At 46.0% G+C, this 144,179-nt stretch overlaps 1 protein-coding gene and 1 long non-coding RNA gene across 2 annotated transcripts; one reads left to right on the top strand and one right to left on the bottom strand.

The window, feature by feature from the left end:
• Window positions 1-42,719: 42,719 nt before the first annotated feature.
• On the top strand, window positions 42,720-124,075 carry LOC139050216 (uncharacterized). The gene is made up of 3 exons (XR_011508815.1): window positions 42,720-42,765; window positions 61,990-62,085; window positions 123,962-124,075. It is a non-coding gene; the product is annotated as an uncharacterized lncRNA (long non-coding RNA).
• Window positions 115,157-117,418, bottom strand: LOC139049956 (uncharacterized). Its single transcript, XM_070525886.1, has one exon. It carries the CDS (start codon window positions 117,323-117,325, stop codon window positions 115,775-115,777), a length of 1,551 nt encoding a protein of 516 aa, XP_070381987.1. The 5' UTR covers window positions 117,326-117,418; the 3' UTR covers window positions 115,157-115,774.
• Window positions 124,076-144,179: the final 20,104 nt, after the last annotated feature.

Below are 144,179 nucleotides of genomic sequence, written 5' to 3'. Positions count from 1 at the left end.
ATGAACTCAAGAAGCAAACCACTGAATACGTGTCCAAGCAGTTCAGAAAGAACTGTCTGACCGTGTGTCACGGACTTCAGGAAATCCTGTCCAGCAGGAAGACGTGGTACCTCCTCCGTCAGCTGATCGACTCTTTCGGCAGCAATAGCCCCACTGATCGAAGCCGCACACGTACGCTAAGCAAACTATACTGTGCGTACTGCGAACTCATCAAAGACCTGAAGGCCAAGTACCGGTTCATTGAGAAGGGCGACACAGCACCTCCCGACTATGCAGGACCTACCAATGAAGCAATAGACATGCCATTCACCGACACCGAATTGGTCTTGCCAATCTCTGAGAGCAATCGGGGCAGCGCGCCAGGACCCGATACCATTGCCTACAAGTTACTGAACAACCTCGATGTCAAGGCCCGCACAGAGCTGCTCGAGTCTATCAACCGGGTCTCGAGTCTATCAAACTTCCACTGGAATGGAAAGAGGCAGAAGACCGCTTCATACCCAAGCTGAGGAATACACCTCACATCGACATGGGACCGATATTCCTCACGTGCTGCGTGGGGAAGGTTATGGAACATATGGTACTCAAAAGGTTGCGGCGACATTTGGATGCCACTGAGCAGTTGCCCAAAGCAATATATTGCATCAGGCAACACCTGGGCACCCAGGATGGTCTCGTACAAATCAACCATCTGGTAATCAAGCGGGCAACGAAGCAGGCACCACGAGCGCTACTAGCGCTCGACCTCAAACGTCACCCATGAGAGTGTCCTCGGCAACCTACGCAACACGGTTTGCGGAGCGAGAACGTACAACTACATCTGAGACTTTCTTGGGGAACAGAACGGCCAGGATAAGAAAAGGGGGAGGGAAGCAAATCTGCCGATCTCCCTGGGGGATAAATGAATGCCGCAAGGTTCGGTCTTCTCATCCTTCCTGTTTGACATGGTCGTCCAACCGTTGCCCAAGCTTCTAAAATCAATAGATGGCCTGGTGCATGCATTTTATGCGGACGACATCACGCTCTGGATTGCGAGGGCAAAGTTTGATGGCTGGATGGAAGGCACGCTCCAAAAAGCGGCTGACGCGGTCAACAGCGATGCGAGCACCTCTGGCCTTTGCTGTTTGGCTCAAAAGTAGGAGCTGATCATTGTCAGACCACGTGCTTTAAGGAAACAAGCAGAAAACAAAGGAATATCTCTGGAAGGGATCCGGATCATGCCGGTACCTCAGCTCGGGATTCCTCAAGCTTCCTCAATCCTGGTCGGCCTGATCCAGGCAGACGTTAAGGCAACGGCCATGATCAGAAAAGTCAAGCTCACGTCAGATCAGATCTTGAACGAGATCAAACGAGTGGCCAACAGGCGGAGGGGTCTGAAGGAACGGATACCTTGCGCCTCATTCAGGCGTTTTTTATCTCACCAATCCTCTACGCAGCGCCGTGCATGCAACTCCTCAAGAAGGACGTCATACAACTTGAGGCAATACTCACGAAAGGGGCGAAGCAGGCCCTAGGTATTCCCATAAATTCAGCCAATTTACCCAACCAAAGTGTCCGCCATAGTCAGACCATGGCGGGCAGAATGCGTCTTCCAAATGACTGGATAGCAAGAATCACACTACAGCCGCTATGGTTAATTACCTGAAAAGAGGACTAAGAAACTGAAATGCAAACCACTACCGCGAAACATGAACCCCCCAAGACACGCCGGATGACGCGACGCCCGTGCAAGAACCACCTCCAGGACCCTGGAGGAAGACGATGCTGTCCTATACACAGACGCCTCCCTACCCAAACGCTCCATGAGGGCAACGGTCGTGGTCACTGGGCTGGACAAGGTGGTCACCTGCGCATCAATCAACACTCCGTCTTCGGAGGAAGCAGAAGAAGTGGCGAAAACCCTCGAATACCTGAAACCTAGCGTTGCCAAGATCGTCACGGACTCAGAAGCTGCGCACAAGAACTAGAGATCTGGCTGGGTGTCCCTTGCGGCACTAAAAAGCTTGGGAAAAGCTATACCTCCTAAAAAACAATCGAACTAGTTTGGGTCCCGGCCCTCTCCTCTTTTGAGGGCAACGGATCTGCCTATTAAAGACCCGAGCGCTCAACTCGTGGGTCACCGGGAAGGAAGCAAAGAGATGGCATCCCATCATCAGCTACGCAGATGTAGGCAAGTATTACACGCAGGGCAGGAAGACATTGGCACTCCCCCAGCACTCTTTGATCAGCGCCGAATAAGCGATATACAGGCAAACCTAGGCAGGATCCCTTTCCCAATGCTGTCCCCAGATTAGAATATGCCCAGAAAGATACGAGAACACATGTCCTTAGTACAATGCACTAGGCCCCCTCCGTCACGTCATAGGAGAATGCAGTTTCTCCACAGACCCCCCCCCCCCTATATCTACTACTAACCCCCTACAATCCCCACCATTTACAAGCGATGGGAGATCTTGCTAACGAGCCCAGCCATGGAAGACTAGCTCCGACTGATCCACAGAGGCCAGGTGGACCAGGAAGCATATGAAACCGTGCAGAGGCAGCCAAGCCATCAGGCGCTTAACGCGCTTCGTTTCACAGTCACACAGTCACAAGCGTCGTTCGCAGAGAACGAGCCCAAGCTCTACTAGAAACCCGAGTGCAGCTACCTAACAAGACCGTCGCCATCTTTACGGAAGAAATGAGTCGTCAGTTCCACCACGCTGACCTGGAAATGCCCGAGGAGAGGAAAGTCCACCTACTCGAGTCTGCGTGGTGTGAAGAAAGGACTTTTGGGCGGAATGATACGATGCCCGATGAAGAGTTTCTTCGCGAAGCAACCAACATCAAGAAACACAGCAAATGCGGAACTAACAATTCAACCGTCGCACGAACTCAACAAACTACGTCGGAGTTCCGCCACTGGCCACAGACGACCTGCGTGAGACGATCAGAGTGGCTGTGTGGGAGGAACTTCGGAACCTGTTCGCTTCATCACAGCCTCAAGTGGCTTCGATTGCCAATGTTATACGTGAGGAGCTCCAACAATTACTCGCAGTCCCTGTATCGTCGCAGCCTAAGCCGCAAGCGATGACGTATGCCGCCGTAGCCTGCCGTCACGTCCCCCCTTCGCGCCCGCGCCAGGGCCCTGTGACGACACAATTCCGTCCTCCACCACCACCGCCGCCAGCACGCCAACCCATCGCCCGGCGCAGCATTCCAAGGAGACTGACGTTTGGCGTGCCCTCGACCACCGTCCACTTTGCTATCAGTCAAATCCTTTCTCAGCGACTTCCCACTACTTTTTCGTATTGGATTTGTTTGGAGCCTTTTTTGTGGAACAATCCCCATGACAGGGGTCCTGTGGCCACTGGTCGCAGACCTAGTCTGATGTGTATGTTGTTATGTATGTATGTATGTATGTATGTATGTATGTATGTATGTATGTATGTATGTATGTATGTATGTATGTATGTATGTATGTATGTATGTATGTATGTATGTATGTATGTATGTATGTATGTATGTATGTATGTATGTATGTATGTATGTATGTATGTATGTATGTATGTATGTATGTATGTATGTATGTATGTATGTATGTATGTATGTATGTATGTATGTATGTATGTATGTATGTATGTACATCTATCGAAATATATAGATAGCACAGGTAAAATTTGCTGCAGTCGCATTTGATTAGAAGAGCACAGAAGCCCGATATAGTAACTAATATGCCATCCGCCGTGGTTGCTGAGTAGCTATGGTGTTGGGCTGCTGAGCACGAGGTCGGGGGATCGCATTCCGGCAACGGCGGCCGCATTTCGATGGGAGCGAAATACGAAAACGCCCGTGTGCTCAGATGTAGGTGCACGCAAAAGAACTCCAGGTGGTGGAAATTTCCGGAGTTCTCCACTACGGCGTGCCTACCAACTTCCAAAAGTGTAGTTACTAAACAAGAGGAATTGGAATACGAGGACGAATAAGGGCAAACTCTTGCGCTAATTGCCACAGAGGGTCAAATATTAAATTCAATTCAATGTGCTTTTGATGAATACGTCTGTGCGGCTAGCAGGAATTCAGGTCTTTAAGAAACTAGTACGCCGAAAGAAGTTTGAAAGAGGCGAGAAGGGCGAACACCGGGCCGTATTTTTTCCCACTGTGGGAATTTATATGAACTTTTTTAAAACCAGCTACAATACAAACAACTTTTTACTTAGTTCCTCTAAATTGAAGGCCAAAATGAAATATAGCATTAGCATACGCACGTCAGATTCGTGATCCAACACAGCTACCGTTTCGTATCTGAACAAGCCTGGTGGACCTGGCTCCTCTGAGTTCATTCAACATTAATAGTGAATATCCACATGTCAAGCGCCATCTATCTTGCATTCGGAAAGCACAATCCGCCGTCTTGTTGAAGGCGTGGCAGAATAAAACTGCATACAGATTGCTTTACCTATTGTTATGTGGTGACCTCTCTCTATTACTCGCTGCTAAAGACCAGCTTGAGTGTCATATTGAGTTTAAAGACCATAACGTGAGTGTGAGCCGTGCCACTACTATCGATACTAGGTGCTGCCGTCTGGCGTGGACGGCGGGAGACAGGATAAAATGACTGTACTTACAGTGCGTCTTTGCTTGATGTGGTGTTTGAGGCCTACTCCTACCGCACTTGCTGAGCTGTTTGTTTGCTGCATATTGTCACGTGTCTTCAAATGGCGACGTTTAATGACGACAACTGGCTCCCGAAAAGTAGGGCGGTTGGTCCTGGCTATCGAGCGGGTGGGAGTAGCATGCATGGTTCTTCCTTCTTGTTCTTGCTGCGTCTTCTCTCGTGCGTTGCCCACTACTGCAGGTGGCACTTTCCCCCTACCTAGAAAGCATAATCGGCTCGATGTTGAAGAAGCGGTGTAAGAAAAAGAGAAAAGATAATAAGGTAAAATCAGATGCTCGCGCGAAGGCAGAGTCACACCAACAGGAAAGACACAAGTACAGCTTAGAACGACAGAAAGCTGAGCTAGTTGGTAAGGATGCGTTATGCAAAAAAGAGGTGAGGCGTGCAGACATGATACATGAGTAGAGATACAGTGCTCCTTTCACTATTAAGTGAAAGGAGCACTGAGGCGAAAAAAGAAAGACGACACAAAACTCATGTGCGCAAGCTCGGGAATGGTATCACGACGTGTCAGTCTGGTACATGTGCCGGTTTACGTGAGAGATAACTGTTGAGGTGCTTCATCTCTTCCTCATGTAAAGTTATCGAAGGCTGACCCACGCACGCACCTCCACCATTGTAGATATGCCATGCCTCTACCATAAGACGCGTATCTTCATTCTTATGCCTGTACAATATCACGCATTCATCTTTCTCTGGCGTGCAGCTACAGTCTTGGCAATGTAGGGAAATATTGGAAGGCGATCCACCGGTTAACGACGTTTTATGTTCCATTAGCCTCTGATGGATGCACCGTCCCGTTCGCCCTACGCAGAACAGACCACAGCTAAGGGGAATGTTATAAACCCCACCCATACGACCGTAGGTAAAACTGTTGTTCTTATTGTGCTTCACTGGACAAATAGCTGTTCGTCCTTTGCCTTTTACCTGCTCCTTTTTCCTCTCTACGGCAGCGCATATCTTACCTAGTTTATTGGAAGCAGTGAAAGCAACATTAACATGATATCCACTTGCAACTTTTTTAAGCCTGTGTGACACTGAATGAATATACGGGATAGCCAACACTCTTTTTTTTGTTTTGCTATTACTGCTTTCCGTAATCACGTACGTCCCCCTCGAAACCGACTTCTTATGCGCTCAGCCACAGTGGCCACTGCTACACTAAGATAACTTGCTTCTTATAGGCGCCGGACCTGCGCTTTAAAATTGGCGCTCATTTTGTACATGCAGGATATGATGAGAGAATACTTAAGGCATGACATTGCAATTCCGTTTTTTACTACTTTGGAATGCTTGGATTGAATGGTTAGCAACGGCTTCGAAGAACTTGGGGAGTACTGCTAACAAATGTGATTTTGTTCGAAGACGTAGGAAATGTCAAGAAACTGAATTACAGCAGTGAGTATTACTGAATTTATTTATAATTATTACAATTACAGAATTACAGCAGTGAGTACAGCAGTGGTGAAACGAGGCGTGCAGAGTCCCAAGAAACAAAGAGGCAACGGCATTAGCTGCAAACGTAGAATAAAATAATCACGAACGTGCAACACATCGTTTGATGCGTACGACGGGAACAATGTCAGGGCTAGGTGTTTGTCTACACGGAACTGTCCGTAACGACTTGGTAGTTCCCGTCACTAACGCGGCACCACGCTTTGTATGGGCCAATATACCAGCAGAGCGAGTTTTGACTAAGGCCACGGCGGCGAACGGGAGTCCACCACCCGCACTTGGTCGCCGGGTCTGTAGTATACTTGTCTGTGGCAGATGTTATAACGCCGCGCTTCTGCGTGCTCCTGCTGACCGATGTGCAGCCGCGGAAGCTGGTGAGCTTCCTCAGCGCACTGAGCAAATTCTTCGGCATCCGTAGTTAGAATCTTGTCGTCTTGACACGGCATGCTGCGCAGCATCCAGCATCGCCTGAATTTGGTGGCCGTAAAGGAGACGAAATGGTGTAAAATGTGTTGTTTCTTCTACGGCGCTATTATACGCGAAGGTCACGTAAGGCAAGCTATGACACTCTGTTGTGTACTGGACGTCAGATTACGCAGAGATCATGTCGGTGATGGTCTTGTTTTATCGCTCCGTAAGTCCGTTGGACTGCGGATGGTAAGCAGTCGTCTTTCGATGCGTGGTGTTGCTAAATTGAAACATTTCATCCATGAGCCGTGCTTTGAACGGCATTCCTCTGTCTGTGATTACAGTGGGTGGGGCACCATGGTGCAATACAATGTGGCTCTTGAAGAACTGCGCCACCTCAGAAGCCGTAGCTCGTGGGAGCGCCTGTGTCTCAGCATAGCGAGTGAAATAGCCAGTCACGACAATAACCGATTTGTTACCTTCCGTTGACACAGGAAAAAGCCCAAGAATGTTGAAGCCGACTTGGTCGAATGGCTTATGAGGTGGTTCGATGGGTTGCAATAACCCGGCCTGCTTCATGGGCGATGGCTTTCGCCACTGCCATTCGCGGCAGCCTTCAACGTACTTTTTGACGATTGCCTAAATACCAGACCATTCGTACATCTCGCGCAATCTTGCAAGCGTTCGTGAGGAGCCTAAGTGACCAGATGGGGGCTCGTCGTGGCAAACGAACAGAATATCGTCCCGCAAGTCTTTTGGAATCACCAGGAGGTAGGCTCGATTAATTCACTGACTGAAAACGTTATTGTTCGACCGAGCAGGAGTGCCCGCCTCTTAACCTACACGTAGGTAGGCGGGGAGGATGAAGCAGTCCCCGCGCGTTGAGGACGGTGAGTCTTGACGGCCTCAACGGCGAGGTGGATTGCTCGACGCTTGTCGTCTTCAGCTTCGCTCTGGAGCAAGGCCTCCCAGGCTTCTGTACTGTCAATGCTTTCCTTGGCCCCTGGGGAGCCAGCACACTCCCATACTATATGGTCTAGCATACCTTTTTGCTTACAAATTTTGCAGAGGGCGTCGTTATAGTCGCTCGTCTGTGTTAAGTAGACCCAATGTGGTGACGTATAATTGTTTCCCTGGAGGCGCCGCCAAATGCTAGCGCCCTCTAGAGAGAGAGACTGATGCGGAGGCGGAAAGATTCTTCTTTCGGCTTTGTAATGAGCTATAATTTCCCTGTACTGATGATGTTATCTTTCATCCCTTGAACTGACTGCTCTAGAGTTGCCCGGTGGTAGAGCTCTCGGGCGAGTTCATGAGCGGCTTCGTTGCCTGGGACTTCTTCATGGGCCGGTACCCAAATAAATGTTATTTCCCTCCTGGGAGGGTTTTTGATTAGAATGTGGAGGGCTTCTTCCGAGATTCTCCCTTTGTTAAAATTTCGGATAGCTAATTTGTTATCGCATAATATTACTCCAGCTTTTGTACCCGCACAAGCGAGCGCTACTGCAACCACCTCGGCTGTACAGGCGTCGCTCATGCACGTGGAGCACGCTATCTTAACGCACCCATCGCCATCAACCACCGTCGATACGGCAGCCCCGTCTCTGCCGCAAGCGGTGTCCACGTACGCTACTTTATTTGCCGGTGTGATTTTAAGTTTTTATGCGAAGCATATTACGAGGGCTCAACCCAGCTCCTCAGGCGCTGCGGTGACCATGAAATCACGTGACACCGTGACGTCACGACAGAGGAGAAGTGGCTTTGGCTCAACTCTTGCAAGACGGGCTGGGTGGGAATCGAACCAGGGTCTCCGGAGTGTGGGACGGAGACGCTACCACTGAGCCACGAGTACAACGCTTCAAAGCGGTACAAAAGCGCCTCTAGTGAATGCGGTGTTGCCTTAGAAACGCGCTGTTTCTAAGGCGTGCGTCTCTTGCTCAGGCGCACATTTCGTTGCCGCGCCGAACGCTGCTTTGCTCGACGCTCACCGCGTCCAATGCGGGGCGCGTAGTCGCTGCCCTGTAGCCCATTGTCTTACACCCCTTGGCGGGTCGACGGGAACGCTGTCGCGTTCCACTCTTGAAGGCGAAGAAGTAATGCATGAGTTGTTTCTTCGTCTAGCCGAACCAAATATAGCCAAGCAACAGCAGTTCACCAGGCTAAACAGTGGTTCAACAACTAAAATAAAGGCTAGTATGCTTCGCATCCTGGGCTTAACCTTACCTAAGCCACAGCCATTTTTTTTTTTACTAGACCCTTAGCCCTGTGAGCTCTCCTCTCTTTGTTGTAGATAGGATGCATATTATTAGGTAGGGGGGCAATTCAGAAGCGTTTACGCACGTCCAACGGAATGTATTTGTTGTCAGTCTGGGCAGCCCTGTCGCATTGCATTCCTACCCATTCCATGATTTTTCTCCCTGTTTTAGACTGGCCGAATGTTTACAACTGAGACACTCGTACTGCCTCAGTGAGCTCAACTAGCATGCTGTGAACCCCCATTTTGAGGAGGAGGCCCGGTCATTTGAACTGGCATTTTTCTTGTAACGGATGTTGTCGCACAGACAGAAGGACGTCAACAAGCGACAAAGATGGCGTGGTATGGTTCTCGGGCGGCCCTCTAAGTGGTCGATGATAGATCGAACTTCAGCGTCGTCACGCTATTGTCTGATAAAGTCCGATGCAGTAATGGCGCCCATGTGGTGGTCATCGTTCTGTTGCCCAGCTGACAGATTCGGTGGGTGCACGCGACAATGTGTCAGCGTCTTCGTGCTTGTGGCCAGACTTGCAAACGATAGCGATGTCGGATTTCTGTAGGCGCAACCTTTACCGTACCAGTCATCCTGAAGGATCGGGTATGTTTGTCAACCAACATAGGGCATGGTGGTGTGCTGAAGGATCGCATGTGTTTGTCAACCAACATAGGGCTTGGGGGTGTGTCACCACTTTGGAGGGATGGCCGTAGAAATAAGGGTGAACTTCGTGATCGCGACACAACCACGAGACACTCTTTTTGTGTGGTAGAATAGTTCGGCTAGCATGGGACAGCGAGCAGCTAGCATAAGCTATTACTCTTTCAATGCCGTCTTGACGTTGGACGAGCACTGCGCCAAGAGCGGTCCTACTGGCGTCAGTATGCACCTCGGTGTCAGCGTTGTCGTCAAAATGTGCTAGGACGGTGCTGACTGCATGCGTTGTCATTGTTCAATAAAGACAGTCTGTTGCTCATTCGTCCAGCAGCAGTTGATGTCGAATCGGCGCCCGTCCTTGTTCGCGTCGATCGGAGGAGACACGTATCTTCATTCCTATGCCTGTATGAATGAAGATACACGTCTTAAAGTGGAGGCATGGCATATCTATAACGGTGGAAGTGCGTGCGTGAGTCAGCCTTCGATTGCTTTACATAAGGAAGAGATTAATTGCCTTAACAGTTATCTTTCACGTAGACCGACACGTCACGTGGTGATACCAGCGTGAGCTTGCGCAGATGCGTTTTGTTTCTTCTTCCTTTTTTCGCCTCAATGCTACCTTCAGTTGGTAGTCGGCGTTGGTGTTGTCCACTTCTCTACTCTTGTGTCCTGTCTGCACGCCTCACCTCTTTTTTGCATAATGAATCCTTACCAACTAGCTCAGCTTTCTGTCGTTCTTGTGCACCGATAGTTATATTACGGCAGGTGTAACAAGAATGCAAGGAAGTTGACGGATTTTGTGTCCTGTGTTTTTCGTGCACATGAATCAGCCGCACTTCATTACTCATAACAGAGAACAGAACAAGTAGCACATGACTAGAGCGCACAGAAATGGAACTGAACATGCATCATTGCCCCACTTTATTTTGCGCGTGCAATGTTGGAGTGTTTGAACTGCTATAATTGCGTCATGATCACACTCAGCTACGGGCTCTCAGAATTGTGACAAAGAAAGAGATTTAGAACCTTTTCATATACTGGTTCCCGGCACATTTAAAACCAAAGATCGGTGGCATCCCCAACCTTAACGAGGCGGCACACGAGGCTGCGCGCATGCTTACAGACCGGGAGGCTTCACCCGACCACTCGGACAACAAGGACGCCCCCACTACGTACAATGAAATCTCTAAACACTACTGCCTACAACGTAGAGTGTGTAGCACGCCACACCGCAGCTCAAGCGGTGACACTCAGAATGCTAGAAACAGACACATACCCCGCGCAAAACAAACTACATCATTACATGCCATATCTCTACGACAAGTCTTATTGCACAAATTGCAATAGATCCCTTAACGTCTCTGGCCATGCTCGCAAGCTCACTTAAAATCGGAACAGGACAAGCGCTAGTTTGAAAAATGAACCCAGAGCGAAGAACTCGGTCCCCAGCTCTGTACCGTCCAGCAGGTCCACGATCACGCCAGAAAACTCAACCTCCCGGTTCCGTCATGGTGACGCCCACTCCATGAGAGCCCAAAGCTCTCGTGGCCTGCAGCACTTAGAATAAAGTTGATTTCCTTCCTTCCTACGGGAGAAGCATGGTCAGTTGTTACTAAGACCTGGTACCCCAGTGCCCAGTGATATCGTACTTGGATACGCAAATTCTTGTATTTACTCTATTGATGGCCAGGAAAAAGAATCGCCTTAGACTGGCAGTAAACGGTCATATCAAATGCAAAGCTTCGATGTCGGACATGCTACACTGGCTGACTGATTGGTTACAGTGCTGTATGCATGGGTGTTCAGTGTGAACACAGCCTGATAAATCACGACTCTCATACCTGTTTTGTGTCCTAAGTTTTTCCTAAATGCAGGCGATGGAGCCTTCCCTGCGAGAGCCTGGCGCCTGCAAAAGCATAGAAAATCGCTTGACTGTACTCATAGCGCTTGTGATATTCTTTTGGCATACAACGACGGAGATTACAGAAACTGGGTAAAAATGCAACGCAAAGTGCAGCGCTTAATGCAAGTGACCCAAAATGTTGTTGAGCTTCTTAAAAAAAAGGTATACAGCATTCATAGCTTTTTTTTCCAATCCTTTCTGCAGCTGTCTTGACAGAACGTGTATTAGTACGCAGATGTCGCAGAAATACAAATTTGCCCACTGCAAGACGTCGCAACTACCCTGAAGCAGGCAGCGCCACCGGGTTATTTTGCAAAATTACCTCTGTCGTATAATTTTGCCATCTCCTGTGAAGGAAGACAACTTGCCACAGGTGGGAACTGAACCCACAGCCTTCGCATTTCGCTAGCACTCACAGGGTTCTATTAGGACACACAAATACCCAAGAAATTGGATGTGGAAGCGGCGCTGCGGTAGCTCAATTGGTAGAGCTTCGCACATGAAATTCCATGGTTGTGTGTTCGGTTCCGACCTGCAGCAAGTTGTTTTTTCATCCACCTTAATTTCCATTAATTTATCGTTTCTTTATTTCATCTAGAAGGCACAAGTAATGCCCCTTATGTTGTCCTTGGTGTCAGTGTTTGTTGGCTTCATATGATATGATATGATATGAATCGGGCTAACACTCCCAGGGTTCTACTAGTACACATAAATACCCAAGAAAGTGGATGGGGAAACGCCGCCGCGGTAGCTCAATTGGTAGAGCATCGCACGCGACATGCGAAGGTTGTGGGTTCGGTTCCCACCTGCGGCAAGTTGTTTTTTCATCCACTTTAATTTCCATTAATTTATCATTACTATATTTCATTTATTAAGCACATGCAATTTCCCCTATGTTGTACTTGGTGTCAGTGTTTGTTGGCTTCTCGTTATATGACTAATAATTATCGGGTCCCTCGGTTAACCCCCTTTCTTCTCGTTTATTACATAACGAGGGTCTCGAATCCGGCAACATTGATGCCTTCAGGTAGCATATGTGGGTTTATTGACCAGTTGCCTTCACCCGAAAAGATCACGTCCTCATGACGCCTGCGGCAAAAAAGACGTTCCACGTCCGCCGCCAAGTTCTGTGAGTGGGGGCGCTGGCTAACACTCCCAGGGTTCTACTAGTACACATAAATACCCAAGAAAGTGGATGGGGAAACGCCGCCGCGGTAGCTCAATTGGTAGAGCATCGCACGCGACATGCGAAGGTTGTGGGTTCGGTTCCCACCTGCGGCAAGTTGTTTTTTCATCCACTTTAATTTCCATTAATTTATCATTACTTTATTTCATTTATTAAGCACATGCAATTTCCCCTATGTTGTACTTGGTGTCAGTGTTTGTTGGCTTCTCGTTATATGACTATATATATATATATATATATATATATATATATATATATATATATATATATATATATATATATATATATATATATATATATATATATATAACGCCCAAGTTAAATCCATCAAATTTTTGAGATAGAAACGCAATATTAGCAGCCATGACGGCAGGAACGATCATGAAGCTGCCGGCTGAAGAAATTGCAGAAAGATAACTATTGCTTCAAGTCAATCGGAAGTCCACTGTTCAGAGTCAGTGAACAGAATCAATGGCAGTCTGTGCTTGCTCATTTGAATGGAGCTGCTTAGCGTGGGCTTCAATTCTGTATTCTTGGAAGACATCAGATTCAGGACGTTCAAGCCGGCGTTTTCGCCAGGATGCGCAGCCTACGAAAATTTACTCCGTCGCATAGAGAAGTCCTAAGGCCGCCAGACAGCAGGATCTGTGAAGGCTAGTAAAGATGCAGCAGCTTAGACAGGCTACAGAGAATCATGGAGAAAAATGTATGAATCTAACTGGAATGAACGTTATGAATAGGGCCACCACTGCTGTTTGCGAAGCGCCTGTATTTCGGTTTACTGACATCGTGCGCACCTTTATTCAGGAAAGACTGATTGGAGGACGTCAGAGTCCACGTAGCAAGTGTTGAGTGCGAACGACCTCATCAGTACATGTCGTTGGCAAGGTCGAGTTCTTGTGCCGGAAATGTGTATGAATCAAACTGGAATGAGCACTATGACTAGCGTGACTACTGTTGTCGGTGAAGAACTCTTATTTTGGTTTATGGACATCGTGCGCACCTTTACTGAGAAAAGATTGATTGGCAGACGTCAGAGCCCACGTAGCAAGTGTTGAGTGCGAACGAAGATCGAATCTCTGCCACAGCGGCTGCGTTTCGATGGGGGCGAAATGCGAAAACACCCATGTACTTAGATTTAGGTGCACGTCAAGGAACCCCAGGTGGTCGAAATTTCCCGAGTCCTCCACTGCGGCGTGCCGTAGAGTCAGGCAGTGGTTTTAACGATGACGATTTGGGATTTTCATGGCGCAGCAGCCGTGCAGACTTTAATGCGCCAAGCACATGTTTTTTGTATTAGCCTATTTGTTTAAATGCTGTAAAATGGTGTTAATGGCCACGTAAATGCATAAGACATGAAATGTGCTATAGTTCTTGTAGGATTCCTGTGGCTTTTAAAAAGTTAAAGGTATCTTCATATGGGACCATTGGTTCGTCGCTCAATAAGAACATAGGATAGATAGGGATTCTTTTTTTGGAAAAAATCTTAAAATATCTTTCCCTCCATTTTTCTACGCCAGGACATGTTATTAAAATGTGTAGTACGTTTAAACTTTCACCTCAGTGTTGGCATGTTGGTTGTGGGTTCTTATTGAGTAACTATGTGTCAGCCTTGTATGACCAATTCTTAAGCGACGTAAAATAACCTCGTAAAATCTTTGTGTGTGGCGACAAATCTGCCATTCTCGTAAATTAGGTTTTATGCAATGAAGCTGGTTAAATGTTTCCTGATCCCACGCTTTCTGCCAGTGTTTCCCAACTGCTATTCTTAAAGTTGCTTTATAGTCTTGCCAAGGTAGGCCAACATCATGTAGCTCCAAATCTTTGGTATGGGTTGCCATAAGATCTCTTTCATTCCCGGGATTTCCTACATGACTAGGAATCCAGCAGAAAGTGACATTTAACGCTCTCTTGTGACGTATTGTGTATTGATTTTTTATTTTCTTCAGTAGATTATTTCTAGATGGTAACCTTGATGCGAGATCTTTAAGAGAGCTCAAGGAGTCGGTAAATATAAGAGATTGATTATTTCCTGTTTTTTTTTAAATTTGGGGTTTTACGTGCCAAAACCACTTTCTGATTATGAGGCACGCCGTAGTGGAGGACTCCGGAAATTTTGACCACCTGGGGTTCTTTAACGTGCACCTAAATCTAAGTACACGGGTGTTTTCGCATTTCGCCCCCGTCGAAATGCGGCCGCCGTGGCCGGGATTCGATCCCGCGACCTCGTGCTCAGCAGCCCAAATTTCCTGTTTTCAAGTTGTCTTCCAGAGCTAACGAAATGGCATGAAGTTCTGCAGTAAAGGCAGAAGCCTGACTTGAAAATCCTATTTGTTTTTCAAATTGATTTGATGTCACTGCAGCGCCTACATCGCCATTGCTTTTTGATCCATCTGTAAAGTGTTTCAGGCAAATATATTCTGATTCGATTTCTAAATATTCACTTAGTAACGCCTCTGTTAGTGAAAATTGTTTTCTGTTTATTGTTAACCTAAAGTCGCATTGCGCATGTTTCATCTCCGAAGGAGCAAGAGAAGGTTCATCTTGCAAGAATTTATTTCTTACATCGTAACATAAGTCCGCATTCAACTTTTGGCACCTGATAAAGAAGTAAGGAATGAGTGCCGGTTTGTTTCTAAAATGAATTTCAAAACGCGGCCTTGTAAATAGTCTACAAGGATGCGTTGAACAGGACAGTACTCTCATTATATACATGTTTCCGAGAAATAGCCTTCTGTGTTCCAAAGACACCTGGTTGGTTCCTGCATACAAGCTTTGTATCTTTGTATGGGAGACGTACGAAACGCGCCGGAACACAGACGTAGTCCAAGGTGATGCACAGGATCAAGAACATCTAATGCCGACTTTCGAGCTGAGCCGTACACAAAACATTTGCAGTCTAATTTTCACCGGACAACTGCATTGTATATGCGAAGCAGGCATATTCTATAAGAGCCCAATGATCGGTGGGATAAAAGCTTTATTAAATTTATGGATTTCAGAGATTTCTGTTTTGCATGAGTGATGTGCGCTTTGAAGTTGAGTTTCTTGTCAAAGATCATACCAATAAATTTGTGTTTGTTCTTTACTGTGATTTGCTGTCCTTTGATATGTAGTGTTGGGTCCGGTGTAAGCCTTCGGTATTGACTGAAAGGTACGCATATTGTTTTTTATGCGCAAAATTTAAAACCATTTTCTTTTGCCCATCGCACTATAGAGTTTACGCCCAACTGGAGTTGGCATTTGCAAGTAGCCATATTACAAGACGAGAAACAAAGTTGTATGTCATCGACAAATAAAGAATACATTAAGGAAGAAGGAATAACTGTAGTTATCAAATTGAGCTTCACTAAAAATAGTGTAACGCTCAATACTCCCCCTTGCGGCACTCCATTCTTCTGCATAAAACAGTTGGAGAAGGTTAGTCCAAGCATCACCTGAAAAGTTCGGTTCTCCAGATAGCTTTTGATTATACCAAGCATGTGCCCTTTGATTCCGTATCTGTGCAAGTCCATTAAAATGCCATGTCTCCACGTCGTATCATACGCTTTTGATAAGTCAAAGAAAATGGAGACGCAATGCTGCCTTTGGACGAAAGATTCACGGATGTTTGTTTCTAACCGGATTAATTGGTCGATTGTGCTGCGATTGGCTCTAAAGCCACACTTGTACTGTTCAAGTAACCTGTTACTTTCCAAAAGATGTACAAGCCGTTTGTTAACCATTCTTTCGAATGTTTTTCCTAAACAACTAGTTAAGGCAATGGGGCGATAACTGTTAGGGTCAGAGCGTTCCTTTCCGGGTTTTAGAAGTGGTAGAACTATCGCCTTCTTCCATGCTTTCGGAAAATAGCCTTCCACCCACAACCTGTTGAAGAGGTGAAGGATTGTGTCGTACGTGTTCATGTGTAGGTGTCGCAGCATTTCGTAGTGTATGTTGTCCGGACCTGCTGAATGGCTCTTTCCTAAATATATCGCATCGAAGAGTTAAGTTTTTGTAAAAGGACGGTTATATAGCTCAGTACTATTCAGGGATATCCGAAGATCTTTCTTTTCTGCAGTGGTCTTTATCTTAAGAAACTCGGTAGTGTAATGAGCGTCACTCGAAATTCCAGCAAAGAGCTCGCCAAGTAGATTTGCTTGCCCTGTAAGATTCGTTTCATCGTCAAATATAGGGAGTGTGTATTTTGTATGAACACCATCAATTTTTCTCACGTTCTCTCAGACTAATTTACTTGTTGTGTGACTGTTTATCCAGCTCACATATTTCACCCATGATGTTCTTTTTGCTATCAGTGTTTCCCTTCAAGCCTCACTGCGCGTTTGTTTAAAAAACAATAAATTATCGACAGTTGGGTACCTGTTTAGACGAGACCATGCAGTTTTGTTTCCTACGAGCTTTATCACATGCATCATTCCACCACGGTTTTGGCCTACGTGGAAGCTTCCCTCGTGAAAGTGGTATGGAGTTTTCAGCTGCTTCTAAAATTTGTTTCGTTATCGCATCACATAAGTCGTCAATATTGAGTCATCATCATCATCATCATCATCATCATCATCAGCCTAGTTACGCCCACTGCAGGGCGAAGGCCTCTCCCATACTTCTCCAACTACCCCAGTCATGTACTAATTGTGGCCATGTTGTCCCTGCAAACGTCTTAATGTCATCCGCCCACCTAACTTTCTGCCGCCCCCTGCTACGCTTCCCTTCCCTTGGAATCCAGTCTCTAACCCTTAATGACCATCGGTTATCTTCTCTCCTCATTACATGTCCGGCCCATGCCCATTTCTTTTTCTTGTTTTCAATAAGGTGTAATTTATCCGCGTTTGTTGCCTCACCCAATCTGCTCTTTTCTTATCCCTTAACGTTACACCGATCATTCTTCTTTCCATAGCTCGTTGCGTCGTCCTCAATTTCAGCAGAACCGTTTTCGTAAGCCTCCAGGTTTCTGCCCCATATGTGAGTACTGGTAACACACAGCTGTTATACACTTTCCTTTTGAGGGATAGTGGCAACCTGCTGTTCATGATTTGAGAATGCCTGCCAAACGCACCTCAGCCCATTCTTATTCTTCTGGTTATTTCAGTCTCATGATCCGGATCCGTGGTCACTACCTGCCCTAAGCAGATGTATTCCCTTAACACTTCCAGTGCCTCGCTACCTATCGTAAACTGCTGTTCTCTTCCGAGACTGTTAAACATTACTTTAGTTTTCTGCAGATTAATTTTCAGACCCACCCTTCTGCTTTGCCCCTCCAGGTCAGTGAGCATGCATTGCAATTGATCTCCTGAGTTACTAAGCAAGGCAATATCATCTGCGAATCGCAAGTTGCTAAGGTATTCTCCATCAACTTTTATCCCCCATTCTTCCCACTCCAGGTCTCTGAATACCTCCTGAAAATATGCTGTGAATAGCATTGGAGAGATCGTATCTCCCTGTCTTACGCCTTTCTTTATTGGGATTGTGCTGCTTGCTTTGTGGAGGACTACGGTGGCTGTGGAGCCGCTATAGATATCTTCCAGTATTTTTACATATGGCTCATCTACACCCTGATTATGTAATGCCTCCATGACTGCTGAGGTTTCGACTGAATCAAACGCTTTCTCGTAATCAATGAAAGCTATATATAAGGGTCTGCAATATTGAGTGCGATGACATTATCAATCCTTATTTCAGAACTTTCCAAAAAAAGAGACCAGTCTGCTTTACCCAGCTTCCATCTCTGTCTTCGTGCTGGCATTGTTGGAGGCGCGTCGATCGGCTTGAGTATTATAGGGTAGTGGTCGCTGCCATGTGGGTTTTTCCTCACGTCCCAAGTAAAGAACCTAGGAATTGATGGCGTGCCACAGGAGAGGTCAATGCTTGATGTAGATTGTGATTTTGCTATAAAATATGTTGGCTTTCCATCATTAAAAAGGTACACATTGCAGTTGTCTAAAAATTCTTCTATTATTTTCCCTCTGACTTCTGTGTGGCTACTGCCCCGGATGTTGTTATGAGCATTAAAAATCACCTAATAAAAGGAAAGGTTCTGGAAGTTCTTTTCACGAGATTTTCTAATTCTTTTCTTGTGATATCCTTACCTGGTGGTATGTACAGGGAGCATACTGTTATTGTTTTTTCTATCTGAACCTTTACTGCAACAGCTTCTAAGTTGGTGTTAAGCTTCACTTCCCGTACTGGGACTCCTTGGGCAACCACTATAGCGACTCCTCCGTATTCGACTGACGACTGTTCCCCTATCTTTGCGAAAGATGCTATATCGACGTAGAGGTTCTTTATGGCAACCTTTCAAATGAGTTTCTTGCAAACACATAACAGAAGCCTCGGCATCCTCGAAAAGATCGTAAATGTAGTCAGTATTAGTTCTTAAACCACTGCAGTTCCACTGCACAATAGTAGCCATATTTGATGATGTAGATTATCAAGTATTTCACGAAGAAATTCCATGTAAAAGGTCACAAAGATGACATACGTCAATGAGCAAGAGACTTGCCAAAATGCTTTTTAGGTTACGTCTTCTTGGCAGAGAGAATGACCGGAAGTTTACCCCCTTTGTGTTTACCAGAGGGAATACCCGACTTTTTGGTTTCCCTACCAGATTTAGGCTTTTTTGTTTGATTCGTGTCCGGCGGACACACTTCCATCATATCATCGCCCCTTGGGCGTTCATTGTTGATGGTGCTTGATGAAGGTGCCGACTTCTTGGAAAGAAAGCGGTCCTTCGGCACCGATGTTGAGACCTTCTTGGCCTCTACCGCGTGCTGACCGATGTCAGCCCCAGCAGAAGCCTCTGGGCCTCTTGGGAGAGGTTTGCTACGAGCGTCTGTTTTTTCGCTGGGTGAAGAGGGCTGTAGTGCTGACACTTTGTCCAGCAGCTCCACCTGTGTTCCAACTGACACCATCGGCGGCGCACGCCCCCTATGCACAGCCTGTGCTTAAGTACCTCTATCGGCAAACGCGACTCTCTTTTTGGCTTCAATGTATGGTATGTTCTCCCGTACCTTGAATACAATCACTTCTTTTTCTTTTTTCCACTCATGACAAGACCTGGAAAACGCCGCGTGTTGACCCACGCAGTTTGCACAGCACAGCTCGCTTGTGCACGTTTCATCACCATGGTCTGGTTGACCGCATTTAGCACAGGCTGGTCTTCCGCGGCATGCCTGAGATCTGTGCCCATATTTCTGACACCGAAAGCTCCGGCGGGGATTGGGCAAATATGGTCTTACTCTAAGTTACAGGTAAGCGGCTTTAACGGCACTTGGAAGCGTTAAGGAGTTGAAGGTCAGCACAATGAGTTTGGTCAGAGTTCCAATGTTATATTTTCTAAATTTATATTCGTCTTGCAGATAGAGCACCCTGATCCCTCAAGGCTTCTTCGATGTCCTCGTCTGTGCCCTTTAGGAGTTCTGTTTGTGAAATCACTCCCTTCGCGTAGTTCAGTGTAGGATGTGGTGAGATAGACACACTGTTATCACCGATCTTGTCAAGTTTCTTAATCTGCCTGCTATGCTGAGCCGTCATAACTTCGAGCAAGAGGTCTCTAGAATTCATTTTCTTTGCTTTGTATGTCTTACCAATACACTCGTTAAATGCCTTGGCGATGAGAAAAGGGGACGTCTTTAATTTTGCGTTCAGTTTCAGACATGATGACAAAAAAGTTTGTAAAGCTATCACTAGGTTTACTGAAGTTCATTACCTCGGTCCGGTGCCTTTTCGGCCTCCGATCAGGTTTTGCTGAAGAGGGGGTTGTATCCATGAAATTACTTATACGTTCGGCAGCTAAGCTGGCCGCCCACCACGGAGCCCAACATGGGAGTGTTTTAAAAACCACTAGCCATACATAACTGCTACAACCATATAACTATGACCAAGGAACGCCACGCCCACATGGTTAACCCTTGCCGCCTCGAAAATCGGAAGTGAGGAGAAGTGATAAGAGCACCGGAAAGAAGAGGCAGCGAGAGGGAAAGTAAAAAATTGAATGGAGGGACAAGAAAAGGCGACTGCCGATTTCCTCCAGGTGGGTCAGTCTGGAGGTGCCGTCTATGTGAAGCTGAGGCCGAAGAGGTGTGTTGCCTCCGCCGGGGGGCCCTAAAGGTGCAAACACCCAGCATCAGCTCAACCTCCAGGATCCCCCTTTCCCCAGACACGGCTAAGCCGCGCACGGCTACACGCGGGAGGGTCCAACCCTCGTGTGCTCGGGTTCGTGGTGTCGCAACACACAAAACGCCTGCTGACGCAGACGCCCCTGCGGGGACAGTGGTTTTGGCACGTAAAATCCAATAAATTAAGTGGGGACAAAAAAAAAGGTTCTTATGCAGAAAATATGTATGAACCTAACTGGAATTAACGTTATGAATAGGGCCACCACTGATGTTTGCGAAGCGCCTGTATTTCGGTTTACTGAAATCGTGCGCACCTTTATTCAGGAAAGACTGATTGGAGGACGTCAGAGTCCACGTAGCAAGTGTTGAGTGCGAACGACCTCATCAGTACATGTCGTTGGCAAGGTCGAGTTCTTGTGGCGGAAATGTGTATGAATCAAACTGGAATGAGCACTATGACTTGCTTGACTACTGTTGTCGGTGAAGAACTCTTGTTTTGGTTTATGGACATCGTGCGCACCTTTACTGAGAAAAGATTGATTGGCAGACGTCAGAGCCCACGTAGCAAGTGTCGAGTGTGAACGAAGATCGAATCTCTGCCACAGCGGCTGCGTTTCGATGGGGGCGAAATGCGAAAACACCCATGTACTTAGATTTATGTGCACGTCAAAGAACCCCACGTGGTCGAAATTTCCCGAGTCCACCACTGCGGCGTGCCGTAGAATGAGACAGTGGTTTTGGCACGTAAAATCCCATAACTTTAGTGGGGAGAAAATAAAGGTTCGTATGCATAAAATATCTGTGAATCTAACTGGAATGAACGTTATGAATAGGGCCACCACTGCTGCATGCGAAGCGCCTGTATTTCGGTTTACTGACATCGTGTGCACCTTTTCTCAGGAAAAACCAATTGGCGGACGTCAGAGCTCACGTAGGAAGCGTTGGGCAGGAACGACCTTATCATTACTTGTTATTGGTAAGGTGGAGCTTGAACTGTAAGCCGCGTTGTTCTTTTAGCAAAATGTATTTGCGTAGTAAATTTGGAAAGTAAAGAATAATTATAATCTAAATTCATTTTATTCATACATACGCATCCAAAAAGGATGTAATTAATTATGTTGGCGGTTCCCATTTACCGACCATGGGAAAACAAGGAACGTTGCCGTGGCCAACAGTTGCACTTGACTAACTTGTCTTCGTTGGTAGAGCGGTGGCATTCTTTGGTAGCGTTTATGTACGCCGAGCTCATTTTCCCCTGCTATGATTGGAGGAGTAGAATAAGGTGATGTTTAAACAATAGTGAAGGAAGTTGGAATGTTAAGAGTGGTGCGTTTCGTGAGTTGGGATAGTGAGGAGGTTGGTATCCGCACTGCTGTCACTTTTCTGAACAGAGATGACAAAATTGCAAAAAAAGTCTGCATGTGTAAGCAGGCGTTATAAACATACTGAGCCTTGCTTTTGCAGAAAGCAATAAAGAAACTACACTGATTGGATTCCTAAAGAGGAACAATAAGAAAAACGAAGAAATATAAATATAACAAATGAATAAGATCTCTCTCTCTCTCTCTCTCTCTCTATATATATATATATATATATATATATATATATATACTGGCTAAAGTACGAGGTGTCATGGAACACGCTTATTATGGCCCTTACTTATTTTATCGCCTTACCAGACCTGTTATTCATTTTCTAACGTATTGGGGGAAATATGTTGATGTGTTTTAGTAGTTTATTTGAAAAGATATAACAATATTTGTTCCCCAACCAGTGTCAATATGAACTTGGTTAAAACACGCTGGCGGGCTAGTTGGTTAGAATCCATGGTAGAGTGTATAAGCGCGACTGGACGCGGACGAAGAAAGGAGATACGATTCGGAAAAGGAGATACGATTCCTTGGTTTGTCTTCGTGACAATTGTAGTAGATATTTTTTCTCTTTTTTTCCCTTGCCTTGCACACGTGTCCGGTTCAACGAAATGTACCACTCAATGTTCTTTTTTTGCTGTCACGTTTGTTTCCGCTCGCACGGTATATATTTATCGATGCGTGCGAAAATAAAATATATAGTTGAAAGTGAAGCGCTGTGTCTGTGTATCTGTTTCTTTCTTCGTCCGCGTCCAGTCGCGCTTATACACTCTACCAGTGTCAATAACAGACACTAAACGTACCGGTTTCATATGTAAAACAACATCCCGAATCTGGTAATGTCTCCTTCTTTATTTTTTCTCAGCTAATTTTAGGTTCAAGGAAATTAGAAGGGTTAACAAGCGTCAAGCGCGAAAAGCGATAAAATGGGTATTTTGTAATTCCGTTGCATCAGATCAGGGATCGTATACCTTAAGATACAAGACACACACCGCAACATCTGCAAAGATGGCTGGAGTTCCTGAAGAGAAGCAAATGGCGGCAAATAATGGCGATAGGAAATTACAACATTTTTTATGTTAAGTACTTAATCAAATCTGTAAACATGTGCACGCTTATGCGCAATGAATCACATTGTGCCGCTCGGGAACACTGTACGTTCCAAATTTAAGAAATGGGAAGCGCCAGCCGGGCTCTATAAATTAAAAAGTTTTTGCCGTCTAGTAGTTTATACCACATGCGAGAGAGGAGCAACAAATGTAAATTGAATCTTCATTCTTCTATCGTGCAGTGTATAATGAATCAGTTGAAAACACGAGTATTAAGGAGTAATATTCACTATGGAGATTTTCGAAGTAATAACGTAGGGGCATATGTTGCTGAATCAGAATTGGTCAGCGAGCACTTTGACAGGGAACGTTGTGCGTACAAAGAATATGGAAAAACGCAAATGGATACTGTATCACTGCATCCGCTGTCGTTGAAATGACGTTTTAATTGCAACACTTTGCACAGTGTGGAAACATTTTTATACAAAATATATTGTTGCAGATATTGAATATGGATGCCTGGAAGGTAAATACCTGCACGCACACCGCGTAAAGGAACTCTAAGCGGCAAGACCTGAAGCAGGGTAATTCTACGCACAACATTGCAGACCCCAGAAGTCACCATCACTGATTCTCTTTGCCAAGATTGGGCTAGTTGGTGGATTGGCGGATGAGGCTTCACCAAAGTATTTTTCACGAAAAGAATTGGCGACGTAAGAGCTCTATGATGTTTTCGCGACGAAGCAAAAGTAGCTTGAAGGTAAAGTGTTAAATTGTGTAAATTAGATACACTGGCAAATCTTATTTCAGGACACTCTGCTGGCGTCGTTCTTTCATGTCACGTCAAAGGTGGACACACATATGAATTTTGCGCGTTTATTTGACTCAGTAAAAAGCAAAATATTGTGCATTTCTAGAATATTTTTGCATACAAATTTGTAATGTTGGAGCTACGTTATTTTTATAACATTTTCCACGGAGTCTTAAGTTATGCCAAAACTATTGTTCGACTATGACATGAAGTTTTTTTAAGACCATTGCTTCCTACTTTTGCGGGAACTCACTTTTTGAAAATATTCATTCTCGAATTCAGGGTAAAAAGCTCTAGATAGAAATTACGCGAAATAATTATGTACAAGCACCACTATTTTATATTGTCATGTAGAAATCTCAATTCGAATAAATTTTGTTGCGGGCGAGAAAAACGTTTTGAAGTCGACAAGCACTTTGAGAGTTTGACATTGTGCATGCACTGGAAAGCATGTGCAGGCGACAATTGAGTTTTGGCCCTGCTTATGAACTATTTAGGCATAAAATATGAGCGCATGCTTTTCAAACGAAGCAAATGGCACTAAAGTAGAAGTTTACGCTGTTGAAATGTTGATACGCTCGTACCTGCGTTTCACGATAATACATTGGGTGCTGAAAGTAAACCATGACAGCTTCGAGGTCATCTTCGTGAGAAGACAGTTATCTGACAACATGTATTGTGCATAGCGCTGATGCATTGTTTTGTAAGTAATACAGCGTGGCAGACTACGAGTTATTCAATAGCCCGAAGCATCGACATTAGACGCCAAGCGGGGAAGAGGATGCAACTATCAAGAAATTTCAAGTTTGCTGTGGTTGTCCGTGGGCCTCATCAAGCACCGTTTTAATTCTGATGTTAAGCAGCAGAGGAAAAAAAGATCACCATGCGATTATTCTGCCTATTATCTTAAGTATTTTGCCAGACGACACAATTAGGCTAAGTGAGTCACTACCAGCCACGGTGAATTACTTCCATCGATGACGCGTTCGCCTGCCTGACCGGGTAGAGCCCCCCCTCCCCCCCCCCGAATAACAAGGGGTCAACTGAGAAACATGAGCCTTTTACGATGCATTTATACGGCCGTCAAGTGAAACAGGCAGCGTTCACCTGGCATATAACCACCGGGGAAATGTGTGTCAGTAAGAAACTGGCGGGTCATGCGCGTTCTATATTGAAGACAGCTTTCGGCAGTGCCCGTCGACAAGATTGGTTGTGGACTGCAATTTCTTTTCTCCCACGATCTACTCAAAATGAAGTTTCTTGATCACAAATTGAAAGCCTGGTGTGTATACTTAGCTGTCTCACGTATCTTTTTCTACAGGCCTCTGAAGCTTAATTTAGGTATGACCATCGTGAAACGGTGACTCTATGGGAAATTCGGAAGTGATTTCCTTGATTTCCTTCAAGTCCTTGATTGTAAAGTCGAAACTATATTTAGCCTAAACTCTACGAAATGGAAAATGTAGAGTAGAGATGTTGTGCCTGATACAGTAAGGGCGTTTATCCAAAAAAGGCTTACCTTGTTTTCCCAAGACTGCATAGTTTCTCACTATAACACTTAGAGGGAAATCTGGCGCCACCGTCTATGGGAAATTCTTAAGGGTTGGTGCGCCATCATGGGAAGTACGGTATATTGTCACGTGGTAGTGACGGTGAAGAAAGAACACAGTAGCAGTACTGTGAAAGACAAAACTAGCTTTTATTGGGCGAACCTGTGCCCACAAAACAGGCTACACTTAAAGCACAACGATAGCGGCGAACACAGTCGGCGATGGTCGAAAATCTGATCAGCGGGTCAAGCGCGTCGGCTTTTATAGAGCAGTCGTCGAATGTTCCAGACTAATCGTTTGGACCCGCGTAGATTCAACAAAGTTCTACGCCATTCGCGTCAGGTGATGAAATCAGATAACATAACGTTCGGCGACAACAGACAGCGGATAGAAGCATCGATAACGTTCCAGAAACTTCGGATACATACAGGCGCGTCCCACGCTGTGCGATTACATTTGTTAGGCTGCGAAACGTGGTTGCCCGATAAAGATAAGTATACGTGTCAATACCCCCCTCTTAAAAAGCATCGACCCGATGCTGCAAACAAACGAAGGTAATAAACAAAAGCACTTGTAGCAAAGAAAAGAACAAAAATGACGAAGTTCGTCAGCGTCCGTAAAAGGGTTTAAGGCGCACCACGTGGACCACTTCAGATCGTGCGCGGCGCCGCTGTGAATGCGAAATGCCGTCTGGCACGACCTCATAGTCCACAGCGCCAATACGTCGGATGACCTTGTAGGGTCCGAAATAGCGTCGGAGTAGTTTGTCACTGAGTCCTCGTCGGCGTATCGGGGTCCAGACCCAAACACGGTCTCCAGGTTGGTACTAGACGAAGCGTCGTCGCAGGTTGTAGTGTCGGCTGTCGGTCCTCTGCTGGCTCTTGATTCGCAGGCGGGCGAGCTGTCGGGCTTCTTCGGCGCGCTGGAGATAGCTAGCGACGTCAACATTCTCTTCGTCAGTTACGTGCGGCAGCATGGCGTCAAGCGTCGTCGTCGGGTTCCTGCCGTAAACCAGCTTAAACGGCGTGATCTGTGTTGTTTCTTGCACCGCCGTGTTGTACGCAAAGGTTACGTACGGCAGGACCGCGTCCCACGTCTTGTGTTCGACGTCGACGTACATTGCTAGCATGTCGGCAAGCGTCTTGTTCAGGCACTCCGTGAGACCATTCGTCTGCGCATGGTAGGCAGTTGTCCTCCTGTGGCTTGTCTGGCTGTAATGCAGAATGGCTTGGGTGAGCTCTGCTGTAAAAGCCGTTCCTCTGTCGGTGATGAGGACTGCTGGGGCACCATGTCGCAACAGGATGGTCTCGACGAAAAATTTCGCCACTTCGGCTGCGCTGCCTTTTGGTAGAGCTTTAGTTTCAGCAAAACGGGTGAGATAGTCCGTCGCCACGACGATCCACTTATTCCCGGATGTTGATATCGGAAACGGCCCCAACAAATCCATCCCAATCTGCTGGAATGGTCGGCGAGGAGGTTCGATTGGCTGTAGTAATCCTGCTGGCCTTGTCGGTGGTGTCTTGCGTCGTTGACAGTCTCGGCATGTCTTGACGTAACGGGCGACGTCGGCGGTCAGACGCGGCCAGTAATACCTTTCCTGTATGCTCGACAGCGTCCGGGAGAATCCGAGGTGCCCAGCGGTTGGATCGTCGTGTAGGGCGTGCAGTATTTCTGGACGCAGCGCTGACGGTACAACAAGAAGGTAGCTGGCGCGGAATGGTGAGAAGTTGTTCTTCACGAGCAGGTTCTTTTGTAGCGTGAACGAAGACAACGCGCGCTTAAATGCCCTAGGGACAACGTTGGTGTTCCCTTCCAAATACTCGACGAGGCCTTTTAGCTCCGGGTCGGCTCGTTGCTGTTTAGTGAAGTCTTCCGCGTTTATTATCCCAAGGAAGGCGTCGCCGTCCTCGTCGTCTTGCGGCGGGGGATCGATGGGGGCGCGCGATAAGCAGTCAGCGTCGGAGTGTTTTCTCCCGGACTTGTATATTACCGTGACGTCATATTCTTGTAGTCTGAGGCTCCACCGCGCCAGCCGTCCTGAAGGGTCCTTTAAGTTAGCTAGCCAACACAATGCGTGATGGTTACTGACGACTTTGAATGGCCTGCCATAGAGGTAAGGGCGGAATTTAGCTGTAGCCCAAATGATGGCGAGGCATTCCTTTTCAGTCGTAGAATAGTTGCTTTCCGCTTTTGACAGCGACCGGCTAGCATACGATATCACCCTTTCAAGTCCTTCTTTCCTCTGCACTAGGACGGCACCGAGGCCTAGGCCACTGGCGTCAGTGTGGATTTCGGTATCGGCGTCCTCATCGAAGTGTGCAAGTACCGGCGGCGACTGCACGCGTCGTTTGAGTTCTTGAAACGCCTTGGCCTGCGGCCTTTCCCACTTGAACGCGACATCACATTTGGTTAGATGTGTTAGCGGCTCCGCGATGCGTGAAAAGTCCTTGACAAAGCGCCTATAGTAGTCACACATGCCGAGGAATCTGCGCACTGCCTTTTTGTCGGTTGGCTGCGGGAACTTTGCGATGTCAGCTGTCTTCTGTGGGTCTGGGCGTACTCCTGATTTGCTGATCACGTGGCCTAGGAACAAAAGCTCACCGTAAGCGAAACGGCACTTTTCCGGCTTTAGAGTGAGCCCTGATGACTTGATGGCTTCTAACGCTGTCGCAAGCCGCCTAAGGTGATCGTCGCAATTTCCGGCGAAGACAACGACGTCATCCAGGTAAACAAGGCACGTCTGCCACTTCAGTCCGGCTAACACCGTGTCCATGACGCGCTGAAACGTTGCAGGCGCCGAGCAAAGTCCGAATGGCATGACCTTGAACTCGTAGAGGCCGTCTGGCGTGATGAAGGCAGTCTTTTCGCGATCTCTCTCGTCGACTTCTATTTGCCAGTAGCCAGACTTGAGGTCCATCGACGAGAAGTATTTAGCGTCGCAGAGCCGATCCAATGCGTCGTCTATCCGTGGAAGGGGGTACACATCCTTCTTCGTGATCTTGTTCAGTCGACGATAATCGTCGCAGAAGCGTAGAGTTCCGTCCTTTTTCTTTACCAGGACTACAGGAGAGGCCCACGGGCTTTTCGACTGCTGGATGATGTTGTCGCGCAGCATTTCGTCGACTTGTTGCCTAATAGCTTCACGTTCTCGCGTCGAAACTCGGTAAGGGCTCTGGCGGAGTGGTCGAGCGCTCTCTTCGCTTATTATGCGATGCTTTGCAACTGGTGTTTGTCGAATCCTCGATGACGTCGAAAAGCAGTCTTTGTATCGTCGGAGAAGACTTCTGATCCGTTGCTGCTTACTCATAGGAAGACTTGGATTCACGTCGAAGTCTGGTTCGGGGACAATTCTCATCGGGGTAGATGCGGCTGATTCCGAGAGGACAAAGGCATTGCTGGTTTCCGCAATTTCCTCGATATATGGATTGTCGTGCCCTTGTTGATTTTCCAAGGTATTTACGTAAGTGTTCTGTACTGCTTGATTACCTAATGCCTCTATGACTGCTGGTATCTCTACTGAATCAAATGCCTTTTCGTATTCTATGAAAGCCACATAGAGAGGCTCATTGTACTCTGCGGATTTCTCGATAACCTGAGTGATGACATGGATGTCACCCATTGTAGAGCACTCCTTCCTGAAGACAGCCTGTTCCCTTGGTTGACTAAAGACCAGTGTTGCCGTTATTCTATGGAGATCATTTTGGTAAATATTTTACATATTACTGGAAGTAAGGTAATGGGCCTATAATTTTTCAATTCTTTAACGTCTCCCTTTTTATGGATTAGTATAATGTTCGCATTCTTCGAGTTGTCCCGGCTACGGCGGCCGCATTTCGATGGGGGCGAAATGCGAAAACACCCGTGTGCTTAGACTTAGGCGCACGTTAAAGAACCCCAGGTGGTCAAAATTTCCGGGGTCCTCCACTACGGCGTGCCTCATAATCAGAAAGTGGTTTTGGCACGTAAAACCCCAAATATTATTATTATTATTATTATTCGAGTTTTCTGGGACTCTTGCAGTCGACATACGCTTCGTATAATGAGCCGCCAGTTTTCCTAGCATTGTGTCTCCTCAATCTTTCATTAAATCGACTGTTATTCCATCCTCTCCTGCCGCTTTTCCCAGTTTCATGCCTTGCTAAGCCTTTCTGGCCTCATCTCTAGTTATAGGAGTAGTTTCTGTATACTGTTCATTGCTGTTTCGAATAGAGTGCTCCAGACTCCTCTGAGTACTGTAAGGGTCAGTGCAGAATGCTTCCGCTGCTTTTACTATATCTTCGAGATTGCTGATGCTATTACTTTACTTATCTTTCAGTGCATACATCTTGGTTTGTCCTATGCCAAGTTTTTTTCTCACCTATTCCAGGCTGCGTCCATATTTTATGGCTTCTTCAGTCTTTCTCACGTTATAGTCTCAAATATCCTTCATTTTCACCGTGTTGATCAGTTTTGACAGTTCCGAAAATTTTATCCTATTTCTTGATTTGGATAGTTTCATTTTTGTCGTGTGTTTATTAGGTCTTTTGTTAGTTGGGAAAACCTGCCTACTGCTTGCCTTAATGCCTTGCCTCCTACTTCAATTGCTTCCTCTGAAGCCAACCTAGTTACGGTTTCATTCATTAGCACTATGTCATCATCATCATCTCTCTGTTCTAAGGCTGCATATTTGTTTGCAGGTACCAGCCTGAATGTGTCTGCTTTTACGCTTACTGCCTCTAAGTTGACCTGTTTTTTCTTGACCAATTTAACTTGTTTTCTCTTCAAATTGAGGTGAATCCTAGCCCTCACTAACCTATGATCACTGCACTTTACCCTACCGACCACTTCTACATCCTGCACTATGCTGGGATCGGCAGAAAGAATGAAGTCAATTACATTTCTTGTTTCACCATTAGGGCTTTTCCGGGTCCACTTCCTATTGCTACGCTTCCTGAAAAAGGTGTTCATTATCCGCAGCTTATTCCTTTCTCCGAATTATACCAGCATCTCTACTCTAGCGTTTCTGGAATTGACGCCGTAGTTGCCCATTGCTTGTTCACCAACCTGCCTTTTCCCCACTTTTGCACTGAAGTCGCCCATTACTGCAGTATACTGAGTTTGCGCTTTTCTCATCACTAATTCAACATCTTCATAAAACTGATCTTCTTCCTCATCATCGTGACTGGCTGTTGGAGCGTAGGTTTGTACTACCTTTAATCTATACCTCTTATTAAGTTTGATTATGACTACAGCTACCCTCTCATTGTAGCTATAGAATTCGTCAATGTTGCCCGCTTTGTCCTTATGGATTAGGAATCCTACCTCATATAGCTTCTTATTTACAAGACTTTTATAGCAGAGGACATGTCCGTTATTCAGCAACGTATGAGACTCACTAGCTCTACTAATCTCACTAAGGCCGACGGTATCCCAAACATTGTCTCGATATCCCAAACAATGTCTGATAATTCTTCAAAGGGTCCCGCTAAGCTAGCCTTACTCGTGAGGGTTCGGGTGTTAAACGTTGCAAGGGTAAGTTTCCATCGGCGGCCGGTCCGGATCCAGAGGTTCTTAGCACCCTCTGCTGCTTTACAGGTCTGACCGCCGCCTTGGTCAGGTGCTCAGCAGCTGCTGAGGACTGAGGGCCTTTGTGTAATTGAGTGGGCCATTTGGGAGGGGGTGGCCGAATACTGCACCAGGGAGTCCATTTCCTGATCTGGTGAGGAAGCGTCTTGTTAAAGCTTTGTGGGCCTTCCTAATTTGGTTGTACCTGGATGAGTACAGCCCCACTCGCTTTCGGCATCATTTGCCGGGGACAGGTGTCACTCCAAGCCTGCAGAAGTTGTGCACTGGAGGAGGTGAAGTTCAAGCTCACCATCATAAATAACATAGCGGGAATCGAACTTCCGACTGTGGCAACCGATCATTCGCCATAGCTCAGTCAGACGTTACCGAAGAAATTACCTAGGACCCTGGGTCTGCGCATCGCCGGTGAACCATAGCCCTGGCCACGTCAGGGAAACTTACAGCTACCCAACGTACTTCAATCAAAACCCTCCGGTGCTGGTCGTGGACCCGGGAACACCAAAGGGGAGTCAATCAAGGGACAACGCATGCCTGCGTTGCACCAAGATGATACAAAGATCGTGGTGAGACCTCGTGGGGGTCTCAACATCAGCAAGGTCGGCAATAGGAAAGTTGGTCCGGCCATTTACGCTGCGGCGGGAATAACCAAAGAAGAATGGATCCGGGACATGATATGCCCGAGTTAACAGCAAAACATCGTTATCATCAGTACTTCGAAGAGAAAAAATGTTGATTGGCGCGTTGGAGTCACCAAGATTGTCGCCCAAAGTAAGGAGCACGAGGTCAGCGCCTACGAATCGGCCCCCCATGGTATGACCAAGGGAGTCATACGAGGTGTCTCCCTCGGAGACACGGCTCAAGAAATCAATGATAACATCATAAAGGTATATGATCCCTCTGCTGTAGACGCCAACCACATCACCAACACGACGTCTGGGGTGAAAGCCTACAGTGGACCCAAGTGCAGAACTATGGTCGTTACGGGCGCCTGCTCGCAAAATGCTCTTTATACAGAAAACAGATAGGTATCTGCTATCAGTGCGGTCGCCTGTGTCACCGCATGGATGTTTGCCCGAATCCGGCAGACCGGATATGCCGAGGATGCGGTGCTCCTCATCCTGATGAACAACACAGGGGCACCCCTAAGTGTGGCCTCCGTGGAGCTAAACATTTGACCGCGGACAATGCCTGCCTAAAGTTCCCCGACGTGGTACAGAAACGCCAGTGAGAGCGGAGAAGCGTGAACGACACGTCAGCAGAAGCCTCCAAACCGCCACGTCGAGAGGGAGCAGCCTCGTCATGGGACCGTACCACTCTCTCTCCCGTTACGGCGGGAGAGGGCGGAGCAACAGCTGCGCGTCAAGGCCGGGCTCGAGAGAGTCATCACCAGGTGATGTGGCCGGCAGCAGCTGCAGCGGGTGACGCCTGGTGTGGCGCTCAAGATCGAAGACCGGGAGCCAGCTGCCGGCGAGAAACGCCGGGAAACTTGTGGGCTGGGTAGATAGAATGTCCATCGCTCTTAGCAACAAAGATTTGCCTCCCTTTCCCAATACCCCTAAGAAAGAGTGTGAGGAATGCATGCAACTCACAGTCTCACAAACAATGGATGATAGAACACTCACAAAGAATGGATGACAGAAAACGCACAATTGCCAAGAGGAACGCTCAGCCAGAGCCCCCGGTAAGAGCTATGGAGGCAGAGAAAACTGAATGAAATCCGTCTGAGGAGCCGGCGTGGGCCAAGCCCATTCAAGCCTTCACCGAGGTTGTCACACAGCTTGCCAGCCGGATCGGCTTGGTAACGTCCAGGATGGCCAAGTTCGACGCGCTAGAGGCTAATGTGAACCATCTCATACTAGCCAATCTGTAAGACATAAAGGGAGCACCCTATGGGAAACTCTGCATGGGAAGTAGTCTGACGGTGACCAACATGTGCCAAGTTGGGGGAAAGGCGTAAAAATTGGAAGGAAGATGCAATAACTTTAGCCCAATGGCACTGTCAATGAAGCAAAGAAAAAAAGGGAAATACAGCAATACATTGATAATACGGAACACAAGCTGGGTATCCTTGCAATAAAGAAAAGAACTCGCGACCCAAACTTCCGGGGTATATCACGTAGACAGATCCCAGTGAGAAAAGCGTATCAATACTAGTCCGAAGCAACGTAGCTGGGAAGGAACACATGGCCAGTGAGAGAGGGTGTGAACAAGTTATCTTGGAAATTCACACCAGAAGCATAGGAAGCGAAGTCACCATCTTTATACTCAACGCCTACTACCGGCCCTCCAGAAGGATCTGGACATAGAGGGCAGGTTACTCGAGAGGGGAAGGCGGGCTGCCGACCCCTATTGATATTAGGAGATTTCAATGCGCCTCTCACTCAATATGGGGCTACAAATTTGGCTCAAAGAGAGGCAGGCTGGTCTCGAACGTCACGGATCAGCACAACCTAGCCGTCCTCAACGAACCAGACATTGCCGCCCTCACGGGCACCAGTACGTCCTGGGGCACCGCTCCAGCATTTACCCTGCAGAGAGGAGCCTGCAGAGTAAGCCTGCACGGGTAAGCCTGCACGGGAGTGAAGCTGAGTTCGGACCACAATATGCTCAACATCACAATCAAGGGGTCCATGTTCAAGGCCCGAATGGGAACAACAAAGATAACAGATTGGAAAAAGCTGCGAAGCAGGAAAGCAGCCGACGGATCGAGGACACGAACAGTACCAGACTACATCTGTAATAGGCCAAGGAATATCTCCAGCTGGTAGAGAAATACACCCAGAAAATTGCGACCACACTCCGGACACCTTGTGTGGACGCAAAGCTTGTCCACCCCTGGAAAGCACGACAGAGCTTCACCAGACACTGGAAGAAACGACGCAACAAGAAACTTCGCGAACACATTTATGAACAGAACACGCAAGCCGCTGAATACGCGCCGAAGTAGTTCAGAGGGAACTGGCGGAGCGTGTGTCACGGACTGCCGGCCACCCTGTCTACCAGGAAGAGGTGGTGCCTCGTCTGCTACTTGATCGACCTTCTCGGCAGCAATAGCGCCATTAATCGAAGTCTCACAAGCACCCGCAACATACTGTGGGTGCGACGAACTCATCAAAGACCTGAAGGCAAAGTACCTGGAAACGGAGAAGGGTCGGGGAGTCTGGCGAAGTTCTAATGAAATGGAAAGAGGCAGAAGCTGAGGAAGAGACTTCACATCGCCAACATGCGGCTGATATCCCTCACGTCCTGCGTGGGGAAGGTCATGGAACATATGGCACTCAAGAGGTTTCAGTGACATCTAGATGCCACTGACCAGATGCCGGATACAATATATTGCTTTAGGCAACACCTGGGCACCCAGGATGTTCTCGTACAAATCCACGAGCTGGTATTCAAGCCGGCAATGAAGCAGGCACCGCGAGCACTAGTAGTGCTCGACCTCAAAGGTGCCTTTGATAAGGGCATGCATAAGAGTGTCTCCCGCAATTAACGCAAGAGGGGTTGCGAAGCGAGAACGTAAACTACATCCGAGACTTTCTTTCCAACCGAACGGCCAGAATCAGAATAGGAGAGGAGACATCCCAACTTATCTCTCTGGGGAATATAGGAACACCGCAAGGTTCGGTCTTCTCCCCCATCCTGTTCAGTATGTCTCTGCTGCCGTCGCCCAAGCTTCTCAATTAACAGATGGCATTGCCCGTGCATTATATGCCGACGACATCATACTTTGGACAGCGAATGCAGGGTCGGATGGCTAGATGGAAGACATGCTCCCAAAAGCGGCTCACACGGTCAACATCTATGTGAATACCTCTGGCCTTTGCTGTTGGCCTGAGGAGTCTGAGCTGACCATTGTCAGACCACGTGCTTTAGAGAAACAAGCAGAAAACGCAGGAATCGCTCTGGAAGGTGTCCTAAACCTAGCGCGACTTCAACTCGGGATCCTCGGCCACCTGATCCAGGCATACGGCAAGGCAACGGCCGTAATCAGAAAAGTCAAGCTCACGTAAGAACAGATCTTGAACATGATCAGACCAGTGGCCAACAGGCGGAGGGGCCTGAACGAACCGCACACCTGGCGCCTCGTTCACTCATTTGTTTTCTCGGCAAACGTCTACACAGCGCCATACATAAAACTACACCACAAGGACGTCATAAAACTTGATGCAATAATCAGGTAAGGCAGCAAGCAGGCCTTTGGTATTCCCATAAATTTATCCACGACAAAATTACTTCGAATGGCAGTCCACAACACAGTAGCCGAACTCATAGAAGCCCATATGTCTAACCGAAGTGTTCGTTTAGCCAGACCATGGCGGGCAGAAGGGTCCTCGGCAAGATTAGATGGCGAGAATCACACTACAGCCGCCCCGGCCAGTTAACTGAAAAGTTAACCGAGAATCTGCAATGGGAACCACTACCGCGCAACATGTACCCCACAAGGCACGCCGGACGACGCGACGCCCGTGCAGAAGCCATCTCCAGGACCCTGGAGGAAGATGACACTGTACTATGCAGAGACACCTTTTACCCAAACGCTCCACGAGGGTAATGGTCGCGGTCACCGGGCTGGACAAAGCAGGTCATGTATAATGCGCTGACCTGGGCATCAATTAACACGCCGTGTTCGGAGGAAGCAGATGAAGCTACGATAGCCCTCTCACACCTGCAACCTAACGTCACCAAGATCGTCATGGACTCACAAGCTGCGTGCATGAACTACAGATTTGGCTGGGTGTCCCTTGCGGCACTAAAAAGCTTCGGAAAAACTACGTCTGCTAAACAAACAATCGAACTAGTTTGGGTCCCAGCCCCCTTCTCATTTGAGGGCAACGGGTATGTTCATCAACAGATCCGAGCGCTAAACTCGTGGGCCACCGAGGAGGAGGCAAGGGATTGGCATCCCATCACCAGTTACACAGATGTCGTCAAGTATTACAGAAACGACAGGAAGACATTGCCACACCTCCAGCAATCCTTGACCAGCGCTGAACAAACGATACACAGGCAAATCCAGGCAGGATCTTCTCCGTACCCCTGTCTCCAGAACCAAATGTACCCAGAAGGAAACGCGAACACACGTCCTCACTGCAATGCACTAGGCACCCTCCGGCACGTCATAGGCGAGTGAAATTTCTCCGAAGATCACCGCCACCCATATCCATAACTAACGCACCCTACTATCTCCCGCATTTATAAGCGATTGGAGATCTTGCTATCTAGTCCCGCCCTTGTACGCCAGCTCCGACTGATTCACAGGGTCCAGGCGGCCCAGGAAGCATATGAACCCGTGAAGAGGCAGCCATCCCAACAGGCGCTTAACGTGCTCCATTTGATTATGGGTCAATAAAGTTGTTTCTTTCTTTCTCTCTCTCGCGAAACCAAATATTCGTGCGACAGGATCTACTGAGCATGGCGCTGATTGGTTGATTTGAAAGTACTACAGAATAGCAGATTATGAGTTACGCAAGAGCCTGCATCATCGATACTGGGTGCCTAACAGGGCGTTGGAAGCAAGCAATTATCAAGAAATTTCAAGTGCGCATTTTAAGACAGCTGTGATTGTCCGTGGGCCTGATAAAGTGCCAGTTACATTGTTGTGTTAAGTAGCAGAGAAAAAAAGTAACCATGTGAGAATTCTTCCTTTTATTCTGATTATTCTGCCGTAGCGCCAAATTAGGCAAATTTTCCCACTATCTGCATTTGCGAAAAGCTCAAATGCTTGTTCACCTACCCGACGTCTCGAAGCCTTCCTCCTTCCGCACCCAAAAAAATATAAGGGACGAATACACCATTTACGATGTATTTTTATCAATGTCAAGTGAAGCAGCCAGCCTTTTCTTAGAAAGCAGCTAGAGGGCATATGTGTGGCAGAAAATAAGCGGAAAGGCGTACATGTTCTGCAATGAAGACACATTTCAGGAGCGCCGTCTGATCAGATGGGTCTTGAATTCAAAGTTTACGTTTCTCATATTTTACCCAAATGAATAAACAGCGGTGAAAACGTACACCGGAAAACAGAAACGAGGATGGGACACACACGGCACTGCATCGTCTGTTCTCCTTTCCCGTGTACGTTTTTAGCGTTGTTTTTGCACATTATGGAAAACAACCAACTCGCTCAATCTGCCGTTCTTCTTCATCCAAGTGAAATTTCTTGTTCACAAGCTGAAAGGTAGGGGCTTATTGTGAGCTATCTGACGTGATTTTTCTCTCGGGCCTTACTGCCTAATTTAGGTCTGTTATCTCTAAAAGCGACTTCATGGAAAATTCGGAAGTGATGTTATAGAAAAGTGCCTAATTTCACAGCAGACAATAATTTTTAGCACAAATTATAGCAACTGTAAAAATAGTACAAAAATGTGGCTGAAATCTTAAAGATGTTTATCGGAAAAACTGACTTTCTTTGGTTTCGCATCAGATAGCACATAAATAACCCTATAAACATGGAGGAATAAACACCGGACCAAACGAGGCATGAGACGAACGAGTACATGCAACGTACCATGCGTGTACAGCGCCAACGACAAGGCGTTGAAACTAATGTCCCATTGGAGACACACCATAATATAGAGGGAATATTGACAGTAGGTTAGAAAGAAAATTCAATGGGGCTGTACTCAACAGCAATGAATGAGTGAAAAAACAAAAGCTTTATTATAATTCAAAGCGTTGGGTAGAAGACTATTCGATGTGAGATGTGGGTATCCGATTATGAAAATATGGTGCTGCCGTCTAAAATTTCTATGGCAGATTATTGACACGTATCCTGTGGAGAGAGCGCAGAGAATGTTTAGTATGGTTTGTCCATATGTCGAAGTATCCCTTCATTCAGGGTATTACTATGTTCAAGGTGTTTTTCGTAACGATGATGGAGTAAAGGCGATGGAATCTGGCGGTGAACAAGACAGGAAGGCGACTTACGTCATTTAGTCATCCCATAAACCGATGTTGCAAAGGCAGGCACCGCACTCTCTTGTACTCACTCTCGCACCACTGGTTACTGGTGATGGCAGCCTTGTTGATTCGGCTTATGACGTCCGGTTCATCACAGAAGGCAAACTTCTGGGTACTTTTGGTGTATCTGTGATGAACTAGTCCGACGCAAAGTTTGTTTTAGGTAAAGTGAATCAAGCTGCAAGGAAACGCGCATGGAAACATGTGACAGTAGTATCCCGGTGACGAGGAGCGTATAACAAATGTAATAAACTCTTTTACCCATGTTTAGCGCTTGAGTTGTCGCGCCTTGATATTCTTTTATGCAGTGTCTGCATGGCTATGTACACTCATTCAATCAGGACCTGAAATGTCCGGCAAGATGCTTTGCCGTTTAATGTTTTAAAACTGTGTAAAATGTATTGAAGATTTCATTTGAACAACAACGAATTTTGTCGTAACGTATTTGGGTAGGTTTTCCAAACTCGTTCTACGTACGGAGTACCCTGCAATGGGCGGACAGTACTAGTGGCTGACCAAGGTGTAATCGATGACATGTCTACTTAGGATAATAATTTTAAAGATTTATCAAGCGAAATTTATCTTTTAGAGTAGTCATGTTGGTCAGATGCAGTTTTCAAATTGAAGCTCATTGATCAAAAACGCCAAACGCCGCTTTTCGATTTCGCATATAATACTTGAGGCGAAATGCTTTCTTTTTCTTTTTTAACTGGAGGCGGGCTGACGCATGCCATTTCTTATATTTGAAACACGCGAGGTTTCTTGGTTCCATAGTGTTTTCGATTATGCTTACTACTGGACATCTTTTCTTTCAATCATTACTTGACATAGAATTGTTGTCTTTAAGAATAGGTTTCAATGGCTGTCATTGCACTCCACGGGGGCTCAGAGGCTGTCGCGTTAAGCTTAACGACATCAGGTAGCGGTTGCAAATCCCGGGCGCGGCGGCCGTATTTCAATGGGGCTCTATGCTAAACTACCCGTGCTCCATGTATTGGGGACACGTTAAAGACTCCGGGGTGGTGAAAATAAATAGGTGTACCCCGCTATGGCGTGTCTCACAGCCAAATCGTGTTTTCGCGTGTAAAACCTCAGAATCTAATTTGTGTCCTTTGCTTGCCTTCAGGGATTCCGGTGGTCTTCCCAGCTGTTGCGATAGGTGTACTCGAGTCATAAGATACACGATGCGTCAAAGAATGCACAATACACACCGACGATGATGCAGTTCTTGAATATATGGGGATACTTAGTGTGTTGAGATGCTAAGTTACATGTAAAGTACTACGTTATTCGATTACACCACTGCCGATATTTCACACCAGCAGCGAAAGAGGGGCGCTCTAACGTAAAACTATTCCAAACTGTTCTATTAGAATTCTGCAATCAGCCCACCGCGATTGGTCAAAAACTTTTTTGGACCACCGCCATTTCACCTGCCTGTCACGCGACGTCATGAAAACCGCGATAGCTCCCCATGTGATGTGACGTGTACACAGTGATTATGCATAATTGGACCGAACAAAACAAAGATAGTTATTTCTGAGTCGGCGCCTTTTTGCCATTAGCCCTCAGCTATTGGTCAAAAGCTTTCGGGCAGCACCCACTTCGCCTTTCTCTCATGCGATGTCACAAAACCGCCAAAACTTACCGCGTCAAAGCGACGCGGGCGCGTTAGAGATGCGTTAATATGCCGAACAAAACTTCATTTTCTTCTGAATAGCCGCGGGCTGCACCATTTCGGAAGGAATAAAATATGGCTACTGCCGATCGCACCGGCACTGGCTACGCGCCCCTAACGGAGAGCATGGGTTTATTTGCGTGTAATAAAACTTCTCACGTGGCCGTGTAACGTTTTCGAGAACTTTTGGCACGTTTATGACCTCGTTCTGCCAGCTCTTCTTTGCTGAGGATCCGTTTTAGCGTCATTCTTGAGCTTCCGTTGCATGCCGCTGTGATTGTCGACGAGCCACCGCAAGCTAAGTAAGAGAAAGGGGATCAATCGCAGACGCCGGCATTACCCTTTTCATCCCGTTATCAATATTCGGTGCAGTGGCTAGGTCCCATCGAATCCCTTTCGACTTGAGCATGCTCCTAGCCTCTTGTGAACCAATTAGATAAGTCAAGCCGCTCAGTGCAGGCAATGTTATTCGTTTTTCAAGCAAACAAAAGTGACCTCCTATTAACGAGGAGAGCGTTTGATTGGTTTGTTCAGACAACTTTGTGGTTGACCGCCCGATGCTTGCTTTGGCGGTTACGCAAATTTGACGTCAGGAGATTGGAATAAAAGCATATTGGAATAGTTTTACGTTATACGGCCCAAGCCTACACTTGGTTTCTGGAATGCTAGCTTTGTCTTTGACTGGTTGAGCTCTGCGTCACCAGGTGTCTGTTTCGTGCAGCCCGCTAGATTGAGGAGCAGGTAAATAGAGAGCAAATAGTGGTTTATTCGGTTACACGAACGCATCTTAGAGACTAGGAAGAGCCGCGAGTGATTGAGGAGAATTTTGGTAAGACTGCAACGAAAATAATTTGGAAAGAAAGGTAAGGGGAAGTCGGAATGCTCATACATCACGGCGCCAAAGGGAAAAGAGTAAATTCAAAGTGTGAAGAACATGTTTGGTTATCATGTACAATGAGTGGGAAGAAAACTTGGCCAGGCGTAACGCATTTGTGGACCAGCAATAATTGCAACGACAGAATGCCTTCAGAACTTGCAACGTCAGAATGGCTTCAGAAAACGTAAGCCTGTAGATGATAAGTTATTTGTCCTTACTCAGTCTATTGAAATATCCAGATAAGAAAGGAGACTGTTATATGTGGCCCTTTTTAGACATTACAGGAGCGTATGGCAACGTAGACTGCAACATTTTGTGGGATATTCTGGAAGGGGAAGGTTTGTGTGATGATTGTATAAAGCTTTTGAGAGAGAATTACCTAGAAAATGCCGTTTGCGTTGGCTGGGAAGGGATGAGGAGCAAAAAGAAAGTTGATCAGAACAAGAGACTGAGACAGGGGTGCCCTTTATCCCCACTGCTGTTTATGATGTGCAGGGTGAGGATGGAAAGCGCGCAGAAGGAAAGTATTGTCGGGTTTAATCTCTCATACAAACAGGTGGGTAGAGGGGTAGAGCAGCAGTTTCCAGGTTTGTTTGATGCGGACGACATTGTGTAGCTAGCTAATAAGCAAAGTGATGTGCAACATCTAGTTAATATATAGGACCGGAAGGCGAGAATTTCAGGTGTGATGGTATTCAATGAAAACAGTGAACAGGCAGTTTCAATTCAAGGCGAGGAAATATCTGGGGTAAAAGAATATAAACACTTTGGTTTTTCGCTTTTCTTTTCTGCCTAGTAATAATTGTTGTCACCTGTTACATGTTACCTTTGACAATGTTGCATATCCCCTCTATGTAATACCCTCCAACGGAGGGCCCTTAGGGTATACTGAATAAATGCTGAATAAATAAATATGGATAAACGGGGGCGCAAGATATGCAGAAACACCGAAAAAAAACAATACCAGCAAAGAGGTAAGAGAAATTAGGTCGTTATGAAACACAGAGCGCTATGAGGATACAGTAGGTACGAGGTGCTTCGGAGTATGTGGAAGGGTGTAATAGTTCCAAGACTTACACCAGGAAAAGCGTTCGCTTGATAGAAATCAGGGGTGTAATCAGGACTCGACGGCAACCAAAGGTAAGGCGGACGCCTCGCATTGGGCGCTCATGGGAAGACTACAAAAGAAGCTGTGCAGGGTGTTGGGGGCTGGACGAGCTTTGATGTGAGAGAAGGTCACAGAAAAATTTTGAAGAGCGTCTTAGGAACATGGAAGAAAGTAAATATGCTGGAAGAGTGTTGAGGTATGTGTACAGGAAAAGCATTGATTCAGAGGGGAGGAAAATAACTGGGAAGGTACGAGCAAGTATGGGAGCTTTATGGCGAGCAACATGGCAACAACGAACATCAAGAAGAAAGTCAGAGAAGCTGATATAATTTCATGGGTGGCGGTAATGGAAAAGAAACCTGCTATGATTAACTACTAGGAGGAAAAGGAAATCAAGACAGAAACAATATATGATATCTCAAAGCCAAGCTCATTACTTTTCGAAGCGAGATCAGGGTTGTCTTAGAACACCACGACCTTTTAAAGCGGGATGCAACAAAGAAAAAAAAACATGTGCTTGCTGCGGTACAGCTCTTCCTGTAAAACGCCCAGTTCGCTTGCCTTTTCTTAAATACGGGTTTGCTAAAACTCTCTCATACCGTCTGTTAAAAAAACACAAATAAAATGTAATATCAGCTCAGAGGAACACGTGAACTGGTTGTTGTAACAGATAGGCCGCGCTAGCTTTCTGATGTCAGAGACGCAAGTAACGCGTGACATCTTCGTAAACATCGTAGCCGCCCTATACACGTTCACAATGCACCATGAAAGCACTATCTTCTGACATTTTATTTTCTATGCTTTTGCCATGTATAAGAATGATTGCTTTCTCTCACAGCACGATTAGATCGCTATATTTGCACGCAGAGCTGAACAATGCCTCTGCTATATTCATAAACAACTCATAGAAATGCTGACGCAGTTCCTTGGACCTGGTTCTGTTATTTTTATAACTGAGCTCATCAATTTTCAATGACATATTCCATGTCGAGCGAATACGTTCAGTTTGTTTCGCCCAGTGGCACCTGACAAAGGTGAATTATTTCCTTTTAACTGCTTCCACGATAACATTTTTGAGCCTCAGTTCTGTATATATAAACCTCCTGACTATTCGAACGTCTCTATAGGCAGTGCTAAGGCGCATACCGAAGGAAGAAGACGACAAGGATGAAGTACGGTATGTCATGCTTTATGCAAAACTATTTCTATATTCAGAGCTGAGTGTCCTCTACTGCGTAGGATTGTCTAGGACGACCCATCAGCAACGAGATCATGAGCATATGTACGATCCAACGCAATAATTTATTCAGCTGCTGTAGGCAAGCAGCAAAAACAAGGGAAACTGTCGCTGCAAAACCCCATTTGAACCATCGCTATGGTTCTGTCTCTTCTTTGGACTGTTTACGCATGCAGAGTTCCGCACTAACATCCACAAATGCGTATGTTTACCTGGTGTGCCCACAGTACAATGCCCGATATGTAACCCGATGTTTCCTTGGATAGCGGGAAAGTTGTGACGCAGGTCCACAAATATTCCGCAGTGGAATAGCTTGCCTGTCATGAATCAGTGCCTTAAATGTGATTGCCCGCTCATACGACCAATTCAGTCGGAGAGATTACTGTGCCCAAACAGCTTTTGTATGTGACTTATATTTGTGGCTCAATGGGGACAGGCACCGCGAAGCCGAATTTTCAAAGTTTTAGTCAGTCCCCTAGACAAACAGTTCTAGCTGTGGATCTTAAAAATACTCACTGAAAAAAAAAGTTCAGGAGCGCCGTCCGCTTCATTTCCAATAAAATGGGCCTTTTGTGCAGCTCACCCATAGAGCACTGAACACGACTCTGAGGAGAATAGCTTGCGAAAAGTGAAAAAAAAAAAACATTCACGAGTCACGATTTATTCTGACACTTCCTTATATGTATTGGTTATACTTGTGCACTGCATTTGCTCCCTAATTTTGCTCATGCCAAAGATGGTTACCGTCGCAAACGAAAGAAGGTGAAATAAGGCGCATCATGAGTTGCGTTTTTGTTTATACTGAACTTAAGGTTTTGTGGGGAGCAAACAGCAGAATCCATTGCCGGATGTTTGTAATTTTATGAGGCGAACAATAAGTACTTCAGAAATGATAGTTTGATTAGCTAATTAACTAAACTTTATTTACTTAAAACTGTTCAGCGAAAGGCACATGTCCGATTCGCAGGCTGGAACCAATGAGTTCACAAGGCACACTGACTTGAGATAAATTTTGAAACTATGAGCAGCACCAGTTCCGAGGGAGCCGGCAAGAGACATGCTGTAACAGCGCTAAATTAAGTGTACTTGTGGATTTGTTTGTCACAGCCAAGCTTAGGCTTGACTGACACAAGGGTCATAAGCCCGATCCTGTCACTGTCACAATACCGGTTTCAGTAAGAACAAAGCGCTTCCTACACGGTTTACCCTTTCAAACGTATGCTAACTACGTTGTCACATCATGTTAAGAGGAAGCTTCAGCTTGGGCCTTGCTCCAATGGAACCTATTCAAATAGATGTCTAACGCTCAATTTGTTTTCTGAGATAACACCAAACTAATTTTAATGAAATTTGTTGAATTTTAGAGAGAAAGCTAAACTACTGTGACTGTCCAAAGTGTAATTTTGACTAAGGGCTTCAATAATTTAAAAAAAATTGCTGAAAATGAGTAACCTTGAAAAAAAAGAGAACCACGGAGGTTATGAACCCGTATCTCTGCACCAAAAACAGATATTGCTATTGTGTATACAGCAAATGTTAGAACATCAGCATTTAAAGTGGACAAATTGGCTATCTGTCTTTCTCTCCGTCTTTGTATGTTTGTATCTAACCATTTTCCGGCCTAGCTGAATCGCCTGGTAGTCGACGTTCGAATGCGTAGCGAATTGCGCTGCAGTCCTTACGGAACAGGGTCCCACACCAATTATCGGACCAACATCATTCACTGAATATGTGGCAATGTGTAGATACGTCCTGCTCTTCAACGAACCTTTTTCGCTCCGACATGGGTACCACTGTTCGAAGAAACTGTTTAACGCCGAATAGAAGTGCAGAGTATGTGCTACCGTGTCTCTGTTGGTCTTCAATGAACCTTTATGATGCCAGCATGCGTCACATGGTAAGTGTCAGTTGGTATGTGCCGCTATATAATGAACGTCTTTTACGGCAACTCGGGTAATGTGCCACTCGGAATGGGCGGCTCTACAATGAAGAAACTAACCTCTAACTTTCACGAAAGTTTAGCGTCATAGAACCGGTCACAAAGGCTCCTCAAGGACATCAAGCTCACGCTTTTGTAGGTTGCGCAACAAATGCGCTTGTTAAGTGCCGCTTTTCAAACAACGCCTTTCAAGCCATCGCTTTTGCCACCTGCTCCAAGGATTCACTAAGTACTTGTGCATTCTAAAAACTTCTAAGAAATATCTCTTAATTTTATCCGATACTGAGCGGAATGGAAATTACGTCATGGTGTTTCCTCAAGGACAGCAACCAGACGCGTTTGCAGGCTCCACCACAAATGCACTGAGTACGTGCCGCTTTCACATGAACGTCTTTAAGCCCTGTGCTCCAGCGAGCTGCGGCATAAATGCACAGAGTATGTGCCACTCAGTATGCGGCAAGTGAGGGAACAATCATAAGCGTGTATTTACCGCCGCGCCAAGATGCTCGTCTCGGAGGTCACGTGCGGACTTCCCGGCAGTGACACTAAATGGCTTAACGTTTCCAGAAGGAAGCGCAAAAGACGAACAATGTTGCCACAAGATGCGTTTCTCAGTGCTTGCACGCAGGGGGGCGCCATGCATTTGGAGGCCACGCGTTGCTTCGGGATGGCGGGGCTAGAAGATGCCGATTGTTGTTAGACCTGCTGCAGTACACGCCTCATGCATAAGTGTTTTGGACGGTTCCAATCGGTTCTGTCACTGTATTGATTCAATTATAACGCATTATCTTCGACGGCCATCGTGCGATTGGTTCTGCCGTAATTTTGGACACTTGGTATATTGAATTCCAGGTCCCATGTACTCCGCTATGGCATTGCTGTAGAATCCTAACAACAGTCGCTGGAGTGTAGGGGTGTCTTTTTTTAATTATGAAGAAGCGTCTACGGACGTTGTTAACACTCCATCTTCGTTAGGGACGTATGAAACTTGGATTTTTGCAAATATGATTCTTTGATCACTCAAGTACTCATTCGAGACTTCAGCAGGGAGTTCTTGTGCCGATCCGTAACTCGGGCTTCTATGGGAGTACCCAACTGTTCTGATATGGCGAGGAGGTGATTAGCCGCAGGAACTGAGGACACTCTCCACATATTACTGCCATTTTTGTTGAGGCGATGGAAGAGTACCTTTTCTTGGGCTGTTGTCACAACTGCGAAAGCCAGGTAATCTGGTTTTATTTTCCGTATGCTCCTGTTAGGCTTAGTTGTCTCGAATTTTATAGGAACACCTGCGGTTATTTTCTTCTTGCATGAGACGACAGTGGAAGCTGTGCTGTCCATGTCTTCGTTGGCTCCTGTACATTTTTTTTTCGACCTCATGTGGCCTCCACTTTCCTTGCTCATCCTATTTATGGTCCACAGAAGGAACATGCTCACGTTATGGTTCATTGCTTGCGGTGGATGGCAATAGAGAGTCACCAAGGCCGGACGACAGCGTAGCTCGATCCCGCAGCTGCTTAGGTCCGGCGCGTTTCGGGAGCCACTTGACATGCTTTTCTCGCAGCACGGTGCCCCGAGACCACCGTTCATTGAGAGCGAAGCAGGGAAAGTAACAATTGAGCTCAAAATTTGTCCACAAGGATGAAATTATAGAGTGACGATCAGAAGCCAGCCTATCATTCTTCGTCTTTGTTTCCCTCCTATTTCCCCCAGCAAAGCTTCCTATTAACACCGTCACCCTTACCTTATGGGAAGCATACCACGAGAAAACGCTCTTTTATAGCATGTGCTGTTATTGGCCCCTTCGGATAGCTGTTTCAATTGACGAGGTTTTCCGCCACCGCAAACACCGCCGCCGCTGGTGTGCGGTGTGCGTCGCAGTTATGCCTCGCTATGGGGGATTGACCAAAATATGGTTAGGTTGTTTTGAGGAAAGAAATGTTACAGGCCGGCGCCATACATAAATGAAATGCTCTGGCGCATGCACGCGTAATGCGAAGACGTGGGATCGTTTCCCACCTGCGGCAAGTTGTTTCTTAATCTACTTTTATTTATAATAATTTATCACTTCTTTAATTCTTAATTCAATGATTAAGTTGAAGGAATTTCCACTGCGCTGTTCTTCGTGTCTTTGTTTGTTTGCTTCTGATTATTAAAAATCGGGCCCCTCAGTTTACCCTCTTTCTTCTCGTTCATTATATGACCACATGACGCACAAGCGTTTCATAGTGCGAATACACAACTTCTCATGTACAGATTTAACTGCTATATAATAATAAGGGGTAATGCATGTGCTAGGGGGCTAGGGCTCCTCAAGCAGTTCTTACTGCTTTTACCTGTCCTCCTCGTAACTTTTTCTTGTTGAGGAATAAAATTCAATTCATTTCAATTCATAAAGTATAATAATAATAGGATAATCGAAACTACACATTGTCGTTTTTTTCAACCTAGTGTTTGTCGTCTTTTCAGAATCTTGTCACCGCGAGCAGAGTAAAGTTATGTATAAAGGAACACACTGGCCCATCAAGCGCTACCTTTACCCAGCCGTCTGAAATCTAACTAGGTGCTAGTACACAATGTCCAGGTATCTACAAAAACCGAGTTTCTTTAACATGAGGTCGAACGACCAAGTGTAGCGACCGGTGCAGTAGTGAACAATGAGCGCTTTATTGCGACATAAGAACTGACTGGCACCTTGCCAGCAATACTATGTGTGGCATATTGCTAGGAATATTGTATGCGGTCAAGCATATGACAATGAATTTAGCCACAATAATTGGAGAATATTCAGGAAAAAGGGTGCACTATCGCTGATTTCTCATCTTCTCATCTCTCTGTGAGGCTGTTGTGGACACTGCATTCGTGAGGGGAAATCTTCCAGATTCTGATTAACGTCTGTTTGGTTATGAATTTAACATTCTTCGAAAAGAGGTAATGAAATTTACGAGCATTAGATGTCTTTATTGAAGTGAAACATAGAAGTGATCCTATTTTAACGTGTGTGTTTGCTAAGAGTCTGCGTCAACAAGGCGTGGGGGAGCTTCTATCTCGGCCACATAGAATTAAAAAAAAATAGTTCCGGTTGCGCAAGATACACCAGGCAACTTGTCCCGGGAACGTATTCGTTTGCTCTAAGAAATGTTTTTGCTATTAGGAGCTCTGAATATGATTTCTTTGCTTCTTGATACAGCAGAGAGTTCGCAACATACTAAGGGATGCCAAGACGCTGATGTATGGCCCATCTCTCTAAAATAAATAAAGGTTGTAACTTATAAGTTGGTGAGCCAGATAGCAACACACAGTTAAATTCAAGAATGGGTCCGATAATGTTAAGTAGACTATCCAAGCTTCCTGTTGCATTTTCTTGTGAATCGATTTCACCTTCTCTCACAAGTTTTCTTATATCAAGACGCCAATCTAGGCCAGGTTCGTAAATTGCTCACATGTACCTAGTAGTGTCTACCTGTGGGAGCAGTTGATTCTGATACACGAGAGATAAGGAAACCGATTAACTCGAAGGGAATACAAGACGGGCACTTGTATTAATGTTAAGGACCACGCGCAACTTATCCAGCCAGACGCCAAGAAAATTTATATGCTGGCAGCATTTGGCAAAACATGTGGCTATCTTTAACGGAAGCAAAGAATGCGATACCATGAACACACACAAATAGCCTTAGATTCGGTATAATTTTAAAATCGTTTAGTAGTGTATTAAACAATAGTGGAGAAAGCACTGAACCCTGAGGTGCACCTCTGGTCTTGGAGAACCACTCAGAATGATGCTTTACATCTAGGCAGAAAAATCTCCTTCCTAGCAAGAAATCCCTGATCCAACCCATGATATACGATGGTAGGCTTAAGGCAGCATGTTTATTCAATAGAATGCTGTATTCTACGCTATCAGAGGTTTTGCAAGATTCATTGTTACGAGGGCTGAAACTTCTAAGTTTCTGTTAGCTAACCGTATTTTATGTTCTAAATCAACAAATGCGCGGAAGCAGTAGAATAACCAATGCAAAATCCAACGTATGCGATGCATAATGCACTACTTAACAAACATGCTCTGATAGATGATTACAAACAACTCTTTCAATTATTCTACTATGTCAGAAGCTTCAGCGATCAGCCAGATGTCCAAATTAAGCCCTTTTTCGGCGTTCTTCAGAAGCCACGCAATTTTAGCTATCTTCCACTCGTGAGATAGAAATGTTTCCTTAAGGGAAATTTTCATAATATTCAGCAACTTTCGCTTAAAATAAAGGGCCAGGAACTTCAGCATGCTAACAGATATTCAATGATAACCCGGAACTGCCAATCTCATACAAGCTACGGCAGAAGCTCCAGCGATTCAACCTCTTTAAAGTCATTCCACTGAAGGCCACGTGCAATGAAATCAAGATTATCTTGGGGTACTTGGATCAGTACATTGGTCATCACTGGGGTCAATACAACGGCGTTCAAAATGTGACTAAATGAAGATTTCTTGTTGTGCTCCATGAAAGTGTAAAGGGCTTTCCTATTTTTGCGGTCAGATGAGTAAATGTTCATATCAGCCTAATAGTCATCCTTAGCTTTTGCAATTGTCCTTTAAAGGGGGTAGCAGAACACATTTAGTTAGTGATATTTAGAGTGCTCTGATTATGAAGAAGGCTGTCCTACGAAGCGTTCATAAGACTACGTACCGCTTCACATTTTTCAGTGCACCACGGCGAACCTTTTTTGTGTCGAGTTGAAACTCTTACAGTAAATGCGGACTGCTGTATTTCGTCAATCAGATATTTTAGAACCTGCTCTGCAGGCTTAGCGTTATCAAGTAAAGTTAGGAGTTAATAGCAGCTTGAACTATCCTTTTATGAGTATTCCTGTTGAGAAATTTTATTGTTTTCTTAGTGACCCTCTGCGGGAAGCACATAACAGAGAAAAATCAGTGGATGAGTGCAACTTCCGCTATCTAGAGGTGCCCATGATGACACGCTAACTCTAGCAGCTGCCAGAGTTTGGTCAATCACTCTCTTTGAATCTCGACGCATAAATGTTGCACCCCGTCTACCATGGCAGTGAGAATTTTTTGATAGCCATGACCACAGTTCACCACTAGTATCTGAGCGGTAACCCTACGTGATATGATGTGAATTAAAGTCCCTTACAATGACGACTCTTCCCATTTTCTCAATAAACTATCAAAGTAGTCTGTTCTACTCACCGCCGCAAGAGAGTAAACATTTAGTACAATAATAGCACATCTTGGCAGAAATAGATCAATAGCCAAGAGTTCAGATTGAGGATAATAGCCCTGTGATATATATATTCCGGACACCGTAGCAATTACACGCCCGCCACAACCACCAAAGGGGTCTACTCTGAATATGCCAAAATTAATAAAAGAATATGATTTGACAGGTGTCAGCCAAGATTCTTGTAAAAAGACCATGTCTAGGTCATAGGCAAAACTGAGACGATGAAGATCAATTAAGGAAGACAAAACAGAGTGGCCGTTCCTTTTGGGCGTGTTTAACTCAGTCATGATCTCTCCAAGACCGAAGAGGCAAATGCTTCTTTCCACATGTCAATCGATTTCGTGCTCGGAGGCCCTTTCTTGCTTTTTGTCCGAGAATGATCATGTTTGGTTGGCGAAAAATGAGAAGCCCTGCGCTTCTGCACCACATTCGTCATTTCCAGTGCGAACATTTGTTGTAGACGTGCTAGCTAGGCCATTTATGGCTGGCCATATTATAGGCGATTTACTGAAAACAGAGGTCACGGATGGTATACCTGTATACGATTCAGTTACATGAACTTTATGCCTTATAGCGTGCAATAATGCATAATAAAAGGTAGTTTTTAAATTATCTAGTATGCCACTCAGTGCCCCCTCTATAGCTGCGACTACTTATGCCTTTATAGTTTTTTCTAGAACATCCCCGGATGGTCTCAATACAATACGCATTTATTTGTCCTACACCCTAAAAGTGCATATGCGTCGGTTCTGGAGCACCTGTTGTGACGAATAATTTCCAATATTCTAGTATCATCGGATCTTTTTGGACACTGTTGAGCCTACAGCTCGAGGCTCCGGAGCAGTTCGTCTTTTTGGTTGATGCGCCGGCGCAAATCGTCCAAAAGGAACACGCAATATGCATGTGGCAATATTATAGCAGGTGGTCTTCTTTAACTCTGCCTAAATCTAATCACCAAAGTGTGTCTGCGTTTGTTTTTATTGAAATGCGGTCACCATGGCAGGGAGTTGAACTTGCACGTTGTGTTTTAGCACGAGAACGTCACATCTACAGGGCCACCATTACTAACGCTAGCTACACGTTTGAATTTCTTAGGAAAAGCACTTTCATTGGAAAAAGAAAGATGATGAAAAGAACGAGAGATATCACGTGCATTAGCAAACGCGGAACATCAGCTACCCACGGAGTCAGGCTACAGTTTATTCTAAGTTCATCGCTTGGGAGGATCAATGACCTACAAGTGGTGCCGAAGCTGAGGAATGAACCACGGACCTTTATCATGAACTAGGAACCAGATCTCTGCTGATCGAAGCTGTCATGGCCAAAACGTGCTGCAAATCCGTTCCGCTGTCGAGTAGTGAATTTACCGACCAGGCCGAACGCCAAGGTTACTGCTTAACTCACATCCATCGAGCTTAGAGTGCAAAACCTTTCGGTTTCTTCACCTGTAGTGATTACTGCTGGTTATTTCTCAAGGGAAACGTAGCGAACCTGCATAATGGGCTCAAAGCCATCGAGACTTCCTTAAGCTGGACATTGCATGGTCCAGTAGCTTCAAGTGCTACCGTCAGGCAATGCAACCAGATAATTGTACAGGAAGTGTCCATGAGAGAACGTAACATCACTTCAGATAACTACTGGGACTTCTTAATCAAGGGGATAAAATCCGATATATATTAAGAAATATTAAGAATTATTTAGAACCACTTCTCGATTACTTCAACAGCACTATAATTGTCGTTAAGAATTTTCACTCCCATGGAAGCCGACGATTCTCAAGCTTAACGAACAATCAAACTCAAAGCTTCGTCTCAATTACCTACTCAGAAAGCTTCGATGTTGCCCTTAGTTTCGCTAAAAATACGACGTTGCCGTACGCAAATAGGCGAAAGACGGTGTAGCCGAGATGGTCACCGACGACCAAGTGAATAACAAGCCTAATGTCGCACTAATGCGTGAGGAATGTACGCCAAAGAAAGGGTGGTTTTTGTGTTTCCTCCCAATCAAGAAAACCTTTCGCTAAACGACAGCCTGTACACCGGAACGAAGCTTTATGCCGAGCTCATGGGACTGGAACTTCGGTTGAGAAGGCGTCGTATTGCTTTAGTAGCAAATATAGAAAACGCGTTCTTTCCTATAGGCATAGTCACCAAACACGGAGTGACTTTGCGTTAACTATGTCGGGTGAAAGCGCCCGCGGCCGGTCGGCTTTGTCTAGTGATCGTCTCTCACATATCATTAAAGTGCCATTCAGCATGAGTTATCGTGCATTCTCCATGACAGTGACCAACCGCCATCATCTTGAGGAAGCCCCATCAGTTTACCACGAAGCTACATAACGGTATTTGGGTTCCATATATGTTGATGAAGTTTTAACAGGAGTGGACTCTGTCGAAGAGGCAGCAATGCTGCGGTAAAGAGCACGGATAACATCGCAAGCACCCCTATGAAGCTGCACAAGTGGTGTTCGAAAGACCCACGCGTTTTTGGCATGCAACTGACGGGACCTCCGGAGTTACTTCTGGGGAAATTTATAGGACTACTGAAGGTCATTAAATCGGTAAGGCACGCTGACACTAATGACTTGTCGTTCAGCCTCATAGATGGTATGGAGATTGTTCCACCAAGAACGGATTGCCGGCGCTTCATTCTACAGCTGACTTGTCTCCTATGCGACCTTTTCGACATGCTGTCCCCTTTTATAATAATAATAATAATAATAATAATAATAATAATAATAATAATAATAATAATAATAATAATAATAATAATAATAATAATAATAATAATAATAATAATAATAATAATAATAATAATAATAATAATCTTTATTACATCCAGTCATGTCATGGTTACAGATCTAGCCCACATAAGCAACATTGCTTGTGTGCGAAGCTGGGCAGTCTGCTGGTAGTACTGATACGTGTACAAATAAATAGATTAATAAAAGAATATAGGAAAAGAATGATATTGCAAAAGTGAACAAAAGATATTATTTGAACAAAAGATATTATTGCATCAACAGGGAAACAATCCACATTGACATTAGCGATGACTTCGCAATCAGGTTCGCATGTTTCAAATCGCGAAGAAAACTTCAGAGAATATGGACATTAGGTATCACCCATGACCTTAAATGTGATTTTATTTGTTTAAATGTTCCCGCGATATCCTTCTCATTTAATTTATTGAAATTAGCTGGCACGTCGAAAGCACGAGTTCTCTTGCCGTAGTTTGTGTACACACGAGGTACCACAAATGTTTCTGTCTGACGTAAGCTGCGACATTTCACGTTCAAGTTCTTGAAATTAGTAGAAAAATAACTTTTACACATGGCATCGAACAAAACTTGTTGCCCGACAAACAACATGTCTGACTGGTACATGCTCAGCAAGAGATCTTCCCCGTGACCAAGTGTGCCATACGAGAGGCTACAGGCAATTTTTTTTAGGATACGGTTAATTATCTTAAGTCTACTAGAAGAAGCAAAGCCATAAATTGTTATTCCGTTCTTTATGATCGATTCCACAAGTGCCCTGTAAACCATTTTACGAATATTTATATCACAGAAAGATTTTAGGGCATACAAGTGAGCGCACACAGCACGTAAGCGCTTTGCGAGCTCTTCAATGTGGACATTCCATGACAATGTGTCGTCGAAGTGTAGCCCCAGGTATTTTGTGCTATTTACCAGGGCTACCGGAGGACATGAGCATGCAAGGAAGTCACTGGTGTGGGGATAAGCAGGGGAAATATCCGCTACTGCTTTATATGGGCTGTGAAAACATAACATATTAGTCTTCGATTTATTAATGAGCATTTTGTTATTAATCAAGTAGTTTACAGACATCATACTGTAACACTCTAGCGGCTTCGTTCGAAAGTTTGTTCGATACAACCAAAGCCGTGTCATCAGCGTATAAATAAATTTTTGATTTTAGTGGTAAGCAAGCAAGATCATTCATGTAAATTTTAAACAAAACCGGTCACAATACGGACCCTTGCGGTACCTCTGATTTAACACGCAAAAAGAACTATAGGAGTCCGCCACACGGACACACTGTTGTCTGCTTGGTAAATAGTTTAAAAAAAAATAAGTAATACGGGCCTCCGAAACCTCATCTGCTTAGTTTTAATAGTAACTGTTCATGATCTAATGTGTCAAATGCTCGTTGCAAATAATAGAAAAGAGTCAAAACAACATTGTTTTTATCGATTTCGTTACAGATATAGTCATTAAAATTTTCCAACAGACCCACAGTACTCTGTCCCGAGCGAAAGCCAAACGGCGCTGGGTTAATAAGGCTAAACTTTTCACAGAATGAGGCCATAATAACATAGACTATTTTTTCCAATATGCTTGCCAAAGACGAAAGAATTGAAATTGGTCGGTAATTCTCCTATAGTTTTCGAGATCCTTTCTTATAGAGAGGTCTCACAATGCTAACTTTCATGTTTTCATGTATCTGACTGGCTTTTAATGCTTCATTTAGGATGTAAAGTAGTGTTGATTTGAGCACATCGAAATTCGCAGCTATATCTCTTATCCTAATTTTATCAAAACCTGGAGATTTTGTTAAACTCATGGATCGTATAATATCCCACAATTCTGCCTCATTAAAAGTAGGCAGAAAAGCAGAATGAATGTTAGAGAACGTAACATTATTTCGGATATTTGCCGGTATGCACCCATTTGTAATGTTGTTTACTGATTCCATAAATTGTTTGTTAAAATAATTCGCTATCTGAACAGCAGGCGACTCGAGAAAGGCGTCCGCAAGAGTATTATCAATACTGTTTTTTGCAGGTCTCCCTATTAGAGTGTTAACCAAGTTCCATGTTTTACCGGTATTTCGTCTGCAAGCTGCAGACTTGCCTGAGTGGTAGCGCTTCTTAGCGAGTCTTATTTTAACGTTTACTTTGTTTCTCATCTGCCTAAATTCTTCTCTTGCAAGAGCGTCCCCGGGTTTATCTTGGCATTTTCTAAGGAGCTTGCTTTTAACGCTGCAAAGCTCCATTATTTCGTTATCAATACACGGGCTATCTTTATTCTTCTTTTAAGCTTTACTTTCTTTTCGGAGCAAAGGTAAATTTCTCTAAAGGTCTCTACAAACAGTTCGTAATCCTTTAAGTGGCTGTGCCGCGTTAAAGAATCCCAGTTGAATGTTCTCACACGTTTATCTACTTCATTAGAATTCAGAACATATTTCTCTAAAGTCTTTGTTTCAGTCAAAGCAGCAGCATCTCCTGAAACTGCTATAGCGATAAAGTAGTGGTCCGCTACTTTTTCCTTAATAATGCATTTATATCCTTTATATTTACACATTTTTGTGCTGATATGGTCTATACACGACGTTGTTAAACGATGACCGAGAATTTCCTCTCGTGTATAACTGTGAATTTTGTTTTCGAGTCCATAGCTTGCCAAAAGTGTTAGGTAATCAGATGTTGCAGGCTTATTTGCTGTAAAAATGTCTATATCAAAATCACCGGCCAAAATAATGCTGCTTCTGTCTGCGTACTTTTTGAGGAAGCTTGCCAAATCGTCTAAAAATGTATTTAGGTTAGTGCTCGGTGGCCTATAAGCAGCACATACTGTAAATTCCAGATCTGCTTTAGTCATTAGTACAGTAACTACTTCAGCAACTTGAAAATCAAAGGACACTCGTTCACAGTGCCAATCACTTTTTACATAGACCGCTATGCCACCATTTATTTTGTGATCCCTGCACAAAAAGAAAGACTGAAAACCACGTAGTGCAAAATGAGCGCATTCGTCTTTTGAAATATTGATTTCAGTTATAATTAAAACATGTAATGATGGCAGTGCTTCAGCTAGGTGAATCTTTAACATGTCCCAGTGTTTGTGCAGGCTTCTCACATTCACATGGATTAGCTCAAGCAATAAGCTGCTAGAAGGATCTGACGCCCACTTGTCTTTCATTGATAGCCATTGTTCAGTTGAGTGTACTTGGTCAATTATTCTAGATTATTTTATGTAAGCCTTGTTCATTGTCAATGCGTAACACTGACGTTCCTTCGCGTTTTCTTACAAGTATTCTGCCATTGCGCACCCAGACGAAGCGATATTGTTTATCTTTCGCCTGATTGTTTGTCATCCATAGCAGTTTCTTCATTCGGGAAGTTAAATCATCGTTCAAGTATATCTTTTCACCCTTCAGTCTGTTCCGCTTTTCAATCCAAAGCTCTTTTGTTTCACTCCTTCAAAATCGCACCAGAATAGGTGGGACGGAGTACGCTTTGCCTTTGATTCTGTTCACGGCTTCAATGTCGTCATGACTGGGCCTATGGAGTTCGAGTTTGGTTGCAATAGATTACGCCACCTTTCGTAGGTCCTCGTTATCACTCACTTTGACACCATGGATTTCTAAATTGCTTTTTCGTGAGTATCGTTTAAGATCATCTACTGCTTGCTCCATATTCGACAGCCTGCCAGATTTGGCCAAAAACTCGGCGTCCAGTTCAGTTACTTTTTTGTTTGTTTCCTTAAGTTCCTTTCTATGCTCCTACAACTTTTGCAGCATTGTGTCATAATTAGACGAAAGCAATCCCAATGGTGTCTCAATACCCTGCATTGCCGTCCTCTGCGCCAGCATTTCCTGGGTGGAAGCCTCGAGCTTGTCCAACTGCACGTCTTGCCGGCTTTCTAACACATCTTGTCGACTCAGTACGACATCAAGTTTGGCCAGTACATGTGCCAGTGACAGCTCGACCGATACATCGGTTGCTCTATCCTTCTGGGCTACGCCGTCACCGTTTCCAGTTGGCAATCGCGATGCACGAATTACACAAGTCAGACACACCCACTGTTCTTTTTCCTTAGTGGAAAAGTTTTTCAAGTTCGTTTTCGTAACCACGAGCACTTTCCTGCATGATACCGATTGTCGCACTCGGCACACGTGAGGCTCTGAAAAACATCAGCAATCGATTTCATGCACGCAAGGCAATCAAACTCAGCCGTCATGAAAACACTGGTGCAGTCCAGCGGAGAAGTATGAAAAAAGATGAAGATCCGTTCTCAGAAGCGTTCCAGCAAAGGCGTCTACTAGGAAAAGCAGCTGCCTCATGGCGCTCTTGGGGATGAAAAAAAAATGGTGCAATAAACATCCAGAGTTTTGCGATAAAGAAGTTACCTTGTTCTCCGGCAAGACGTACTTGGGCCTGGTGACAAGTACGCGCTGCAGTTTTTCGCTGAGGCCATTAAGGCAGCCCACGGCGGCGTTTGCTACATTTGCACAGCAGCAAATACGAATGACGAAAGCTGAATGATAGTATTGTACAAGTCAAGGGTAGCGCCTATGAAGGAGACAAGCCTTTCCAGACTCGAACTGCTAGCCTTCCTCGTCTCGGCATGAATGTGAGAATACCTACGTGAATAGCTAGCTAAAGACATAACATTCCTTCAGCTTTAGACAGACTCAATGAATGCAGTGGGCTGAATTACCAGGAATCTTACCAGATTGCCAGATGGAAAGACTTCATTTCCTATAGGGTAGCGGAGAGTCAAAGCAAAACGGACATCAAATTATGCAGGTGTTCCTGGGAAGCAAAACCCTGCCGATTGCTGACGTGAAGAAGTATTTCCAGACTACTAACAACAAATTCGCACTGGTTACCAGGACCCCATTCGCCTAATTGTGAAGAGAATGAAAGGCCAACGACCCATACACCCAAGTCCACCAATCTTCCGCTGTGTTTACGGAGGAACGCCTTCGGCGGAAATCATCCTTAAAAGTCTGCATGCACTGGACCCGAAGTATTAGAGGTCCATAATTACAGCTTTATGTTTCCACTACACTGTGAATACAATTCGCATCTATGCTGATGCGAAAATGGCAGCCCTGGGGAGCTCTGAATGCAGAAATAATAAAAGTCGGTGCATTATACACGATAAAAGAGCTTCAAATTTCCGTTTATTTGCAAAAAATATGTTGCGTTTCTAATTACTTTGAAAAAGTTTGCATTCTTTGGGTCTTAACTTGTGCAACTATAATCGCCACGTTTCTTGTCCGCATTTCCTTCCTTTGAAGCTGCCAGCACGAAACTTTAGGTTCAGGAACGGCGTTCGCGTGATCATCGTGACATCGCATTCTTGACAGGAAAGCTGTGAGCGCAGTTTATAAGAAAGGAAACGCAAGCAAGGCAGGTGACCATTATTGTTGCGGGATGAGATAAGCCCTTTTTCTAAAGGTAATTGAGCTGAGCATATAAGATATTGGCCATTTTGGGTGTAACTTGTTTTTAAGACTAGGATGGGGTTCTTCGTGTTGCAGTACGTCTGAAATTCAGCAAGTTATATGAAGAAATACATCCAATATTATTACCAAATGACTATTACTACTACACAATTCGTGTCAAACAGCATCATCCACAACTTCATGCAGTAATTCTGGATACTCTTATCCAAATAAGAGAAATATGATAGATATTACGACGACAGCAGTTAGTCAAGAAACTCATCGGAGGATACGTTGTGTCGAACGCTACAACTTCAGACCTCTGTACGAAGTAGCTGCCCCGTTACCACATGAAAGAGTGACCACTTCGGAAGCCTTGCAAGCAACAAGACTAGACTTTGCCGGTCCCTTCTGCATTAAACTAAGCGAACACGTCAACATGTGCCACAGCCGAAACTTTAAAACATTAAAAATTCAATTGTAGTAAGTGGCGCCTTCGTTTGTAACTAACGAACTATATATATATATATATATATATATATATATATATATATATATATATATATATATATATATATATATATATATATATGTTAGATGTCCCAGTTGTCCCAGTTTGTATGCTGCGATGAAACGTTCATGGCGAGCATATCACCAAGCGTGCGATTGAAACGCTCTGTAAGTCCGTTAGTTGGAGGATGGTACGCCGTGGTGGTCCGGTGAACTATGCGGCAATGAGCACGCAGAGCTTCAACCACATGCGACAGGAACACACGGCCTCTATCACTCAGCAGCTCCCGAGGTGGGCCATGACGAAGAATGAAACGATGGAGCAGAAAGGATGCAACGTCACTGGCGGTCGCTGCAGTAGGGCAGCGGTTTCGGCACATAACGTGTAAGGTGATCAACTGCAACAATAATCCATCGTTTTCCAGCGGGTGTTAGTGGTAGCGGCCCGTACAGGTCAATTCCCAAACGGTCGAAGGCACAAGCAGGGCACAGAAGTGGCTGTAATAATCCGTGGGCCGGATGAGGCGGAGATTTGTGGTGTTGGCATTGCGGGCACGAGCGGACAAACTTTTGGACAAAAGTAAACATTCCTCGCCAGTAGTAACGTTGCCGCAGGCGCTCATACGTCTTCAAAACGCTTGCGTGTGCACATTGTGGGTCAGTATGGAAAGACGCGAACATGTCGGAACGCAAAGTCCTAGGGATAACCAGGCGCCACTTGCGACCATCGGGCTCGTAGTTCCGTCGATACAAGAGTTTATCTTGGACAGCAAAATGGACAGCCTGGCGACGCAGGGAGCGGGAGATGGGAGATGCAGGCGGGCAAAAAAGGAGATCCAAAAGAGAGGCCACCCAAGTATTCTTGCGCTGTTCTGATTCGAAGGTGTCGATGTCGACCGAGGATACCACCTTAATGGTGGAGAGGGAGGCCATGTCGGTTGGCAGCGGAGAACGGGACAGAGCGTTAGCGTCACTGTGCTTGCGACCTGAGTGGTATATGACGTGTATGTCGTATTCTTGAATGCGCAGAGCCCAGCGGGCAAGGCATCCAGACGGGTTTTTTAAAGAGGATAACCAACAAAGGGCGTGATGGTCAGTACCACATTGAAAGGCCTGCCGTATAAATAGGGGCGAAACTTCCCGAGTGCCCAAACGATGGCCAGGCATTCTTTTTCTGTGACGCTGTAATTGCGTTCCGCTTTGGTCAGCGCACGACTGGCCTAAGCAACGACGTACTCGGAGTAGCCAGACTTGCGCTGCGCAAGGACAGCGCCGAGGCCAATACCAATGGCATCGGTATGCACTTCAGTTGGGGCGGTGGCGTCGAAGTGTCGCAGTATAGGCGGAGACGTCAGGAGACGACGTAAGGTCACGAACTCGGCGTCGCATGCAGGAGACCAGGAGGATAGGTCGTTGGCGCCACTTAAGAGTTGCGTGAGAGGTGATATCGAGGCAAAATTGCGAACAAAGCGCCTGAAGTAAGAACAGAGGCCGATGAAGGCGCGGAGTTCTTTGAGTGTCTTTGGTTTCGGAAATTCTGCCACGGCGCGAAGTTTTGATGGGTGGGGGCAAATGCCGTCTTGTGATACGACGTGACCTAGAATCATGAGCTTGTGTGCGGCGAACCGGCACCTTTTCAGGTTCAGTTGCAGGCCTGCGTTGGTCAACGACGTCAACACTTGCCTAAGGCGAAGAAGATGCGTGCTGAAATCAGGGGCGAACACAACGATATCGCCGAGATAGCACAAACACGTGCTCCATTTTCGGCCGCGCAAGATATTGTCCATCATTCGTTCAAAGGTAGCAGGTGCATTGCATAGTCCAAATGGCATCACAATGAATTCGTTTAGACCATCTGGCGTAATGAATGCAGTTTTAGGGCGATCAAGTGCTGACATCGGACCTGCCAGTAGCCCGAGCGTAAATCCAACGAAGAGAAGAATTTAGCGCCTTGCAAGCTGTCCAGAGCGTCGTCAATGCGCGGTAGAGGGTAGACGTCTTTGCGCGTCATCTTATTGAGACGGCGATAATCGACGCAGAACCGAATGGAACCATCTTTTTTTGTCACGAGAACCACCGGTGATGCCCACGGGCTATTTGGAAGGTCGAATGACGCCGCACTGAAGCATGTCGTCCACGTGCTCACTGATCACCTGACGCTCCTTGGCGGATACGTGGTACGGACGCTGCCGCAATGGCGCATTGGAGCCAGTGCCGATGTGGTGGCTGACGGTTGGCGAGCTACCCACAGTAGGCTGAGCGACATCAAAAGAAGAGTGGAACTGGGCAAGCAGGTGAAGAAGCTGGGAAATTGAAGAAAGACATTATAAAACAGGGCGCCGTCTATTGCCTCGCGCGATACGTATCCAAGCCAAGACAAACCATTAGCAACCATCCTGTTGTTATGCTGGCGCACTTCGTTAGGCCTACCGGTGCCGGAATTACGGAAGGATGCAATAAATTCGACGCAATATGCTCTCATAACATACGTTTCAGGTGAGCTTAGAGAAAGCTAAAGCTCATTTCAAGAATTACTGGTGGTTAACGCGAGTGAGGACGTAGACATAACGAATATTCACGCTGAAGCAAGAGCCGTGGGTGTCCCTATGTTCGACAAGGGTTTTAGCCTCTGTCATTGGGGGCAATAACGCACGTTGTTATCGCGTAGGTAAACCAAAGAAATTCAATCGCGTTCGGAGCATACGCATTGATGACAACGGTAATTAATTAATATATGGGGTTTTACGTGCCAAGACCACTTTCTGATTATGAGGCACGCCGTAGTGGAGGGCTGCGGAAATTTCGACCACCTGGGGTTCTTTAACGTGCACCTAAATCTAAGTACACAGGTGTTTTCGCATTTCGCCCCCATCGAAATGCAGCCGCCGTGGCCGGGATTCGATCCCGCGACCTCGGACAACGGTAATTCTTTGCGTGCGTAATGTGTTTACATCGGATTGCAAACGTCATTTTAGAGGTGTCTATTGTCACCCGTTGTAGCATACTAACTTGTTATTGAGCGTTATTTACGCGTTTCGGATTTTTTCTATAATCTCACCGCCTTGCCCCCACACCCTTCTTTTTGAAAGAGGAATTACAATGAACAGCTTTCAATATTCAGATTTAAATTGAGTTTTATTGTATGTTTTTCGCGCTTAAATAATGTTTGTCGGCAGTGCTCAAAATGAAAGGTGCGCAGTGGCCGAATTAGCACGAATTGGATATCCTGTAAAGAATTTAGCCTACATCTGATTTAAACTCAAATGTTTTTACATAGATATGGCTCTGAAAATATTGCTGTTGGGCCTCGTACCGGTTGTTTATGGAGTCTTCTGGAGGACTGAGGAGCAAGCTCTTAAGGAAGCCAATGGTCGTATGTACGAATTTGAAACGTTTTTTCGTTCCGTTCGTCATTGTCTTACTTCTGTCATTTTGTGCTTTTCTTCCTTTCTTTTCTCAATGGAAGGGTTGTGGTCAATCGTAACGCTTTCAGTTCCCGGGCGCTGCATCACATACCTTTTGGGATTAAGAAACCCATTCGTGTTGGCCAATATGTAATATAGTGTTGGCCAATATAATATATATACGGCCAATATATTGGAAGGCTGGCGGCTGATCTACTCGCTATACAAGCGTATAGCTAACACGCACATCAATAAAAACACCACAAGAAAGAACAGTATCAATACAAAACAGAGATATTTAATCAAATGTTTTCACTATTGCCCATAGTGAAACTCCTTAATGACACTCTGTAAACATCTTCGAGGTCTTGTGTGAAGATTTTAAGGTGATGAGCAAATCAAGAACAAGGGGAAAGCGAAAGCCAACGCTTCAACAAGTGGACAAGGTGACATATGCGTTCCTCGCCACAGTATATACAGGTAGGGCTCTTCTAAAGGGGAGAGTGGGTAAAGCGGGTGGGCGTGATAACGATCTAAGGTGTGTTAACGGTGAGGGTGTAAAATTGAGAATATAGGAGTCCTGTGAACAATTCCGGTGACTCGGCCGTCTCTCAGTCGCATGTCAATGGCCATGTGTCAGTCGGTGAGTCAGCGGCGTGCGCAGCACCCATCTTTTACCTTCTTCGCTGGTGTTCCTAGGCTATCCTGTCTGTGAGAGATAAAAGAAGAAGTGCCAGAATCCGATGCTCGTGAAAAAAATATATGAAAAAGTAGTGAAATAGAATAAATGAACAAATAATTTAAAAGGAAAAAGGAACGGAAGGTGAAGAAAAGAAAAGAAAGGAAAAAAAAGAAAACAATATGCAACCAAACTAAGGGTTGTTGCCCATAGCTTGAAAGTATGGGCCCTCCAGAGGGCCCGGGGTGCGCTCGATAAGTACAAGCCTCACGACCCACCACAAACGAGCCTAACTAGGGAAGTGCAGAATAGGGCAAATCCCTGGGTCGACGCTTGGCCAACGTCACTACGCGTTAAACGTTCCGTTGCCGGCATTTTAATAAAGTTATTCCTGTCCTACCCTTAGCATAGCGAATAGCTTCTAAAGTTCCCTTTGAAATGTTCATGCCTATTGGTTGGAATGTCTTCAACTTATGGATGAGGTGTGATTCCCTGTATTTTCTTTCTCTTTCAGAACGAAAATTTGACTCTAAGATATAGCGTTTAATATTTTATTTTGTTGTGCTTTATTTGTTTTTTTATTGTTTTTTCTTTCATTTTTTTCTTCGCCTTCCTTTCCTTCTTCATTTATTTATTCCATTTGAGTATTTTAATAAATATATATATTTTTTTCACGAGCACTGATTTCTGCCGCTCCTTCTATTATCTCTTTCACATAAACGATAGCCCACGGTCACCGGCGAAGCAGGTAATTGAAGGATGCTGTTCACGCCTTCAAACGCCAACTAACACATGGCCATAGAATTGTGACTGACAGACGGCCGTGTCACGGGCTTTGTGCACAGCCCTTCTTTATTCTCAATTATATCCCGCCGTTAACACACCTTCGCTCGTTGCCGCACCCACCCGCCTTACCACCTGTCCTCTTTAGACGAATCGTACATATACATGTACTGTGCCGAGGAAAGCACATGTCACCTTGAAAAAGGCAAGTGGACTTGTCGAAGAGTTGGCTCCCGCTTTCATCTTGTTTTCGTTTTACCCATTGTCTTGAATGTCCATGTGCCGTCTTCCCCCTGTTTTCCTTGCGCAGGTTTTAAGGAATTAAAAAAGATGCCTGTGGCAGATAGCGCAATTATTGTCCTTAAACTGGTGCACTTGAAGTGGCGGACATTACGCATACTTGCACGATACATTTCAATCGGTAACTGAATAATTAAAAAAACATTTACTGCTTAGGTTTTTAAGGAATCACTTCACAGCACACATTGAAATTTAGGTACTGTTGCCAGAGACATTGCAAGACATATCCACTTGAAAATTATTTTGCAGACCACACCATATCCTAGATATGTGCCATCAAAGTTGTGGTAAAAAAACAGGCTGTTGTACTTATTCATTAAAACACCATTTTAGCCATTGAATCACATAGAGTAAGTGCTCCACCAACGTATTCCTTTGCAATGTTATGGAATTATTATTTAAAAATTGGTGCCATCCTGATATTTCGTTTCAAGTGAATCCGCCTTGCGAATTCCCTGGCCGCAACTTGCAAATTCCAATAGGTGTCATAAGGTAAATAATAAAAAAGCGAATTACCGAATTTTTGTTACTAAGCCAATTATGCATTTCTATTCATGTGGAAATTATGTCCGCGTGATGCACCAAATCGGCACAATGAGAAGAATTGTGTTATCTGCCACGTATGATTTTTATAAAGGGGTAAAAATCTTTGCAGAAACGTTTACTGTAAGGGTCTTGATGTACGCTGTGAATCTATACAGGCATAACAATGAGTCAGCGTATAATCAGTAGCATACACGGGTGCAACTTGTCCAATGGCACAACAATGCCCTCATGTTATTGGCTGTAGGCATACTTTACGTGTTTTAAATATCACTATGCGCAAGGAACTAATAACATCACGCCAAAAAAATCGCGCAATGCTGTGGCCCTGTGCTAAAGTGCGCATAGAAATGCGTAATATTAATATTACTTACAAGTAAATGGCAACTCGAAGGTTCTGATGCTGCTTACTTGGCAGTTTAACGAGATAGTAAATGTATCGCTTGCTTAGGAAGTTGTTTGTGCATAAATGTCATATAGAATCAGCGCTCCAAAGGACGATTCTAACTTGTTCTCGAAATACTTACTATATTTACTTGACGGAACCAATGATGCATGAGCAATAAAACTTGGAATTGGCACTTAATATGTCAGGTTTCATTCGTCCACAAATAAGAGTATGCGGGATCATTACGCACTTTGCGGAAAGTCACTTAAGGTCCTTTAAGTACGCAGCGTAGTACTGTGGCTCCGTAGCTCCGTCTTTTTGAATGATTCTGCAGGCACTTTTGGCAGGACCACGCATTGAAGCTCATTATCGGATTCGTGAGGTTAACCCGAATCGGTGGATACCATTGGACAAGGTGGGCCAGCATTTTTTGGACTTCTATAGCCTCTTTACTGTGCATCGCAAGTGGGCGCCACGCTGGGCCTAACGCCACGTAGGTCTAGCGAGCCCGCCAAGCGAGCATGGCCGATATACGAATGGACAACGAACTCTCCTCGGAGACGGAAGACGGCGAGGAAAGAATGGGTTGGCAGGTGGTCACCAAGCGAAGATCGCGATCTGCGAAAAAGACCTAGGGATCTGGTGGACCCGCCAATTTGATCCAAGAGTCACAAGGAAAGGAGATCGCCAACAAAGGTGCTGCCGGGGCCGACAAGCTCAAGCGCCGGATTGTGATGGCGTCAAGAATGCCGCAACTGCCGGAGGAGCACAGGAAAATCATCATTAGGCCTCTGGGAGGCCTCAACCTGAACAAGGTCAGCACAGCTATTGGAGAAGCGGTCGTCGAGGCAGCCGGGCTTACAGCAGACCAAGCTAAGGAAGACATCGTCTGCCCCAACTTCACACAGAATATTGTGGTGGTTAGTACACCGGACTCCTCTCATGATGAAAGGTATGTGAGAATCAAGTCCATTACGATCATGGAGGCAGAATATGAAGTGAGTGCTTATAAAACAGCCCCCCCCCCCCACTCTACGTGCAAGGGGGATATTAGAAGAGTGAACCTCAATGGCAGTCAAATTGTGATCACGAAAACGATTGTGCATGAATAGAGCCCAACGGCGTTGGCTGCAGAACGTATCCAAGCTACGGGATCGGTTATTGTGCTTTTCGACGCATTCAGGGTACCCAACTTTATCAAATATGGGTCAACCCTCGTGAGGTGCTATCTGTACAGGAAGCAATTTGACGTATGTTACGCATGTGGAAGAATCGGACACAGAACAGACGTTTGTCCAACACCTGATGTTGTGCAGTGCAGGGGATGTGGTATGCAAGACCCTGGGGAGGCTAATATCTGCATCGAGGCCGGTTATATCAAACTTCGTTTTCGACCATACGTTCCCAATCCTCTCAGATGCTTTAAGTGCCAACGTTTCGGCCACAGTTCACAGAACTGTCGAGGCCGGCTGACTTGTGCCAAGTGCAGTGACAAAGAACATTCCTCAGAAACGTGCCAGAACACTCCACATTGTGTTAACTGTGATGCCGAGCATGCCGCATACTCGCGCGCCTGCCTGTCCTGGAAAAAAGAAAAAGAAATTGTGGCCATAAAAGTAAAAGAAAATATCACTTTCAAAGAGGCACGGAGGCGGGTGTCACACCTGTCTAAGAGCAGCTTTGCCGATGTGGCGCGTAAGGGGGCAGCGTCACAACGGCCTCCGGTGGCTGTCCGACCCACAAGCAGTGAGTCGGCAGTTACGCCATCTGCACCCGCGGCGGTTGCAGCTAGCGCTGCTCCGACAACACAGCAGGGGGGACCATCGACCCCGAAGGTGGGCGCAGCTGAGGCTGCCCAAACCTCCCCGGCCCCTCCCAGCGCTGGCAACTTCTCGCTCTCAAGAGCATGTGTCCGGCGCCTCGCTGGAGGCAATGGACACTACACCTGTCCTCAAGGCGCACCAAACGCCTAAGGAGCAGCGAGGCTCCCTCGAACGCTCCAGAAAGGGCAGAACCCCCGTTACAGGGCCTCGAAAGAGCTCTGTAACCTAAGACATCACTTCCGTTTCCGTAAACACAGCACCAATTTCTTTAAATATGGATACGCAAATCATACAATGGAATGTCAGAGGTCTTCTAAAGAATCTTGATGACGTGCAAGAACTCATCCATAAACACAATCCAAAAGTGATGTGTTTACAGGAAACACACTTGAAACCACAACACACAAATTTTCTTCGACAACACGTTACTATTCGCAAAGATCGCGATGATGCTCTCGCATCATCGGGCGGTGTTGCAATTATAATTCAAAAAAGCATAGCCTGTCAACGTTTGCATCTACGAACGACCCTTGAGGCAGTGGCGGTTCGAGTCATTCTGCTAAACAAGCTTATCACTATTTGCTCACTTTATATAACCCCACATTATAAACTAAGCAAACATGAATTTCAGTCCTTTATTGATGAATTGCCAGAACCCTATGTTGTTCGTGGCGATTTCAATGCACATTACCTGTGGGGCGACCCTCGTATAGAGGCGCGAGGACGTCTCCTCGAACAGTTCCTCTTTTCTTCTGGTGCTTGTCTGTTGAATAAACAGGAACACACATATTACTAGAATAGAACCTATTCTTCCATAGACCTTAGCATAGTCTCCCCGTCTGTACTGCCTGAACTTGAATGGGAAGTTAACGACAACCCTTACGGCAGCGACCACTTCCCTATACTGCTAAGATCACCGAAAGAAAATGAATATCCACCACACGCTCCTAGATTGAAGGTTGAGACAGCAGATTGGGAGAAATTTCGATCTCTGTCTAGTATCTCATGGGCTGACCTGTCTTCGTTAGGAATTGATGCTGCAGTCGAGTTCTTTACAGCATTCATAATAGATGTCACATCTAAATGCATATCCGAAGTGAGTGGTCTGGCATGCAAACGACGTGTGCCGTGGTGGAACAGCGAATGTAGGATCGCCCGTATGAATCAGAACAAGGCGTGGGGGTTGCTACGCGCTTCTCCCACTGCAGAGAATCTTATGAACTTTAAAAAAATAAAGTCCCAAGGCAGGCGAACCCGCCGACAGGCCAGAAGTGAAAGCTGGCACAAGTTTTTATCAAGTATTAACTCGTTTGGGGATGAGGCCAAAGCCTGGAACAGAGTAAATAGGATTAGAGGGCGGCAAGCACATTCACTCCCCCTGGTAAACACCCAAGGAGATACACTGCAAGACCAGGCCGACTCACTTGGGGAATATTTTGAGAGCGTGTCGAGTCCAGCAAATTATACACAATCCTTTCTCAAACACAAAGAAACAGAAGAACGTAAGTCATTATCAAGAAAAGGTCGAGAGAATGAGCCTTACAACCGTTCCTTTAGAATTGCCGAGCTAAGAGCTGCCTTGATCACATGCAAGAGCTCTGCACCAGGACCTGACAGAATTATGTACGACATAATTAGGAACGTACACACTGATACACAATTGACTTTACTTGCACTTTTTAACACTATTTGGGCTGCTGGATATCTTCCACTTGCATGGAGAGAAGCGATTGTGATTCCCATTCTGAAGCAAGGTAAAGATCCTTCGTTGGCGTCAAGTTACCGCCCGATAGCCCTCACAAGTTGCATTTATAAGCTGTTTGAGAAAATGATTATTCGGCGACTCATACATTTCCTGGAATTAAACCAAATGCTTGGTCCCTTTCAGTGTTGCTTCAGGGAAGGGCGGTCCACAATTGATCACCTTGTGCACATTGAGGGAAACATTCGCGACGCCTTTCTACATAAGCAATATTTCCTATCCGTGTTCCTCGATATGGAGAAGGCGTACGACACAACGTGGCGCTACGGAATCTTGAGAGACTTGTCGGGAATGGGCATCCGTGGCAATATGCTCGCCCTAATAGAAAGCTATTTGTCCAACCGTACCTTCCGAGTAAAAGTCGGTAATGCACTGTCACCTCCTTTTGCGCAGGAAACTGGTGTACCCCAGGGAGGTGTGCTCAGCTGCACTCTTTTTATTGTTAAGATGAACGCACTACGTGCTTCACTGCCACCGGCCATTTTTTATTCCGTATACGCCGACGATATACAAATAGGCTTTAAATCCTGCAACCTCGCAGTATGCGAGAGACAGGTACAGCAGGGCCTGAACAAGGTTTCCAAGTGGGCTGACGAAAATGGATTTAAGATCAATCCCCACAAAAGCTCTTGTGTTCTTTTTAGTAGAAAGAGAGGCCTGGCTCCAGATCCTTGTGTTCAACTGAGTGGACATCAAATACCTATCAACAAAGAACACAAGTTTTTAGGTATTATACTTGACTCCAAGCTCACTTTTATACACCACATTTAAATATCTTAAAGAAAAATGTCTAAGGACAATGAACTTGCTTAAAGTTCTATCCCACTCAACATCGGGTAGCGACAGGAAGTGTGTGATGAATGTTTATAAGAGCCTAATTTGATCACGATTGGACTATGGTGTCGTCGTATATAACTCTGCCGCTCCGAGCGCACTAAAGGTCCTAGATCCTATCCACCATCTAGGCATCCGCTTAGCCACCGGTGCTTTCAGAACAAGCCCGATTGAAAGCTTATACGCGGAATCAAATGAATGGTCGCTCCATCTACAGAGAACTTGCATCAGCCTTACATAAAATACACTCCAATCATCAACATCCATGTTTTAACACTGTTAACGATATGACCTGCACTACACTATTCCATAATCGTCCTTCTGTAAGAAAGCCTTTCTTGCTTCGAGTGAGGGAGCTTAGTGATGAGATACATGTCCCACTCCCCGAGCTTCGCCTAATGCATCCAGCCAAGCTGCTACCTCCTTGGGAGTGGCAGCTGATACAATGCGAGACATCTTTCATTCAAGTTACAAAGCACGCTCGTAAGGCCGAAATCAGAATGCATTTCCTAGAACTCCAGCACAAGCATTCCTGTGCAGAGTTCTACACAGATGCTTCGAAGTCAAATGCCGGGGTATCCTATGCAGACGTCGGCCCATCCTTCTCGGAATCCGACGTACTGCATCCGGAAACAAGCATATTTACGGCTGAGGCCTACGCATTACTCTCTGCTGTGAAGCATATAAGAAAATCAAAACTTCCAAAAGCAGCGATCTATACAGACTCCCTAAGCGTCGTGAAGGCCTTGATGTCAGTCTATACACAAAAAAATCCTGTACGTAGTGAACGCTACACCGTCTTGTGTAAAGCGTACATATCTAACCAGCGTATCATTATATGCTGGGTGCCTGGCCCCAGGAGCATTGAGGGTAACGTTCTGGCGGATGAGATGGCCACGTCAATCGCATCGCAAACTGTTAACCCTAACGCTGCGGTGCTTGTCACGGATCTGAGGCCTTTCTTGCGAAGGAGATCGCGGGACCACTGGCAACGCATGTGGGACGCGGAAACGAATAATAAGCTCCACCTGATAAAACCACAGTTAGGATTCTGGCCCTCTACTACAAAATCGCGCCGAACAGATGTCCTATTCTGTCGTCACAGAATAGGACACACGTTTGGCACCCATAATTTTCTACTAACCGGAAGCGAGCCACCAACTTGTGGTAGATGCGGGGAGAGGCTGACCGTACTCCACGTCCTCCTGGAGTGTCGGGAAGCCGAAACTGAGAGAAAGAGACATTTTTCATTAGCATATCGACAGCACATTCCTCTTCATCCTGCATGCTTCTTGGACCAGAACCGCTTTTTAATGCAGACAAAGTCCTAGGTTTCATCAGAGATGTGGTCTCACACGTTATTAGTCCCATGCATTCGTAGCGCCTCCTCTCTCCAGAGGATGCCACTGCGATAATTGTTTTGCATAGCACAAGCCTCCAGGCCCTTGTGCTTAAAGGGCCCTAAGGAGGCAGCAGTGCTCTAGCATTTCTTATAATCTGCTATATTTTACCTATCGTATCACTCTTTTTAAATGCATCTAAATGTTCATAGTACAAGTCATACGTCATCCCCATAATTTTATTATACAGATTTTACACACTTCAGTGCGTATATTTTAAGGCCCCTTTACAGCCACGTTGCACCAACTTCATAGTAATCATAAGTACACTGCAAACCCATTAGCATAGACATGGCGCTCTTTGGCCATACCTGGCCCTTGCGTCAAAAAACCCCATACATCATCATCGAGAGAGAGCTTCAGAGCAATTTTTAATAAGGCCATGAGGGTAGCCAAAACTGCGCCACTCATAATAGGAGGGCACTTCAACGCCCCACACCAATCTTAGGGTTACCGGTGGAGTAGTAAAAAAAGGGGAAGGAATCTGGCATCTCGCCACGGATTTAGGCCTTTCTCTTTTCACGGACCCAGCCTTCCCTACCAGGTGTGGCAGTTCCACGTGTAGGGACACTACCCCGGACTTCTCCTTACCCAGGGCAGACTGGATCAACTCTGGTACGGACCTAGGAAGCGACCATTACATACTACACATAATGGTGGAAACGACAGGGGGGAAGTAAAGCATTTCACTTACATAGACTGGGATCACTTTAGAAAAAGAAGAAAAGACAGAGCAGACACAGATAGAAAGGGGCGCGTCACACTACAAGAGTGGGTGGCTCAGCTTAGGGACGACTTGAATGAAGCAACTAAGGCTATAGAGACAGAGGAAGAGGTTGAACAAATTGATAGTAGATTGATGCATTTGATCGAAGCCAAGCAATCGATTTTACAAAGATGTAAATCACAACGCCTAAACAGGAGACTTAGAAAACGAATTGCTCAGCTCAATAAGAAAATAGAGGAACACGCACGATATTTGCAGAAACAAAAATGGGATGAGGTGTGTAAATATGTAGATGGAAAGATAAAACGTGGAGGCAATTGGAGTCTGCTCAGGCATCTGGTCAACGAAAAAGGCACTAAATCGAATAGACGTACGGCAGTGGCGAAACTGGTACCCCAGGAGAGTCAGACTGCAAGCGCAGAGAGCATAATGGAGCGATTGGCTACTAAATACTTGCCTCACAGGAAAGAAGATCAGGATGTGAGTTATCCCGATCACTTAGGGGTAGAATGCAAATATATGGATCAGGAATTCACCGAAAGTGAGGTACGCATGGCACTGTATGATCTGAATATTAGGTCAGCAGCTGGCCGGGATGGCATCTCTTACAGATTGCTTAAGAATTTGGATGACGATTCAATAAAATATCTGACCACATACATTAATGACCTATGGAAAGATGGGATACATCCAGAAGAATGGAGGAAGGCCAGTATTATCCTAATACAAAAGCCGATCAAGCAACTCAACTTGGATAATCTGAGGCCAATTTCGTTAGCATCATGTCTAGGGAAGACAATGGAGCATGTCATATTGAACAGGTTAACGAAGTATGTGGCGGACAATGACATCCTACCGTACAATCTGATTGGTTTCAGATCAGGCTTGTCCACACAAGATGCCATGTTGTTAATCAAACATCAACTGCTATTAGCTAAACCAAAAAACACTCGAGCTTTCTTGGGGTTGAATGTCGAAAAAGCTTTTGACAGCATTAAGCATAGAGCAGTACTTGAAGTGATTTCCGAACTGGGATTGGGGAGAAAACTCTATGAAGCGGTCAAAACCTTTCTTAGCAATCGTTCAGCTCACCTTCGATTCGGGGATATTAAATCAAAGAAGATGGATGTCGGTGACAGAGGGACGCCACGAGGGTCGGTCTTGTCGCCTATGCTTTTCAACCTGGCCATGTCAAAAGTGGCAAAGGGACCAAAAGGGATAGAGGGCATTCACTTTACCATTTATGCAGACGATGTGACTATATGGACCGCTGAAGGAAGTATGGGACATGCGGAAAGCAGACTTCAGAAGACTATTTATGAGGTGGAGTCTATTTTAGAAGGCATGGGACTCAAATGCTCTGCTAATAAGTCTGAACTCCTTGTACTCAAGAACAGAAGAAGGGGTAGAAAACTGAGGGGATACGTTCCCGAGGATGAACCCAGGTTAGTACTGACCACGAAGACAGGCGAATCTATGAAGCAAGTAGAATCCATTAGAGTCTTAGGGTTATTCCTGGAGGCAAACGGGGCAAATGGGAGAACGATACGACACATCACAAGCAACACTGTGGAGGTTGTACGACTGCTAAGGAGAATCACTAACAGACACAGAGGGCTGGGAGAGGAGAGCGCCATGAGACTGGTCCACGCTTTCGCCTTGTGTCACTTCTCATATGTAGCTGGGATGCTCACTTGGACAGACAGAGATAAACAAGTTGAATAGATTAATTAAAAGGCTAGTTAAAACAACAGTGGGGTTACCGATTAACACTCCGGATAACAAATTAATGAAACTCGGGCTCCACAACACAATAGCCGAGATTATTGAAGCTCAGCAAATTGCCCACAGAGAGAGGCTCTCTGAACAAGGCCAGGTCGAGCAATACTAGAAGAGGTAGGATGGTGCCCAACCGAATCCAAAATTTCAGGTGAAGGCACAGTAGAACTAAAAGATAGCATAAGAGAGGTAATAGAGACGACTGCTTTCCCCAGAAATATGCACCCGGCGCACAACCTGGAAAGACGAAAAGCAAGGACCAAAGCTCTCCTGCAAGAGATAGAACACGACAGAGAAATAGATGCTGCGTGGGTCAGAGGAAAGAAAGCTTTTACGGCAGTAGTAGTAGATGCAGATGGTCTCACTCTGGATGCTATTACAATCATGACTAAAGACACGACAGTCGCAGAACAAGTAGCGATAGCATTGGCTTTAAGGAATAATAAGTGGAGGAAGATTTACAGTGACTTTAAGGTGGCTATTAGACGCTTTGCCGATGGCTTTGTAACCAAAAGGGCTGCCCAGCTGATCGGTGAGTTGGACAGCCAAGAGATCGAAATCCGCTGGTTTCCTATGCACATGGGGTCGGTCGATCCATCTCGGAAGAATTTAAATGAGATGGCTAACGGAGCTGCACGAGGACTTACTATCCGTGCATTACGCGACCAGGACCTTAATAATACACAGGAGGAGAACAGGGACCAATTACTAACATATAATGAAATCACAAGGCATTATTACATGAACAGAAGGGAATTCCCAGTGCCACACGCTAAGCTCAATAGAGCTCAAGCGGTGACTCTGAGATTGTTGCAAACAAGAACATATCCAAGAAGAAACTTTATTAACAAGATATATCCTGAAAGAGAGATACCAATCAATAGCGAGAACTGTAATGGCATCATTACTCTGGATCACATGCTTTGGCAGTGTCCTGTGACTTTCACAGACTGTTACAAGGAGAGAGACTGGTGGCAGCGAGTCCTACACAGTGGAGGTCTTTTCGATCAAGTACAGGCCGACCAGAAGGCCCATGATACGGCGGTAAGGTTAAACCTTACTATCCCGACGTGGGAGCCGCCTGCGTCAACCTAAGCGTTGATCTTCAGGACATTAAATGAAGTTCATCATACCATACCATACTGCTTAGGTTTTTAAGGAATCACTTCACAGCACACACTGAAATTTAGGTACTGTAGCAAGAGACATTGCAAGACATATCCACTTGAAAATTATTTTGCAGACCACACCATATCCTAGATATGTGCCATCAAAGTTGTGGTAAAAAACGAGCTGTTGTACTTATTCATTAAAACACCGTTTTAACCATTGAATCACATAGAGTAAGTGCACCAGAAACGTATTCCTTTGCAATGTTCAGGAATTATTATTTAGAAATTGGTGCCATCCTGATATTTCGTTCCAAGTGAATCCGCCATGCGAATTCCCTGGCTGCAACTTGCAAATTGCAATAAGTGACATAAGGTAAATAATAATAAAGTGAATTACCGAATTTTTGTTACTAAGCCAATTATGCATTTCTATTCATGTGGAAATAATGTCCGCGTGATGCAGCAATTCGGCACAATGAGAAGAATTGTGTTATCTGCCACGTACGATTTTTAAAAAGTGGTAAAAATCTTTGCAGAAACGTTTACTGTAAGGGTCTTGATATACACTGAATCTATACAGGCATAACAATGAGTCAGCGTATAATCAGTAGCATACGCTGGTGCAACTTGTCCAATAGCACAACAACGCCCGCATCTTATTGGCTGTAGGCATACTTTAGGTGTTTTAAATATCACTATGCGCAAGGAACTAATAACATCACGCCAAAAAATCGCGCAATGCTGTTGCCCTGTGCTAAAGTGCGCATAGAAATGCGTAATATTAATGTTACTCACAAGTAAATGGCAACTCGATGGTTCTGATGCTGCTAACTAGGCGGTTTAACGAGATAGTAAATGTGTCGTTTGTTTAGGAAGTTGTTTGTGCATAAATGTCATATAGAATTAGCACTCCAAAGGACGATTCTAACTTGTTCTCGAAATACTTACTATATTTACTTGACGGAACCATAGATGCATGTGCAATAAAACTTGGAATTGGCACTGAAAATGTCAGGTTTCATTCGTCCACAGATAAGAGTATGCGGGATCATTACCCACTTTGCGGAAAGTCACTTAAGGTCCTTTAAATACGCAGCGTGGTACTGTGGGGTTTTCAACACAGCGTAGTTTCGCAATTATTGTCTATATCGAGATGAAATTTGTTGAAAAACGTCATTTGTCATGAAAGAAACACACTAGAATGTTTCACTCATGCTCGGCGCAGTGCCTTAAATATTGCTAATTTTAGGCTATTTGTGCCTCCTATACCTGTTAGATGAAATTGCGAAAGTTTATGAACGGCAATCTGTCATTCATTTTGAGTTCTTTATGCTAAATCAAGTTTCTTCAAAGCAGGTCTCCCAGTGAATCGGACCTTTTCACTGCGCACGAATGCTTCATGTTATTGAAGGTTCGTTTTGGATATTAGCGTCGTTGGGCTCCATGTAATCAAAAGTCACTAAATGTGGTCGGCATAGGAAGTCCTCTTTTTTGAGTACAAGATCTTCTAAGGTGGTTTCTCAGAGGGCTAGCGTATCGCTGATCTTGTTATCTCGTAACAACGTCTAGAAAAAAAGCGTTGAATAGGTGACATGTAGATGCTCTATAAACGTAAAATGACATCAAATGATACCTCTCGATGAAGACAATATGTAGCGATAGTGACGAACTAACGATATTGTAAAAAAATTGTTTAACTAGGCGTAAATGTGGGGGAATGCAAGTGTCTGTCTCACTGTCACCCTCTGCCGCACTGTAGCCTAGTGCCACCAAATTTTAGCAACACGACCGGCGCCAGGTGGCGCAAGGTGACCGAGTTCAGGGCCAAGGAGAACTCCGTTGGAGAAGCAGGGAGAGTAGAGAGCCATTGGCTACGCGAGTGAGTCACTGCAGTATTGGATGTCCCTTCACATGGACCATAATACTGGGCTGCTTGCCTACGTGATTCCAACTAGGGTAGGCCGTACAACAAAACTTTATTGCACACTGCTCTGGAGGCGAGTCCGGAGCAATCTCACAGGCAGCGAGCAGCCCTCGTACTGCCGCGGCTGTTCCTGGGCGTAGCGGCGCACAATATCTTAGCACTCTTCGTGTTGGTTTATGGCGGGTACGTACTGAGATCTGGCAGCGCGTATGATGTTTTTCGGGCACGTACGTTTAGGGTGCCTTCCCGACCAATGGTTGCAGCTAAAAGGATGCAGCTAGAAGAGCGCCCTCATATTAACACCAGCCACGTCTCCTCCGCGCAAGCGCACAATATAGAAACGTGTGTATTTTTTTTTCAGGCGTCAAGAAAGCCTTGGTACATGGGCTGCGCCTTAACACAGTTAATTTTGCTGCTTTCGCATATGGAAGTGAGATTCCAGGATTTTCGTTAGGATCCACCAAGTACGCAACAGGCTGGAAACGCCACCTACCTTTCGAGGTCTGCCACGTGCACCGTCTTCACCCGGCGTAACTTGCGAAAAAGAAAATGAGTACCCACACTTGTACACTTGGTCTTTGTAACAGCATGGCCAGAGATCTCGAAGGCATGCCACTTTGCAAGAGTAAAGTAAAGAAAGGCACATTCCACAAACAACGCAAGCATGAGCCAAGCAAAGAACACTTTATATTCCGCATACCTGTAGGTACTGAATTGGCGTCTAAACAAAACTCGTCGAAAACATTGGAAGAAGCTTACAAAATACATATTGATTTAAAGCAGAAACCATCTTTAAACAACGCGAGCAGGTTCGTGCGGTGGAGAAACAAAGATGAAGGCATAATGTCAAACGCATTAGCCGCACGAACTCGTATTGTATGTGATGGTTATCGGGGAATGCAAGACGAAAAGGAGCTGAAGTGCCACTTGAGAGAAAAAAAGAAGAAGGCATTCCTGAGCTGCTGTTTGGAACGCGGCAGTCATCTTTTTATTTATTCCCCGAGCAGAAGTTATCCCACAATAAATTGTTGAATCTGAGCTCCATTGACTGTTCGTTGCAGTTCTGGGGGAGGTGTTCCGCAATGATTTACAGCCTGATTAAACTTGGAGAAAGGAGCCCGGAGCAACGCCTATTCAGACCCGATTGGCTCACACTTGTCCGCAAGCGCATAAGCCATCGCCTACGTGGTCAGCCACATGAGTTTCCTCTTTTGTCAGAGGCGGCTAGAGTAGCAGCAGCAGGTAATGCCGATATGACATCCCAGATCGCCTCAACACCCATCGTCGTGTATCAGCTGCGGATGTCCGAGCCTTTCTACGATGACAGTTTTGAAGACGCCGAGGGCTGCTTAGCAGGCTTTGAGCGTGTCACGGAATACAATGGATGGGACGAAGATCGGAAGCTCTGCAACGTTTACTTTACATTGCAAGATTGTGCAAGAGGGTAGTTTGAAAACCATGTAGCTGCCCATCGGTTGTGAGATGACTTCCGACAGGAGCTGCTGGATACGTATCCGAACACAGAAAGATCTGAAGCTGCGTTGAAACCTAGAAGCCAACGAAGCGGCTGTCGACGCAACAGAGCCTCCAGCGCTGATTCCGAAATATAGCGGTTGACGCGTGAGAAGCTGCGTGAAGAGTGACCTTGCTTCCGATTTATGTGTGTTTAGAGATGGCTACGAAATTACTGCCTTAATAGACACACGCGCAGACCATTCAGTTATGAGTAAAGAGCTTGCCGTAGACAGAAGAAAGTGCTGACTCCTTGGAGAAGACCGCAAAGTTGAACCACCAGAACAAAACTTATCGACATGGTGAGCATGCTCACCGGGTCAATAAGGCGCACAGCAGGTGCACTTAAAGAACTTAAATACGAGGCTTCACATACCTCACTAGTTTTATTGTCCTGTCAGAAAGCTCAAGTGATTTCATTATTAGAATGGCCGTCTTGCAGGTGAACGGTGCCGTAATCGACTTTAAGGAATCTTCTGTGTTGTTCTGAATGAACCATGCCACCCTGACATTCGAGTCTGAATAAAACAATTTCATGCGCTTCAGATTACACACGACGACTTCAAGATGCCACAAAATTCAGCACAGCTGTCGCCGTACGAAGCCGCGTATTCAGTGACAATGAAGGAATAGCAGACTGTAACACTGGGACCTTACTCGAAAAGGGATCTTTATGGAAAGGGGTCTTCTTGGGCTGCATGATGGGTGGTCGAATGTTTATCTCACTAAATTTGGAAATTAGGTCCAGCAAGTTTCGTAGGAAACTGTATTTTCCCGCCTTAACGATTACGCCCAGATTACGGATTTGAGCCTTTCCGAGTCTGCATTACTTCCTTCTGACAACTTAGACTCCATACTCGCCTCCATCAACGTCGAAGCAGCGCTATCACCGAACAAGAAGCTGCAAATAGAGAACCCTGCATGAGAATATACCTCGTGTTTCTAAACATCGAAAGTCTAGAGAAGATTCATCGCCAAACACCGCATCATTGTCGACGAAACTGTGAGGTTTATTTGTTAGCATCGCAACCGAGTGTCACCGAAGAGAGGCCATCTGCAACCAAGTGAAACCAATGCGCACAGACGACGTAACTGAACCGTAGACCAGCCCGTGGGCTTCGCCTGTGGTGCTGGTAAAGAAAAAGGATTATGCCTTGCGCTTGTGGGTTGAATATAGAAAGTTGAACGTCGTGAAAGCGATATGTATATTTACTTCCAAGGATAGATGGCACTCTGGTTAGACTAAGGGATGCGAAAATATTTTCCTTTATCAAACTCAAAAGCGGACGCTGGCAAATAGAAATGAATGAAAGAGATCGATAAAAGACAGCATTCATCAGACCAGACGGGTTATATGAATTCACGGTACTTCCATTCAGCTTCTCTTCTGCACCAGCCTCCTTTCAGCGGATGATGAACAGTGCGTTCTCCGGATTAAAGTGGCAGTCGTCTTGTTTATCTAGATGATCTCGTGATTTTTTCTACCACCATTGATCACCATGTAAAACAGCTACCGACTATGACCAAAGCTGTGCTCAAACAAAATTCCGACCGTATATGTATGGTAGACCGCTCCGAGCAATCAGCGACCATCACTCGTGCTGGCTTGCAAACCTGAAGGATTATTCTGGGGGACTTGCACGATTCAATAACGCGACATAACGATCGTGTACTAATCTGGTCGGAAGCCCAGTGACGCTGATTACTTGTCACGTGCACTGATCGAATGTGCTCCTGTGGCAGATGGACGCGACTTTCCGTTTCTAGGAGCCGCGACCTCATCTGTGATCGCCTGACACCAACAGCCTGACGCGGACTTGCTCCTTTTTATAAGGCACCTGGAAGGACACCCCATCCATGTTACGCGAGTTTTCAGCTGGTGATTGCCATCGTACGGGATGATAAATCCTGTCCTGTGCAAAACAAATTTTACTCGTCATTCATTCAAGAAAAATTCCTACTCAGCGTTCCTTTATCATTGAGATTTGAAAGTGTGGAAGCTTGTCACGATGACTCATCAACAGGAAACCTCGCAGAAAGTAGAACGTTCGCTAGAATTCATGCCAAGTTATACTGGCCAAAGCTATTGAGTTTGGTTCAGCAGTATGTAAGAACGTGTGGGGATTGGCAAAGGTACAAAACGCCTCCATTAAAACCTTCAGGCCTCCTTCAACCAATAAAACCCCCAGAAGCTTCTTTCAAACAAGTGAGAATGGACTTGCTTGGTTTATTTCCGACATCGTCATCAGGGTGAGGATGGACTGTAGAGCGACGAATTACCCAAACCGATATGCTGAGACAGCCTCTTTAATTAGTGCCACGGCTATTGAAGTGGCTGAGCTCTTTTTCACCAATTTGGTAATACGACATGGAGCCCGTGGAGGTATTATCACGGACCGAGGAACTGCGTTCACAGCCGATTTGATGGAATTTATTATTAAGCTGTCTCTTACCAGCCACGAGAAAAAGCTACCTATCACCCTCAAACAAATGGACTAACTGGGCAATTCAACAGGACGCTGACCATTATGCTGTCAATTTACGAAGTTTTAGAGCACCTTACATGGGACAAGATACTACCCTTTGCAACATTCGCTTACTATACAACTTGCAAGAGACCATCCATGTAACGCCATTCCAGCCCCTTGCATTTGGCCGAACATTAATCACACCCTTTTAAGCAATGCTGCCAGTCAGCGACATTGCAGAACCCTGACATCAGCGACTTTACAAGAGGACCGAAGAAGCACGACAGCTGGTGCAACACGACATTCAAGAAATGCAGCGCATCGACGCGGACCGATACAACTTGCGGCAGAGAAGTCGTGTATGCACCAGGTGAAAGAGTATAGGTGTGGACTTCCGTGCGGAGGCGGTGCCTGTCTGAAAAGCTAGTGCACCGTTATTTGAACCCTTACCGAGTAGTTAGCAGAATCAGTTCCGCAAACTACGAAGTTACGCCGGAAGGACAAGTGGGCTTATCACGATGCCAACGTCGCACAGAAACTGTGCTTGAGGTCAAGCCATATTATGACAGACAATGAATACGATACCAAACACATCTATGCAGTACCATGTACGACTTTAGTATGGACTGCAGCTTGTAAAAAATTTCATCGCTTTACGAATCAGAACGATGCGTTCTTGGAGGGGTGGTAATGATACAAGACAGAAGCCCTCCTTAAACAAGGCACGCAGTTTGGTGCACCCTCCAAGAGTACAATGTCGCATTAGTGAAAAAACAGACGAAGACGTAATGGCACGTGCATTCGCCGCACATGCTCGGAATGTTGTGAGCACTGTCGGGGAACACCAAAACAAGAAGGGGTGAAGCCCCGATCGAGAGAAAGAGCAGAAGGCATTCCTAAGGCCTTTCTTTGGAACGCGGCAGTCAACTTTTTTTTACTCCACCAGCGCAAGTTAGCCCACCATAAATAGTTGTTTCCGAACTCCTAGAACTGTTCGTTAGAATATTATCTTGCCGCCTAGTTGTAGCTTATTACTGGAATAAAAAAATTATAGCGGAACCTATTTCACGACTAATGTCGACTGTCATGTGATTAGCACGCCAATAAAGTAGCAATCGGTCGTATCCTTGAAGTCCGTACGTTTAACACCTGTAGTAGAATTTCTGAAACTTTGTTGTTTCGGCTCCACTCCACATACTCTGATATCGCCCAAATTTCTTCGGGTCACTATTGTCGCCCATAAGCAAGGTGGCCTGACGACGACCGCATGACGCCGATGCATTGACGATAAAATAGCGAAGAAACAATGATCGAAATGAAACGCCGTATGTGGTGTTGACACTGAGATGTTGATTATTAAAGCGGTGTGGAAGTGCTCTTCGGACTTGGTGAGAAGAGATAGCCCGCGGATAGCGTGCGCTGTTGTGAAGATCTGAGCCAAAATTTGCAGTTGTGTGCAGCCAAGTGGAACGGGAAGTCACCTTTCTCTAAAGCCTTCTTTTTTCAACAGGAGCGTGCTCCCGACTCTTTTCTGGACAAATTATTTCGCAACATAGGGACATAGCACATTCCGTTACCCGGCAGCTATTGGCCAATAACTGATACCAATCAAGAAGGATGTGCAGATTATTTCACTTCTTTCTACTGTTAGCGTGTATATTTATTGATGAAATTTATTAAGCAGGCTTATATAAGAGGAAACGTGCTTTCGAATTTTGATAATAATGAAATTCTTTCGGAAGAAGCTGGCTATCGTTTGCTCACTGTCGCCGTGCCACTAACGTAGGAATTAAGCTTTTGCCACCCTGCTTATCGGTGTCGCAGCCACCGGGTGCCTCTAATTTCCACTGGTTTAGAATGCTCAACTATCCTTGAACCACACGCAACTTAAGAGGAAGCTTTATTATGGGTGGTTCTATGTAAATACATGTTAAAAAAAATTCGTTCTTCTCGGCAACCACTGCACCAAATTTGACGGTGTTTGTTGCATTTAAAGGAACAACTTTATATCTTGTGACCACTCTGTTGATTCTTTATTTAGATTCTGAATAATTTATTAAAAATGAGCAAACATCAAAAATTTTAAGAAAACGAAGCTATGACGTTTAGAACTCTGTCTCTCAGCAAGGGGAAATGATAGCACAATGTTGTGAATTGCATGTGATAGTAACTTTAAAGCACACAATAGGAATATGTTACACATGACCCTGAAAAAGCGCTGTAATATGGAAATACAGCGTTTGCACGACCCTTGTACACAGGGTAATAAATCACGTATGATATAAATTGACATGTTGAATTTGTCCGCTTTGAATGATGTAATGGAAGCCATTTGCAGAGCCCTGATCTAGGTTCTTGATGCGGAGCTATTAATTTATAGACTTCATACGTCTATTTTTTGGAAACTTGCGAAATCATAAACATTCTAGAAACAAAATTCAGGTCCTTAATAGAAATTCCGTTTTCGACAGTTTCTAGAATTTAATCTCTCTCAAATGTAACAAATTTCATTAAAATCGATTGAGGGGTATTTTCAGAGAAACATTTTTGCGCTTTACATCTATCTGAATACGTCGCATTGGAGTTGGGCCCGAGATAAGCGTTCTCTTTAGGTCAGACGACACGGACGCTTCTCAGCGCGCGCTCACTTCTGGCCGCTCCTGGTTACACGCCCTGACAGAGTACTAGCACTGCTTCAAAATGCGCAAGTTACATTTGGCAACTGTCCATCGGTCAAGGTCGTTCAGGACAAAGCCGGTCGGTGAGCGCCCACTCAAGACGCGGCTAGGTCAGCTGGTATATCCATCAGGTATACGCGAATGGCGTCACGAGTGCCTGTTTCTCTCCTGGTGCCTGGTAGGCCAAACTCCAAGAAGAAAAAAAAAACTGAGAGAAAATGAAGCCTGCTTCCATGGCAAGGGTTTTGTTCAAGCACGAGGGTGAAATGTCATGCAGCTAGTCGTCTGCTATGCGCTCGAGGAGCACACGACTTTCTCTGCCGGCGCCAATGCAAACCAACATTGTTTGCACTATCTTTTAATATTGTTTTCCTCTTTGATGTTTTCTTGTAAAGTGTAAACTCTAAAACAAATTTACGCCCTTTGGGTCGTTTCTTGCCAAACTAAAATAATCGTCATCTTTCTTGCCCGCATTTCCTTTTCTTTTCTGCGCGCCCGGTACTTCCAGGTCACGCATGGCATGCGAGTTATTAGTATGACAGAGCAGTCTCGACAGGAAGTAGCGAGCGCAGCGTTTTCGAGAAAGGAAACGTAAGCAAGACAGATGACGATTATAGTTCTGTGGCAAATATACAACGGGAGTAAAGTTGTTTTAGAGTGCACAGAAGTATAGATTGGCAACCGCTCATAACCTGTTTTCCTTACCTTTATCGATCAGGGATCGCTCCCCCGCTCCATCAGTCCACACGGCCGAGCACGACAGGGTCGGGATAGTCCTTTCCTCTGAAATGATCCGAGCGGCGGTCACCGTATACATCTGCTCCCTTTTCAGTCCCGCAAGGCTCCGCATTCAGCGTCATTTCGCCTTATGTCACATCTGAAAAATGGGCAAAATACCGCGTAGTTTGATTAAAGAGCCCTTAAATGTTAAGCCAAGTTGAGAGGAAAAAGAAGCGACTGAAAAATTCTGCCCTAATCGGCACAGGTTGAAAAGTGAAGCGAAGCTACGTCGTCACATAGGTAACTCAAACTTCCTGTAATTCAAAACGTAAACGGTGATTGCAACGTAATTAATTTTTTACATTATTTCGAGTTCATGAGCATTCAAAGGTGGTAATGTAACAACAAAAAACATCGCCGTTATGCTCTCCAGCGCAAACTGTTTGTGCAGCTATAAATTGCATGTTTTCTACTTTTGGAAAAAGTGAAGAACAACCGGTAAAATATATCGAGACGAAATTCTGTCTGCGCCTTAACTAGCTTCTATCGGCCAAGTAGCTTTCATTTCTTAGACCACCATAACGAATGAGACGTGCTGAATCAAAATGATAGTCACTCGAGAACAAACGCGGCAGATCTAGTTTCGTCCAACAGCTGTTTTTATAAGCACAGAAATTGTTTCTTCATAATGACTGCAGAAAAAATGTGCTTATCTCTCATCCGCTGGGAAACGGAATTATTTCGCCCTTGTATGGCTCACCGAGTTGCCAGATCACACAGCCATGCAGCAAGCCTTGTATCCTTGTATCCTCAGTTTTTCCGACATTGCAAGAACATTGGCAGGCATAGAAAGAATGTTTTAAACTCCAGAGCATACAAAAAAACGTGCTTGTGCATAGAAAGTGGCAGGAGCAGACGAAGAGAGTGGCATATGCAGCGATAAGAGCGAAAGCGCCGCCTGTTACCGCAACAAATAAACGATCAAATAAAGACTTAAGATGCCGAAAAAAAAGCGAAAAGCACATTTTATTTCTACGCATATTGCATCACATCAGTTGATTTCTATGTAGTTTGAAAAGATAGAGCCAGATATGCAAAATCTATTGAATTTTCTTTTGGCTACCAATATCGCGGCGACAATTTATCGCCTTTACCAAAAATAGCCCCACTGTCCACCCACTGCTGAAGGCGTGCCGTACACGAAGCAAACGCTGCGCATACGCACTGAACAATTGCATGTAGCTGTGGCGGACTACCAAGCTTAGATATTGCAACCGCCTTGGGTAGCCACGACGAGTGCACTGGCTGAGCGCATCGTGGGTCGCTGATGACAGCAGCGTTTGACTTGCGTTTTGCTAGCGTGCCTCGATGTTAGTGCTTCCGTTCAAGGGGTGGTATCGAGACACCCTACGTTTGGCGCGTTGTAGGCGCCAAAACCAACACCACCTAGATAGCACAAGGCCTGGGGCCCTATAATGTAAAACTATTCCAATAAGTTTCTATTCCAATCTCCTGACGTCAAATTTGCGTAGCCACCAACGCAAGCCCCCGGCGGTCACCCGCAGGGTTGTCTGAACAGGCCAATCAAACGCTCTCCTCGTTCATAGGAGGTTACTTTTGTTTGCTTGAAAAACGAATAACATTGCCTACACTGAGCGGCATGTCGTATCTAATTGGCTGACAAGAGGCGAGGAGAATGCTCAAGTGGAGAGGGATCCAGTGGGGCAGAGCCAGTGCACTGAAAATCGATAACCGGATGAAGAGGGTGGTGCCGGCATCTGCGATTGGTCGGCTTTCCCTTACTTAGCTTGTGGTGGCTGGTCGAAAATCGCGGCGCAATGCAACAGAAGCTCAAGAATGACGCTAAAACTGACCCTCAGCAATGAAGAGTTGAAAAAATGGGGGGGTAAAAGTGCCGAAAGTGCTCGAAAACGTTACACGGCCACGCAAGAAGTTTTATTATACGCAAATACACCCATGCTCTCAGGCAGGTGCGAGTATCCAGCGTCTGAGCGATCGGCGGCAGCCATCTTTAATTCCTTTCGGAACGGGGCAGCCTGCGGCTATTCCGAAGAAAATTCAGTTTTGTTCGGCATATTAATGCATCTTTATCGCGTACACGTCACATTGACGCGGCGAGTTCTTGTGGTTTCGTGACGTCGCGTGACAGGCAGGTGAAGTGGGTGCAGCCCGAAAACTTTTCGCCATTAGCCGAGGGCTAATGGCGAAAAGGGGTCGACTCAGAAATAACCGTTTTTCTTTTTTCTGTCAAATCATGCATAATCACTGTGTATACCTCATATCAGATGGGGAGGTATCGCGGTTTTTGTGACGTCGCGTGACAGACAGGTGAAGTGAGGGTGGTCGAAAAAAGTTTTTGACCAATCGTGGAGGGCTGATAGCAGAATTGGAATAGAAAAGTTTGGAATACTTTTACGTTATAGCACCCCTGCTTACTCCGATCGATGACCTCACGCTACCTTGCCCGCATTTCCATTGAAAAGGCTGGCGTGATGAAAGCGGCGACGTCAAAATCACTGTTGCCTACTCGGGAGCGTCTCCATTAGATTATATGGCAGTCGGGCCAGGTAACATGACGTCATGGATCGGAGTGAAAAGGCCTTGTGCTATCTAGGTGGTGTTGCCAAAACCGGATCTAGTGACGTTCCGCATTGCAAGGCATCGGGGAAGGAGAGCAAGCACCACAAAGGGCGTTTTTGATAGCCAATTAACAATAACTCCGCTTCAGCTGAACGCATTGAAGTACGTTTCTGCGGAAAAGTATTTGTAAAACCACCTATTTTAACTTCAAATTCATTTCTCAATTTCGATAAGTGGTTCAGGGCCCCTTCAACTTATGATTTCGCGTAACAACAACTATACCATGGACAATTTTAAGGGAACTGAGATGACTGGTACAGTATGGGGATAGCGGCGTGACGATGGCACAATCATGAAAACGGGAGGGAAAAGCTGGAGTGATGAAGTTGGCTGGACCATACAAGCATGGGAACAACGGCATGACAATAGCACCTAATCACGATTACATGGTGAAGCCATGATTACGATAGAATGGCGAACAAATAATGACGTCAATGGACCGAGATTGCGGTGTTACGACCACGGGATGACGACAACAGAATTACGTTAGTGAAGTGATGATGATGGTGAAACGACAAAGTGACTACGCTGACTTGGTGACAACGGTATGGCGACAAACGTGTGACGACGATGGCGCACGATGAAGGTATCACAAGTCTCAGATGTTAACGTCGCTGTCAAGACAGTGTAGCTACCGCGACGACATCATAACAACTCTATGTCAACAAATGCATGGCGACGACTGTGTGACGATGACTCAATGACAAGGAAAGCGTGATATCAGAGTCAGCACAATGGTAGTATGGCGAGTGTATAATGGTTATGGCGTAACCATGACTCAATCATGAAACATATGACGACGATGGCAGGACCACGACGCCAAACAGACGACGGCCTAACAACGAATGCATGCTAGTGACTGCCTTGCAATGGGGGCATGACAAAGGTGGCATAGTTGCGATTAAATGGCACCAATACGTTTGCTATTGAATGAGCTAGAAAGGTTGCTGTCGATGACACTACGAACATGGTATGACGGCGATGGCATGAAACAAGGGGGTGACGTTGGTGAAGTGCTGACGGTGACGAAATGACAGCGTAACGACGATGCCATGATGATGATTGGGTGACCACGATGGGGTGATGACGGCACTACGAGGGTTAGATGATGAAGCTGGGACGACGAATATGCGATGAGCACGATGGCATGAGAAACACAAACAATAACTATTGGCCTAAGCTTTCAGCCACCTTGAACCACTCAGTCAGAAAAGAAGGCGTGACAACAACATGGCGAGGGTCAGTTCCCGAAGTTGCAATGGCGACGATATTACGACCACGACAATATTATTGGAGCCAGGAAGGAAGAGCGAGACGGTCAGACGAGGAGTCACATACGCACACCTTTAATGGTCTCTCAGATGTGTTCCATACCTTGAAGAAGAGCATGCGCTGCCATACCGCCGACCACGCGCAGTCAAAGGGTCTCCCTGGTTTCACTAGATGGCAGCATACACATCTCCCCTACAGCGCAAGCGAATTTCGCTGCAGCAGGCAGCGCCATGCACCTCCCCTTCTAGTAGGCATGTGGGAAGTGTCTTGGAAACACGAACGGGCGTCTGCTACACCGTCACTGATGCAAACACTTTCTGCGTTTGTTTTAGCAGGGGAATAGCAAACTAGCTGGGTCCTGTTCCTGCGTACAGCATCAGTGTCGGTGTTAACCCAGTAGGACCGAGGATCATCGGCTGGGGCTTGTACTTTCGCTTTGCACTTGAGGTCTGTCAGCCAGACGTTGTCTCCGTAGAAGAGCTCCGGCAGGTCGCGGACTCCGTGACGTCTGTCGAAGTCTTTCCTTTGACATTTCCGGTACTGTTCCTCGAACTTCCTAACATATGCGGAGATAAACTGCATGGGTGTTATTTCCGTCTTTTTTTTTTTCTTTCCGTCTTTGCCTTCAACCACGGTTCCATAACAATGGATAACGTTACTTTGCCTATCTGCCTTTTTATTTCGCTTTATAATTATATGACCATGTGAGTACTTCTCTTGTTAACCCTTCCCCCCTTATGTAATGCCCAATCCAGGGCCCTTAAGGGATAATAAATGATGATGATGATGATGACTCTCTTCATCCGGTAGTTGGGGGGGTCAGCTTGGTGGAACTAAGAGGAAGTTTGGTTCGTAGACGACCACACATCAGTAGTTCCCCAGGGCTATACGCATTCTTCAAACGAGTTGACCTGTAAGCTAGAATCTTCAAGTAAGCGTCTTTCGACTCCGTCATGGAAGTCCTGATTATATTTACCGCAGCCTCGGCAAGTCCATTGCTCTGAGGATAGTGACGGCGAGATGTACTGTGCTCGAAGGCGTAGTCCTGAGCGAAGAGCGAAAACTCAGTCGACGAAAACTGCGGACCGTTGTGGAAAACCACCACCTCAGGAATCTTGTGGCGTGAAAAATGATTTGCAATGGTTGACTACAGCTGGGGACGTAAGCTTCTCGAGCCGAGCCAGTTCAGGGTATCTTTAGTAATAATGTGTTGTTATCAACCACCACTAGGTCTTATAGTGAAACAAGTATATTACAATGCTTTTTCAGGGTCTTTCTGGAAATTTAGAACTATTTAGCGGCATTTTCCTGCTACTTGTTGTTTCGACGTATTGCTGAAATTGCTTCACCGGGGACGTGACATCAGCTCCTATAGTAGGCCACCAGACACAATCTCTGGCTCAAGTGTCTTCTTTATGCCGAAGTGTCCTTCGTGTAAGAGTCATAGGGCTTCGTTTTGACAACAGGCAGGGACGACAACACGAGCAGTGTAGAGGAGTAAATTGTTCTCCAGAGTGAGCTGGTGTCGATGCTCGTAGAAGGGGTTATAGATCCACTGGTAAATCTCGCCTGTAGCGCCACTCTTCTTTCTAGCTCCACGAGCGAAGCTGTGCACAATAGGGTCTGTTGGTTGAGATGCCGTTAACCATTGAAGGCAGTGGCTACATTATGGAAAGTGAGGTATTCAAAGAGCGTTCGACAGCTCCCACGTTTTCTCCGGGCTCTGTGTCTTCTATTTTCTGGAGGTGCTCCGGGAAGAGTATCTGTGACTAGAAGGTTTTTGCCTGGAACGTATGCAATCTAGTACTGGTATGGCGTCATTCTCATCGCATCATTCTCATCTTTAGCCTCTGTAATCTCGGGGCCAGGCCGTCAAGGAACCAACAGCTTATGATCCGTCACCAGCTTGAACAGCTTGCCGACGAGAAAATCGCTGAACTTGTCACATGCCCAAACTAAAGCACGAGCCTCTTTCTCCATTTGAGCGTATCGCTTCTCGGTCTCTGAGCGTAATTGTGAAACATAAGCGATAACAGAAAACATGCCGTTTGTTTTCTTCCGCCGAATTAATGCACTAAGTGCCAAGGAAGATCCATCTGCAGTGACGATCGTTTCTCTCAATGTGTCGTAAACTCCTAGGACAGTGCAACATGAGAGCGCCGACTTTCATCTATTAAACGCCTGCTCTTGTGGAGCATCCCAAGTAATTTTTTGCTTCTTTGACAGCAAAAGAGTAGGTGGTTTCAGAGAGATTGGGAACGAATCGGGCGAGGTATGTTGTCATTCCTAGAATTCTCTGCAGCTCGGTCCTCTTTCTTGAGCTCTCAACTTTCACAGTGGCTTCAACTTTTTTTCGTTGGGTCTTATTCCATGTTGGTCTAGCTAGTGTCCAAGGAACGTGAGGCATTGGACATTAAACGAGCATTTGGTTTCATTGAATGTCAGTCCAGCCTTGACCAGTAGCTGCAACACATTTCTGAGTGCGTCATTGTGCTCATGCTCATTCGAACCCCAGATAAGGATGTCGTCCATGTGACAGACAACACTACTGACGCCTTGTAAAATGCATGACATTGGTTTCTGGAAGTGTTCAGGAGCAGACGCAATTCCAAACGGTAACCGGTTGAAATAGAAGCGTCCAACAGGTGAGATGAACGTGGTGAGCTTTTTAGAACCTTCACAAGTGGAATTTTCCAAAATCTAGAGTTAGCCTCCAGTTTGCTGAACACTATAGCTGCATGAAGAAGTCCAGGAGTGTGCTCCACGGAAGGGATAGGATGCCCTTCTCTCAGAACGTGGCAGTTAAGTTCTGTGAAGTCAATGATGATTCTCGCGTCTCCGGAGGGCTATGGGACAACTACCATTAGTGCGCCCCACTCATTCGGCTCGTCAACAGGTGATATGACGCCGCGTTTATGCATTTTTTTGTAGTGCGAACTTTGTCCTTTCGTATAAAGGAATTGGGATGTGCCTCAGACCGCTGAGCGCGAAAGGTTTCGCTCCTGCTTGCTGCTGAATTCTGTGTTCCTTGTTAAGCTTGCGGAGTCCCTGGGACAATGCTGGAAATTCTTTCGGATGCACTTTCTCAGCAATGGCGCTTACAAATGTCAACATCCCGAGTTCTTGATCGCTGGCTTGCCTAGCAATGGAGTGCGGACTTCATCTAACACGTAGACATCCTGAGTAGTCGTAAGGGTTTAGCTAGATGAGCACAACTCGAGCTAGATGAGCTCGAGTTGTGCCACTCCTGCTGCTGGAAGAAGGTTTCCGTCGGGACCATGTAGCTGGCCAGGAGGAGCTGAAAAAAAGGTCGGAATTTGAGCGCCTGGAATACCTGCTTCAGAATGACTATTTCGTCGGCACCAGTGTCAACTTTGAAATATACTGGCTGATCTTGTACCAAGACTGGTGCCTCCCACGTTCCAGCATCTGACGTCTTGATTCCTCCGAGGAATCTTGCTTCGAAATTGATTTGTTACGTTTAGGCACAGTCGAGGCGCCGCGACATGAATACGGAGGCGTAATGACCCTTTCTCCGGCAATTCCTGCAGACTTCTGAGCATGCTGCGTACAGAGTATGAGAGTGACGCTCTTAAGCGCTCCAATGGCATGGTTTTTGTATGCTGTTTTTACCGGAGGATGAAGATGGCTTGTTTGCTCCCCGTGAATATTTGCCGCTTTTGTCCGGTTTCCAATTATGCCAAGTTTATTGGGGAACTGACGCAACTTTGTTCACACATGGCACTTCCTGGCGGAGCTCGACTTGTTTCTCACGGACACCCTCGATCCGGCGGACGGACCCAGTAGCCTTCTGAATAGTGAGGTCTGCGTTGAGCAGTAGAGTGGCGAATAGCTGCTTATTTTTTGTCCCAGCTACAAGGCGGTCATGCACGAACTCTCATCGAAGAGCGCTGAGCTCGCAATCTTTCTAAAGTGTGTGAAGCGCAGTAACGAAATCTTCGACCGACTCACCGTCTTGTTGCACTCTGATGTTGAATCTGGTTCGTTCAAAGATTACGTTGCGTAGCGGCCTATAGTAATAGTTGAACTGCTCCTCGGCTGCGTCGAATTTCTTGGCGTTCTCTTCAGAGAGAGCAAAAGTGACGTAGATGTCCTCGGCTCTCTCGCCTATGATGTAATGTAGTGCGCCTACTTGATGATTCTCAGGCTTAACGCACAACCCTGAAGAGGTTCCAAAACATTCAAATCTTTGTTTCCACTTCGGCCACTCTTTCGACAATGAAAAGTTGAAGACGTCCGGCAGTTGAATTACGAATGACGCCATGGCCTCAAACGTTAAGCGGTTGCGTTGCTTGAGTTTTGAGATGTGCGCATAGAGAGCAGATCACCAGCGTTTCGTTTCTGGCATCGTCCTTCGCACGGAGGAGGACTAGGAGCCGACGTCTGCTGGTAGAACCTGTTCTTCTGACACCATCTTGTAGCCAGGAAGGGAGAGCGAGACGGCCAGACGAGGAGTCACATACGCGCACGTTTTATGGTCTCTCCTAAGTGTTCTCTATCTAGAAGAAGAGCAGGTGCTGCCAGATCGCCGATTATGTGCAGTCACGGGGAACTATGTCTCCCCGCTTTCACTTGATGGCAGCTTATACAAGTATCACGATTACGGCCTGACAAGAAACGCATAACAAATATTTGAGGGCGTTGGCATGATGATGATGACAGGAGAACAGTCGCGTGACAAATCCAGAATCACGACAATACAACGACCACAACGGCATCATATCCACTATGCCATCACAGCAGCCCAAGCTATGAGGCAATTTCGACCACTGGGTTGGAGTTGACGTTGTGACAATGACACCATGACGAGAGCTACATCACAAAGCGGTAATCATGTCTATTGTATGGCCCCGACGTAAACACGATGGTGGTGGGATAGGGAATGCATGACGACTACATTACGCCGATGGCGAAACAACCACGGCATCACCGAAGTCGGATGACAAAGCTCGAATCATGATGATACAACGACCACGACGGTATCATGACCACGAACCCGTAACGACGATGGCATGACGAAGATGACATGGCAAGAGATCACGAACCTTTATTTACGACGATTGTATGACCATGACAGTGCAGCGGTGGCGTAGAGGTAGAACACCCGCCTCGCGTGCACGAGGTCCGTGGTTTGAATCCCGGTGCCGGCAATTTTCCACCGGATAAAAAAAAATCCATGCGTTGATAAAATTGCACAAACAAGGCCTGGAGTGTGGCCTAATCCCAGTCACCAGAACCGGTAACGCACTCCCTCACCAGAGCAGGATTGGCCACCCTCGTGCAGTACTTGGCCACAACCTCCTATATGAACACAACAATCAAACCCCGGCCCTCAATCTCCAGCAGCGGCGAAGCAACTGACCATGGCGGCGGTCAGACCTGCGACGCAGGAGAGGGTGCTAAGAATCACTGGCTCCGGACAGGCCGCCATTGGAATATGAACCTGGCAACGTTTAACGCTAGAAAGTTATCTAGTGAGGCGAGTCTAGCAGTGCTATTGGAGGAATTAGAGGGCAGTAAATGGGATATAATAGGGCTTAGTGAAGTTAGAAGGCCAAAAGAAGCACATACAGTACTAGATATAGAGAAGAGAACTAGGAGTCGGATTCCTGATTAATAAGAATATAGCTGGTAACATGCAGGAATTCTATAGCATTAACGAGAGGGTGGCAGGTCTTGTTGTGAAACTTAGTAAGAGGTACAAAATGAAGATTGTACAGGTCTACGCCCCTACATCCAGTCATGATGACCAGGAAGTCGAAAGCTTCTATGAAGACGTGGAATCGGCGATGGGTACAGTGAAAACTAAATACACTATAATAATGGGCGACTTTAATGCCAAGGTAGGCAAGAAGCAGGCTGGAGACAAGTCAGTGGGGGAATATGGCATAAGCACTAGGAATAGCAGGGGAGAGTCATTAGCAGAGTTTGCGGAACAGAATAATATGAGGATAACGAATACCTTCTTCCGCAAGCGGGATAGCCGAAAGTGGACGTGGAGGAGCCCGAACGGCGAGACTAGAAATGAAATAGATTTCTTACTCTGCGCTAACCCCGGCATCATACAAGATGTATACGTCCTGGGCAAGGTGCGCTGCAGTGACCACAGGATGGTAAGAACTCGAATTGGCCTAGACCTGAGGAGGGAACGGAAGAAACTGGTACATAAAACGCCGATTAATGAGTTAGCGGTAAGACCGAAAATAGAGCAATTCCAGATCAAGCTACAGAACAGGTATTCCGCTTTAACTCAGGAAGATGACCTTAGTGTTGAAGCAATGAACGACAATCTTGTGTGCATCATTAAGGAGTGTGCAATGGAAGTGGGTGGTAACTCCGTTATGCAGGATACCAGCAAACTATCGCAGGAGACGAAAGATCTGATCAAGAAACGCCAATGTATGAAAGCCTCTAACCCTACAGCTAGAATAGAACTGGCAGAACTTTCGAAGTTAATCAACAAGCGTAAGACAGCTGACATAAGGAAGTATAATATGGATAGAATTGAACATGCTCTCAGGAACGGAGGAAGCCTAAAAACAGTGAAGAAGAAACTAGGAATTGGCAAGAATCAGATGTATGCGCTAAGAGACAAAGCCGGCAATATCATTACTAATATCGATGAGATAGTTCAAGTGGCTGAGGAGTTGTATAGAGATTTATACAGTACCAGTGGCACCCACGACGATAATGGAAGAGAAAATAGTCTAAAGGAATTCGAAATCCCAAAGGTAACACCGGAAGAAGTAAGGAAAGCCTTGGGAGATATGCAAAGGGGGAAGGAAGCTGGGGAGGATCAGGTAACAGCAGATTTCTTGAAGTATGGTGGACAGATTGTTCTAGAGAAACTGGCCACCCTGTATACGCAATGCCTCATGACCTCGAGCGTACCAGAATCTTTGAAAAACGCTAACATTATCCTAATCCATAAGAAAGGGGACGCCAAAGACTTGAAAAATTATAGACCGATCAGCTTACTGTCCTTTGCCTACAAAGTATTTACTAAGGTAATCGCAAATAGAATCAGCAACACCTTAGACTTCTGTCAACCAAAGGACCAGGCAGGATTCCGTAAAGTCTACTCAACAATAGATCATATTCACACTATCAATCAAGTGATAGAGAAATGTGCAGAATATAACCAACCCTTATATATAGCTTTCATTGATTACGAGAAAGCGTTTGATTCTGTCGAAACCTCAGCAGTCATGGAGGCATTACAGAATCAGGGTGTAGACGAGCCGTATGTAAAAATACTGAAAGATATGTATAGCGGCTCCACAGCCACCGTAGTCCTCCATAAAGCAAGCAACAAAATCCCAATAAAAAAAGGCGTCAGGCAGCGAGACACGCTCTCTCCAATGCTATTCACAGCATGTTTACAGGAGGTATTCAGAGACCTGCATTGGGAAGAATTGGGGGTAAAAGTTAATGGAGAGCACCTTAGTAACTTGCGATTCGCTGATGATATTGCCTTGCTTAGTAACTCAGGGGACCAATTGCAATGCATTCTCACTGACCTGGAGAGGCAAAGCAGAAGAGTGGGTCTAAAAATTAATCTGCAGAAAACTAAAGTAATGTTTAAAAGTCACGGAAGAGAGCAGCAATTTACAATAGGCAGCGAGGCACTGGAAGTCGTAAGGGAATACATCTACTTAGGGCAGGTAGTGACGGCGGATCCGGATCATGAGACGGAAATAATCAGAAGAATAAGAATGGGCTGGGATGCGTTTGGCAGGCATTTTCAGATCATGAACAGCAGGTTGCCAGTATCCCTCAAGAGAAAAGTATATAATAGCTGTGTCTTACCAGTACTCACCTACGGCGCAGAAACCTGGAGGCTTACGAAAAGGGTTCTACTCAAATTGAGGACGACGCAACGAGCTATGGAAGGAAGAATGAAATGTGTAACGTTAAGGGATAAGAAAAGAGCAGATTGGGTGAGGGAACAAACGCGAGTTAATGATATCTTAGTTCAAATCAAGAAAAAGAAATGGGCATGGGCAGGACATGTAATGAGGAGGGAAGATAACCGATGGTCATTAAGGGTTGCGGACCGGATTCCAAGGGAAGGGAAGCGTAGCAGGGGGTGGCATAAAGTTAGGTGGGCGTATGAGATTAATTAAGAAGCTTGCAGGGACGGCATCGCCACAATTAGTACATGACCGGGGTTGTTGGAGAAATATGGGAGAGGCCTTTGCCCTGCAGCGGGCGTAACCAGGCTGATGATGATGATGACCATGATGGCATCACTATGGCGGTGGGAAAACGAATGCATGCTGACAGTATGACGACGACGATCTCACGACAACGGCATGGTCAGAGTCGGACGACAAAGCTGGAATGACCACTGTAAAACGACCATGCTGACAGTATGATCAGAAGCCCATACCTTGTGTTCGAAGCTGTTCGACAACTTGGACAATGGAATCGGGGTCGAAGACGTTGCGTAAGCAGAGTGGGGAGAGTAAAGCCTCATTCATACAGCCACCAAACGTTGCGAAGCGTCACCGTCATATAAAGAAAACGTACAGCATGTGCGACTGAGTAGTGTTTGAAGAGCCGGCAGCGATGGTGATGTCAACAGCAGCGCAATTTTTTACTGTGTTGATTCAGCCGGTTCCACCTTCGCCTAAACCTAGAGAAATATAATTTGCTATGCAATGAATCTCCTAAATAGCTTTACGTTGGCATAATTTTTGCATATACCAGGAATAAAGTGTTTACTACTACAATAACAAGACCCAACAATATCTTGTGGACAACAATTTGACACCACCACCAAGAGCAGCAGCACCATGGAAACGCACAGCTCAGTATTCGATGTGGCACACCTGGAACGCAGATGTACACAAAGGAGTGGATTAAGATATGACTGGCTGCTAGCCGCTGATGTGGCCAGCTTGAGGGTTGTAAAAAGTCTGTATTTTGCAACGGCTTCTTATTTATGATTTGTCCATGTTGTAGAAGCGAGACTGCGTCACCGTCCTGACGACGGCAACGCTACACGTCGTCGGCGATCCGTGTTTGAGAAGAAAACGACTACGAAACCCACTCCCCTGACGAAAATTGGTGCCGTGACGATGACGCCGCGGAACATTTGATGGCTGTGTGACTAAGACCTAAGATTACGAAGTAGGAAAGAGCACGCTGCAATGACCGCGATAGCATTACGACTAGGTGTACATACCGAACGGCCCAAGCAAGTGTACAAATGGGGTCACTGGGTCAGCGTGCAAATCTACCTAGTTAGCTAGCTAGCAAGACAGATAGATAGAAAAATAGACAGGCTCAAACAGGCTGAAGCAGGCAAAGAATGTCATTCGCTTTAAAAATCTCAACTCTACCTATCTGCGGTACCATGCAGAATCTTCTGTTCGAAGTTAGCCAAGAGTGCATGTCGTTACGAAATATTATGCCAACGAAGCAGTGAATTATGTTTGAGATTGCTGGAGCTACTTTAATTGCGAGTGGTCACTGAAGAGAACAAATTGTGACCCGGCGAACAGGCAGTCAAGATTTCTCAAATACATACACTACAAACGCCTTGCTTTTCAATATTAATTGTACGTTTGTTCTCGAACAGTATGTCTTGGCTCACGTACGCGTCTGGGTATTTGTACCCATTTTCACCTGTTCAGTATTGCGCAAACCGTAATCTCGTTTCGCTCGCAACACATAGCATGATGAAGCGTTTCAAATAGTCTGGGTTAGCAAGAGATGACTACTTATTAGCGCCATTTTGGCAATGCCGAAAATGGCTTTATTGGTGGTGTTCGGTTTGACACTATTGTTGTGTCGGCAGCGGCAGGCAAGTGGGGGCCCCCGGCCAGCGAACGCGCGCGAGCGCCGACGCAGAGAGGGTGACACGGAGCTAACTGCTCCCGACGAAAACCGGAACGAAGACTCTGCCGATCCGCGGCCGTTTATTACGAATAAAGGCTGCACACGCCAGATGACACCTCCTGATAGGTCCAAGCTCGTCACATGACAGAAGGGGGGGGGAGGCGCCATCTAGCTAAACAACTACAAAACATGCATGTACGATGACACAGAGATCTGACAGGGGGTGACACTATACTACATCACCGCCCCCCCCCCCACCTGGAAACAAAGCAACCATACAGTGAAACGCGCACACAAGACGCGTACTTAAGTCCAAAGGTAATTTCAGTTCGTTCCCCCCACGTTCACACACGCGCACCAGTCGCACACAAAGCGCGGACTTAAGTCCACAACAATTTCAGTCCGTCCCCGCCCAAGTTCACATATACGCGCACCAGTCTTGGGCACCAAAACACAGGCAGTCACTGAAACAAAGTCTGACAAGGAACACGGCACAAAACTCACTGCACCGCAACAAGGAGCACTTTATACCTGTGTTAATGAAACGTGCGGACTGTCTCCTAAATGTTACAGCGAGGCCCCTAGCCGTGACATTTCGAAGACGGCAATGCGCTCTACACTACAGAAACAAAATCATCGAGCCACGGAGGCCGTTTTCTGTTACGATGAGGGCGCGTGAGTACCTCAGAAGAACTTTGGGGGTTGCGACGCGTATCGGTCGACTTTAAAGACCCAGTCGCCCCACTACTATTTACCTTCCCCTGGTTGGAAAACTGAATGTGGTGTCGGTTAAAGCTGGAGAGGGTTGCCCAGGAAGCTCCTCTCGACGTCCCAACAAGTCCTGGGAGGCTACCGATTCCCCCACGGAATCAGAGACGACTGCTGACTGCGTAGACTCGGAAGTGATACAGCCAGACAAGCTACTTAACTGATGCTTATGAGAAGACGATGTCACTACAGACGAGTCATCGGAATGACTATCCAGGTTTGAATATGAGTACAAAAAATCTTTATCACTTGTACACAATGCACTACCTGCTGGATCCTTCATCACTAGGGTTAACTTAGACACATGCCACGTCTTCCCATCACTGAGTAGAAAAGTAGATGGTCCTATCTTGGCCTTGACTTTACGAGGTTTACTGTACTTAAGAAATCCTTTCCTCGTAAATCTTATTCTGACGGTGTCTCCCACCTTGATACGAGTTGCCTGAGCACCTCTACGTTTTTCTACGTACTGTTTAGTCTGCCACTGTTTCTGCAAGACCCTTTCTTGAACGTGAGGCCCAAGGCTGTCCTGTTCCCGTAGATCTACACAGAGCCGCATGGTTCCATCCTTCTTGCGCACCACCACGAGTGGAGACACCCACTCAGAAGCCTCGACACGCTCGATGACGTCGCAGTCCTCGAGACGTCACAATTCATTTGTTACCTGGTCACGGGGAGCCAGTGGTAGTCGGCGCAACTTTGAAGATACTGGTTTCGCATCTTGCTGCCGATGAATTCGGTGTACAAAGTTGTTGACGAGACCCAAGTCGTCACTGAAGAGGTGAACAAAACCCGGAGGCACACCTGTGGGGCTCTATACTGAAGGAAGCGATGGTAGACGACATGTCAGCGACGTACCGTCGCTCTGTATGCCCAAGCGTTGGATGGTGTCTAAACCCAGCAGTGATGTTCCTGTAGTCGTTACGTAGAACGGGACGGAGCATGACCTTTGGAAAAACTGGACAGTGGCTTGAAAGAGGCCTTGAATGTCGATGCGTTGCTTGGAGAAATTTTTCAAGTCCACTGTTGTTTTTGACAAATTGTACTGTCGACCAAAGTGCTTTCCTAAATCTTCGGCCGTCATCAATGAGACAGACGCTCCAATATCCACCGGCAGTCGCATGGAGACGCCGTTCACTACGACCGGAACTTCCAAATCTTTTTTAGTTTCAAAAGCGCTTACCGTCAAGACAGACGCGGACGGCTGCCCTGCGGAAGTTGAAGACAGCGTCTCTGCGTAAGAGACATGTTGAACAATACGGGTTTTTCGGCATACTGATGCAAAATGGCCCAACGTGTGGCAGGCGTTGCACCACCGGTTCCTTGCTGGACAATTCCTGTACGTTGCAATATGTTTCGTGCTGCCACACCAGTCGCATGCAGCACGGTTCCCGGAGGAGCCATGTGCGAAATGTCGGCCCTTTTGGCGGCCTCTCGGAAGAAGTCGGCCCTCTTGGTGGCCTCTCGGAAGAAGTCGGCCATCTTGGCGGCTTCTCAGAAGAAGTCGGCCATCTTGGCGGCTCCCCGGAAGAAGTCGGCCATCTTGGCCCGTCGACGGAACGCCAAGTTGAGATGCCTCAATTCTTCGTACATTTTCGGAGCCGAATGCGCGGTTCGCTCGATGCAAGGCTTCTAACGAGCGTCCAATTTCTTCGGCCTTGTCCAGGGACAGGGTTTCGCCATGAGCCAACAACTTTTCGCGAACGCTGGCGTTCGCTACCCCATGTATAATTTGGTCTCGGACGCGCTCGTTGTAGCTTGTGCCGAAGTTGCACTGTACCACCTTCTCCTTCAATGCGGTCACGAATTCCAGGAATCCTTCTCCCTCGAACTGCCTTCGATTGGTGAATTCGTGCCTGTCCGCCAGAACATTTGTTGACGCGGCGAAGAGCCGGTCAAGCCGCTGCAAGAGTTTCTGGAACTCTGACGCTGGCGGGATCGCATCACTTGACGATGACGCTGCGCCGGTCGACTGCCTTGCTGCTTCCTGCTCCTCGTCTGCAAAGTATTTTCGTTGTCCCTCACTCGCGAGAGCGCTAACGAGCGCGGACGTTCATCGCGTGTCCGTCCAGTCGCCACCGCCGGCCGCTTCGAGGTGGGCCTGAAAAATTTTTATCCATCGATACCAGGGAATTAACGATGGCCCGGGCACTTCAAGAAAAACGGGAAGGTTCGCCGTAAAAGCCATGACCGGTAGCGTGCGGGGGACAGTGCAGAAGACAAGCCGGAGCTCGAGTAGAATGGAGCAGGGCAGAACAAAGGGGGCGAGAAGGCCTAGGCTCGGAAGCCTCGCGACGCCAAGTGCGTCGGCGGCGTTTGCAGGCCGTGCCGACACGTAAAGGACGCTTCACTTACGAAGCTCGTTGGTTTCGCGGGGCTTCGGTCGGAACCGTCGCGGGAATCCCATCCTCGTCGCCAAAAGATGTTGTGTCGGCAGCGGCAGGCAAGTGGGGGCCCCCGGCCAGCGAACGCGCGCGAGCGCCGACGCAGAGAAGGATGACGCGGAGCTAACTGCTCCCGACGAAAACCGGAACGAAGACTCTGCCGACCCGCGGCCGTTTATTACTAATCAAGGCTTCACACGCCAGATGACACCTCCTGATAGGTCCAAGCTCATCACATGACAGAAGGGGGGGGGGCGCCATCTAGCTAAACAACTACAAAACATACATGTACGATGAAACAGAGATCTGACAGGGGGCGACACTATACTACAACTATTCGTCAGATTAGTGTTTAGGGAACTCATAAGAGCGCTACTGGTTTCTATAACCACCTTGATGTTTCCTACGGGTGTCAATACGCTTGGCGGATGATATGCTCATGGTAGACAGCCTCGAAGCGTACAAAGCCTATGATATGTTCCGATTTCATTACTAAAACCACAGCGGCATCATTTATGTAGCGTAAAGCAAAACGTCCTAACCTCGTCTAGACGTCACTGCCCAGTTTCTCGACAGTTAAGCGAGCGCTTTTGAGGCCAAATGTAAAAACCAAGATTCGAACCATCAGAAAAAGATTAAGAGAGATGGCTAAATTCCAAGCCCAAGATGTAAGTGGTAACTACCACTATCCATGCAGTAGATCCCAAGTGGTACAGTTCCCAATTCGGAGAACTGTCCTAATACAATTTTCCAAATGTGGAATTCAAGAAACATTGGTAGCTTTCGCTGGGGACACAAGCTTTTGATAGCGGCTGCACTGACCATGTCTAAGAACCGAGGCCCGAAATGTCCCAAAAAGAGTAACATAGGTGGCTAGCTCCTAGCCAGAGCAGTCAGCGGCAGCTGCCAGTATCCCCGGACGTGACGTAAAGTGGTGGTGTGCTCAGCTGATGCGTCTTCTCAAGACAGTCTTCATGTGGAATTGGATAAACTTGGATAATGCCATGTGGCATTAAGCTTTCGACAGCCGATGCAAGGGCGCAGTTGTCGTCCTCTAACCTGAACAATAATCAGGATGAAAGTGTCGTTTACTGGTTACTGAAATTGAGGGAGATCATTCGATCGACAGCCACCCATATGGCAAGCAGCGGCAAACTCGACACTTAGTGATGCTGTATGATACTGGCTCTATATACTGAGTCATCAATTGTGTTAGGCCAAGCACCTTGAAGAAAAAAATTTTGAAACGCCGTTATTAAATAGCACCGGTTTCTTCCCTGTCTCTCACTGCGATTGCCTGTTTATGCAGGGGTTGCAAGTATCTGTTAACAGCAGGTGGGCTGAGACCTTCAAGAACTTTAGTGAGTTTGCTGCAGCTTCATCTGGGCTTATTTAGCAACGGTGCAAATTTACCCAGTGGTGTGAATTAGCTCTAGGGACGATCTAATTAGGTTGCAGTGATAAATGCGCACTTCCTTCTTTATACCGGACACATTGACGACATAGCTAGTGTCAAAAACGTTTGCTGCACAACTCCAAGTCCGTCTCATTGTACTTCCAACTTGTCTTTTACTTACTTTTTTGTTAGCAAATAGTGCAGGCCCTGTTTGGGCCCGAGCAGGAGTAGTTGCATCAATGGTTAGAAGCCGAAAAATAGAAAAGTACAGGAAACATACAGAAAAAAAATACAGGAACATAAAAATTTGCAATGTGGAATTATGAACAGTGAGTATGAAGTAGACACAACAGTTGTAATTCGCAACCCAAAAACAAGGCAGTGTATGCCAAGCACACACACCAGTTCAGTGCATTCAACATTTTACCTAACAATATTACAACACACACATGCGAGGAATTATTAATTTCATTCATTGTGTGTAGTCCAATAGTAATCAAAACAAAAATTATTCAAAAGATGAACGAACGATTGTGTCGTATTAGCGTTTACAAGATCTTGTGGTAATTTATTGCATTGTCAGATAGCATGAGGAAACAGGCAATACTGGTGTAGCTTAAAGTAACTAAATGGTTGCCTAACTTTTTTTTGTGGTTTGTACGGTCAGAACGCATGGACGGTTCGCTTATGTGACGTTCGCGTGGAATTTTAGAGTGACCATAGTAAAACTGATAGATAAACTTTATTTTGGACAGCATTCTACGATGATGAAATTTTTTGATGTTTGCCCTATCACGAAGGAAAGGTACGCTCGAAAAACGCAAAGAGATAGAATAAATAAACCTCAAGGCAAACTTGAGCAACCTTTTCTTTCCCTTAATAAAATATTGTTGATACCCTCTCAGCATTAGGTCCGCATATTCTAATTCTGGCCTAATTAGAGCTTTGTATGCAGTGAACATTAGAGCGGGAAATGCATGACCTAGTTCCCGCTTTGAATATACTAACTTATTCCTTACATCACTACAAAGATTGTCTACACGTGGTTTCCAACTTAAGTTACTCGCGAGTGTCACATCGAAATACTACAGCTGCTGAATATGTAAAACATAAGCATTTTTAAAAGTGTAAGCAAATTCTAAAGGCTCTCTTTGTTGCTAAATGTTATGCCCGCCATTTTTGAAGTGTTGAGCTTCAAGCCCGATTTATCACACCATGCACTAATTGAATGCAATGCATCATTTAGTCTAACTTTATCAGACTGTTCATTTATGCTGGTATAAACAACACAATCATCCGCGAGAAGTCATATGTTCGGAGCTTATTGAACTGACAAATTGATATAATTGAAATAAACCAAAAGGAACAGTGGACCAAGCACCGACACTTGTGGTAGTCCCGAGTGCACATCTAGTATCAGAGATGCAGTCATTAACAACCTCGCATTGTTTCCTTGAAGCTAAGTATCTTGCGATCCAGCGAACACTCTTTCGTTCAATACTTTCAACATGCAGTGTAGTTATAAAATCAACATGTGGAGCACCGCCCAACGCTTCATATATAGTGCATTTTTTATATATAGTGCATGTGCAAAATCATCGGTTTTTTTCCGTTAACTGACTTGCAGTGGACAGAGAAGACCTTGAGCCATGCTGATTGTCATGAAACATCTGGTTATGTTCTCGGTGTATCATAATCGCCTTAAATATTTCTAACAGCTTAAAATTGTGTATTTTAGGGAAACTGGCGTGTAGTTGTTAATTTTAATAGAGATCCAGACTCGAATTCGGTCTATCCTCGTGGAGTGCCGGTCGTCGGGTATCACACACGATTTAACGAGTTATAATATATTGCCACAGGGAGGAATTGGGATTCATTTACACTATGTAGAATGAGATGAAAATGTGGCAGCCACAATAACAATAGCAGATGAGAGATCTCAAATGGTCCTCCTCTTGTTTGCTCTACACATCAGCATCTTCTACGTTCGTAGGATAATTGGCTTATAACACTACCCTCCGGGAAGATGGCACCGACTCGGTGCAGCGGGACACAAGTACATTAAAGAACCAGCACACAAGGTATTAAGGAGTGTCCGGGGTACGACAGATGGAGAACGTGGGCAATGTCAATGTGGGGAGGAGCAGATGGTGATGAAGGCAGCAGTGAAGTGATTTCGTAAGTGACATCAGTGGCCGGGCGGCACACGCGATATGGACCAGGGTACTGAAAAAAGTTTTTCTGATAGTCTAACTCGCCCTGCTGAGGACCACAGGCGTACGAGCAATCCAGCGACAGAATGAGTGATCCTGTGGTGGCTGTTGCAGCGAGACTGCTGGTGAACTTGGGACTGAAAAAATGGAGTGCGAGCAACTTATCGTGCAATGTCGTGCAGAATTTGCGGAAAGAATTGAGGTGCGAATAATGAACTTCTTCCGCAAGAAGCGTAACAACAGATTGTAGACCTGGAAAAGCCCTAATGGTGAAACAAGAAATGGCATGGATTTCATACTTTGCGCCGATACCAGCATAGTACAAGGTATACAAGTGCTAGGTAGGGTAAGGTACTGTGTTCACAGCTTAGTGAGCGCCATGATTCACCTCAATGCGAAGAGAGAAAGAGTTAAATTGGTCAAGGCGAAAGAGGCCAGCCTATTAGTAACCGTAACAGCAGACCAATTCAGGCTGGTACTTGCTAACCAATATGCAATTTTAGAAAAGAGGTTTGAAGATGAAATAGAGGTAATGAACGAAGCCGTAACTAGGCTCGCTTAGGAGGTGGGCAAGCTTTCCTAAGTAACAAAGGACGTAGTAAAGGAACGACAAATAATGAAACTGTCCAACTCAAGCCATCAGATAGAATTCGCGGAATTGTCAAAACTCATCAAGAAGGAGAAAATGCGGACGTTCAAAATTTTAACGTGAGAAAGTCTGCGGAAGCTGTAACAAATAGACGCAGCATGAAATCAGTAAGAAAACTCGGCTTAGGACAAGCCATGATACCTGGACTGAAAAATAAGCAGGGTATTATTATCAGTAATCTCGATGATATAGTAAATGCAGCGGAAGAATTCTATACAGATCTCTACCGAGAGCAGCACGGTATTCGACGATATAATGAAGAGGTTACAAAGGCTCCTTCTGTAACTAGCGGTGAAGTTTGAAGGACCTTGAAAGACATGAAACGGGGAAAAGAGGCAGTAGAACATGTAATAACAATCGATTTATACAACGATGCAGGAGACCTAATGCTTGAGAAGCTGGCGGCCGTTTATGCCAACTGTCTATCGACTTCAAAGGTCCCGGAGAACTGTAAGAATACCAAAAACAATAATCCACAAAAAGGAAGACTATAAATAATTGTTAAATTATAGGTCCATCAGCTCACTTCCTGTATTATATAAAGTATGCAGCAAGGTACCCTCCAATATAATAGGGGCAACACTGGACATCAGTCTACCAAGAGAACAGGCTAGCTTAAGGAAAAGATACACTACGATGGATCACATCCATGGCATCAATCACGTAATCGTATAGTACAATCAGCCTCTCTATATGGCTTTCCTAGATTACGAAAATGCATTTGATTCAACAGAGATACCAGTAGTCCTGCAGACATTACGTAATCAAGGAGTACATGACGCTTACGGAAATATCTTGGAAAATATCTACAAAGATTCCACACCTACCTTAATTCTGCACAAGAAAAGTAGATAGATACCTATAAAGAAAGGGGTCATACATACAGGCAATGCGTGCCTGGAAGAAGTATTCAAGCTATTAAACTGGGGAAACTTTGGAGTGAGGACCAATGGTGAATATCTCAGCAACACCTTTGATTTCCGCAGGACATTGTCCCATTCAGCAACACTGGGGACGAGGGACAACAAATGATAAAAGACGTTAACAGAGAGAGTGTAAAGGTGGGGTTGAAGACCATTATGCAGAAGAAAAATATAATGATCAATAGCCGAGCAAGGACACAAGAATTAAGGATCGCCAGTCAGCCTCTAGAGTCTGTGAAGTAGTGCGCTTACCTAGGTCGATTACTCACAAGGCACCCTGATCATGAGAAGGAAACTTGCAGACGACTGAAATTGGTTGCAGCGCATACGGCAGACATGGTCAGAACCTTACTGCAGGCTTACCATTCATATAGAAAAGAAAGGTGTACAATCAGTGCATTCAACCAGTGCTAGCTTATCGGGCAGAAACTTGGAGACTGACATAGAAGCTCGAAAACAAGTTATAGAACGTGCATAGGGCGATGTAACGAAGAACGTTAGGTGTAACTTTAAAAGACAGGAAGAGGGAGGTGTGGATCAGAGAGCAAGTGGGGATAGGCGATATTCTAATTGACGTTAAGAAAGAACTGAGCTGGTCAGGTCATAAGATGCGTACGTTGGAAAACTAGTGGACGATTGGGGTTACAGAACGGGTGCCAATAGAAGGAAAGCGCAGTCGAGGATGGCGGAAGACTAGGTAGGGTGATGAACATAAGAAAATCCCAAGCGCTAGTTCGAATCGGTCGGCGCAGGTCAGAGATAACTGGAGATCGAAGGGAGAGGCCTTCGTCTTGCAGTGGATATAAAATAGGCTGATGGTGATGAATATGACACCTGTAGCATGCAGAAGATAGCCAAGTACAGTGACCTCTCCACTGCCAAAGTGGCATTTGGCAGAGTTAAGTTGATGACCTGCATGGCAAAGGACGCGCATAATAGGTGAGAGTTTATGTAAATGACTGGACAACGTAGTCGCGAAAATTACGACGTCATTGAGAGCGCAAAGGCATTTGGATCACTTTAAACATCGAAGAAAACAATCCATCATTCATTAAAATGTTGCTGTGGTATCGCAGAAGCCGAATGGCATATCTTTGAACTGGTGTTATAAAGGTGGTCTTCTTCCTGTCTTCTTCAACGAAGGCAATTTGCCAGTAGCCGGACTAAAGGTACACGGAAGACAAGTACTGGGCGCCATGCAGAGAGCCGAGAGCGTCGTTAATTCACGGCACAATGTACACGGTCTTTTTAGTAATCTTGTTTTAGGTGCAGCTAATCGACGCAGAACCGCTATATGTTGTCTTTTTTTCTGGCAAGCGAAATCGGGGACGCTCAAAGGCTCGTAGATTTTCGGTGATGTCCTCGGTAATCATTTTCGCGCCCTCCGTTTAAGCTCGTTAAAGGGCCCCTGAAACGGTTCGGGGAAATTTTGTAGACGCACAGGCTACAGCTAAAGTTAATCATTCGTGCCAGAATTTGTGTGAAGCGTCTCATACTAGGAGATCTACGGACGAATACAAGTTACCCTCCGCTATAGTCATGCATTTTCTGCTCAACTCGTTCGCCGAATGATTGAATATAAACTCCGCCTTCAATGGCTCCGCGTTATGATGGCACATCATGTTGTCTACTTGCGGTTGTCCATGAGTGAGCACGCGAAGCCCCTCCACCAGCTGCTTGGCAGTCAACCCCAAGCGAGAGCTATTGAAGCAGCGTGCGTTGTGATCATCTCATCGCAGCGCCGTATGTGTCTGGTATTCCGGTAAGCACAGGCGAGCTGGGCGTTTCGACGGATAGATGAAGGCATAAACTCAAGCTGATGGAGCTTTAGGGTAGGCGTACGTGAGTGGCCTGATCGGTCTGCACGGTCCATCCATATGGTGGTGCATAGTTTCAGCAGCTAATCAAATAACTAACATTGCCCTCACGAAGCGTAAAACATTTTAGGCATCTACAAAAACAGTGTGTTAAAAAATACGCTAGCGAGAAAAATTTACATCAGCAACAAAGAGCGTCAAAGGGGTTCTAGCAAGTACATACGCGAGCAAAATTAAGAAGAAACGAACAGGACAACGCTGGACATATAACTGAAGTTTATTGAGAAAACATTCCACAAATCTTCTCCGCGCGCGCGTTTACACCCAAGAACAATAAGAAGGGGATAGTCAAAAATCCACAAAAGATATACACGTACACAAAAGCCTAGTCACAGCCCTTACCGACAAGGGCCACAACATTTGGATTAACAGGATACATATAAAAATTGAAGTTGTTTATCACTGATATGAACCGAAGGTTCACTCGCATATGTATGCGTGCCAAACGTTCTGATGTAGAACGCTTCGCTTATTTCTCTTTCCAGTTTACTGCGCTCTCTTCCCCAATCGATACACTAACAAAACCTCCCCAAGAAATTAAAGGCTTAGGCATTAGAGAAAGCTGTAAAACTAAGTACGCAAGATGTGTTACGTGTGTTTCTTGCAGCTAACAAGCACAATCCAGATATCCCTTTTCGCCCTATCGTCGCAGAAGGAGGCTCTGGTCAGTGGGTTTCTTCAATGTACGCTGAAAACTCTGGATGCTTCAGATCCTTTAGCGTCCAGAGCTACTTGGAAGCTGTGGGTTGGGTAAAGTCAAGTGAGATTTGTGCGAATGCTGGGATGTCTGTAAATATTGAAGAACTGTTCTATTCTATCCCACATGATGACCTGTGTACAGCTGTAGGTGATCTGACTGAAGAGGGTAAGTAGCTTTTATGATTTCATGCGCTTTGTCACTTGAGTCTTTTATGGGACTTCTCACATTTTACCTATCAACCACGGTAATGTCCTTTAGAAGGCATGACTTCATTCCGAGAAAGGGTATTTGCATCGGTTCTAAAGCTGCTCCTGCACTGTGTCACATTTTTTTATCCAAGTTTGACAGTAATGTAATTCACATGCTGCAGAACAAATGTATTGTGCCAATTTTTAGGTATTTGGATGATTTTTAGTGCTTTTAATGGTTAGATTCCAATGATAGCCTTGAATCAAACACGAGAAGGATTTTCACGTGTGTCGAGGAGTCCTCCCGGGATCTCAGGTTCCCGTTAGAACTTTGCAAAGAAAACTTGATTAAGTTTCTTGATTTCTAAATTAAATTTAAAAGTTAGAGTCATGCGTGTTGGCGTTATTGCCCTAGATTGAAAAAACAAATCGCTCGTCCCGTACGAATCGTCCCACTCCAAATTAATAAAACGTGGCACAGTTTCCTTTCGCTTGAGAAATGCTCTTAACAAGAGCTGCACCTACTATTTGCCGGAGAGATTTGAAGGACAGAAGGCGAGGTTAATGTTGGCATAGTACCCCGTCTGCTTTTTGATGGCTGTGGCTGAATCCGTGTTTAGAAAGCGGACAAAAAAGGAACCCGTGGAAACGGCGGACAACAATGAATCTTCAAAAAGAACAAAATGGTCGTAGTGATGCCGTATTTGCATGGCATGCCTCATAATCTTAAGAGGGTGGTCACTAGAAATGGCGTCACGCAAGTGTTTACAGCGCCGAGCAAACTAGTTAGGTTGTGCAAAAGCATCACAAGAGAGAAGAAAGATGCGACTAGTGGCGGTGAAAAGAAGCACACCACCTTTTTTCACAAAAGTTTGCAACTTCGGCCGTGTATCACATACCTCTCATGCGGACTGTCCTATATTGGCCAGACAGGTCATTGTATTAACGATCGCACGCATGAGCATCGCTAATTGGTACCTACAGGTACGGCAGGGAACTTGCCGTTGCATTGCAAAAAGCACGATTGCCCACCAGTTTTTGATAGTGATCGATTGTGAAGAGAGAGCGCAGTAAACTGGAAAGAAAAATAAGCGAAGCCCTTCACATAAAAAATCTCAGCGCGAATAAATATGTGAGTGAACCTTTGGTCCATATCAGTGACAAAGAACATCAGTTTTATATTTATCAAGTTAATCCAAGTGTTGTGGCCTTTGTCGGTAAGGGGTGTGGCTTGGCTTTTGTGTATATGTATATGTTTTGTTGATTTTTGACTATAAACCCTGTTATTGTTCTTGGATGTATACGCATGCGTGAAGGAGATTTATGGAATGTATTCCATATAAACTTCAGTGGTAAGTCCAGCATTGTCCAGTTTGTTTCTTACTTGTGCTCGCGTCCGTACTTGCTGGAACTCCTTTTACGTTCACCATGCACCAACTGGTTGAACAGACCTCACTGCTAAAGCAGCAAAGAATGCCCTTCATTACTGCTACTGCGTTCGGTTGAGGTCTGTGCCGCCAGGTGGCTGCACCGTGCGTACCATTCACGTTTCCTCTTCTGCTCATCCCACGAAACGGCACGGTCAAACAGCCCGGACTATTCCCCTTTTCGCTTGCGTTTACCACAAAACCAGACTCGCGAAACACTATTGTACTAGTAATGTTCCGGTGTAACATGACAGCCACAAACATGAAAATGATGTGGCTGATGGGATACCGATATTCCGATGCACTGCAGCCGCTTTGCTCGTATGCTGCATTGCAGAGGGACAAGATGTTGCAGCTGGACACATTGGCAGTCTGTACGTTTACAGCCCACAAAGCAAAAAAGGCGATTCATGGTGCTCACGAAAAGACAGACCCACACTGACTGCGGAGCTCTCATCAAGACAGAGCATGTTTTAACACAAGCAGATGACACTTGCTGTGAGCCGGAAGTGCTTAAATATACTGAGAAATTGTTCTTCTGTACCCTCTTCTGTTGCCTTCTTTTTATAGAGACAAATGAACTAACGTTCCAACTATTAAGAACATTTTTCGCCATAAAGTTAAAAAAATTATTCATGAGTCGCCCTAGGCAGCCAATCGGGCAGCTCGCCCTACCGACGTCATTAGGGCAATTTACGCCAAATGGGTAGCGGTGGCTGAAAAATTAGCCGAGCTGCGATTGGCAATGATATACCTATTTAAAACCTTATAATAAATGACGCGTTTTACGCGGAGCCCTTAGATGCGCTAATTAATGATAAGAAGAACCTACTCTAACGACTCAGTACGATTGCACAAAATTGCCAAAATTGTTTCAGGAACCCTTTAAGGGAGCTTCTGGATGGGACCTGTGTTCTTACTTTCGATGGGATGGATCAAAACGTCCTTCTGGCTCAGATGGGGTGAAGCAAAATCGAAATGACGCTGTAAGCAGCTAGCTAGCGATGAAGGTTGTCGGACTGAGTATCTGAAAGGTCTGAGGAAATCATTGCGTCAAAACGGGCGTCAAGGGAAGTGCTGGTGTCAGGGCTTTCAGAAGACTGCGGGCAATCGATAGTAAGGGCCTGTGGGTCATGGGTATCTAAAGGCGCCATGCTGCCCAGCGTGATACCTGTATTAGGTAGAGAAGCCGAAATGATATGTGCCTGCATGTAGCATCTTCGGCGCATGCTCACCACTTGTGTGCCCTTTCCTGTACTGGGTATAAAACGAGCACGAATAAATGCTGGGGTGTCTTCGTTTGCTGAGAACTGGTCCAGGCTGTTACTCTGTCGACACTACAAACGATACATGGTGTCAGAAGTCACGCCCATAGTGCTCGGGCACGGTAAAACAGCATGGAACTTGTGAAGCCACCAGAGCCGCTACATTTCACAGGCGAAATCAGTAAGCAATGGAAGCTTTTCAAACAAAAGTTTGAACTTTTCTTGGTTTTCTTGGTTTTCTTGGCCCGACAAGAAGCCTCGACCGGATGCCTCAAAGATTGCTTTACTGCTAACCGTGGCAGGTGACGACGCACTGGAAATTTACAACTTCACCTTCAGGGACGATGAGAGCCGGGAAAGTTACGCAACTGTCATAGCCAAGTTCGACACCTACTGCCCAGAACAGCTGAATGAAGTGCACGAACGCTACCTCTTTAGGCAACGCGTCCAAGCTCAAGGTGAGCCGGTTGAACAGTTTGTCAGAGAGCTCAGGAAGATGTCTCGTTCATGCAACTTTGGCACCATGGCAGAGTCGTTCATACGTGACCAAATAGTTTTTGGTACAAATGATGACAAAGTAAGGCAAACGTTGCTGCAGGATAAGAAGTTGACCTTGGCTACAGCGGAACAAGTATGCAAGGCTGCGGAAATGAGTGCCGCGCAAAACGAAACCTGGTCTCGAGAACGGAGATAGATTGACGCTGTCAAACTACCGGAGCATACGAAGCAGCAGCGGTGCGATGAACGACCTGCAATGTTCAAGTGCCGCAGGTGTGGACGTACGCACGGTCCGCGAAGCTGCCCTGCATTTGGCAAAGTGTGCAGAAAATGCCAAGGGCAGAATCATTTTGCTGTCCGTGCAAGGTGAATAGACAGGTTGGGGAAGTGAGTAGCACCGAAAATAGCGAAGAGGAATTTGACATCCTTGATGCATCTGTCAGCAGCGTTGGAAGATCGTGTGACCGTGACTGGGTGGTCAGAGTGCGAGTTGCGGACACGACAATAGACTTCAAAGTTGACACAGGATCGCAAGCCAACCTCGTGCCATTTTCTGCCTACAAAAAACTGCAGCCGGGAGTACCCTTGGCTAGAAGCAACTGTATTCTACGATCTTACAACGGAGGAGTCATCAAGCATCTCGGAGTCATGACTACCACGGTGGCCGTCGGAAGCAAGACGGCAAAGATTAATTTCTTCATCGTGAAGAAGAACCGTCATGCCATACTTGGACTGCGAGCCAGCGAACTGCTTGGACTGTTCTGGCGCACCGTAAACGACATCGGAATAAGCAACAGCGAGGCAGTTGTCCAAGAGTTTCAACAACTTTTTTCTGGGACTGGATGTAACAAGCGACCATACCGCATGGTTCTTCGAGAAGATGCGGTGCCAGTCGTCCAGACAGCCCGCCGTGTGCCCCTTTCCTTGAAAGAGCCTCTGCGCGAAGAACTTGACCGCATGGTCAAAGCCTTCATTATAGCCAAGCAAGATCAGCCGACGGACTGGGTGAGTCTTCTAGTTATTGTCAGAAAAAAAGACTGAAAACTACGGTTATGCATGGACCCGAGGAAAATTAATGACAACCTCAAGCGCGAGCACTACAGGATGCCGCGTCGAGAAGATATTGAATCGGAACTAGCTGGAGCACATTTTTTTCGCGCCTTGACGCCAACTCGGGGTTTCACCAGATACCGCTGCATGAGGAAACGTCAACAATCTGTACGTTCGCGACTCCCATCGGTTGTTACTGCTTTCTGAAGCTGCCCTTCGGTATAGCGTCCGCCCCAGAAGTGTTTCAAAAGAATCTTAGCGAAATATTCGAAACACTGCCAGGAGTGCGAGTGTACGTTGATGACGTCATCGTGTGGGGTGCGACAAGAAAAGAGCACGATCAGAGGTTACGAGCGGTACTAGAAGCAGCACAGAAAGCTGGTCTAACGTTTAATGCAGAAAAGTGCAGCATTGGCATGCGCAAGATTTTTTTTCTAGGCGACGTTATTGCGGTAGACGGCATATACGCCCAAATCGTACCCTTGTCAGTCCTCTGTTAAGTATGCCACCGCCGACTGACACGCAAGCAGTGCAGCGCATGCTCGGTGTCGTAAACTATTTGTCGAAGTTCCTGCCATCAATTACGGACCGAACGAAACTGCTTCGGTACTTGATAAAGAAAGACCGTACCTTTGAGTGGACGGAAAACCACGCGAAAGAATGGAAAATGATTTGTGACAGTCTGAGCAAAGATCCTGTGCTGGCGATTTTCGATTCTAAACGGATTACGAAGATAACATCCGAAGCTTCGCAAAATGGAATAGGCTCGGCTCTCTGGCAGCTTCATGAGGGTTCTTGGAAGCCCATCGCTTATGCCTCACGCGTCTTAACCGAAGCGTAACGTAGATATTCCCAGATAGAAAAAGAGGCTATGGCTGTTGTCTTCGGGTGCGAAAAGTTGCACCATTTTGCGTACGGACGTAACGTTGTCCTCGACACAGACCATCGACCCTTAATAGCTATCTCGCAGAAGCCGATTGAAGAAATGCCGCCCAGACTGCAGCGATTTTTTTCTTCGCTTGCTTAGATACCACTACAAACTCCAATTTGTACCAGGTAAACGCTTGGTGGTCGCTGACATGCTGTCTCGAGCGTCCGTCGAAAGCCCAGAAGCAAACATCGACGATGACGTGGAAGTTCACGCGGTAAGCCTTTTGTCATCACTTGTCAGCGAGGAAACTTTGAAGCGCTTGGCAGAAGAAACTAGCAAGGACGACTACTTGAGTCAAGTCATTCATTGCTTCGAAAGCAATTTCCAGTCACTGGGACACTGTGGTGATTAGGAATGTTCGGCACTTTCGCTAGTGCGCAGTGAGGCGGAAGAAAGACAGAGAGTCATTTATACGCGTTTATAAAACTCAAAGCAAGCTTTAACATATAAATATGTACAGAGAGTGCAGCCAGAATATATACAGAAACTGCAGTCCGTGTGTCCACGGGCTGAGACAGTCCCGGGTTGCGCGGCTCACAGTTCGCTGGTCACGGCACCGTGCGGTCTCCCGTGCTGGAGCTGGCCGCGACGACCACACGCTCGGGCCCCGTTCAGCACGGTTCCCAGACTCGGCACGCTCGGACGCCGCAGTGGCAGCAGCCAGGGAACGCCTTGCTCCGCACGTCCTCGATGTCCGGCTCGGACGTCGCTCGCGACCGACGTGCGACTGTAGCACGTCCAGCACGACCTCGGTGCCCAGCTCGTGCGCCGCTCGCGATCCACGTGCGGCGGTCAGACGTGAGGACCTCGTCTAGCACAGCAACATCTGTGCCAGACTGAAACGCTGCTCGGCACGCTCAGGTGCGGCAGCTCAGGGACCGGCGGCCCTCGGGTCAGCCAACGTCTCGAGCACTGGCAGCAGGGGCCCTGGGACGTCCACGCTCGGCTCCGCGGTCCTCCGCGCCTTGCCACGGACGTCTCGCCTGGCAGGAACCCTCGCCTCGTTCCGCCCAGGAGCTCGGAGCTGCTGCCCGCCTGGATCGAACACCGCGAGCGCGCCCTCGTGCTCCGTGCTCGTGCACCCGTGCTCGTGCACCCGTTGTCTTCCTCGTCGTTCACGGCGCTTAGTGGCCGCTTCGATCTTCTAGGGGCGACGCGCGGCACTTACATATGACATTTCACCCCCCACTTTAAGAAGTTGTTTCATGAAAACAACTTTCCAAAGCACGTACATGGTCAAAGTTCACAGTCTGTAAGGCGCCATGTGTTCACATGCAAAAAGTCTTTCCACACGCGCAGTAGTTGTTCCTGAAGTGTTCACAAACGCAATAAATGCAGTAGCACACTTCACGCTGTAATTCACATTCGACTCACGTAGTCAGAGCCTACATTTTCGCTATCCTGTACATTTTCGCTACCCTTCGCGCCACACTGTTCGGGGTGGACATCGGCGGTTCCATCTAGGACGAACACTAGCAAAGCTGAATGTGATGTTATTGGGCCGGATCACTCCAGAAAAGGGAGAAGCAGCACGCGAAAGCAAAAACACACATCAGACTTGTATTGACGTACACGACACAGATAACGGCACACACAAGTGACAATGTCCCAAAATGCCTCATAGGCGACATGCACTATATCTATGGCTCGGTGGGTTATGATTGGCCTACAGTTCCGGCGGAAGCGTATGTCACCGTGTCTGAGACCTCGTTGAACCGATGCTGGCCAGCGGGGTCGGACAACAGTGTCGGCCGGCGGGTCGGACAGCCGTGACCAGCGGGGTCGGACAACAGGGTCGGCCGGCGGGTTGGACAGCCGTGTAGAACGGCCGGATCGGACAGCTGGGTCGGACAGCCGGGTTGGACGGCCGGGTCGGACCGCCTCGCGGGGCTCAGGTAACCGGCCGCAGTCTCCGGGTCGCGTCCACAGCTGGCGGGGTAGCCCCGTGGCCGCTCACCCGAACGCTCGAGCGCCCCGGTTCCGGACCGCCAGCCCTCCTGGACCAGTGCCCAGCGGAAGAGCGGGGCGAGGTAACCTCCCAGCGGGCGACAGTGTTGCTTCAGGTGTGGCGTATTGGCGCGGCCGGCGATAGCTCCTATGGGCCAGACGCCCAGCGAGGAAGCTGCTTTCCGTCGACCGCCGAACCTCGCGCACTGCTCACGCCACGGGCCACGGGCCACACTCTCGCGCCACGCTTTTTGAGGCGCCACTGCCGACGCTCCCAAGCCGGCGTCGATGATGATGATGATGACTCTCTTGCGGGTATTTGCCAAGATTCACTGTCCTCTTCGCCCCCGCACGGCGCACTGTCTTCGTATGTTTATGTTTCCACTCCCGCGTACCATATATTATGACACTGAACTTGTAGTTTGTCCCATCACGAGCAATAACTTGTTTTATGGCACTTATGGCACTTTCATGGTCCTTGAATCTCAGCAGCACTTTGCCTTCAAGGCGGTCAATGAGCAAGGCATCAGGAAATAGGGATCCAAGGGTATCCATGCCTTTGTCATCAGGAACCCCTCGCACATACAGCAGGCGGTCTGGCTTGTATGTGGAACTGCTCCGGGGTCTGGTAGGTTCCACCTGCACTGGCTTCCCCTTGAGCTGCTTGCTGCGCAGGAGCTCCAGCTGTGCAGTAGCCACTTCTGGGCTCTCAAAATCCAGGAATGCACTGTGCCTGTTTACAAAGCGGACACTGCGGATGGAATCTGACAGGGCACGAACTTCATCCTTGGTCACCTGGCTTGACATGTTCCCAATGTACAATGAACACTTGCACGTGTCATCAGCCGAGACGTAACAATGTGACTCGGGGATGCTTTCAGCAACATCAATGTGTGACCTTGTGTCTGAATGGTCCCGAGGGACGCGTCGTTGGTAAGAACGGAGCCCACCCCGACATGGAGTTCCTCCTTTCCGGTCAATGCCCTCGGGCACACTTTTGCTGTGTCTCTCCGTTTCCTTCCTGGGCTTGCGCCGCTTGCGACGGCGACCGAGACTGTCTTCACTCACACGCCCATTAGCCCGTGTGGACGCTCGTCTCTTGCCCGCCTGGCCTTCTCCATCTCTTTCCGTAGCACCTTCATCCTTTGCTTCCGTAGACGGGTCCGTCTCCTGCTTGGTTGCCTCAGTCGACACAGTTGCAGGGTTTGACGCAGCACTCACGGTAGCTCTATCCGGGCACACGCTTTGGTGCCGAACAGGCTCCTCTGCTGTCGCCGAGTCTTTGTGCCGCTTTGACACGTCAGACAGGTCATGTGGTGGATTGAAATCAGTAGGGCAGAGCACCCCGTCGATGTTCCCAAGAACAACATCATAGAGTGGCCTTTCCATGCAGAGTGCCAGTGTCCTTCCTCGGAAGAAGGGGCAGTCTACATAGACCTTTGCCTCTGGAAGCCGCTTAAACGAACCGTCCAGAAGGTAAATGGTACGCGTGATACCGGTGAAATTCTTTTCCGGCACCATCGAACGCCTGACAACCACAGTACTGCAGCCGGAATCTCTCAGCACCGACACAGGGTGTCCATTGAGATATCCGCTTACCGTCGGCATCTCTTGCGTCTGAAGACCAAGACAGATGTCTTCTCCATATGGTTTTACAGGGGGCCTCGTTTTCTCCTCAGATTTAGTGGTAGGAGCCGGACTTGCCTCGTACCGGCCGGCAGGTATCCGGTCGCAGCCAGCAATGGCACTAGACGCCTCCATGTTGCTGCCGTTTATGTTCGGGCACTCGTCAGCTTTATGTCCATATTTCGTGCATTTCCAGCAAGACAAGGACTTCGGTCCTTTTGACCGCGTCCAACAATCTGCAGCACGGTGTCCTTGCTTGCCACATAGGAAGCACTCAACCTTTCCTCTCCTGGCCTCTGTTTCGGAGTTCTTGCTTTGCAGGGCTATTTTACTAATCCCTCTCTCTTCTTTTCCTCTGGCGAGGTTTGTCAGGTTTTGCGCCTCCAAATAATGGTCAGCCGCTTCGGCTAGCTTGTCGAGGCCGCGGCATCCTCGCTCTTTCAGGAAGATGGCGAGCCTCTCATCGCAACGTAGCAAGAACTGTTCAGAAACAATCTTATCTCTTAATCCGTCATATGTTTTCTCTGTTTTTGCCATCTGCTGCCAATGATCGAAGTACCCAAGCAGTCGACCAGCAAACTGCCGCCCTGTCTCGGAATTCTCAGGCTTTGTTTCCCGAAACTTTTGACGGTATCCTTCTTCCGTATACCGGAACCTTTGCAATAAAGTTTGCTTCAGCTTTTGATAATCTGTGACATCCTCCGCAGCCATGCGTCCGATCACGCTCAGGGCTTCGCCTGATAAACACAAGCTTAATGACAGCGCCCACCTGTCGCTTGGCCATCCTTGGCTCGTGGCTACCCGCTCGAAGCGCTGTATGTACGCGTCGAGTTCGTCGCGGCTCTCGTTGTAGGGAGGAATAAGCTTGTGGGGACTTCTAAAGGCTTCACCGCTGTTTTCCGCGCGTTCGCTTCCGGTTTCGACCGTCCCAGACGCGTGCTCTGCAAGACGACATCTAGTCTCTAGCAAAGTTCGTTCCGCCGTCAGTCGAGCGATCTCCTGTTCGTGGGCTACTCGCGCTGCTTCCCTGTCCTCAGCACGTTTATCGCGTTCTCTATTAAGCTGCTGGTCAATCCACTCTCTTAATTCTTTACCGGACAAGCCAAGCTCCTTGCCTGTCGGAATAAATTTCTCCCAGTCCATTTCCGACCACTGCACACAAGCGAAATGCGGCTCTTAAGGATGGAACTAGAGCTTAGTCCTGTCGCGGACGCCAGAAATTGTGGTGATTAGGAATGTTCGGCACTTTCGCTAGTGCGCAGTGAGGCGGAAGAAAGACAGAGAGTCATTTATACGCGTTTATAAAACTCAAAGCAAGCTTTAACATATGAATATGTACAGAGAGTGCAGCCAGAATATATACAGAAACTGCAGTCCGTGTGTCCACGGGCTGAGACAGTCCCGGGTTGCGCGGCTCACAGTTCGCTGGTCACGGCACCGTGCGGTCTCCCGTGCTGGAGCTGGCCGCGACGACCACACGCTCGGGCCCCGTTCAGCACGGTTCCCAGACTCGGCACGCTCGGACGCCGCAGTGGCAGCAGCCAGGGAACGCCTTGCTCCGCACGTCCTCGATGTCCGGCTCGGACGTCGCTCGCGACCGACGTGCGACTGTAGCACGTCCAGCACGACCTCGGTGCCCAGCTCGTGCGCCGCTCGCGATCCACGTGCGGCGGTCACACGTGAGGACCTCGTCTAGCACAGCAACATCTGTGCCAGACTGAAACGCTGCTCGGCACGCTCAGGTGCGGCAGCTCAGGGACCGGCGGCCCTCGGGTCAGCCAACGTCTCGAGCACTGGCAGCAGGGGCCCTGGGACGTCCACGCTCGGCTCCGCGGTCCTCCGCGCCTTGCCACGGACGTCTCGCCTGGCAGGAACCCTCGCCTCGTTCCGCCCAGGAGCTCGGAGCTGCTGCCCGCCTGGATCGAACACCGCGAGCGCGCCCTCGTGCTCCGTGCTCGTGCACCCGTGCTCGTGCACCCGTTGTCTATCTCGTCGTTCACGGCGCTTAGTGGCCGCTTCGATCTTCTAGGGGCGACGCGCGGCACTTACATATGACAGACACTTAAAATCCTTCGGAAGTGAATTTGTTGTCTTGAGTGGTGTGTTGCTTAATGGATGCAAGGTGGTGATACCGTCTAGCATGCACCCTGAGCTACTTCGAATAATTCACGAAGGCCACTTTGGAATAAATAAATGCAAATCACGAGCACGTAAGCTGCTGTTTTGGCCTGGTCTCAATGCTGACATTGAAGCACACATCAAGAGGTGTGCAGTCTGTCAGAAGTATGCATATCGGTAGCAAAGTCAACCGCTCATGGACCGCCCACTGCCTGAACATGCATGGTACCGAGTAGGTGTTGATATTTTTCATTTGGCCGGAAAATCGTACCTGTGTGTTTTTGACGCGTTATCCAACTTTCCGGAGGTGGAACTTCTTAGTGATACAACGACGGCCACAGTTGTGCAATAGCTCAGCGCAGTGTTTGCACGGTATGGAATACCTATTGAAGTGTGCACAGAAAATGGTCCGCAGTTTGCGAGTCATGAGTTTTCACTGTTTGCCAAGAAGTACGATTTTAAACACATTACGTCAAGCCCGTGGTTTCCTCGCTCGAATGGCCTCGCAGAAAAAGGCGTTGAAATAGTAAAGCGAATTTTAAAGAAGACGTCACAGATGAACGATAATTTGTGGCTTGGATTACTCGCTTACAGGAGCAGTCCGCTAGAAGACGGTCAGTCACCTGGAGAGTTGCTTCAGGGCTGACGACTTCGCACAACTCTCCCGGACTGCTGGGAGAGTTGTGCTGAAAGTGTTGAATGAGTTGTGTTGAAATGCTGGGGTGTCTTCGTTTGCTGAGAACTTGTCCAGGCTGTTACTCTGTCGACACTACAAACGATACAATACCTTCGCGAAGCAATTGTGGTGTGCGTCTAAAGTTAAGGCTGGGGATACATTCCCTGTTCGCGGGGACAGTTACAACAGAGTGAGGCACGGCTACACACCTTGTCAGATGGCACCCAGGGAAGGAGAGATCACGTAGTTGTCGTGACAAACCGCGGGATTTGAGCTCAGTGTTGCATACGTCACGGTAGCTAGTCGAAGACGAACAAACTTGGTGATACATAAATGCGGCGGTGACTAGGTGGTCAGATCGGGCACAGAACGGAGTTCCAGCTGCAAAAATCCTGAAGAGAACTCGATGAGGGCAGAATGAGTACTCAGAAAGTCATGGTCGTAGATGACTTGGTGTGAACGCTGGTGCAGAATGGGGAATAGAACTGAGATCTAGTGGCTAGCGAAGCTTACAGATGAAGTACACATGCCAATGACGCAACATGTACCGCCGTCGGGAACAGGAACGACAGGCGACGCCGTGGGCATTAGAACCTTGCGAAGACGACGAGAAAGGCACGCGCTCATAACCAATCATTTTTCCCGATGTCTATGTGCACCAAAACAGGCACGCGATCCACTTTTACACCCAGAAGATTTTTCAGGTGGCCAGGATCAAAAGAGGGTTTTTGGGTTGGTTGGCAAATGCAGCATCACTTCCGGGAGCTGCCCTGGTCAGTTTTTTGAAAGTGGGGCAGTGAGGGTATAGCGACGGCGAGTGACGGGCAATTGGTGAGGGAGAAATCCGGTCCTGTGGGGACAGCGAGTGATAGCCGCAGCGTGGAGTCGGAGCAGCAATATTATAGTACAGCGGGTCATTGAGGGCGTAAAAGGGCGAGGACCGGCTCTCTTCGTAGGCGGCAAGTGTACGCGCGACGAGGAGATGGAAATCAACCATAGCGACCAGTGATGGTAAATATTACACACTCAATTGCATTTAAAACATATTGAATTGTCGTCATGTGTGCTCGACTGGTTTGGGTTGTGGTCTCCGAGGTAAGTCGATTGTGGGCGGGGAAGTTGAACGTAATTGCTGACGCTGTGCACAGATGGGACATATGCCCGCTTTTATCAACTCTTCGCGTATAACAGCTTGAATCAAAGATACTCCAGGGCGGGGCTCATCGTAACAACGGTGCTGAGGAACCGACGAAGACGGAGCCTCAATCCCGCCCCGGACAAGACGCAGTAAGTTTGCGGCACCAGGCGGCTGAAAATCTTCACACGATGAGGTAGCGGTGGTACTAGGGAGCCGAACGAAGTGTGAACGAATTGCACTCTCCTATAATGTCATCGACGGTCGAGCAGTAATTATACACTAGTAAATTAAAGGTGTCGTCAGTGATGCCTTCAAGAATGTGGCTGACTTTGTGAGCTTCAGGTATATTGTCGTTGACCCGCCGAGAGAATGCTAATACATCTTGAACGTAAAGAACGAACGGTTCAGTAGATGTTTGGGCACGGCATGAATGTTTCTGCTTGGTGGTATCCTGGCCGCCCAAGTGGCTCTTGAAATAGTTCCTGCAGCTTTTACTTGCAGGTGTCCCAATTGGACAATTCCTCATCGTGTATTTGAAACCAAACACGGGCAGTTCTTTTGAGGTAATAGGTGATATTAGCCTGCATTTTAGTCATGTCCCATCGGTTGTGCTTGCTGACTCATTCGTATTCGATTAGCCTGTCTTTGACGCCCGTGGTGTCAGTGCCAGAAAAGGAGCGAGGATCTCGGAGTTGGGTCAAGGCTAATCGGTGTTGTGGTAGCCGAAACCGAATCAGGGGGACTCTCAGTCGACAAGATCGAATGGCCCACTAAGTGTCCGCTGCGAAGTTCCATGATGGGCTCGTGATGTACCCAGCTTTTCCACCAAGATGTTACGGGGAGATAATAGAAAAATTGGTTTATTTACATTACGTACGAGGAGACTAAATATAGGGCAGCAACAATAAACCTTCTGGACGGTAGATCTCACTTGGTCCTTCTCTCGTCAAACCTACACTTCAGCACATTCTTCTACATTCGCGTAACAATTGACCCACAGCAATATAGTATGCAAATGTTCTGCCCCCAGGTCACATATCTGTTAAAAATACGTTAAATATTTCGTCATGACTGGGTGATTTTTATATAAAATTTACGCGAAAAATTTCAAATGCCATCTATGCTTATGTTTACATCAGGCAGCGGTTTAAGAAGAGCATAAGATGGCCTGTGTGCGTGCGACGTCATCAGCGCAAAAACGGACCGGAAGATTGCGTAGATTTTTTTTAGAAATTACACATGGAAAATCAACACCTACGCCCAATGCTTTCGTCTATGTGACATCGTTTTCATCTTTTCACAAATGGCGCCATAATTTTTCGAGTTGTTCTAGCATGTAAGATTACAGAGCGTAAGAAAAAAATTTGTTTTTTGCTACGTGCATTTGTCCTGAAAAGTGTGTACTATACCTGGACATGGTTCCTTGTCAATACGTTTACAGCAGCGTTTAATCTTGCATTTCGGTTCGATCATCATGCGCATGCTTGTGGTCTCTGATAAAGGCATTTGTCCCTGATATAAGTGTCGGAAGGTTTAACTGGTGATAGCGAGACAGAAATAGGACACACTAAAACGAGTAACTTGGGGTCAGATGTCCTATCTTTGACACTAACAGAGCCGTCTAGGAGCGAGCTGCTTACAAATGCAAGGTCAGGAACAGAACTAGAAATCCTGGCACCGTCGGAAACCAGTTGGCTTAAGGAAAAGGTAAACACAGCTAGTAGTAGTGGCTCGGCATTTTTAAAATCCTTGCGGTCATGAGTAAGAATGGACCAGTTACTGCCTGGTAAGTTGAAATGACGAGTGATAAGAATGCATCAATACGAACTGGTAGCTTGCAACAAGTAATTGTATAGCGCTTCCATGTATTAAGGAGGAGCATACGGAGGTCCACAAACACCACCCAGGGTTATATTCTTGCAATATAAGCTGGCAAAGTTATAGTTTTCGATCTCAATTGCAATTCTGCCACCCCGTGACTATACATTACGGTGTAGAAAGGCGGCACTATTTCATAATTTTGCAGATGAGAATGTAGCGAGACTTTTGTGATCACTAAAACAGGTGGATGATAAGACCCATAATATATCTTCAAAGAACTGTACCTTACAAAGAACACTGCGTGCGTTGAGCAAACCTAGCTGGAGCATACAATAATATATAATTTTCGGCAGTGTATTTGCCTTCAGCTTGTGCAATTTTTGGTACATGGCAACAATTATGGCGTAGCAGCAGCGTACACAGACACACAAAGGAGGAGCAGACAAAATGTACTAATACCACAAATCATCACACAGGTAGATTTCATTTTTGTTATACTCACAGATTATACGAGTAAAAACGACGAGCTCATTATAAATGAGGCCATTACTGAATACTCCTGAAAAATTTGACCATTTGGGAGTCTGTGTTTTTCGCCTAAATCTAAACAGAGGCGCATTTTGCATTACGCCTACATGAACCTGTGGCCGCAGCGTATGGGATCCATTCCGCGAGCTCGAGCTCAGCAGTGCGATGTCATATTCACTGGGTTACTGTAGGCGGCAGTCCTAAATCTCAGCAGTTTGCGGAAATGTGGGAGGTTTGAAAAAAAATTTGTGTAAGTTTGAACAAATCTGCTCTTGAATGTTTTCACTGGTGATGCTTGCTTTTCGAATTGACTGCAAATAAGTTCGCTTGATAAATAGCGTCGCAGTAAAGTGAGTAACGCTATTTTCTCCCACGTGACCTTGCCTGCCTTGTGGACTTGCGAAAAGCTTACTCTAACAACTCTATTTTTGACGAAAATACTGATGACAATAAAACCATGTTTTGAGAGTAAAGCTGTGTTCTCTTCCAGCACAAGAAATGCGGATTTCCTTGTGTATAAAGGATAAGAAGCGGTGTGGGAACAATGAAATCAAGTTATGTCTTTTTAAGAGTCAAACTTATACCCCATACAAAACACAATGTGGTAAGTGTTGCTTTCTGCCTGTATTTCTTCAGGTACGTTCTATACTTCAACTGAGATGACCACGCACATGTTGTCTCAAACAAATATACACAATCCAAAGCAACATACCGTAAAAAGCGGTGCTCGTAATCGTGTTAAACCAATCCTGTTCTAAACCTCTCACATTGATCGGTGCGAATGTGTGAATATTGAGCAACACTTTTAAAACAGTGCAACTGCATGCAACTAAAAGTTTATATTTGTAGCCCTACAAATATGCACTCCGTGTTTCTTTCTGTGTGCTATTTCATAATTTCTTACAACTTTAGAAGAAATTCTGCACACTTTTTTTCCCGAATGATGTTACTGCAGATGAATTACTTGCACCAGCGGACCTCACTCGTAAAATCATGAGAATAATGAGTTAGCTAATTGCACTGGCCATTTTACTTAACTGCTTATTGACAAACATCCTTACATTAAAAAACCATTGAGAAACAAATTTGCATTAAAAATTGAAGAAAGTCGTCAATACAAATCCAGTTTACTATTTCTACACTTCATCATTACGACGTGAAATAAAAAAGCAGCAGTGTCATTATTTGTTCAGCTTTCCACACAACACACGCGGTACAGCGAAGCGCTATTGGCTGTTCAACCTTTTTTAGACACATCTGGGTGCCTATATGAATCTTTTGTCGGGCTTCTTTCTTCACGCAATCTAATGGGGACTTGCGTTGTGTGCAGCTCCCTGAAGAACGAAAATATATGTTTGGTAGCACGGGAGAAGCCGGGCCACTTTCGGTCGTGATATGTCCATGGTAATTTGTGTGCAGAGATTTAATTGAAGTAACGTTTCCAGAATTAGTGTTTAAAAAACTGTGTGAAGTGCGAATATACCGTATATTTATCAATGGTAAGCTGGGTATAAAAAAATTGCATATGAAAATATTTATTTTTCCTTCTAGTCACATTACGCTAGGTTGGTCCCTTTACAAAACACAATATAACGCAAACAAAGCAACCAGTGCAAGTCAAACTGTTGCTTCATTTTATCTTATCTTTCGTAGCGCGCCATTTTCCCAGAGAACTAAAAGAATGCCGACATTATACTCATCCATAAAACATGGAGACGTTAAATTAAAGAAACATTATAGGCCATTCAGCTTACTCCAAGTATTATATAAGATACTCACTAATATAATTTCACTTAGAATAAGGGCAACAATGGACTTTATTAAACAAAGCCAGCAGGCTGACTTCAGGAAGGGATACTCTACAATGGATCAGATCCATGTCATTAATCAGGCAATTGAGAAATCCCCAGTGTACAATGAGCCTCTCTATATGGCTTTCGTAGATTACGAAAAGATATTTGATTCAGTGGAGATACCAGCAGCCATAAAGCGATTACGTAATCAAGGCGTCCAGGAGGCTTACGTAAATATCTTCGCAAATATCTACATAGCTTCCACACCCAGCTTATTTCTACACAAGTAGGAAGATACCTATAAAAAAGGGATCAAACAAGCCGACAGAATCTCGCCAATGCTATTCACTGTGTGCTTGGAAGAAGTATTCAAGCTATGAAACACGGAAGGCTTTGGAGTGAGCATCAACTACGAATATTTGAGCAATCTTCAGTTTGAAGATTGCTCACATTACTTTCTCACTTCACACACACCTCGCTTTCTCACTTCACACCTCAGTTTCTCTGGTAAGATTACCTTAGCAGAGAAAGTGTAACAGTGGGGTTGAAGAATATTATGCGGAAGAGAAAGCTAATGATGAATAGCCGGCGAAGAGAGCTACACTTTAGTATTGCCAGTTAGCCTCAAGTGTATGTGAAGGAGTACGTTTAACTAGGTCAATTACTCATAGGAAACCCTGATCATGAGAAGGAAATTCACAAAAGAATAAAGATGGGTTGGAACGCGTACGACAGACACTGCCAGATTCTGACAGGAAATTTTTCATTATTATTGAAAACAAAGCTGTACAATCAGTGCATTTCACCGGTGCTGACATATGTAGCGAAGTGGAGACTGACAAAGAAGCTCAACAACACGTAAACGCCCGCGCAACGAGTGATAGAACGAAAAAATGGTAGGCGTAAGGTTAGGTGACAGAAAGAGTGCGGTTTGGATCGGAGAGCAAACGGGGTAGCCGATATTCTAATTGACATCACGAAGAAAATGTAGCTGGGAAAGTCATGTAATGCGCAGGTTAGATTACCAGTGGGCCATTAGGGTTACAGAATGGGTGGCAAGGTGGCAAGAAAAGGGGGGCGCAGTAGGTGGGGCGAATAAATGAGGAATCTCGGGGGACAGGGGTAATTGGACATCACAGGGAAAGGCCTTCGTCCGGCAGTGCGTATAAGATAGGCTGATGATGACAACGATGAGGATGATGATTTTTTATGATAATCTTTCGTTGATAGTGCAGGGACATGTTTCCGAAATTGTTATTTTAAATGTCTTCGCACGCTTCGATAACTAAGCTGACTTGATAAATTCTTGGTGGCTTGCTGTCTTGGTGGGCATCTATTGGCTTCTAAATTGGCACTACGATATGCTGCGTCCCTGTCCGTTTCGAGAAGCATTAAACTACCTAGTCTAATTAGGGCTGCCACTTTTGCTGAGAAAAAACGGCGTTAAAAAGGAAGGGACGGCAATTGGTATAAGTGCCATATACATGAACAAAAAGACTGAAAGCAAAATAATGCGGCAATGCGCCGAGTCTTGCTGATGCAATATGCACCAACAGCGCATGGCTAGTGGAAGAAAAGAATTATGTGAGAAAAGCGTAGGATGTTCATGACCAGAGCAGATGCACCATGCTAGAAAGTGTGCAAAGGAGCATCATGGCCTCGCTCTCGGGCTTCGAAAGATTGGTTGCCACTGATTGTTTCGACACTGCAGAAAGTCGTCTTTGGTAGAAGAGCTCTGAACTATTCTGGTAGTCGCGAATGGAGAAGCTGTTTCCTGATATTTGACAGCCTGCCATATTTGCATTCGATGAAAGTTTATAGCGTTTCCGTTGAAACAAGCCATTCTACTGAGTGAAACTAGTTAAGGCGATGCGAATTCTTAAAGTAATTCTTGGAGCCGGTCCGCTTAATCAGCTACCCAAAAATGCTGTCGAAAAATTTGTGTGCCATGCGGCAATAATCCAACTAAATGACTCGAAGAGAAACCAGTGGCACTCGACAAGCGGTCCTCCCAGAATGCGGCAAACTTTCTTTATTTTTATAGGTTTAAATGGATAGGATGCTCGTGCGATGTTCACGCGTCGTGCGAAGAACCACACTTGAACTATGAAAATGAAAGATTGTCGCACACAAGTTACACATGCGTAAATGCACGTAAACCACCACAGATTTGGACGGCAGCCGGTCCACTGTTAGCCCTTTGTTGTTGGCTTGCTGGACGGACCTTAAAACACGGCTCCAATAGCGTGTTCAGTGACTGAGCTTGCCAATCTGCACATGCTTGGTGAACTCCATCCAAGGTTGCCCTCGTCCGAGACACGTACCTGAGCGAAAATGCTCCAGCACGCGTTTATAAGCAGGCACATTGCCCCCACGTCCGCATGTTGCCTCTGCAATGGAACCACTGCAGGCGCCTTTTCTGAAATTAAGGCAAGCGAGTGTGCGCATCAAAGACCTGCAGCAGCACCACCTTCTGGCGCTAACCGTTGGCCCAGGGTGAGGCACCGGTTCTGCGGACCCCAGGACCTCGAGTCTTGCGCTCCTGTTCGTCTCCGGTTCTGTACACAGTCTCGCCCATCCCTTTAATTTTTTCACAGGATACTGTTCGTGCTAGCTGGTATGTGATTGCTTTTTATGTTTGTTACTGTGTGAGCAATCAACAATTCAAAGAACAACCGCAGAAGAAATGACCACTGTCCTCGTCCATTGACGAAGACTCGGAATTTTGACATACTCTATCGGGCACTACCGATAACAGCTTCCCCAGCACGCCGAGAGAAATGCCCACATCTGGGGAAAGATGACGCTCCTGATCGAGGTCAAGGTCGCCATAAAAACAGTGAGCTATGCATACCTCTTCTCGGGGACCCGCAACACAAAGGCCAGAGGAACACGAAGTCGAGAAGCGACACAAGGAACATGAGAACCTAAAGCATGAGTTGGTCAGAAGAAGCAAGGACGAGCAAACCTTCAACAGGCAACTTGAAAACCATTGAAAGACGACTAGAAATAAAACAGAACTCCCAGCACCAAGTAACCTTCGAACCTATCCTGAAGCAGTAACGACAACAGGCTATTGTGACCCTAACGGGAATACTCGGACAACTCAGTACAACTCTCGACATGTCAACAACATCGTACAACATGTACAACATGTACAACATCGCCCATGTCGCCCATCGCCCATGTACAACAACAACATGTACAACATCGCCCATGTCAACAGGACTTCAGCCGTAGGGGAACGCACATCAGCTTTGGAGAAAACATCTGAGGAAATCTGAAAGAAGCCGACTTACCCAGTCGGAGAAGCATGCATAAGGGAAATCTTAGAAAGCCAACATATCACACGCGAGGATAAGAGGAAATACATGCGAACAAGAATCAAGACATGGCAATAAAACTGTAGATCCACCGGAACCAAAAGACAGAAACTGTTGCAATTTACTACTCAAAAGAATTAGGCCCCGCAAGAAACTCAAACAGAAGGAATCAGAATCAGAGAGTACGAAATTCAGATAGTGGAACGCAAGGCACGCACAGAAAAGGTAACACAAAACGCACGAGCTACGCAACAGCATCACATTAACACTCACATCAAACACACCTTCATGGAGATACTTTGCAGGAGGTAGAGGAATGAAAGGCTTTATATCTTCAACATTTACAGCTCTCCGAGGGAATCTTTCACCAGCTTCGATGCCTCGCTGAGAAAAGGCAAATATGTGAGAGGGCACAAGCTCATGGTGGTGGGGGGCTTTAACGCCTGCAACATGGCTTAGTGCTATCACATGACGGACAAGAAGGGAACGAATGTCCACGACACAACACACTATCATCAGCTAATTGAGGTCATAGCGCTGGATTCATATAAACAAAAATGACGACAGGACATGCGCTCGCCTACATCTTGGTGCACGTCCTGTCGTCTTTCTGGTAAGCGTGAATCCAGCGCTATGACCTCAATTGCTGGAATTAACCAACTACCCCAAAATCTGCACTCCTTGATTGCATCACTGAACTTAGAACGACCCGAACAGCCATACATGGACTGGAGAGTGTCTCAGAGGACACCAACCCCGGATCTCACATTCACAGCGAGAATACTCATGGTATAGTTGAGAGTACTCAAAGAAACACTAAAAAATGTACCATATCTGTACGATCACGTGGTACACAGAAAAGTGGCTTACAGGAGATCACCCCTATTATCCGGTAAGGCAAATATCAGGGACCTTCCAAAAGAAGTCCCCGCATCAACTACCGAAGACCTCAAAGAATGCGCCGAATTCATCACAGAAAAGGAAAAAAAATGTGCCAAAAAATTCAACTGACCACAGATCCGGCAGTGGATCCGTGCTTTCTTCAGAGGCAGGAAGCTCGTAGAAGCCTTAAGGGTACATGGCGAAAAACAGAAACGGAACATAGTCCTGAAAAGGCGCGTTGCGGAGCTACTAAGGATACGGCAGAACCAGGTGTGTGACATACTTCAGGCCACTCTAGGCGACCGCAAGACCTGGAACATCCTCAAGTCACTGTTGAAGACAACGGAATAAAAAACTAAGTAAAAAAATTGACTCACCATCTCGGCATTGCAAGAGTGGGTCTCCAGCGAAGCTGTTGAAAACGAACACTGCAAGTGCGGATGAGGGTATGCCATGAATTATTGCTTTAGAGTCACTTTAGTAATGGCACTAATGAGAGTAGCAATAATTTTGACAGCACGCCGCCGCACATAGTGGTGCTGCAACAACAATGAAATGACTTGCTAGAGTGGTTCTTTTTTATACGAAAGGTCATTGATGTGACCGCCCTCGTCGCAAGTTACCGTCGACGCGGCTGTGAACAGTATTCTTTGCCGGGAAACGTATACTTGGAGCGTCACATGCCTTACATTGGTATCACCACTGCCTGATCATTAATTATGTGGTTGGGATGCTTGTTCTGTGCGTGTTCTTTATTATAACGGTTGATGTTCTGTATGTCGTATGCGTAATTCTGAAGTTTATAGCACATTTGACGTCACTTTACTGAGTGGTTGACGCCTGCTTCACCTCCACCACGGGTCGGGCCAGCAATGCACTACCTCCGGGATCTGCCCAAATTTTCGCCTGCCTAACGCCATACACGGAAAGTGTCGACAAACTACAGGCTACCAGTTTCGCTGTAAAGGAGCCTTACGAAGCTCCTTCGCAATTATGGAGGCACCGAAGACGAAATACTGGGTGCAAGGAGGAAATGAGAAGCTGGCAGGAGGCACACAAGCCACAGAAATCTTTGAAATGCACATAGATTACACAGGCAACCTATAATAAAAGCAGGATCTCTCAATCACGCAGGCAGAAATTGAAGTAGCCCTGACAAAGCTCACCCGAAACAACAGCCCAAGTGAATACCGCGTAAGCAAGACGCTCCACAACCCAAGCAAAAACAAATGCAACCTAAACCATCAACAAATGCTGGACACCTGAAACAATCGCAGCAATCTGGAAACACGATGACGTCACCCTAATCGCGAAACCAAACAAGGCCCTAGGAATAGGAAGTATGCGGCCCCTATCGTTGACATTGTGCGAGGGCAAGCTGTACGAGCGTATAGTACATAATGAATGGAAGGAAACGCGTAGATGCCAGAGAATTGTGCCCTCAATTATCGACTCAAGAGATCTTGCTTCCACAGTGGACGTCATTGATCACCTAGGCAAACAGAGCAAGAGCATGATCCTGGCCATCGACGTGAAAGGTCTCTTTGGCAACGTCTCTCATGAGACAGTGTTTAAGAACCTCCAGGACACGTACTGTGGTTAATGAGCATACCAGTTGCAGAGCTACAAAACTACGTGACAAATAAGACAGCGACAGTGGGCCTGGGCAGCCTAGAATCAGAAAAGTCTGATACGGCGAAGAAGGGAGATCCGCACGGTTGTGTCATGACGCATATCCTTTTTGCATAGCTATGCTTAAACTAACAAATATATTAAACGGAATAGAGGTAAAAACATTATAGGGTTTTACGTTCCGAAATCACTTTCCTCATTATGAGGCACGCCGTAGTGGAGGGCTCCAGAGATTTCGACCGCTTGGGGTTCTTAAACGTGCACCTAAATCTAAGTACACGGGTGTTCTCGCATTTAGCCCCTATCAAAATGCGGCCGCCGGGGCCGGGATTCATTCCCTCGACCTCGTGCTCAGCAGCCCAACACCATAGCCACTGAGCAACCATGGCGAGTAGTAATAGAGGAGTTAACACACGCATTCTACGCAGATGACATCACCATCTGAACAGGCGGCTTTCCAGAAACTCAATAGGATGCACTGCATGAAGCAGCGGGCCAACCAGAAAACTACCTCAAGGCATGCGGGGTGTGCACGCACGACAAATATTGGAACTTCTATACTAAAAGTTAGAACCACAGAAAGACAGACTGAAGGCGAAATCCCAGAACCAGAACTGTGTAATAATGGAGTGGAAATTCTTGAGTTACAGTCGCTCAGAATCCTCGGCCTACATGTACACCAAGATGAATCGAGCCCTACCACCCTGCCTAAACCACAAAAAAACGACACGCAAGTAGCACATTTGGTACGACGGGAAGCTAAGTAAACATGCGGTTTGAAATATGAAGGTGCATCCGAATCATCCAAGTCTTCCTCATAAGCAGAATCATCTACAGAACTCCTTACCTAGACCTAAATAATTTATAAATCGAAAAACTGAACACCCTCGTCCGCAAGGCCTTCAAAATTTCCATTAGGATCTCTGAACAGTTCTGCACACAACAACCACTTTGCTTAGGTTTCCATAACACTTGGGAGAAGCTAGCCGAAGCACAAAAAGTTAACCAACTCGAATGTCTGATACTTACGAAAACAAAAAGGGCAACACTCGGAATCACGATGCGCTAAGTAGTGTAAATCAAGTTTTGTGAATGCGGTTCCCGACTCACTTCGGTGTTAATTACCATTCGAGCGGCCATCGGCTGCTGCTGATGGCAATCACTGTCGCAATAATGATTCCTCCAAGGCAAGACCCGATCGCGCGCTGCAGCACCACATCAGAGCGCACATAGAGCCCCGAGTGCGATGAACAGATTGTAAAGGTGTAATGCTAAACCTGTAGCTGTGTGTGTTTAAATCAATTGGCAGCAATGAAATGACTAATAAAATTTTAAAAAAAGAGGAGATCAATAAGTGGCAATAGCATGTTTAAATACTGAAAAATCCGCCCCGGTGACTTAGCGGCTATACTGTTGCGCTTCTAAGCACATGGTCGCAGCTTCACATCCCGGCCCCAGCGGCGGCATTTTAACGGAGGAGAAAGGCAGAAACGCTTATGTCCCGTGCATTAGAGGACGGTTAACATTTCCTGGTGGTCCGAATTATTCGGGAGTACCCCACTACGGCGCACCTCATAATGAAATGGTGTTTTTCAATTTCAATTCAATTCAATTCTTTATTCAACATCGTCATGAGGATGTTGGGTCCATCGACAAAAAGCCAGAAGAAAGGCTTGACAGAGGTCGACGCACCCTACAATGACTTGGCAACAGTATCGCAGTGTATCATACAGCATGTGTAAAGCATTCGCAATAACAACATTGACACAAATGAAACGGTATTTGAACATCACAGGCAAAAACAAAAGCAAGCACAAAGCACTATGACATAGGTGTCAGCAGTACATAAATTAACATCAATTCACAGCGCGTTATTTAACGTCTGTGGAAGAATGTATCTAAGCATTTGGCGACCATAATTCGTTCGCGTTTTAGGCACAAACCACGTGAAGCCAGTGCGGGTAGCATACTTCAGTTCCTTGCATTTCAAGATTGCCAGGTCTAACATGAATGTATTATTCTGTCTTATACTTGTTTTATACCGCCTTAACAGTAAATTTTCATGCAGTTGGGGAAGGGGGGTGATGCCAAGTGATGCAAAGATCGGTGCGGTATGTTCAAATCTTGAAGCATTAAGAATATTTCGAACAATTCTCTTCTGAAGCATGTGCAGCCGTCTGATATTGGTAAATGAAGTGGTGCCCCAGACCATGATACAGTAATTAACGACTGAAGAAAACAGTGCATTGTACAGCATTTGCTTAGCACGCTTCGGTAGGAAATATCGCGGTCGGGACACGATACCAACAACCTTTGACAACTTGCCCCTGACCAATTCAACGTGATCGTCCCACGATAAATTTTCGTTAAAGAAAACACCCAGACGTTTGACCACGGGAACTATTTGAATGGACGACGAACCCATTTCTAAGCAGATCTGTGGAGTAGAAGCAATCTTGTTACGAGGCCTAAATAATACAGCTTTACTTTTTTCTGTGTTTATGATTAGCGAGTTCGATTCAGACCATTCATGAAGTCGGCGCAGACACTCTGTAGCTTGCTGTTCACGATCTCGTACATGTGCTGCTCGAAAGAACAGAGTGGTATCATCTGCGTAGATCACAAATGTTGGGATCTTACTTAAGCAGACTATGTCGTTGACATAAAGGAGGAAAAGCAGAGGTCCCAGAACACTTCCCAGGGGAACGCCAGAAGAAATATGTTTAACATCTGATAGTGCGTTGTTTACTGTTACTTGTTGGACGCGAGAACTGAGGTAGGATCTAATTGATGTCAAGACATTTTCCGCGAAAACCATAGTGTTCGAGTTTGGCTAACATTGTTTGGTGATTGATGCGGTCAAACGCTTTCGAGAAATCGATGAAAATACCAAGAGTGAAAAGCTTTTGCTCAAAGGATTCCAAGATTAGTTCTTTTTGGGTTAGAAGTGCAGTCTCTGTCGAAAAGTTCTTCCTAAAACCGTGCTGGCTTGGCGTTAGTATACTAAATTTCCCACAGAAACTAGACATTCGGGTATACAGTATCTTTTCAAAACACTTTGAGAAAATTGGAAGAATAGAAATTGGGCGATAGTTTGATAGGTCGTTTTTGTCTCCACCTTTATGAACAACGGTTACTTTAGCAATCTGCATTCGTTTAGGGAACACTGCATGTTCGAGGCAACAATTAAAAATGTGTTCTAGGACTGGGCTTACTATATCGGGTACATATTTTACTGGCTGAATCTTAAGGTCATCTATGTCCCGTGAGCTACTGTTGCGGAGGGTCAAGAGGCAAGCTTCGATTTCGCTGGTGTCTGTTGGCATCAAGAATGCAGTGGAAGGAGCTCGCGAGTCAAGGCATTTGACATTCGGGGGGGCACTATTGCTATCTGCCAAAGACACGAAAAAATCATTAAATTTTTCGGCTAATAATTTTGCACCCAGCGGTATGTTGTCTACTAAGACTTCAAGCATGCCGCTGGCATGTGCACCTCGATTCAAAATTTCATTTATTGTTTTCCATACAAGGTCACTCCTTTTTAACACGTCTGGGTTGAATACCTTTTCCAGATACTCTTGTTTTGCTCGGCGTAGAAAAGACGTCACTTTGTTTCTATACGTCTTAAAACGCGCCAGGTCATCCTGTGATCTGCTTTTGATGAAGCGGTTATAAAGATCATTTTTTTGTTTTATCATATGAAGACATTCGGCGCTTATCCAGGGTTTACGAGCTTTACGAGGTTTCTTAAGCGTCTCAATGGGAAAACTTTGCGCATAAACAGACTTAAATGTGGTGATGAAGGCATTATAAGCGTCCTCTGGATCGCTTTCATGGAGCACAGTATTCCAGTTCACACCTGCAAGTGCTGACCGAAAAGAATTCATTGTGCTTTGGTTTATACGCCGGTATAGTACCGCAGGAAACATGCGTTGTTCTTGAGGAGTTAAAGAATCTACAAACAAGAATATGGGCAGATGATCACTTATTTGGACATTAATGACTCCTGAGTGAAGACAGTCAACTCGACAGTTAGTAATGAAGACATCAATTGCCGTCGCTGTCTCTAGCCGTGTCGGTTTATTTATGAGATTAGCGAATCCATTGCTGTGTAATATGCAGTCGACTTCATATTTACGCGCAGAAGAAGATAACAAATCAATATTAAAATCACCACCCAGAACTAGATTAACGTTGTTTTCTGTGATCCACTGCAGATATTCATCAAGAAAGCGACCAAAATTCGAAACGCTACCTCTGGGTGGTCTGTATATAACAGAAAACACGTTTCTTCCGCTTTGTAATGACAGAATTTCGTAGTCCTCGTGGGTTAAAGTGAAGTCGACAAGAATATTGCATTTGAACGTCTTTTCGGTTGCTATCATGACGCCACCACCTCGTTTATCAGTACGATTCTGCACATCTGTATTGTAGCCGGGTAGGTGCATAACATCGCTACTGCTTTGATACCAGGTTTCAGTAATCATTATTACGTTGAAACGGAAGCTCAGTGTACAGAAAAATGCTTCTAGCTCATCACCTTTATTGCACAAGGATTGCGCATTAACATGAAAAAAGGACAGAGCTTTGTTTTTCTGAGTAAACGTAGCACAAAGGTCAGAAGCCGACACGGTTGAGCACATGTTAAAGTGCAGTTTGTCAGTTAGTTGTTAGAAAAAAAATACTTTGCATCTACGCTGTCTTATCTAGGTCTTGTACGCAAGTGATGCGCACAATCGCCGACGAGTCATTTTTCCTGGCCAGAATGTGCCCATTTTGCGTCCACACAAATTTCCACTTCTGCTCCCTTTTTCGTGCCACTGCCATTCCCAGCAATTTTTTCAGCAGTGGACACAATTGTTCCTTAACGTACACACAATCTGAACCGCTATAGCCAAGGCTTTCTGCTGCGAGGTTGGTCTTCTTCGCTTTCGCTAGCACAGTGTCACGCTTTGCTCGAGTTTTGAATTGCACAATTACATTTGTATTTCTCTTGTTCTTCGTACTTGGCACGTAATACCGCATAATTCAATTAATTTCAAATATAATGAAAAAGGGAGAGCGGGGATTCTTAAGGGCAAGTAATAAAAACAACTGTTTGATATGTACAGCTGATCACGATACAAAAATATTCCAATACATGTAAGCACAATGAACTCACAAAGGTGAGCGCAGACCATAAATGAGGGGAGAGCACATCTGCTCGATCGCCAGTCAATTGTGAACACCGCTTAGCGTTTTTCGAGGCACCGGCTGCAGAGTAAGTGATCTCCAACTTCAAAAACTTGAAGGACGCTTGATCACAGCTCGGTTTAGCAGAGGCATGTAATATACGTTTTGATAGGCTGAGAATGGAGAGTCTATTGACTTTATTCAAAAGTAAAAGCAGGTTTTAGGAGGGTCTGTGGTGGCGCCCCACTCCGTCAGCGACCTTACTTACAGGAAAGAGAAGTGGGCAACGACTGCCACGTGGAGGGAAGACGAGCTAAACGGATTTCCCAGAAGCAGGGACAGCCTACAGTGACGGACGGTTGCGAAACACTTAAGCTTCGTCTTTAAGAGTGAAAGGCGATAATGTTATCCTGCCCTGTTGACCCCGACACCGACATTGGATATTCTGCGACACGGAAGCAAGCAATGCTCCGCCGATCCAGATGGCAGTGCAGGGTATATCGATGGCTCATCCTCCGTAAAGCAGGTGCTACAATCAGTGTCTCCTCAATGGCTTATCCAGAGATGGTCGGTTAACACATGTATTCAATTACCGATTAATCTTTCGTGATTTAATTCTTTTTTATTGTGCTAATTTCTGACGCATTTTAATTTTAGGAACTTGGTTAGCCCGCTAACGCCTCTGCACCACGCGGAGGGCCTGCGTGGTTGTGGCTTGGAATGATTTGATCTGTCAGACAATGCTGCCGACGGCGGACGCTGACACCGGATGTCCTGCAAAACAGGGCATTCAGCGCTATCCCATTAATATAGATCTATTTTTTATGGCGCATGTACCAGCAACTGGCATAATTATGCACACTCTTATGTATTACGATTCAATATAGGTTAGCATAATTATACGGCGTCCTGTACTTTGATTGGCGAATGATAGCGACTAAATGACCCGATTTACCACTCTACAAGAGAATGATGGGCACTGTGCATGCGAACTAACCAATCAAAGAATGCGACGAATTCGTCACATCCCCAGTAGTCCCCGTTTATTTATTATGTTAATTGCTTTGAACGCGGAAAGCAGCATATTTGGTTAACAGCTGTTACATGCTTCGTACTCCAACAAGAACTATGCTTGCACGTACGCTTCACTCTTAGAAAATTCGATGGACGCCATTGTCATACCATTTCGATCGGTGATCATCTAGTTTAAGGCTTTACATTTCACAGACCTACGGGTTCCGAACTACCAAGCAAATGGACCATGCCTTGTGACACGAAATCAGCCTCCAGAGCGTGCGAAGTTTACGACGTGAAAATATGGCCAACTGGTGTCCCAAATCAACGAGATTTGCCATTGCGTTTGTGAAGGAGGATATGAGATAATGTGTCAGCGGCTGCGGGGTTATTGTGACATCGTTGGTAATCACCTGACAGATTAAGTTGATTAAGACGGCAAGCTGGGCGAGTTGGTGATTGAACATGTTCCTATGAGTGGGCAGCGCAACCCGGACGAAGGACGAGAGGAAGTACACAACACGAGCGCAGACTAACAACTAGTTTATTATTTCAAGCAACGGACTATAATACACAGAAAATGTAAACACGTGTAAAGTGACGTTTACAAGGCTGTTAGCCTATCTTGCCGTTCAAGTTGCCATTGAAGTTGCTAGACTTGCCCAAGCCGGAGCACCCACATCGTTGTGTCTTTACCAAGAGTTCACGCTACAAGAGATCTTCGCAATCTCCCGTACCATCGCTTTGAGTCACCGCAATACTCCGCAGAGCTCTAACTGTCGATTGTACAGCCTCTTCCAACCCATAAAACTGCAATTACTAAGAAACATTTTACGACGTGACGTAACACTGCTGTGGCAGGTGTGCGTAGGAGTACACTTCAGGAACGCCTACAACTATCGCGTTAAAAAGGCTCTCACACATGTGTTAAGCGCAAGTGTGAAGATACATTTATAATAATCTTTTCCAGTATTCTCGCTTAGGCAAACAACGCCAGACTTTCCAGCGTGTTGTGAACAGACGGGACGATAGGCGACTTACAGAAACAAATTACTACGCAGCTTATTATCACAGTACACGGGACTGGGGAGCCTGTTGTCACAGCCTATAGTACCCACTTCCAGCGACATCTGTTGCCAAGTGTCTCTACCTCTGTAAATTATTTGGAAACGTCTTGCACAAATTATGTGCTGTCTCAAGGTCTAATAGAACGTTTTCGTTCCCCTTGCTCGTGTGCTACTTATTCCGATCTCTATTGGGTCATTTCCAGTCTTTTCCAGTAAGCATTAAAAACATGATATATTCCGCGCTCTTTAGCTCTCACTTTTATTACTGCATGCTAATATGGCGAAACACGACAGCATAAAACTTACAGAAACTCTTCCTCATTCAGAATAAAGCACTTCGATCAATCGAAAATTCCTTGTTCTAAGAATACACAGAACCACTGTTTCACAAACATAACATTATGAAAATCCACAATATATACAAATACAGATTATTAAGAATCTACAAAAACGTCACATTAGGTAGGGCTGAACTATTCCACGCGGTATCAAATCTCAGGAAAAGTACGATTTCCTACCCTTTCATAAATGAACCCCCATACTACGCTCCCTTCTCGCGCACCCAGTGTCAGAAAGAAAAACTTGACTACGCATTGGAAACTGCACTATAGCTAGACCGGAAAAATGTTGAAGTTTTGGCTCTCACAAACAAAAACTTGTTTGACCTCTTTGTGTGACTGTATTGGAACTGGTTATGTGTCTAATTGTTCATTGAAATGTGTATGCCATGTAATTGTTCTTGTCACTGCCATTTGTTATGGGATTTTCTGATCGTTTGTTTATTTGCTGATAGGTTTATATAACTCAATCCATATAAGAAATGGTCGTGTCACTGCTACAGTACGGTGGCTAGAGCTTAGACAAGCTGCACAGATGCAGCCTTTTTCTCTGGCGCCCTATTTTCGCAGTAACAACGTATTGTCTGCGGAGAAAATAAAGCTGGATTGATTGATTGATTTGGTTCATTTCCATATCGCAACGCGAGCGAGTCCATTGGCAATCTTTTTGCGTGCAGCGTTGCGTGCAGCTTTGCATATATAGCTGGCCCAGCCACCACAGTGCGAAGGCTGTGTAAATTGTTCCTTCAGAGGGAATAAGGAAGACGTAATATATGTGTTGGTCCTATGCATGATGACAACGCAATTGTTTGCTTTTATTTATTGCTACGCTAGCAATCGGGTAGCACACTGTTTCATAATACGTGTCTGCGTATTCAGTAAAACGTGGGACGGTAACGATGCCCGCTAGCCTTCCCTTCTTTTTTCGTTTTTATGAATACAGTAAGCCACTACTTCTACGGCTACTACCACTACAGCTTTTATATTTCTACAGAACTCTAGGAAAGTGTAAAAATCCAGCCTAAATGGCAGAAAAGCTACGTGCATCGCCTGTTGTATTTTTTTGTTTTTAAATTCATGCATACAGAGAGGAAATAGTAAAGTAGAAAGAATATAAAGTTCAGTAGAGCGAAATATTATGCTGGAGCATTGGTTACACTTTTATCACACTGCGTTGTATTGAAAACAGTAAACAGTGACAACAGAAAGACATTCAGTGGTCCTTGTCCGGCGAGTAATGCTGTATTTTCCAGTGGTGCTCAGTGCACAACAAGACGAAGACTCTATCGCCAAGTGGGAAACATCAGGCATATACAAAATGAAATTTGTAAAATATAGAAAATGGCAAATCTCATAAAATCTCATTTAGGGCTCCACAAAGCTGTATCCTCCCTCAAATTTCGCGTAATTATATGATAATTCATTTATGTAAATTTATGTGTTTTTGTAGCTATCTTAAAACACCTGTTTTCGATACTAAATAACTGGTAGTCATTTACTTCAATGGTGTCGAGAACAAATTTATTGATGCCCGGAACCGATAGGAAGGCTCCATGTTTATTTGGTTTTAATTCTTTTTTTTTCAGTTGAAGAGTATGGTACGTATAATGCTTACCTTCTTTTCGGATATTCTTTTGTTTAAATTCTTGGGAAGTAAGTAGTGTGTTTAGCAGTGAATTTTTATTTGGCGTTATTGACATACCAAATAAAAAAAACGCCATCGATTTCGATACTCTCTAATGCAAAATTCAAGCGCGGCTGCATACGTGTTTTAATTTCGCCATATATTGGCTGGAGCGTACAATCAGTCTTGTGCGGCACATAGCAAACGGAACGAGGTGTGGCGCTTGCGCCCCGCTAATCGGTATGGCGCGAGAGGTAGCGCGTTTGGACACGGGGGGGGTAATTCGCAGTAGCCCCCGCAGACATACCTCTGCTCATGGAGCGCTCTATTTCCATGCACCGTATCGGTGGCATCATCGGTGGACAGGCGACGCGCGCTGCTCTCATGCCATCTGGTACATATCATCGCTTTTCTCCTCGCTACGTTTTTTCCTACTCTTTTCTACATGCGCCCTCCTCGCTATGGCCGCCTTTCATCAGCCGTTTTGTTCCGCATTCGCTCTTTCATTCTTCGCTGTGCTTGTTCGCTCGGTTACCCCGAGGACGACGATGCCACGGGAGCTTAAGAGCTGTGCTCTCAAATACGGAGTGCATTCTGCGAAATGTCGTAGTGAAGAGATCCGGAATAACTTTTACCACTTGAGATTCCCTAACGTGCAGCCAAAACGTAGTGCGTCAACGTTCTTGCATTTCACTGCATTGAATTGGGACCGTCACGGCCGTGAATCAAGCCGCCGAATATAGCATTGCATGGGCCTGATTTTCTGGCCCGGGTCCGTCCCGGGTCCATCTTATGAAGCTCGATCCCGGCCCGGGCCCCGGCCTACATGACTAAGCGTAGCCAGGGCCCACGTGTGCTTTAGAAGGCGCGGTCTCGAAGTAAAAAAAAATAATTACCGATTGTGCCTGATGCGTTAGTCTCACCTTCTCGGGGTGCATCAGCTGAAGTGTATAAGCAATTAAAAACAAAAATCTTGCGAACACCAGGGATATTCTTGTGTTTAGCTTGTTATTTATTGAAACGTACGCTGTTGTTCAGGTTCTATACGTGATTCCAATGAATGTATGCATTCTTCGCTTAACTTATTGTAGCCTCCGCATTGCGAGGGGCATGATCCATCGCATTGTTGCTTCCTCAAGCAGGTATGTGCAATTGCTGGTAACAATTCCTTGTCACGGGCGGACATGAAAAATACCGATCACCGGGAGGCTAGCAGCTTCGCATTAATATAATATGGTACCGAGTGTTGTGAAAGCGGTAACAGAGAAATGGGTAGCAGAATCATTTGTTATATGCTTTAGTTTTCTTTACGCAGGAACAATGTTCATTTTTGTGGAAAAGGAATAAACAAAGCAGAAGGTCATCTGATTTTCCTTTTTCTTTTCTGAGGTATATTCAAAGCCAGGTCTTTGCACGTGTCACTTCAACATTGCACAGACTGCCTTGGACCCTTAATGCATAATGTCCACGTGAGCTCGAAGGCAGTACCTAGGCCCTTCAGTGAACTGGCCTGAGTCCGGCTCGGGTCCGTGGCCTCATGTCCAAGCAAGGCCCGGGCCCGCCGAAAAACGCTTCGGACGCGCTGGCCTGGGCTTTGGGGTCGGCCCGTACCCGTGCAATGCTATTCCCCCGACCTCGTGCTCAGGAGCACAAGCCGACCAAGTTTTGTCAGCCAAGTTCCTTTCGGCGCCCGCGAATAACGCGCCGTTCGAAGCATTTCTCTCTCAAATAAGATTGCCCGCCAAATTTCAATACCATCTAACAAAAATACACCAGCCTAACAAAGCCCACATTGGCTGCAGAGTTCGTGCTAGAGTAAATTCAGAGGTGCCTGAAAGGTGAATAAGTTGATATATAAGTGAAATTTAGTGCCAACTACTTCCTTTAAGTAGCGAACCGAGACAGAAACCTTAGCGTACAGGCCACCAGTCACCTAACTACGAGGTCACGAAGTAGCTTCCAGTGACAGATAGGAGCGCATCACCGACATGCTACCGTCCTTGCAGGTGATATTGTATTGACGCGGTGATGACGCAATAGGTATCACACGTCGGGCAGATACGCAAATGTATGTAGCGTCCTCATTAACATTTTTTACATGGATAGAATGAGTGCCGCATCATCGCGATAGGTCATTTATAGCGTACACACTAGTATGAAGAAAAAAACAAGAAATTCGTAATCCAAGGTTGCGTCGTGGAAACGCTAGTAGTAGTAATTGTTTTTTAAAATTAATGCTGAGTGCGTTCTAACTGTCTGGTTACATCTGCTGGCACCTGAACGGCGGTAGACAGGGAGGGTGGGCTTGAGCTAGATGGGCGGAACGAGACCAGGTAAGAGGTTGACTAAAACGAACGGAACTATTGCCATAGTATACAATATGGCAAAATAAATAAACAAGAAAGATAAATATTGAATAAAATAAAAGTGGGTACGTCAATAAGAAATACATCAGTGCGCTTGTGCTGTGGTTTCTCTTAAGTATCTGTTAACCCGGTACCACAAACTAACATCTTTAGGCGTAAGCGGTCGAAAGGAAGCTTCTGTATTCTTAACGTAGAGGCAGATATCAGAAACTATGCCTTTACCTGGATGCAGCGAGTGACTGCTCCGAAGTTCGGAGGTCGCAAGCATCTGAGGGATGAAAAGGCAAATAGAAACGTTAAATTAGGTCAATAAGCCATCCCTGCTGATTACCTAATTCAAAGCGATGCATTTCTCTGGTGCACGTGGCACGAAGAGAGAACGGCCTCACGATCTCGGGGGGAAACGCTCACTCGAGGACCACGACATGCGCGAGACCTGACACCCTGACAAGGTTCTATCGGAATTAGAGGTGGACGCAGACGCATCACACCGCACCAAATTCGTCTTCGGCAAAGTACTTTTGAAAGTTCTAGTCTGCGTCCCGCAAATAGCGGTCCTCCAATCGCGCCGCTTCGTCTCGGCGGCGGCCCTTCAGCGGCCATTCACTTGGCGTACGATTCTTCTTCGGCCACTTCTCCCTTCTCTTGTTGCTCAAGCTCCAGGCTCATGCCTGTCTCATCGACCCCTTACTTGGTCTACTTCCTCACCGCTTCAGCGCCTATTACGTACCTCCGCATTTTCTTCAGTGCCTTTGCGTTCTTACGCTTTTCTTCTGCGCGATACATTGTTTCTGCAAGTAAAGGTTCACGCGCAACCTATCGCCGATGATGCAAACGGTCTACGTGTATTTGTAGCATGTAGCGCGAGACCGCCCGTGAGCGTATTTGTATCTAATCAGTTCCCCGGTCAGCTCTACGTGGAAAGAAAAAGAGAGGATTTCCAAAATGAACAGCAGATTGGTACATTTTGAGAAAGAAAAGCACGAAATACCCGCTATAGCTTTTTAGCTGCTCCAAATTTTAAAAAAATTAGCTGTGGCAGATAGCACAATTGTAAGCCTTGAGCTATGTTACTTGATGAGGCAGGAATACACGTCTATGAAAAGTCAGAATACTCGATTGAATAATGAATATCATCGCACTAATTATATCTTCAATAATTTCAGCAGAGCTTCATTTGGGTCTAGTTGGTGCATAACTCTGAACTTAAACTTACAGCGCAAACACCTAAGACAGACCACAAAGATACGACACACACAGGCGCTGCGTGTGTGTCGACACAACATACGACACAACACAGCGTCTGTGTACGTCGTATGTTCCTTTTGTGGTCCGTCTTAAGTGTTCGCGCTGTAACTTTAAGTTTTTCAATAATTGTTTAGCGACACATTAATATTTACGGATTACAGCCTGTGAGATTGCAAAGCGTATCCATTTGTAACGAATTTTCACGATGACACTACTATTGCATGAATAATTTTTTACCTATGCAATGAA

This window comes from Dermacentor albipictus, chromosome 9 (genome assembly GCF_038994185.2).
Source record: "Dermacentor albipictus isolate Rhodes 1998 colony chromosome 9, USDA_Dalb.pri_finalv2, whole genome shotgun sequence".
Taxonomy (NCBI): Eukaryota; Metazoa; Arthropoda; class Arachnida; order Ixodida; family Ixodidae; genus Dermacentor; species Dermacentor albipictus.
Note: the sequence above shows the minus strand (reverse complement) of the source record. Positions and strands in the feature narration are given on the sequence as shown.

What these genes read in the sequence shown, in the direction of transcription:
- LOC139049956 (XM_070525886.1), bottom strand. Translation starts at nt 117,325, where the DNA reads ATGGAGGCGTCTAGTGCCATTGCTGGCTGCGACCGGATACCTGCCGGC.